Raw genomic sequence first — 144179 nt, 5'->3', positions numbered from 1 at the left:
ACGTCAGGTTTGTCCAAGACGGTAACTGGTGACTGATCTCTCCCTGCAAAGTCAGAAGAAAGGTTCAGCTTTTCAAGGACCCCCTGGAGATGGGGGAAGATTTGCTTTCAGACCTTTTGATTTAAACCTGCCTGACCCAACAGAACTGTGTGTTCTTTCTAAAAGAAGTTATCTTGTTCTGGCATATTAGTTTGTGTTTGTTATCGTAAAACAAGGACAAGAGACTGGGAGCTACTTTGAGCACTCTGGCACATCAGCCATGCAGAGGAGTTGAGGCTGTTCTGCCTCAAGGCCCTGGCTGACTCCAGGTTCCACACAAATGCCTCTCTAAACAACCATTTTGTCTTTCAGGACATAAAAATTGGAGGATCTAAATCAATAGCTGGAGCATACAATGGATGCAGAGCAGCTGTGTTTTTTAACAACGAGTACAGCCACGCGGGCTCCAAAATGAGCAGCTGCAGGGGGAGAAGCAGCAGGGGAGGGGAAATCCTGCCAAGGCAAACCAGTAGGTCACAGGTCCTCAGCAGTGAGCATGGGAGGGGCAGGGAGCATTTTAAACAACGGGGGTTTTTTTCCCCAAATCTATTTTAAAAGTAGCAGAAGGAGTCATTGCATTTAATCTTAAAGTAATCCCCTTTAAGCCTGAAGTGCTTATGTCTCTGTGAGCACAGCATTCTGCTGGCATTGTAAGGGACAGGAGGGGAGCAAGAGGCAATGTGAAAATAGCACCATTTTCAGGAGAGAGCTCATCAGGCAGGTATCAGTGTCTGCTTCCTGGCAGCTGTCCATTACAGGGCTCCTAAGTACTGTATTTTGTACAATTGGATAGACTACAGAGAAAGTGCCACCTGATGTCTACTTACACTTGGCAACGGTTTAGTAAAATCGAAAATTGTGCTAAACTATGGGTTTAGCCTTGGAGGCTGCAAGGTGAAGCACGGTGCTCTCAGTAGAGCAGGGCCCCAGAGAATGGAAGTCATTAAAGGAGGGGGGGAGAAAGACGAACAAAAAACCCACAGATTTTTACTGGCCCTTTTCATGCCAGTGGGCAAAGACGCACATCAGCACTATGTGCTGAGCTGCACAGCCCTTCCAGCTGGTCATCTGCACAAAACCAGTCAAACAAGCCCTGGTACAGTATGATGGAGTATGTTATACTCCCTTGCTCAAGGAAGCCCAAGGCTGTAGGATGCAGACTCCATCTCACCCTTATCAAGGAAGGGCCAGAAGCAATCAGCTTAAATTAGGAATGGGAGAACTGAAGGTAACTCTGGTCCAATGTATATATTCATTTAAGTACTATAGGAAGCATAAATCACAAGAGTTCTGCTATCATACACGGCAGCAGGTGAGCTGCAATAACGTTTTACTTCCTTTGGTCTAAAAGCTGATATTCCAAAATCAGGATACTCTTCTTCTCCCCCACCAATATTCTTTAGATCCAGATCTTTAAGCCAGTGTACCAATTCTCTGCTCAATAACATTTCTACACTCTATCAACCCATCATTGTCACTGCCAATAAAATACCAATTTAGAAAGGGGATGATTATGTGGTTCTGTGTAGGAACAGTATAATAATATATCTCAACAGCAATAATCATTGTTATCTGTACTTGACAAGTGCAACGTCCAAACTTGAAAATGAACCAATCTCTTAAAGAATAAAGCTTTTGTCAACAAAAATATGCTTTCTCCAGAACTTAAATACCAGCTAGAAGCAAGGAAGAGCACCTGTTTATGCACAATGGTTAATGTCCAAGCAGATGCTCTGCCTAATGTCATCTTCCATTAAAACCTGGTCCAAGGCCTAGTGAAATCAATGGGAGTTTCATGGTTGATTTCATCAGGGTTTGAAATATGCTCTTACACTGTACTGACTGTTTCTTGTGCATACTGTGCAACAAATACTGCATTTTACTTTTAAAAGTGTATTCAGAAAAGAGTATTCTAATACAAAGAAGTAACTTTTTGTTTACAGAAAGCAAAATTCAAAATACAGCTTGCAGGTATCAGACTAGACACAGAGAATTAAACTTTGTCCCTTCAGGGGGAAGGCGCTCAGCTCTATGAACAGCTGCCTTTAGCAGCAAAAACCCCACCTGGAAACACAGTTATGGATGTCTGTAATCCTTACTGGCTTTAGGGATGATGTAGGTCCTTAAACCATCACCTGGGCCTTTCAGGTTGCAGATGTGTGTGTTAACCAAGAGTGTGCTGGATGTGGTATATCCTACCTGACACCACAAGCTCTTCTGAGGTGGGCTTGAGAGGCAGGAATACTGATGACAGGTTAGTTTATTACCATGCTGTACCAGTTTGGCCAAATTTAGAAATACATCCTCTGAGAGAAGGCAGGTCACCACCCCTCCCCCACCAGGTTTGGGAAAAAATAAATTTTCCTTGAAGGAAAGTGAAGGAGATAAAAACTATCTATTTAACAAACACACAGGGAAAGGAAAATAATGCTAAATAATAAAATCTCTCACTGTGGAGGAAAAACCTGGGAAAGTGTCAGAGTCCTCCCTTTGGTCTCCTTGGAGCTGGGACTTGGCCCAGGGCCAGGCCCTCTGTGCCTGATGGAAAGTCCTCCCGATGTGCTCTGATATTGAAGCAGTCCAGTAGAAAAGGGAGAAAATCCGAAATTCCAGGGAAGGAAAAAAAAAATTCAACTCTTAGTCTCTCTCTGGAGAAAAGGAAACTGAACAACTGGTCAAAAAAACTGACCGGACAGCCGCAAGCCGGGTGCCTCCTCCCTCCCCTGCTGCAGCTGGGAAACCAATTGCTGTCTGTGTGTGACCTTGAACAAGCTGCAAACTGCTTTGAAAAAGTTTTGCTCAGTTCTTCTTTCCCCCTCTCAGGCTCAGTTTAAAGGTATAAAAAGGCATAAAGATTAATTCCTGGGCATAGGGCAGCGATATGAGATACACATCATAAAGTCACCCCAAGACAATGCTTATCAGACATATGTTCCTTGGTCACACAAGCTGTAAGGAGATTATGCAGACAGTGCTTCTGACAAAAGCAGGTGTCTTGGGGCTGCTCCTCACTGTGAGCAGTGGCAGCCGAGGCTACGAGACACCACTGAAGTCTGAGCACCCTTGGAAACTCTCCCATTCCAGCCTGGACACTGATCAGACTCCTGAGGATCACCAGCTGGTGACTGCTGCCCCAAAGTGGGTGAGCCACCCATGTCTCCTTAGTGGTACCATCAAAAATCAGGTCCCATTTTCATCTTACGTGCTAATAGAAACTAAACTAGAAACCCAATATAATGATGTTCTTACTAATGAAGGAGAATTTGAACATTTGAAAAACTGATATACTTTTGCCATTTTAATTGTGATTAATGACTAAGGAGTTTTATCAGTCCAATCTATTTTGACCAATATTAAACAGGAAAATTCCTCTTTTTTGGGGGGCAAAGAGAATGTCATCCATAACACTCTTTACTTAGACTTCCACTCTTTGATCATCCATGTCTTTCTTATCTTCTCCCCCTTGTACTGAGCTGTAACCACTTTTTTTTATCAGAAATTACACAGTCTTTTAAGCAGACTTCCAAATAAAGTGTTATCTAGCAGAATACTTAATTCCATTACATGTCTATTTCTTACACTTTCATATTAAAACAAACACTCACTTTCACATGTTAAAACTAACTAAAAAAAGGACTAGGAGTTGTCTAACTTAAAAGAAAAAAGAGAGGGGGAAATAAAGGATGTTTGCATCACTGGCCAGGTGTTATTTTTGCAGAACCTGCCTCAGCAATTGGAGTTAATGTTGCAGAAGCTTTTTTGCATTCATTATTCTGGAACAACCTCCTTTGCAAGCACATAAAACCAAAATTCAAGACTATGTAGCCTTCTCCTGGATATTTGTATTTAATAAAATGCCCAACCAGGCAGGTTCAAGAAATGTCCCAAAACTCTGCAAGTGCCTCTGTTCAGGTGATTGCTGCTAGTAGGCATCGATTTGTAAAGAGCACGAATTCTTTCAACCCTTTACTGAAAACTGGTTTCTATCATGAACATTATTGGTTTACAACCCTATGAAAATAATCAAAAGTCTTAAAATTCATACACATTACAGAAGAACTTTATCTGGCTCATAAACCCATGGCACATGCAATGCCACACCTTAGATGAAATATCTCACCAGCAGCCATTCAACAACCAACAAAAATTCACAATCAGTACAAATTCCAGCTGTTCTTTTAGTACTGCCAGTAATGGGTAATGACCTAATTATTCTTACCAGACGGGCAGTTACAGGATCACAACCATCTTCCCACTTGGATCAGCATGTAGGTGTGCAGGCTTAACCTCTGCAAGCAGAATATGAAAGCAGAAAGGTTTCTCCAAAGCTGATGATGAAAACACTCATTTAAAATTTAGAGCTTCACGTGTTGCCAACAGCCTTCAGACCCACTCCCAGACTCCCATATATTGTCTTGCAGCCCAGCAGGTCAACAACCAAATCCATGTTTTTCTGCTTGAGCAGAAACCAATAGGATTAATCTAAAGTATTTAAATCTCATCTTCATTTGTAAGAATTGCTTGCAGGTGGATGCAGACCTCAGAATAATAAATCAATTCAGTTCTAGCACAAGGCCAAACAGGATTTTCACTGCCTAGAACAGAAAGCTTAAAATTCATTCATGTGGCCAAAACCAGCCCATACTCCAGCACTGATGCCAAAATAGTCCTTCACTAATTCCTTAAGGGACCAGTATTCAATCCCACCCTAGGGCTCAAATACTCTTTTAAAAATAAGATAATCCCAGAACAGGATAACATTAATGCTTTACACACATGAGGTCCTTCCAGGAAGCACAGTGAGTTTCAGTCAACCTCAGCGCCTTTAAAGTATTGAAAAATGAGGATGAGGATACTGAGAAAATGAGAGGGTTTTATGAATGGCACCTCTATGTTGAATGCTGGAATTTCTGTTGTGAACTGTTAACTTCCTCTACATTTCCAATGTGCCATGAATCCCTAGTGATAAGAAACCTCTGCACCTCCTGATCATTGTGAAAAGGTCCTGTCTTTAACACCCCCCTGCCAATTTAAATGCAATGCTACACAAACACGAACTGCTACATTGTAATAAATAAAAATGTACAATAACAAACAGATGGAAATCGGATACCTATTGACAGAAATCACAAACCTACAGTTTCTGTTTCTTAACATGTGCCTCTTGGGTGGTATGGTTTAAAATCAACTACACAAGCATTTTGAATATACAATGGGCTATTAAAAGATACTGAAAATTCAAGAGACGTCTACCCTTTCTGTCAGCACCCACATAAAAGTCATATCTTCAAATTTAGGCTGCTCAGCACTATTTATTCAGCAGACACAGGCCTTTTGGCTACAGTCCCTGGGAAGCAGCTGCACTATATGTCTATGAATGATGGGCAAGTCTATCTTGCATCTGAAAGCCAGCTCATGGTTTTTATCAGCAGACCTATCAAACTCACCAAGGTGAGAGAGTCTACTGAGAGCCTAGGGTTTTCTACAGCCAAAAAGAAAATGAATTTCAGTCAGTAGCCCATTAACTGTATCTTTCAAGGACTCAGGAAATTCCTAACAATGATTCCTAATTGAAGCTGCCAACAGAGTGTATTGTTCAGCTGGGCCTTCATGGTCTTCTGTTTGTTAGCTCCTGAAACACTTTTTCCTATTTATTCCTACTTATCACTCCCCCCTGGAGCCTTAAGTTGCTCTGGAGGGGAAAAAATCATGTAAACCCTGGTGAAATGCCTTTTCTTTTCCATAAAAATACTTCCTTTCCAAGTTATCTGAAGTGAAAATCCTCCTGTGAACAGGTTTCAGGGAAGGACCAAACTCAAAACTAACAGGTGGAGAAAGAACATAGCTGGAAATGACTGACAGTATAAATAAGTATAATATAAATCACACTGAGTAAACTGAATAAAAATTTAGGAGGAAAACACTTCCAGCATTTGATTCTGCATTATTCACCTTTGTGGATTAAAAAAAGAAAATAAAAGAGAAAAGAAAGATGATGGAATTTTTCATTTCCCTGCTCTTATTTCAACTACTCTCCTTATCCTGAGTGAGCTATAAAAGGACATACATGGAGGAAGAAGCCCTCATCCTGCCGTGCTGTTTTTCCAGTATGATTTGATTAGATTCATAGTGCATGACCAAAAAGAGCTCATTGTAAACAGCTGATTGGGTTTTAAAGCAGTGGATGATCAGTTGGGTAAATTACCACTCATTGCCTTTAGAACTTAGGAATTCTCCGAATATGAGCCCGTGTTCCCACTCAGCTGCTTCCATGAGGCTCTCCCTGGTGTTGTATGGGGCAGAGCTGTGGACCTTGAAGGAAGTAAATGAATATCGACGTGCAGTGATAGAGATGACATGTCTTGGGAGGATCCCTGATGTTAGCAGCAGACAGAAATTGAGAGGTAATGACACCAGAAGCGTGCTGCGAATAAAAAGGAGTTGCAGGCTGCCACGAGAGGACTAGAAGTGCTGCTGAGTGGGAGGTGAATGTATCCCACCTTTCATAAAATAGGGAAGAAAAGTCCTTTCTCTATAAAATCTCTCCAGCTAGGCACAGTGAAAACATAGCCATTGAATCATGGAATCATTTAGGTTGGAATAGATCTTTAATATCACTAACCATTAACATGACACTGCCAAGCCCCCTCTATACCCTCTCCCTAAGCACACACCTGTGGATCTTTTAAAGATCTCGCACTTCTACTCCACAGGGTAAGGTCTCCTTTTCTCCAAGTGCAGGACCCAGCACTTGGCCTTGTTGAACCTCATACACAGGCCTCAACCCGTGATCCAGCCTGTCCAAATCCCTCTGCAGAGCCTTCCTGCCCTCCAGCAGATCAACACCCTGGCCCTACTTAGTGTCATCTGCAAACTCACTGAGGGTGCCCTCGCTCCCCTTGTCCAGGTTGTTGATGAAGATATTAAGCTGAACTGACACCAATCCTGAGCCCTAGGGAACACCACTCGTGACTGGCCACCAGCTGGATTTAACTCCATTCTCCAACATTCCCTGGGCCCAGCCATCCATGCAGTTTGCTACCCATCCGACAGTACACCCATCCCAAGCTGTGTGAGGCCAGTTTCTCCAGGAGAATGCTGTGGGAAATTGTGTCAAAGGCTTTACTATGGTCTGCTACAGGTAGACAACATCCACAGCCTTTCCTTCATGCACTGAGAGGGTCACCTTGTCATAGGATGGTCAAGCAGGACCTCCCTGTTATGAACTCATGAAGGCTGGGCCTGATCCCCAGGGCTGTCCTGCACGTGTTGTGGGATGGCACTCAAGATCATCTGATCCATGACTTTCCCTGGCACCAGGTTCAGACTGACAGGTCCTCCTTCCAGCCCTTCTTGTGAATGGGTGTGACATTTGCTGAGTTCCAGCCGCCTGGGCCTCCCTGGTTAGCCAGGCCTGCTGGTAAATGAAAGTGGCTTGGTGAGCTCTTCTGCCAAATCTCTCAGAAACCCTGAGTGGATCCCATCCAGCCCCATTGACTTCCACGTGTCTAAGTGGTGTAGCAGGTCCCTGACCATTTCCCCTTGGATTATGGGGGCTTCATTCTGCTCCTCAACCCTGTCTTTCAGCTCAGGGGTCTGTGTACATGGAGAACAACTGGTCTTACAATTGAAGACTGGGGCAAGTCTTTCATCCCTACAAGATTAAAAAGAAAAACATCAAATATGAGTTCCTGAAATAAGAGATTAGAAGACTGAAACTGCAAAGATATTCAAAGAAATATTGAGGAAATGGTGTTTTAGCCATCTGAAACATCACACAACAGTCTATAAAAAGATGGATTTGTCAAGAATCTGTATCAATCCATTTTATGATCTGACTGGGCTACAGGAAATAGGTGCACCATTTCCTAACTATACTGCATTTTTAAAGACAGCAGATATCACATTACATAACCAAACCAGGTAAAATAAACATAGCCAATGACTTTTCAACCTTTTCTCACTTAGAGAAAACTATTCTCACTTAGAGAAAACTATCGACAACTATTTTGCAAAAGAGGTATGAGCACTCTGTAAGCTTTCCATATATAAAATGAAGGATTTACAAAGCCTGTTGCAAACTCTTTAGAAGCAATGGATGCTGTCTCTGCCCAGGACCCCACAGAACATAAGTGTGCGATGACAGAGTTGTCAGTGCAATTCTCAGTGTCAACAATTTTATGTCAAATCAAGGGGTTATTTCAACCTAGGAGTGTGTTCAAGGTTTATGCCTGTTCAAAACTTCCATTATGAACCTGGATATCAAAACAAGGAGGCTCTGTGCAGGTCACCAAGATCTTTGCAAGCACTTGCACCACTGGTTCAGAATTCTAAGTGATTTTGATAGAGAAATAGCTTGAAAACAATACTAAAAAGAATGTCATGTCGCACAAGCTGCAAACTGAATACTGTTCCAAAAAAAAGATTTAAAAAAAAAAATCATCCTGAAACAATGCCAAGAGAAACATCACTATGGTTTCCAATTCTATTTTTCCCATTTCATTTTTTTACCACTTAAAAATCTGTTCTTTACCCATTTATTTTCTAACAGCTTTCACACAGCGAAGAACCATCCTTCCTTCCTTAGAACTTGGCGCAGAGTTTGGATAAAAATTAGTAATTTTCGTCAGCTCATTCCAGGCTGAATTCTGCACCAATTCTTTCTTTTATTTTGTTTGTCCAGTGTTTTTGGACCCCATTATCAATACCATGTTTTATTTTTCATTTATTCATCTGCAGCTTTAGAAGCCAGATCTTTAGGAGCAGTCCAGAGTAACAAGTTTATGCTCTAACATCTTTTTATTACATCACTGCACCTCATCCTGAATCAACCAACACAGCACACTGGCATCAGAAGGTGCAGGTAAAAATTACTGGTGACAATTAAATCACCATTTCAGTGAAAAGAAGTTTATTCTATTCTTACTTCTCAGGTGCTTTTTGCTATCTCCATAGCTGGTTTATCCACAGGTCAGGAATTACATTCCAAATTCAGATGATGTTATTATAAAAAGGACCACAAAAGGGACAAAATAATTAATTATTTTATGATCCTTGAAATAGGATGCATGTATATCTTCTGTCAGGAAACAATAAAAGGATAGACTGACTCCTCACTAACATTTATTTTAAATTTTATGGTCTGTGTATAAAAGCAGAGACTACTGTTCACAAACAGAGCTTTTTCTCCAGGGTTTTATTATGATAAAAGAAATTACCTTCTGCTTCTTAGGTGTATCCCTCAGTGTACAGAAGTAGCTGCTGGAACCAAGAGAAATGAGAGATGCAATTTAAATGACTGAGGCCTCTCTATCTCTCTTTACTCCCTCCCTCCTCCACTCAACATTCCTCTCCTTCCCCCTCACTTCTTTTTCATGCAGTGGTGTTTGATGGAGCAGCAGATTAGAAACACTTTCCTTCTCTACCTTTTTATACTTGTCCAGGTTGTCACCATTAAAAAGTGCAGCTTCAATGCTACTGTTAAACCTTGGATAAAGCTCCGATGTAAATATTTCATGCTGAAAATTTGTCATTGTCATGTTGCTGTACCTACCTATAAGTCAACTCCCAATATCCTAGAAGAAGCAGAACTGTCATCTCTTCCACAATCATGTTAAAGATTTCCTGCAAGTTCCTGGAAGAGAGAAACACCATGCCTACAAAACTGGTTTCTGCATTTCCCTGTAAAATAAAATCAAATAGACTTCTACGACCAAAGAATCACCCTTTAATTGAATTATGGTATAAACCCTTAAACTTATTTTTGCTTGGACACCTGCTTTATTTATCCTTGCATTTATCCTGATCAGAAGTTTACAGTACTTTGATCCAAAGACCTTTAAAAGGGTGCAGTTTTTTCCTTTCTGGATTATGTTTTATAAATATTATCTTTTTTCAGAATTATTATGAAACAACATATCTGGATGATGTGCACAGCGGGAAATCTGTATGTATTTGCCACTTCTTTGATGTTGCCAATGTGATAATTGAACTTGAACAAATAAGAGGCCATAGTCAAGAGGTTGGCAAGACATCCCCATGATCAGAATTTTTGACAGTCTATGTACCCCATGCTGTCTAAAATGGAATCTGTGTTAAATGAAAGCTACAAAAGTGCAACTGCTTTCTACCGTGACTGCCAAAAAATAGAAGATTGCTGCATTCACAACCCAGTGTGCCCGAATAGTCCATGGAAATCTTGTTAAACTGAAGAGAAATAACATTGTGAAAATTGCAAGCCAAGATTGTGTTGACACGGAATCATAGAATTATTTAGGGTAGAAAAGACCCTTGAGATTGCCAACTGCAACTGTTGCCCCAACAGTGTCAAGTGATGGTAGGGAGAGTGAATTTCCACAGTTGCCGCCAACTTCTGGGCCTAGAGGAGCCAAGCTGAGCTGGGCTTGCTTTAGGCCATGCCCAAATTATGGGAAAAAAGTTGTTTATTGATCTTCTCTGCCACGGTGAAATGCTCCTCCACATCATTGAATCATTAACAAAAAACTGCGAAAATCTATCTGAAACCTCTGCGATTCATAAGGATTCTTGTAATACTGAAAAGAATTTTGTTACCAACTGTGAACTGCCTATCAAAAACATATCTTTCTTTGCATTAAAGGCAGTGGTAAAAACTAGGGCATTAAAAATCAAAGAGTTTCAGGATGACATCACACACCTTCACTACCACACAGATTTACAGACAATTGTATTCTAAATAAAACAAAACAACCACTAAAATTTGCCAAAGAGCTATAAGCACAGATACAGTGCATGCATTTTATATAGTTACCTTCATGCACTCATTTTTTCAAAAACTAGCAAACATTGGTAGTTGACAGATAAGGATGATAATTACCCTCCTCTATCAAATTAAGACATATTAATTTTCCTGAAATTAATTCCTGACCATAACATGCCCATACTCTTGACACCACTACCTTCAACTGACTACAGACAGCTGTAATGCTAAAGAACCAACCGTGGTGTGTAAAGATGTGGTTTTTTAACATTTTCCTCATTTCAAATGCATTGCACAGTCTTAGGACTTTCCAAGAAAAGAACAATACTTGAAATTATTCCCAATGTTTCTGGATCTAACTCTTGGCTAGTAAAATTTTTGAGAAAATATAAAACATTTAGGCCTTTTTAGTCGTTCTGATAACGGAACATATTCTGTAGCAATAATAATATTGGAATTAGGAAAAAAGGGATGTTTTATCCATTTAGCAACAGAATCAATAAATATAGGTTGGTCTGCTGAATTATAATTCCAAAATACACACACATGTTCATTTTGTCTCAGCAGATCACTTTGCTTCTAAAATAAACTTAAAAGTATCCAAGATAAAATTAAATTTTAGGATTATGTAAAGAAGATTTTTCCTTACAAAGCCTTGTTTCAAACCTACAAGGAATGAAATCTTTAAACACCATAGAGTCACAGAATATCCTGAGCTGGAAGGGACCCACAAGGATCATTGAGGCCAACTCCTGGCCCTGCACAGCACCATCCTCAAGAGTCACACCGTGTGCCTGAGAGCGTTGTCCTAAAGCATCTTGGACTCTGTCAGGCTGGTGCTGTGACCAGTGCCCTGGGAGCCCGTTCCAGTGCCCAACCACCCTCTGGGTGCAGAACCTTTCCCTGATATCCAACCTAAACCTCCCCTGACACAACTCCAGGCCATTCCCTCGGGTCCTGTCACTGGTCACACAGAGCAGAGATCAGTGCCTGCCCCTCCTCTGCCCCTCACAAGTTGTAGCTGCAATGAGGTCTCCCCTCAGTCTCCTCCAGGTGGAACAGACCAAGTGCCCTCAGCCACTCCTCACATTTTGTGGTGTTTGTATTGTTTAGCAAGAATTTATTTACCATATTGCACCAGAATGAATTGAGAATCCATTGCCATTCTGAAAATCCATTTTCAGTCGAGTTACTACTCAGGAAAAAAAGCATCCATATCACTTGGTGGCAAAACACTTGTAAAGAGAGTTGTTTTATACAAAAAAATGGGAATAGAAACAGTATAATGTCAAAGAAAATTACTTTTTGGAGAAAGAAAAAATTCCCTTTCCTTTTATGTAGCTCTATTTAAATGTGTTTAGTTTACAGAGAAATAATTCCCTTTCTGTGGCAGTTCAATAGCCAGCTTAATTTCACTTTTTCTTCTATGAACATTGCTGCTGCCTAATTTATTAAGCAGATAATTTCCAGAGAGCACACACACTCTGGGAACAGAGGGAAAGATAATCTAGCCATTTACTCAAAGAAACACTCACATATTTATCCTTGATGCATTAAATAAATCAGTCCTAACTCCCATTTTGTAGTCTCCACTTCCGTTTTATATTAACACTGCTTTCTTAAGGAATATATTCAAAGATACTCCTGTTTGGCTTCTGTGCCCCACAGCGCTGGCAAACCAACCTTCCTCCCCAAGCTAAGGTTGGGATAAGCATCCTTTGATAGAAATTCCATAACTGCACCCTCTATGACAAGGGTGAGTCTTCCCAGTTAGTGGATAGTCCAGTAACTCCAACAGAAAGAAATTGCTGCCTCTCTCTGGCATGAAGACCAGAGATGTCCTTGTTGATGAAGTCCTTGCACAAGCCCCAAAAGCCTTGTGTTCAGAACAGAACGAAGCATCAAAACTCGTGTAGCAATGAAATTAAATAATAATAATAATCACCAAATAATGAATTTTCACTTATTTCCTCACAATGGTTTTCTTCTCACACTCATTTTTCCCCTACTCCAGCAGTGTCAGTGAAACATGTTAGAGACAATTGCACTTCAAAAAAGTGGACTGAATATTGTTTCTTGATTTCTCTGATCTGCAGTCTTAAGCAAATTATTGCAAAACCCTGTATAATGTTTTTGTAATGCTGCTGCTCACCTTTTTACTTTTGCATTTTTATGGCATCTGCTTTAATTCCTCAGTGAACCAATAGGTCAAGGAATATCAATTGCTTCCACTGTTGCTCTTATTATCAGTATATTCCAGATTACAGAGCACAGCTGTGAACACGGTTGAAATCAAAGAAGCTGAAGTGAAGCTGTATAAAAAGCCTTCTGAGTTTATCCATTTAAAAATATAGGGTTTTTTATAAGAGTGTGCTGCTTAAATGGTAAATATACAATTAGCTCAGCATGACCAATAGTGACTGCATGAGGATAGTGGAAACACCTCGTATCTTACCTCAAAATAATCTTCTGGGTCAGCAGTGACACTTTAATATCCCTTAAGTGATTTCTTTCTTTAAATTTTCTCCCCTTGCACTGTCCAGTAGGATGGATGTTTGAGCCATGATTTTACAAAGGCAACAAAGCCTTCATTTTATAAGGTTTTACCTGTATGCAACACACGATGCAGAACCACAGATTTACACAGTGGCCTAATAATGATCTCTGGTTTGTATGCCATTCCTTTTTTAATAATTCCAAGCCTCAGTTCACTTTTCTTGACTGAAACAAGTCAATGCTTTCATTTAGGACAACACCAGGATCTTGTTCTTGAGCAGTAGCAGCCTGTTCAAAGCCCATTATTTTACTTAAGATACTTTTGACTCCAGAGTACATCATCTAGACTGAATTTCATCTGCCATTTTATCTCCAAGTTAGGCAAGATCAATCTACCTCTGCTAGAAATGCTAAAGTAACTCATCTCATTCCATACGCTGTCCCCACTGGGAAGGAAATTCCCTGTCTGGCACCAAACTTATCTCCCTGGATGAGCCAGCAAGTTCTAGGATGGGAGATAACACTGGTCTGAAGATCTCAGACCATAAAGATGGATGGTGGTGCAGCATCTGATGCATTATAACTCTCAAATGGTCCTGCTGCTAAAGCTGATGGCAGTAGGGAATTATATCAAGCTATCTTGAAGCAGCCATCGTTCCATCCTATGGAAAGATTTTTATCCCATCTAGGTTAAAAGCAAGTCTTAAAATATTGTCAAACCCATTCTGCAGAATGGAAACTGCAGTCCTTCAGCAGCTGTACTGATGTTGAGTCAATAGTACCTACACAAAGATACCACTGGCACAACTGTGTCTTTTCCTTTTAAAAGATGCAAGGAGCAGTAGTTCACTGTTTGCTCAGTCTTTGCCAACACACCGTTGAACTTCTATTTTTCTTTACTCCAGTTTTAATCCAATATAGCATCCTAAAAGTAATGGTTACTTTATATTTGCATTTTTGTATAAGAATACAATAATGGAAGCAGCTCACTGATTTTCTCACAATGGTTTTCTTCTCACACTTATTTCTCCCCTACTCCAGCAGTATCAGTCAAGCATGTTAGAGACAATTGCAGCCAGAACACTTAAAAAAAGTGGACTGAATATTGTTGCTTGATTCCTCTTGTAATAAATTCCGGGACTCAATCTGCTAATTACAATTTTATTTATTAACAGCAAGCAAGCAAGGCAAAAGCAAATACAGCGCTGGGCGACGGGAGTCTCCGCTCCACCAACTGCTGCACCTTTCGCCAGTTCCAGTTCCTTCTTATACAGTCTCTTTTCCGGTTAATGTGTCTTTTTCTTGGTATTCTGCGCATGTGTGACTTGTTGCTAGGGGGTCTTTTTTTCCTCCTGGTGGTCGCAGAATGAAGGTTAGTAGTCATCCTCCGGTGTCTTTTGGTTGACCCCTCCTTGTATGGTCATTATGCTCGAGGTCCTGGAACTAAAAGCTGATTAAGCAAGTACAGATAGGGATTAGGCAAGCACATATTTGTTTCTGGCTCTTGTCTAGGTGTAGGCAGCTGGTTTCCTGCTACTTGATATTTAGTGAACAAAACATCCTGTATCCTTCACAATCCCCCATTTCTCTTCTTTATTCATTTTTGTTCGCTGAATCTTTGTAATTCTTGTTTAGGTAGTTCTAATGTTTCTAAGTTTTCTTCTTCAAGTATTCGTTCATACTTAGCTCTAACAAGCATAAGGTGTGCTGCTTCTAAGCGGCTTCTTATTATAGAAATTAGTTTATTAAATATACATGGTCCAAAGGTGAGTCCAAGCATTAACAAAATTAATGGTCCTGCAATGGTTGAAAGCAAGATCTGCAGCCTTGAGCAAATTATTGCAACAGCCCTGTATAAGGTTTTCAACAGGGAATTTTTAAATGATATTTTAGACATTGTAAGAATCATTCAATGCAGAGGCCCTTGGTCAAAGAGCACTTTATAAATATAAGTATTTTAATTTTAAATTGATTTCTCTCTCATAAAGCTTATTGTAATCGGTGAAACTGCACCACTGTGAAGGCAGACCAGTTTCTCTGAGAGTATTTCTTCTTATTTATTCTAAGCTTATCATAATGTCTAAATACATTAGCTGCCAAAGACTTTAAAAAACTTCCTCCTCTCCCTGCTCAAAGAAACCCCCACAATCATGAGCAATACAGGATAGTGTTTACTATGAATATAATTAACTAGGCCTAAATTAAACCCAAGCCTTCCACTTCTATTTCTATGAGGTTGCCTCCTCTTTCCATCCTAAAATTCCTACTTCTTTTGTTAGTGAGTAAGTTCAGCTCCTCAGAGAGGTGCCTGTGGAGCTTGGGATAGCTTCCATCCACCATTCAAACCCTTCAGAACAGTCTCCAACTAATACAGAATGAAATTCATATGCAGCAAATCCTCTGAAACAGCAGAGATACACAAAGCCTCAAATCCCATTCCCAATGCTTACACTCTGCACCCTGATAGGTGTCATCTGACACTGTAAATTAGGACACAATGAGCATCGCCCACATTTCCTTGCCCCTTGAGCAGAGTTTGTTTCCTGAGATAAATTATGAAGTGTGGCCTTCATAAGTGTGTCTAGTTCAGGTAATAACGAAATGAACACTAACAGAAATCAGTGATTAACATGTATATTTAAATACTGGAAAGTTTGGGGGTTTTTTAAGCTGCAGCTGAGCAGAGTCATTGACAGTACAAGTCACCTTCTCAGTGTCCCATGCAAGTGCAGAATTAGTGAGACAGGAAAGCTATTTTCTGCAGTGCATTGTGCCAAGCTAAATCTATCCCTTCTAATCTCGACAATAAACTCAGTGACTTAAAAAAAGCAGGTAAAGTCCAAGCCAGGCAGAGTGGTTCTTACTTTAGGAGCTAGAAGAGGACTGTTTAGTGTTCCTTTGATTGCTCAGTCCACTCCTTCATTTTTGCACTCGTCTTCTCTTCTGAATTCAGAAATGTGCTTGTCTCCCAGAGGTTCCAGGAGAATTTCAAGTGCAAGGATTTTCAGTGCAACAGCCTGCAAAGCTAACACCTACTAACCTCAGGCTGATTTGGTACTTTGTTTGAAATAGAGACAAGAGAAAACCTTGAGCAAAGTGAACATGAATCAGAACATATGTTGAACTGCTCACTGTAAATGATACAGCTAACAAGGCTGCTAATTTTGTTATCAGGAAACTGAAGAAATGAGATACATTCCTCATAAAAGTGGAGACATGCTCATCACACCCTGCTCACCTCCCTCAGCACGCAAAGCCCTGCTTTCCAAGACTCACACAAGCCTTCCTGCTGTAAATACACGTGAAAGAGCAACTAATACTTTCATTTTGTGCCTCAATCCAAGCCTAGGCACAGTTTTTTCAGGGATGATTCTATGCCTTCCTGCCAGTCCATTTTTAAACACCATTGTGTAACCTCGCTGTGGCCTCTTTCAGAGATACAAAAGCAATGATGCACCCTCATCTTTCCTTATCTTAAGGTCCCACACTTCTCAATCGTCACCTGATATGTGCTCAGATTTGGAAGGATGCTTCCTCTCCTTTACATGCTGCAAGGAACAAAAACAGAGGGGAAGTATAGAAATGTTAACAGTACAGATGCATAAATTCAGGTGCCAGTACGATTTTTATCAGTCATCTAAATGATTACCACTCATCACACTGAGTCCTTCTCTACTTCACACTTGACTGCTTTCTTTGAGGCCCAAAAGGAGCCAGAAAAATTAGAACAGGGAACATTGCTGTGGAAAAGCTCCATCAATGCTGCCCACAGCTTGCCCTTTCAAGCAGTTTGGATCCCACAGCTGGATAAAACATATCCCATGTGTTTTTCACAACTTCTTATCCCAATAGTTACCATTCAGCAGGCTGTTGTGCAATTTTTTACCTAAGTCATAAAGTACCTTTTCTGCTTCCCATGTGAATGGTGACAACCACTGGAAAAAAAATAAAGTTAATAACTAATGGTAAAACGTGCATACCAAGATATTCACAGATTTTAGTTTTTCCCATTAGGTCTGTAGCCTACCTAATTTTATACAAAGACATTTAATCTAATGTGCCTATACTTGGGCAACTGCATCAAATTTAAGAGTACAAGTATCCAGCTATTACTATTTTTATTTTTTTGCATAACTGATGAGTGGGCTTTGAACCTTATTTTGATGTACTGAAGAGTAAATCATTCCTACATGTATGACCTTGATCCCAAATTCTACTTCTCTGCTGTTACTCACAGCTGTTGATCAAAAGTTTGGATGAATAGCTGTTTCCCTAGAACTTGATTGCAGTTTGGATTTTTATTTCAGTTTATCTGGCCAAAGTCTAGTTAACCCTGATGAATTAATCTTTGTAAAATCAAGTTCAGTAGCAGTAAGACAAGTGAATTGTCTATGAAGTTATGAGACTTGTCAACATGACTATTACAGAGAAATACAACTGTATACATTTATGCTCCTATGAATATGATTTCAGCTGGTGGAGGAATGGATGACATTTCTCACAGGGAACATTTAAAGGATAGTAAAGGAGAACTGTGGGCTAAACCCTGAACATCTTTCCTCATATTTAAACCATAAAGGGGCCCAACAATACAGCAGAACTATTTGAATGAGCAATAAATTGGTGCCAGCTTTTGCAGGGCAAGCCTGTGCATTCACATTCAGGGCCAGCACCTTCGCGCTCACAGTGATCTAAAAACATGTCATGTGCTAAGTGACAGACCATATGCTCTGCCTAGAATAGGAACTTTGGCTTGCACAGAGGACTTGAATTAATGCATCAAGTAGGTGACAAGCTTTTAAACTGATGTATACACGAAGCATCTCATAACCAAGCTGTCTTCGTCAATTACGTTTTCTGAAAAAGTCCCCCAGACCAACATAACTTTGCTTATTAAGCCCAGCAGAGAGGCTACTGTCTGCTGCAGACAATTGCCTCTGTTTTTTAAAATGCTGTTTCTATCAAACACACAGCAAAGTAATTTGGATCAGTGTTACTGGCAATACCTGTAAAAAACTTGAGAAATTCTTAATAGTGTTTATGGAACCTTGCAGAAACCAAGGAACTGTGTGTGTCAGCTTACCTGGCAGAGTTGAAGTCAGCTGCTTACTAGAGATGCAAATCTCAAGTAAACAAATGATGAAGAGATCATTTCCATGAGGTAGGGAAATATTTACCTGCTTACACTCTTTGGGCTGCAGGAAACAGGGAGCTAAAAATAAAATCCTGGGAGATCTGAACACACTCGGAAAAGCTGCATGAAAGAGAATAAATGGTACAGATCAAAGCCTAAGTCACAGCTGACAAATGTAGGGAAGGACCTCTTTTTCCAAAGGTTGCACATGCCCTCAGAGAAGGCCCGTGGTAGCAAAAAAACAAAAAAAAACCAAACCAAACCAAACCAAAACAGAAAACCTAGGAGGAAAAAAAAAAAAAAAAAAAACAGGGGAGGGAGAGAAAGAAAGAAATCATCATGGGTGTGGATTACGTAGAAATTCATGTGCTATTCAAGGCATAAGTGCTTTACTAAATGACAGCCAGCAGCTCACAGCATCATACATAACAAGCAGAGCCAAGATCCTGGTGCTATTCAAGAAAAGTGTTAAGTGATATCTGCAAGGAAACCAGCAGCAATTTCAGAGTGCTGTCTAGCTAACACAAAAAAGGTGTTAAAAGCACTGGTTCTTCTGCTCAAACTGACTTACTGTCCCATAATAAAGAAGACTGCCTTCATGGGCTGGACAAGGCATTGCTGGGGAGTTTTTCTGTTCTAATGCATGCATAGAAAGCAAACTATAAAAAGGAAAGTGTGCTAAGAAAGGGCCTTGATGGCCAGAGTGCTCCCATTATCCAGATGAATACTTGTAGGGCCGGTGATGGGCTAATGTGAGATGCCACCCTTACACTGGAGCTTTTGCCCTGAGAGGAAATGTAACAGTTGACTGCCTCTCCATAAGAGATACTTCTTGTACAGAAACAGATGTGCAGGATACACATCTTCAGAGCATTCCAAGAACTGAGATCAGCACTGAAAGCAGATCATTAAAATTTAGAATATTTGCAGATTTTTTTCCACTTTATATTTTAGTAGCCTTAAGAAAAAAAAAAAAAAAAAAACAAAATGAATTTAATTAAATTCTTCCAAGAGCTTTATTACCTATTTTTAATAAAAGCATGTTCACCTATTAGATTGCATGTGGTCTTTATTTAATAAAGGGGAAAAGTAATAAAGTTAATGTCCCTATTGTCTACCTGAATCTATAATACTGAGATTATTTTTCAAGTACATAATTAAAACACCTTTTTTACCCCCTGCAAAAAATAAGTTTGATCAAAAGAGAAATAATAAATTGCTGCCAGCTTTCAGATGGTATTAGCATAGATTTTTGTCTCAAAGTTTTTAAGGAGCCTAGCAATTAGGCTCCATTGTCATGATGATTAGAGCTTTGAATCATTATAATGACTTCTGTCTGCACAAATCACATATTAATAGCAATGACAATTGATGGCCATCTTTGGTAGCTGGCAGCTTGTAACATTTAATTTAGATGGCAAAGACAACAGTTACAAGGTCCAGCAATGAGATTCCTCTGTGTCAAAGATGGAATTTCCTAATCCACTTATGCATCTGGTGTCCCCAGTCCTCAAAGATGTGAATAGGCATTGCCCTGATCCTTCTGAAACACAAATATCACTTGGACTTTCAGCAGCAACCACGGTCTCACCACACAGCAACACATTTTGTCATCTAAGCAACAACTTAGAAGTACCTTAAAGGAAGATCCAGGAAGATCCCCTCTTGAAGGGGATCAAAACCCTTTGTGGAGTGACAAACTGCCATTCAACTGGAAACTATATAGCCCCTAAATCTATTTTTGTTGGTGGCAACTGGTCATGTCAGAGGCAGAATATTCTGTACCTGATAATGATTCACCAATAGATGGGAAACGTTTTCAATTTCACCAGGCTTTTAACCGTAAAAAAAACTTAAGCAAACAAACAAATGAAAAACCCAAAACAAACAAAAAAACCCCAGCAGCTTCCACACAAAATAAGATGTGCAACTTCTTCCCATCTTAAGGAAAAAAAGAACCACAAAACCAAAAAACCCCCTTTACTTGAAAACTTCTTTAGAAGTCAAAGTATTTTCAAACCCCAATCACAGTAACATACACAGAATCATGATAACCCTCAGAACATTTATTCCCTTAATTATCAACAATACAGAGAAAGAAGGAAGCTTCTTGTCATTCCAAGCAGGAGTAGTGCTTTGTTTGTCTTTTTGCCAACCAAATGAAAAACAACAAATTAGGTGATTTTTTTACTCAATTTTACCTTCATTGCTGTTAATGAAGTGTCTTGAAAACCTGAAAGCGAAATACTCACATTGTCCATTAAATGAAAGCACGTATTATCAGAAATAAGAGGTGCTGTGCTAGCCAGCTGTGGATGAATTAGAAATTACTTTGATTTGTAGTTCCTGGTAATAAATCTCCCCTCTTCTATTTCCCAAGTCTTGCAAATGCCTCAATTTTCACATCCCGTCTTGTAGACTGCACTTTCACTGAATTCAAGACAGCTGGTTGTATATTCTGAGGCCATACCCACCTGTCTCTTTCAGCCTTTTTCAAATTAAATTAACCATGTTTAAATCATGCTTACTGACAACACAGCCCCAGTCTAATCTTTATATTGACAGAGACTCAGTATTTTCTTCCTTATCCAAAACCTCTCCTCAAACATTTCCTTTTACGCAGTCCCCATCTTCTTAATTTCTTATCCCCCTTTAGCCGTAAGGACACACTGGACTTCTTAAAAGTGAAATGAAACAGGGTTTTCAATCCCCAGACCATTATGAGATCACATGGAAGCAAAACATAATTGCACTTTCCTTCATGAAGTGATGATAAATTGGAATTCATACTTTTTTCAAGAGGGGGAAGAACAGGAGGAAGGAAAGGCACAAAGGCGCATTATCGTGAGTGGTAGTTAATGATCTTCTAATTAATGTTGAAGGTCTCAATTTTCAGTTTTAATTGTGCCTTGCTCTACTTGCAAGTTTACCCTTATGTTTCTGCCTCCAATAACTGCAACATATCAGTTGAAAAGCAGTTACAGAAAGCAGACCCTGATGCCTATTAATTAGATAATTACTATTGCTGGTTTCCTATTCCCCCAAACTCCCCAATGGGATTAACACCCTTCCAAGAGTCAGAAACCTCTCATGCCATGAAGATTTCTGTTTCACTCTTACCTATTTAGTCACTAATTACATTTTAATCACTAAAATTATCCTCACAAATACATAGCTTTATTCAGGGAAGCACTGATGTCCTGGAATGCTTATTCCTTCACAACTGCCAAACACAGAACCTCTCCAGGTAAAAGATTTCCCCCTTGTATTTACACCGATAATGATGGCACTGCAAAAAGATGCAAGTGATTCAAAAGTTTTCCCTCAATACTTTTATGTTCAAGCAATTCTTATGTAAAACTGATGCACATATTAGGCTGCGTAATCATTTACCAACATTAAGCCTAAGCATCTTTTTTTGCCCTTAGTTGATGGCAACACAGTCCCTGGGTCATGGTTGGTACCACCTTGATTATTATTAGAATCTGTAACTGGAAAAATCCTCACCCCACCTTCACCATTGAGTTTGGAAAACTTTTTAAGATAGGTAATGGGAGGGGGAGAGGGGAATATGATGACAGGATACACAACAGACAGAGAAGAAAAGAAGGAAGAAAAAAATGTCAGTAAAACAATTTGGAAAAAAGAAACCAAAATGAAACCCCTGCTTTTTTAGCAGTGCTGAACTGTGACATACTTAAAATAGAAGCATGGATAATGTATTTTCATGGGTTTATGACAGATGAGTCCCAGCTGAATGAAATCAAACAGTCATTCTCCAAAAGAGCCCAAGACTTTATTTCATGTGTATTTTACATTTGAGAGAGAGAAAAAAGATCCTGTTGTCATGCATCCTGATATCACAGTTTGGCCATTGACCTTTCTTTATTCCCCAGTTTATTATGCCATTTATAGAGTCAAAGAGACTCCAGAAATGAACTACCACAGTGAGTCACCTTGGCTGTGCTGCCACAGCCCAAACTCAAGTGCTGGAATTGAGTTTCTCAGGCCAGAAACTCTCTGGGCACAGCCTGGATCCTGGGAGGGAGACAGGAACTACCCTAGGCAGGCCCCCTTCAGATACAATTCTTGGGACATCCCTCAGAATCCAGGCATTCTCTCTCACAGGTTCTGTTTCAAGCCTAGGACATAAATATTCTTCCCCTGAGTCCAGGTCTGTATATGAACGTTATTTATGATGCACTGAAAAGAATAACTACTGGAGAGAGAATTTTTTCCTATTTAAAGACATCTTTCCAAAATGTCTTTAAGATCCCACCAGGGAACATATGCTATTAGAAAAGTTTACTTACCTTGTATTGCTAATAAGAGGTTTATAATTAAACTGGACAAAGCCATTGAAAAAGTACAATAAGCAGAAATGCTGCCATTGCCAGAAGCAAAGAAGACTTGAACAGTCGTTTTTCCTGTCTAAAGCCTACGGCTGGTAATTAAACTGAAATTGAATGCTAGTTTAGTTTTTTTGTTAATGATTTCTGTTCACAAATCCTACTGAGAACAGCATGCACACCTCATCTTTTTTTCTGGGCAAATATGCCAGCAGGAAAAAAAAACCAAACAAACACAAAACACTTCTATAACCTGATACCACAAAATCTTTTTAGACAAAATTGTGATGGGAAATTTATGCTTTACAGATACCCTAAAAATAAGGCAGTTCAAGGAGGAGGAGGGGAGGGGACACAGTATAGTTTCAATAAACTTTTGATACACAGCTCATAGTCTAATACCCTGAATGAATCAATTTCTTTTCTGGGGAAGCTGACAAGAGAAAGAAGCAGGCCAGGTACCATCAAAATTAATGAACCATGAATGGACACACAGCTGCTAAGCAAACAGGACTATTATAATCTCCTGGGAGGCTTGGTCCCTCCCAGTTCTGCTGCCTGCCCTTTCTCCCCTTATCACATGGCAAGTGGCCCTCTGGGAATCGCCAGCTGAAGAAAATAAATCATCAGTGCAGTGCCAACACCTCAAATCTTGCATCAAATACATATACTTGTAAAAGTAAATGTATTGGTTTGTATATAAAACACCAAAATGTTACTTCAGCAGCATACTGCCTTGGCAGATTTGGGCTCTGAAAAAATACGCGGTTCCAGAATTAGGATTACCTACATGATTTTAATTTGCCATCCTTATGCATCTGCTTCATGGGTAATAAATTATCCCTCCACCAAAGCAGGAGAACACACACAGTGCCCACAGGAAAGAAAGTAGCAGGGAGAAAAGTCTGAATCCAGAAAAACATTCCTACTTCCAAAACCCACTCTCTACCATTAGCTGAAGGGCCACTGGAGGACAAAAGCTGCTGTACAGGCCAGCAGATTCATCCCAGAGGTCACTTCTGTCCCACAGCTGGACACCTCTGCAATCTGATATCACCTTCTTAATTGCTTATTTTGGCCTCCTGCAGGTATATTAAGCCCTTGCCCATATGGGTCCCATCCTATTTTGTTGTAGTGGATGACAGAGTAAGTGAAAAAGGTAGAAGGTACCTGGAGGCAGAACCCTCCAGAATAGGTGAAGAAAGATTTTTATCATTCACAGCCTGACAGAGAGGCATGGGATACTAAGAATATTACAAGATATTGACAAATAAACAAAACTTTGGAGAAAAATTGATTTTAGTCCAGCTATAAATTTACTGCTCCATGTTCCAAAGTACTTTTTAAGTAAAAGAGACATAAACCCAATTAGGAATTTTAAAAGATACTTCAAAATTATTCCCAGCACAGATAAAATGAAAAAATTAAAACAACAATAAGCTTTTTCACATTCTTTATTTGAAAGCTGTAGTATCAAATGAAAAGACCCCTGACCCAAACTCAAAGTTTTAATTTCATTGGAATTCCAATACTCACATACTCTTTTTCTTCACAAGTTGGAAGTAAACATCAGCCTGAGAGCTTTTCATGGCCAAAAAAACATCCAGGGATTCTGACTGGAAAGCAGTGAAACATTTTCTTCCAACTGGGAGCAGGGAAGAGGGATGTGTGTGAGCAGACCAGAGGGGTTTCAGAATTCAAAGGCAGCATATTATCTCAATGTCTTATCTCAGGAGAAACTTAGGAAAGCCATACTCAATATTTCAGCCAAATTTCCTCGCTTATTTTTGTTTCCTGAGAAGTTTAGGGATGCACAATGAGCCTCTAGTAAGTGCTCCTGAGCATGGCAAACGTATTTGTCCAATTTTCATTTAGTTAAATATTCCCACTCAAAACACTGCTTAATTAAAGTATCCATTATAATTCCACAATGACAAGTTAATGGAAAAAATCTCCTCTAGAACTCGGTTAAATTATTTCTGTTAATAATTGGTGAAAAGCTGTAAAAAAACCAAAACAATCCTGTTAATGCATGCTTAAAACTCCATACAAGGTCATTGCCTCATAATATATGACAGGTTCAGCCTACTTCTATGAGGGAGGTAAAGGATCTGGAAATACCTCCTGGATAGTGCCATTTTCTATGAACATGGACATGTAACCATCAACTAAGTAATCTGAGGTACATTTCCACTTGGCACCTGTATCACTTGGTGTTTAAATATGTTTTAACAAGAAAGTCCTGTTGCTGTAGTGCAGTTCAGGAAGAATCAAAGTTAATCATGTGATTCACTGTTCACTTACTGGAGGAGGAGGGGAAAAAAGTTCGATAAAGTTGGTAAATTTAATGCACACATAAAGGGCACAAAATATCAAACTCTGAAAATATGTATTGCCTTGTGATTTTTCACAGTATGTGATACCTTAGGTTATCTTAGTTACACAGTTCAGTGAGGGCTTCCTGTAGGCCTAAAAAGAGCAAAAAACCCTACCTCATTGCATGCATTCCAAATGAAAATATTACATTTTAGTGGGATAAGGATATTACTATTGACCTTCAAAAGGTCTTTCCTTGAGATCACGTTTTGTTCACATCTAAAGGTCAGATATACCTTCTTTAGACGACAGTGAGAGTCCGATCCTTGTTTTGTAACTCCACTACATAGTTAAATTATTGAAAGAACATGTATATAACATATATGAAATTTAATGTATGCTTTTAGTAAAACATTAGATGACCCTTAACATGTTTTTTTTTATCCAAGAATGCACTAGAGTAAGTTTGAACCACCTCAATCAAGAATATTAATTTTATTTTAATTTCTGTGTTCTATGCCCCAGTGTGGTGACCTGCTTGCTTTTTTGGGGGAGAGGGACTTTCTACAAGAACATGGAGTGATAGGACAAGGGGAAAAATTACTTTAAAACTATTCATTGCTCTTTTTAGAATCATCTTTTAGAAACCACGTCTGTATTTTGCCCTCTGTAACAATCTCAATTGGTCACACTTATAAAAATACTGTAAAATCATAAACACAGAAGAAAGGGAATATATTCAACTTAGGGAACAAATTGTTTTATCTTCAAGTTAAAAATGAAAAATCATGGTATAAGGATCAGCTGCTGCTACTGAAGTCATCTCCATGACTTACACCAGAAAAATATAAACCAGGGTGGTTCATATTTCTTTGGGAGCCAAGTCAGGCCTTGTGAAGTCAATTGTTGCTATAGCAACGTATGAATCAGGGAGAAGATAACACATCTGAATGCAGAAAATTAATTTACCTACAATCATCCAGTTGCCTTTTGATGGGATGTATATGCTTATTTGGAAGGGAAAAATCATTACATTTTAATTACTGTGCATCACTGTCAACAGCATCCAAAAAATCCCTGTATAAAATCTTTGAGGCCAAAGGGAATATTACCCATTGCACATCATCCTTGCACTCGGTGTGGTTTGATTTTTATTTCACCATCTTCCAATAACAGAGCAGTGAAAAAGTGTAACACCTTTTTATATATCCTCCTTCTCTGCCATCAAATACCAAATTAGATCCCCATGTTAGGAACTTTAAGTCTACAACAAAGCATATTGCAATAAACCTGATTACTGTGCTATGGTTTAGAAACTTACCATGGTTATGAAGAAAAAAAGTTCAGATGCAAGAAATCCTCATTTCAATGCATTTTTAATCCAAAATAAAGATTTACTTTGCCTTGAAATCAAAGAACTGGTAATAGTTGTTTAACCCATTTAACAATATAGAAAATGAGAGGCAAAGGAGAGTAAAAATTCACGTATTTGCATTTTTCAGAATCTGTTCAGGATTAAATCATATTGCCCCAAGCTTTAATCAATATGTTCAGCATATGAAATATTCACTGCCGTGAGAATATAATCCAGAATTTCCATCCTAATTATCCAACAGCTTTCAAACCACCTTTCTTTTTCTAGAGGCTGCACTTAAAAGTTTCCAACCCATCCAGACACAATGCAAAAATACAGCCTCAGACATCAAACACTGCACCCATAGGCATTCTGGCAGCTGGGTCACACACAGCCTGCTTTGTCACCCCAATCAGACCTTCTTTCCCAAACTTACCCGGGAAGAAAGCACGCAGGAAGAACAGAAACAATGCTTGTTAGTGAGAAAAGGTGCTCTGGGAAATGAGATGCAGCTCCCAACAAATAAGTCTCACTTGCAAGCAGGTGAGCCAGAGGAGGAAGAGCAAATCGAGTGCAGGATAAAGTAAACCTGCTGCACAAAGAAGAGCAAAAGCTTCAGCAAATTACATTTGGGAGTCCACAGGTTGTAAAATGCCAATTATGTCAGTTGCCATTGACACGACTCTGAGTTGCTGGTGGAATTAATACCACCAGGAAAAGCATAAAATACCGTAATGGAAGACAGAGAATGTTACTAGAAATTACTAGTGACATTTCTTTGTACCATCCAGACTTCATAAACTTCATCTGATTCCTTAAAAAAAAGCTTACATAAATCTCAGAATTAAAAAGTTTAGTACAAAGAGACGTAAGCTACTGGCAAATGAAAATCAGCTTCTATCTTATAAAAGCAGGGACGGGGAGAAATGGGAGTTGCAGATCAGCCACCTTAATTATATTGTGGAAAAGCAAAAACAGAACTGAAGGCAGAAGCAACTACTGCAGAAGTTGCTTTTGAATTCTGGATAGGAAGCTGCAAGGACAGGCATCAGGTATGAAAGTACCACCAACTATGCAGTTGTTTCTTCTTTTTGCTTTGGCAAACTCAGGAGCCCCTTTTTACGTTCCCAAAGGAGAGCAGCACTTCAAAATATCACTACCACCCTGCAAAAAGAAAACCGACCTGACTCAAACCAAACCCTTTTCCCAAAACCCTTTTCAAGACCCCCCCCCAGACCGATGCTAGAGATTAGAGGTTAGAATTCAGTACGATTCGGTGCTGTGATTCCCAGATGATGATTCCCAGATGTATGTCTTCCTGTGGAAAATTAGCACAATGCCTGACACAAAGACAGGTTTTACAGCTTTGTCCCTATGGTCAAGCACGGAGAATCCTTGACACAAACTTGCAATACAAACACACGTGAGAACTGGAGGTGCTTTAGCATCCCTGGGGTAAAATAACTGCAAAGCAGCCTAATGAAAGCACAGAAGACAGAGGAGCCACAGTAACCAGCCAGGAAGAAATACTTCCTCTTTTGCCACAGTTTAGGGGAGCTTCAGCGATGCTGTGAAAAAAATACTTTGCACTGAAGAGAATCCTATTGCAGCAGTGACACAATATCACCGTGACCAATAAAAAGGCAAAATAAAGCACAGGCCAATAGGTTGGATTGATACCCTCCCTTCCCTCACCGATGTGGGTTTTTCTCTCTTCTCTGTAAACATTTTAGAGCTCACATGGCGTTGCCTGTCTGTGTTAACCAGTCAGAACACACAAAAGACTGGAACACATCAGCAGTACCGTAATCAACTTCAGTCTGCTTAGCAGTGAGCAAAAAAAAGAACAAGCTTATGAAATAAAAAAAAATTTCAAATACTACTAAACTTTATATATATATATATATGTGCCCACACTGTACAAGAAGTAAAAGAAGAGGGTGAATAGCTTTCTGTGCAAAGGAAGGTGAAGAGATCTTTCAACTAGCAAAGAGGGAGGATATGGATCTTGGCATTTGCATTTTATCATCTTGTTGAAGTGTAAATGTTTATTACATCCATTTTTTTTTTACCAGAAGCAGGAATGAATTCCATCCAAGCTAAGACTAAAGCCACATCAGTTTCAGATGCCAAGATTACTTCTGGCAAAGTATAAAAGCAGTTTTTCTTTCATATTGAGAGCTCCCTTTGCTGATATATAAACAGATGTGAAAGGAGCTTCCAAACTCCGAAGTTTCAGATGAAAAATCTTTTGCTGTTTGGCATTGGCTTTTCTTGAGGACAAACCCACTGGGAAATCAAGCTGGGAAGCCAACAACTAGCTTAGATTAGAGAACACTAGAGAAGCTTAAGACCTTTTCAATGAACTGGTTTTGGATCAAAAAATGTTAATTGCTGAGCGTGTGGTTCAGTGAATGTTTAGAGCTACTCCCTTACAGGAAGGTACCTGTCCCATGCAGAGGTGGGTGCAGCCAGACTGCTCTGAAGTCAGCAGCAACACAAACTGGATAAATGACCTTTGAGGGGATGGGACACTTTCTGGTGACCCACACACAGGGAAGAAGGACATCCCAGCCAGCCCTAAGCTGAGCTGTATTATGCTATACTATACAGTACAATAACCAAACTGAAGTTGCTTCATCTGTGCCCACCAGGGAGATGCACAGTGATGTGGTGATCTCCAGATCTCCTCACCAGAGGGACTTTATCTGACTGACTCAGCGAAATACAAGAATTCAGCATCCAAACCCAGCTCCAACATTTATCAGAATTTCAAATCCAGTTTCAAATGGACTGAAAGTGAACACATGCTATATGCTGGGCAAGTTCTTACAAAATAATGTAAGACAGATATCTTGCAGCCACCATGGCTATACAACATAAATACACAGAGGCAGTGACAAATCCTGCAAATTCAAAAGCTGGTTCCCCCCTTCCAGTCCTACTGGCCTGTCAGTAGTCAAACCACAGCATCTGAAGTTCATTCATTATTTATACCCTAAGCACTTTGCTAAGAAGCTGGATTCAACTTTTAAGTTACACCATTTATGCAAATCTCACTCACAATGGCAAGAATAAACTGCCTGGGCTACAAAAAGCCTGGTCTTGAAAGGCAGGACATCAAGGTGCCCCCTCCTCCAGAGTTTTATTCCAAACCAGTCAGAATTTTCCAGTCAGAAAATGAAAGTTGTTTTCTTCCTTTTTTTTTTTTTTTTTTTTTTTCAGTCATAGGAGCATAGAATCATTTAGGTTGAAAAATATTTCGAAGATCAAGCCCAACCATTAACCCAGCACTGCCAAATCCACCACTAAACCTGATAGCCTCAACTACACATCATTTAATTAACTTGAGAGATAATGACCCAAACTACCTCCCCAGACAGCCTCTTCCAATTCTTGACAGCCCTTCCAGTGAAGAAGTCTTCCCTAACATCCAATCTAAACCTCCCCTGGTGCAACTTTAGGCCATTTCTTCCCATCCTGGTGCTTGTTACTTGTGAGAAGGGACCATTTTGTAACAATCTAACACGTACCAGTGCTATGGCATCATGTGGGAGAAGCAAACACTGATGCTTGTTCCACAAACTCATCCCTACATCCTTTATTCCCTAAGGTTTGCACAATAAGGTTTTCACACTTTTCTTGATTTTGCTGCTGCTCTAGGAAATTATTATTCTGCTCACAGAGAAATCTTTCCCTCATTTCCCTCTACCCTGGGAAAAAAATAATGTATGAAATGGGACAAAGTAATGTTGGTGGAAAAAAAATCTTCCATCGAGGAGCCAAAATATCAAAATATTCATTTTTAGTGAAGATTTTGTCAGACAACAGTTAAAGGTTCTTCAGTCAGACTCAGCAAGAACTGGCCGCCAGCCTCCCTCAGGCCAGCCAAGCATCTCTGCTGCCCATCTTGCATTGTCCATGGGCTATGAAATACCACTGAGGGTACATCCCAACAACCTGAGCCTTTGAAGAAAAACAGTGATTGTCTGACTTATGCACAACATTGAAATGCTTGCTTGACTCCATCTGCAGGGAAAGCTATTCCTTTGGAAATCTGGACCATATATCAGTTACCTCCAATGCCTTCTGGCTTAACTGTACTTTGCAGTTAAAATTTCACTTTATCATGGCAGAAAACTGCCACAAATTCCAGGGCATGAGAGATGAAAGTTAAGCCAGATATAGCATTAATCACAATAAAATATTTGTAGTATCAGTGTACTACAGGTAACACATGCAGAAAATCCAACACTCTTTGCATATGCTGTGCCCTGACAACCCTTTCTTTTAATTAAAAGACACTTGTAAATATTTTGTGCAATCTTGTAGAACAGCAGGTGCATGTGTGTGTACAAAAGGAAAAAATCATGCATCTCCACTGGACAAAATAATAAGGATGTGCCATGGGAAAATGCTTTGCTTCTTCATTATCCTATATTAAATAAATGTGCAGTTTAGATGAAGGCTTAATGCAATTTCAGCCTCATTTATACCTTTCAGATTAAAGTTAGTAATAAATAAAATCAGCCAGGAGATAGAAACTTAATACCTCAATAGCATGATGCATAGATTTAACAAAAAAGCAAAAATATTTCAATATTAGGACAGGTTATCAATGTGTATCTTTTATAAAACTCACTCAAGACAAATAACTAAACAATATTTGACAAGTCATTACACGTGACCTGAGGCATAACATGCAAATATATCAGCAGCATATTGACCCAAGTGTTATTTTTACAATTTTTCTCTGAACTGTAAGGAATAATGAGACACTGACAAGAGTAGTTTGGTGGTTTTCCCACAATATGCCACTAATTTTTAAGACTTACAGTTTCTAATGGTAAAAAATATTTGTTTGCTTCTTTAATAATATGACTATTTTTCCATTAAATACTCAGCTGCATCCATTTAAAATTCTGAATAGGAGTTTCACCAACCCCAGCATTAGACTCTGCTTGTTTACTTTGTTTACCTCCTTGCAATTTAGGAGACTGAATTCTTTATGTGAGCAATGGTGAGAAGTCAATGGGACAATTCAGAGCATCTCTGTTAGATGCATGAGTCAGAGAATGTGAAGACCTCCCCACTGTGCTGAGATTTGAAAGATTTATTTGAATAGCAAACAGATTACTTCTACTCAAGACACAAAGTCTGAAAGAAAAAACTATTTGATTGAATTAGATTTCAAAAGGATCAAAACCACATTACAAACACTGTGCAGCTTTCTGTACTTCAGGGAAGTTGCTGACTGGTTTTCAGTCCTTTGTGAAGAAAGCCACTAATTTGGGCCAGCCAGTTAAAGACAATGAAATACAGATATCTCTTGTATGGAGTCAGTAATTCCACAGAAAACAGCAAACTTCAGAACCATTTGGTTAAATCCATCCTAAAGGGATGGATTGAAAGCCAGCATCTTTACATTTTCACAAGCAGCCCCTCTTCCTACTAGTATCAGACTTGGGATTTGCCAGATCTTTCTAGCTGTGAATGCATTTTTGATTCCTAACTTCCATGCTCTGTGCCTGGAAATCCTGGCATATTTTCCCTTTAATAAAATGCAGAAGTCTGGTATTTTGTGCTTCACCCACATCTTCCCCTTGACCCTCACCCATGGGGTGGTCACCAGTATGACTTAAAGGCAGGATGTCATCCTCATGGCTATTTTCCAGGCAGAATTTCTCTTTGGTTTACTGAATTTTTATTTAGCACTGAGCTCTGCTGCCGTTGTGACTGTTCTAGCCCCTGACAGCCAGAGGAATGCTATTGCTGTCTCCAGCACACCTTTCCTTCTCATAAATGCCTCCTTCCCTCAGGGGAGACAACACTACACTTCCAGCTAAACAGCTGTGCTGGTGGCAACGCTGGTGTTTCTCCTAACAACTGGCAGCAGCCATGCTGCTCACTATATTTAACAGCAGTAAAAAATTTAACATCCCAGCAGCAGCCAGGAGACAGTTGGCATTACTATGACAAGGCTGCTTATTAAAATCCATGGCAGGTATTTTTATTGCACTTTAATTGCAGAGGGTAATTCAGAAGACATACCTGTAATTTAAGTCTCCAAATTAGGGCCTGTGATTTATGACAAGGGCACTAGCAGAGTTTTATTGCAACACAGCTGTCAGCATCTGTGCTCAGGTAACCCTGGGCTCCAAATATTCTCTGCCAGAGTATAAATATCAGTGACAAGGCAAACAAATCTAATTGGGGGGTGGGGAGAAAAAAGAACCCACAAGCACACAAAACACAGAAGGAAGATAGCAACTATTTTTTCTTTATCTAACTGCAACAACAGGGCTTTCCTTCCTGTAAAACTGAGAAGCCCAAATGCCAGGATTGTCTACATGGCTTGCACCCCATGGCCACTTACAGGTCCCACACACCTCTACCCCTGCATGGCCATCTCCTTGCAGCTCTTTGCTCATGATCCTTCCACTGCAGCTACAGAGAAAATTCCTAAGGAAGGTTTTCCTGTGCATGGAGGAACCTGCTGAATAACAGACCCACAGAGTTTCTGCCAACTCCCTTCACACTGCAGTAACCACACAGAGGTTTTTAAATTAACATCCAATGCCTAACAGACTGTCAGCAGGGGGAGAAGACCAAGAACATTTTCTGTACACAGGTTAGGGGCAATTTAAGAGTTTTTCCAGAACTCTAGATTTCCTTGGAAAAGCAGCAGCCTCCACTGTCTGACTCCTACACGGAAAGATCATTCCAGTTACAATGAAGCTGTAGCACAAAGCACATAAACACATTACTTCTTAACTATTTGAGTTCTGGCTGCTTTTTACTTTTAGGTTAGGAAAAAGGAGAGGGAAACCTTATTCTTCGATATCTTCCCTGCAAAAAGTTTACACACCTCCCATGAGCCAAATTCAAAGCAATGCCTGTGATCAGCCACAGATTGTCACTCCTAAATATCCCTCAAAAACAACACAGCCACCAACCAGGAGAACTTCCCCTTGTCACTTTACAGTGTATCTCAGCAGTAAGAAAGTAGTGCTTAACTCCCCCAAATCCACAGTATCCAGTGAAAGAAACATCCTTTAGGGGAGAGGAGTAGGCTTTGGAACCAGAGGTGGAAGCAGATAGAAAACTCAGGGGCCTGTGACCCAAGAGTGGTGTCAGCTGTATGCATGAGCCGTGTCGGCAACAGCAGTTCACAATGATATAAAATCTACTATTTTGACAATGATTAAAATTCCACAATTTCTTCCAGCATCCTCTTTAGTTCCCTCATCAGCCTATTAGCTGTGCTTTCACTTGTCCACATTTTTCACCAGCAGGAGAAGAAACACTTGAGTGAAATAAAACTGTTCTTGTTCATTAAAACGCTGAAGCAAAACATTGAGACAGTCTTAGCACTGTTCCATAATCCCAAGCTATATTTAGCAAAGCTAAATCCTATTTATGGATTCAAATATGTATAGTATCAAGCAAACTAAAGACCAATTACATCCCCAATGTCATTATCCCAGTGACAGGACAATATAAAACCCAGTAACAGCTTCTCATTGATCAGATAATCAAACATGTTTCTAGGAGTTAGGTTACCATAAACAAACTACACTATGGCCAAATCCTTCAATCTTTTCTTTGTTAATAGTTCTGTATTACTGTATGTCTGCAGTTTTACAGATTAAAGTAATATTTCTGTCTTGTCCTAAAGGAGCAGATTGCATGTTTATAGCTGATTGTTATCTCATAAAACGATGAGCATTCATCTTAGACTGGCTGTCAGGCTGCCATTGGCATTTCCATCTCCATCCCTATATATTCAGAGACCAAAAGAATACCCAGAGATGTTGTTATTGGGAATACTTTTTAATCATTTTTCCACCAGAGCACAAGGAGAAACAATGGGATCCAAAAAGTCACAGCACTCAATCATCTTTCAGCCCTGGTTAGGATCAATAAGCATCTGTGAATGGCCACTCTTCTGACAATATAGCCTAAAATAAAAATAAGAAGGGGAAAAAAAAGAGAGAGAGAGAAAGAAAACATTAATCACTATAAATCAATAGAGTAATGAAATCTTCTTGCATTGAAAATAACAAGAAAGGCACTTCATTTAATCATAATTTCCCACAGTCCAGACCCACTTTCTACCCCAAATTATGTACATACACACAGAGAAAGAGCAGCTGTGTTCACCAGCACCACACACTCATTCATCTTATGGTTTTTCCTTTTTTTCTTTTTATTTTCTTAATGGGTATTTTTTTTTCTCTTCCTTCAAGGTATTTTCAAAGACAAACCTAAGGCATTTTAGGAGACACCCAGTTCTCACCATTAAGTTGCTTGCTTCCCATACTAAAAAGTTTTAACATGTTTTTCACCTAATGAAGGCTGGACTCTTAACAGAAACCAGATCTGCACAAATGATTAGATGCTTTTAGAAAACTGGGTGATGGCTTAGCATTTTGTCCCCAGGCATAGGAAGTCCAACAAAGAGAAAAGGGAAATCAGAGCAAGGACTAAATGTTTCACCACCCTTGTATCAGCATTAGTGGTATCGACCAGAGAAAAGATCACAGACACCCTCTTCCCTGCCTCCTCCGATTACAGGAGCATCGGAAAGAACTTAGAGAGCAAAAAGAAAGTTCCACAGCCCAAAACACTGACATAATTTTCTTTTTTCAACACCATTTTCTTGGTGCTTTTAAAGGCTTTTAATGTGCAAGAACTCCATGCCAGTGTGTGTTGTGACAGAGGGACACTGCTTCTAGCCACATGAAAGAGTCTCTGCTGAAGTGATCCACTCACAGGTACAACTGGGATGCAGGAGTTTGTTTTGTCTGGTTCAGGCTTTTGTTGCTCTGCAAAATCCACTGCACCAGTAAATCAAAACCTCTTTTTAGCCAAATGTCTTTTGAAAAAGAAGTTAACAATGTTCTCTGCTATTCTTTGATTACAAATGAGATCAAGTATCAAGGCTGTCGAAAACAAAAAAAAAAAAAAGCCCAAAAAAACCCCAAAGCTATTTTTTATTAAATTGGTACCATTTAATTTCTACCACAGCCCAGTGAATGGAGGTGTCTCCACGGAGCACAAAAAGTACAAGGTCTGAAGTTCTCAACCATCCTCACCAACATGGCAATGACACTGCAAGCACCAGCACCTCCCATTGCAAAGCTGAAGTGGCCAAAGCTGTTCATGTCAGCTGCCACTTGTTCACAATAAAATCATATTAAGTCAGAATAGGTGGCCCATTATGCTCTTGTTCTTGAAGGGTTCACCAAATTCTTACAAAGATGAAAAGCCTCCTGTACATCTGGCACCATGAGGCCTTCAGTTCCCCAGCCATGCCATAATTTGTACAATTTAAGTATTACTGTGCAGGTCAAACAACGTGCACAGCCTCAATTTAGAAGTGTTCAATAGCCAGAAAGACATTCAATAACACTTCCCCTTGGGATGCATCACACCTGTGCTGGGGAAAAAAAAAAAACAGCAGTCAAAAATGGGATTACAAGAATTAAATTTTCATATACTACCAAATATAGGCTTTCTTCTGTTGCACTGGAAGCCTTTATTTTTTTTGACCAAATCATAAATATCTGTGCTTATTAAACCATATCTAGGATGCTCTTTTAATATCTGAACTGGTTTTGTGATCTCACTGTCAAAGCCTGACCAAGCTGTGAGGAAAGAATTGATGAACTCTAACACATCCAACAGGCAGTAGGTTTAAGTGAACATTATTAGGAGACACCTTAATCCCACAGGTAGAGAGCCACACTATTTCCCACTTTTCTTGGATGCTTTCTAGCAGCCTCTGACTCCAAGCAGCACGTCAACTTATTTTTACTTGATTTGTTCAGAAAACCATCAGCTCTCATTCAGAAATAAAGTCATGCATGCATCCCATGCTTTCATGACAGTGCTCCAAGATTATTCTAATGCAAATATTGAAGCCTGCTATAACCCACAGCTCCAATTCACCAAGCCCCATAACCTTTTCTGAAAAGGTTGCTTCATTCTTTCTTAGGTCAGTGATTCCCCAACTTCTCCATAGAGTCATTTTATTACAGAAAAGTTCTGCTGTGCTCTGAGACTGCAACGCTCTCTCTTGTTTTCTCTGCTGCGATGGAGTAACCAAAGGAACAATCTTTTCCTAGTTCACATTCAATGAGTCAACCCAGCTGAGGCCTGCTCATCATGAATCTGTCACAGAAATATCTTCCTTGAAGTAGCTTTACAGAATAGTCAAAACAGAGCATGACAAAAACCAACCTTGCTTGATATATATCAGCAACAAATATCAGCAATCCATTTTTTCTATGCACACACACATCCTGAATTTAGTATCTCACTCCAGAATCAATTAAGTACATTGAGGATTTATGTTGACCTTGAACAATAACAGTATTTGTTTTAAAAATGCTGGAAACAGCAAGCTAGATACTACACAAAACAAATCTTGACATTTTGTCTGTCTTCAATCTTTTCTCCATCATGAGAAGCACCATATACAGACAGTAATGTCCTGGGGAAGCAACATCCCAAATGACCAAAAGTTGCCCTGCAGAATTCCTGGCTGAAAGCTTCTGCAATATTTAGTATTTTTCATTATTTGCTGGCTGCTGAGATCACATGGCTTTATCTGAAACCTTCACTTCCATGGGGCATTATCTGTTCCCCAGCTCTGCACAGAAGAGCTTGAGATGATAAATTATGTCATTTCATACTGCAGAGGAAGAGGAGATACTCAGTCAAGACTAAAAATATATTTTGAGTATCAGTGTAGCACTTCACTTTCCCCACTTGTTTGCACCACACACCACCCAATTCATCACATGCTCTGTCACAATATTGCATCACAAAAATGCCTTTAACTTCAGTGTTCTACCTATTACAGTAAAGAAGGATTTTCAGTGACAATGTATTAGACAAATTAAAACCAATGTTTACACATTTGTATTCACAATCAGTTGAACGAATTCGTCTATAGCAGCTAAAACAATGAAGAACTAAAGTCATGATCTGGAATGCTTACTTCAAAATAAAATTAGGAACTGTTGAAGTTTATACTGCCAAATTATCTTCTAGAGGATTTCCAAGCTAAAATTCTACTGCCACACTGCCCACTGGGGGAATCCCACGGGTGAAACTTCAGCCTCACTGCAGTGTTAATACCTTGGGCTTCTCCGGAACAAAACAAGGACGTGCTGTACACCTGGTTTAGGGAAAGAGAAAAAAAACGCCCATCTTGCCCAGGAAGGGTAGGAGGGAAACAAAAGAGAACATAAATAAATAAACAAACAAATAAATAAATAAATAAAGGGTTTTTACTGTGCTGGAAGCCAAGATTCAATCAATTGAGATGAAGTACTTAAAGCATTTTAAAGGTGATGTGGTTACGATGCTTTCAGAGTGCCTGACTTATTTCTTTAACAAAACAGGCAGGTTTTTGGCACCACACAGTTTGAAACAGAAAACCAAAATACATCCATAGAATGTTTCTAGAAACCAACCATGCCCCAAAGATGGCTTTCTAGTTGCCTAAAAGAATGCCAGTTCACAAGGGTATAGTATATATACATAGTACTCCGCTAGAAAATGTTAAATAAACGTCACTGCAGAAACTTCTAATAACTCCTCTTTCCTTGACTTAATCATCAGAACTTGGGAAGCTTATGCATCAAATACAGAAACATGTAGACCTCTGGATTATTTGCTAATACAGCCTCAAAAGTAAGTATTTATTAAATATATTTGATAGATAAAAACTGTGAATTAATATCAAAATCATCCATGGCTTGTCAAAAATATTTGACTAGAGACAAAGTGACTTTTCAAAAAAAATCATAGGATAAAAATACCTTAAAATACTTGGAAGCAGCCTTCACAGGCAGGATCAAAGCAAATGACAATAATTTCTAATCAATCAGTTTATCTGCAAGTTAGAAAAATGAAAGAAAAAAGTCCAGTGGGCACATGTGAAGTCTGTTATGATGTCCCCCCTGCTGGCTTTAGGATTTCACTTACACTGACAGATGAGCACATCTAGAAAAGCTGAGAAAGACTAAAAATGTTTCAAGTTTAAAGTTTGCTTCCATATGAAGGAATGTTGGCATCATAAGATGTATTCCTGCAATTTTGTACAACTAATGACAATCACATCCTCAATTTTCCTATATACTCCTTACATTTTCTCTTTCATCACATACGCAAAACCAAACTTGTAAGTAAGTTATTGTGGGTCTTCTTTCTTTTGTTGTTGTTTTCTCTGACCTTTATTATTTACTTATAATTCACCAAAAAAAAAAAAAAAGTGTTCTTTCTCTTTATTTAAATGCATAACACCAGTCATGCAGAATTGACAGCAGTGAAATATGGAGCTTACCACAGAAATCTCATGTCTGAAAGAGAACCTCAGAGCAGCTGTCCCAAACTCCAGCCAAACTCCCAGACTTCTGTAGAGAATTCAAACTATCTGTAACTTCTCTTATCAAGCTTGAAGAAGTTTCATTGCATCTGCTCCAAGAATTTTAACAGGTGAAAAATTGACAGCATACAACATAACTTGAGCAGATATCTAATATTCTGAATTCATGGGGGAACTAATTCTGAAGACTATTTAATTCCTTGTTCTAGGAAAATTCCCACTGAAGTCAGTGAGACTGTGTGGGGTGAATTTAGAAACTATAACGTAAAATAGTACAATAGCAGCCAGCCCTTAAGATAAAAGAACTTCTGTAGAACTGCTCCTGCAACAAAAGCTGAACTTATCAAAACCCTCACATGGCCTCAGATGTCACTTTAATTAGAAATTAATCAAGTTTCAAAACAGTTCTTGAGGTGTATCAAATTCTAAAGCAATCCTGGGTTTATTTCCACAAGCAACCTCCAAAGCCAATGTATACATTTGCCCAAAAAATAATTTCGAGAAGACTGATGGCTTCTACTTTCTTCAGTTGTTTTGAGCAAGCTGTACTTTGTGAGGGCAGATCAAAGGAAACAGAACGAGGATTTTATCAGTTGCCATAATCTGTCGGCAGGGTTACACTCAGACAGGCATCCCAAGAGCAATGCCCAGTGTTTCAGAGGAGAGCAAAGAGAGCAGCTGCTCGGTGACATTTGAAGACCCTTGCTCTTGTAGGTTCTGCTTCCTTTAATGATGCTGTAACTACTTAGGGCAGGACAACGTGAGCATGGCACAAACCCTCCACGTGACCCAACAGGCCACTTCGCCTTCAGAAACCTTGCAGTGGATAACTGGGAATAGATTGTTCAAGGAATATTTCACCTAAACCCCAGCATTTGGGGAGTTGGCTTACATGGGAAGCATGCAAATGTTTATTCGTCTGGCAATGCCTCCCTTACTGGAGCATTTAGTTACAGCACGCCTCTTGGCTTCACCACATTGCAATCTGTATAAAGGGTATTTCTTGGAGTTTGTTGCTTGGTTATTGGTGGGGGTTATCGGGAGCATTTTGGTAGATGGCTTTCTCTTGAAAAAAAGAAAATAAGGATCATTCTTTTGAGAAGACATTTCAGTAGGTAGGGCCAGATCATCAGGCTTCCTGAACCAGCTTGTGCTTTTGGGAGTCAGCAGAGCTGCACTGATTGGCCCCCTGGGGAACATCCTACCCTGGTTCCTGCTGGTTTCCTCACACATAGGATCTTGTCACCACCTTATTCCTCAGGCACGTTTTGTCATATCCCCTGCATTGCTCTTCATGAAAAAAAAAAGCCAGTAGTTACTTTGCTCAGCCTCAAAGTTACAGTAAAAGCCCGGGGCAGATGGTTTTGCTCCATTTCTCTATTCATCAGTGTAAATAATTACTACTGAACCTGCCATGAAATAGAAGAGTAAAACATCAGCCTCACTTCTCAGCTTACTCAAATATCTTCTGGAATATCAGATCCTCCAGACTTACATGTTTAAATGCATTAATATCAGCTAAGCTACTGCAAAATCCATTCAATTCAATCAAAAGACAATAATTAAAACTCGGAAAGGCTGAGAGGAAGTTTTTGCACACACTGAGCATAGCAAAGCTAAACATATTCCCATGAATCAAGAGCTTGTCATATACATAAATTGTAGGAACTCTTCAACCCTAAAAAGATAATTGTCATAGGGAAAAAAGGGGTTTTTCAGTTTGGATGTATGATAACATAAAAGAGTTCATTCTGGAACTCCTGAGAAACTCTTATAAAACTGAGAAAAGTCACAACTTCTTTAAAATCTGTGAAAAAAATCCCTTATTTTGTTCCTGAGGCATTACTACGCTTCAGCAGGCACCAAAACCTTGAAAGTACTGGAGTTGAATCAACAGCACATTTCTTTCAGGAAGTTTTGTTTTTTATATCCAAGAAATAAACCTTTTTATAATGAAACACTGCTTGCAACAAAGCATCCCTCTCCCCAAGACTCATCACGTCAGGTTTAGTGGCACAAGAAGTTTGTCTGCCCCATTAAAACAATCTAGTTTTAAAAAGGCGGGAAGAGGAAGACAATTCCCATGTTATCTCTTGTTTAATCCCCCAAACCTTGGAAGAGAGCTTTGACATCTGCATTCACACATTCAGCAAAAGAGCTTTTTTCTAAACCAAGCTATGGAAGAGTCACCATGTGATTTCACTCATGTTTTGCTACAAAGGTACTACTTTTACTTTGCTTTGAGGGTTTTACCAAACAGAAGACTCCAGATTATCCAGCACTCATTAGAGAGAACATATTTTCATTGGACTTGGAACATCTAAACACACCTGAACCGTGGGACATCCTCCAGCAAAAGCAGAATCAAGGCTCCAGCAAGCTGTGATTTTTAAAAAAACATAGGTGGCAAAAGCTGTGAAATATTTCCACCACAGAACAGTGTGTAAGGTACAGAAGTAACAAATGCTAGTCTAAAAGTCTGTACCATTAATCAGGCCTTGCAATCACTCACTCCACCAGCTGGTTACACTGCAGCATCATAAATGAACACAGAAAAATTTAAATTCCCAGGGTGGAAATACCCAGCACATGCTCTTTGTGATTATTTGCTGTTACATATCTCAAGGAAGCATCAGTCAGGACACCCGTAAACTTCTGAAAACTTGCAGTGCAAGCACAGTTTTTATAAAGACTTAACTCCAAATATTAAGGGAAAAAGAAAACCAAACCTCACCACTGACCACTACCATACTTCTTAAATTCTCATGAACTGCCACTGACTGGGAATAAAGAAAAGCAAATTTACCCATTTTAGGAACAATGTCTTCTAAAATAGAAAGGAAAAAGAAGGAAGGAGAAACAGATCTCACATGAGTCAACAGGAAAGGAATTCACACTGGGTAGGTTCAGAAACTCTCTCTCACCTTACAGCTGCCTTCTCTTTCATTTCCTTCCAGCTATTTCAGATCACCTGCAAGTTTTATGTCATAAAACTTTTTGTAAAATAAGTTTATGTAAAAGGTCTCTTCTTACAGATTTTTAGCACTTTCTTCTTCTAGACCAGCTGATTTGTTTGACTGTTTTTTCCAAAGTGATCTTTAAAAGGCTGGACTGGTACACCAGTCTATCAAACAAATGCTAACTTTTATTTCATGATTTTGCCACAATCAAAGACGTCCAGAACCCTCAGGCATTTCCAAGGCCAAAAGTCGGCTTTGTCCCATGAAGAAAGGCTGAGAGCGTTGATGTTTCCCTAAAGACCTCAAACAGTTCATGAGATTTATCAATTTTTTATCTACTGATTATTCACTGTGATTTTTTTCCCTGTTGCTGTTTCACTTGTTAGTAAACTCTTACTTTTTCTCTCATATCTACTTGTATTCCATTTCTCCTTATTGGTGGAAAGGAATTGGTTGAAACTAAGGGGAGGTAACTCATTTTACAGTGTCCCCCTCTTAAATTGTCTTAAACCAAGACACAGAGTTAAAGCTGCAGGATGAGAGGTTCAACTCTCTGTGCTATTGTTACGAGGCTAAGAGAAGCTGACCCAGAAATTTCTCCAGAGACTCTGTGGTTAAAGTCTCCTTCTCATCTAGCCAAGAGCTGATTATTTCTTCCTGCAAGCTTTATCCATCCGTCCTTCCATCGGGCTTTTCACTAAACCAGCAGGAGAGCTCTGAAGGGTGAAATGGGCTCTTTATTCTACAGCTTCTCCATCTTTTCACTCAGTGAGCAGAATCCAGAAGGAGATCTGAAGATTCTGTAAATAATCTCATCTATTGAGGGTGCATTTTTGTGTAGGAAAGAACAAAAAACATGTCTGATGTCAGAAAATACTTTCATAACTGGTGCAAGACTTCCCAGCACTAGTTTATATTGTCAGTGGCAGTGACTTCCAGCCCAGAAAAGATGCAGTTATCAGGAATCCCATGACCCAGATGGAAGACTTTGGATTACGTGTAAAATTCTCTCTTATCTTACCATCTACTTTGAGATAGGACAGTTGAGCATAAAATTGACTTGCATGAGAGAAAATAATTCAGAGTACCCAGACTCAGGCATGCAACTCCTCCTCTCAGATAATTAAGATACTCCTAAATAGGAAGGATATGTGTAAGGAATCCCCCTACATGCTTGTGGCCTAGAGACCTTCAGTACTACCATTCCTTCATACTAATTTTTTTCCCAAAGTTATTTGTCACCGGATAATTCCAAAAAGCAGTGAACCTCTTAACTCAGAGCTGTATTTGTCATTTTAACAGTCCAGACTACTCCATTGGATATCTTGGCATAACTGACATAGTGAAACACTATGAGTTTGGAATATTCTATTTCAGATTCTATGCTGGTGCTTCTTTGGACTTCCATACTATTTGCAAAGAAAAAACTGTGCTACAATGTTAATCGGAAAATAGAGATATAATAAACTACTGCTTTACAAAAAAACTTTTTAATGAGGCAGAGAACACTTGAAATGCTGGAGCCCATTACCTCAGCTTTACACCAAAAAAGATTAACCTTGGCCTGTATTTATGAAGCTATCTTTAAGGAAATGGGTGAAGAAAGTAAAACAGAGCCATCACAGATGTGGTTTGCACAGAGCAATAACAAAACATTCATGTTCCTTTTATTTCCCCCATTGAGATATTTTTCAGTTTAAATATCAGACATGGATCCCACTGTGTTTATGGCAGGATGAGATGTGAAAGTGTTAAACAAAGCAGAAAGCTCCCATCAGAGATTAAGCTCCTACTCCTTACAGTTGAAACACACATGGATCTCCCAGACTTCCAGATTTGCTGAAAAGAGAACCTGGAAATGTCACACATTCCTGAACATCTCACAAGAGGGAAGAAATACCACCGAGAATACCCAAACTTAAAGAGAAATCATCTCCCCAGAGTCAACTGTTATGCACATCCCATGTTGTATAGCCATGGCTGGAAGTGCTTGAAATCCCTTTGGAAATAATGCCAGCATTCAAATAATTCCTTCCATCATCTGAGTTTCCCTACAGGCCTCAATCAAATTGTTCCAATGAAATACTGTACCTGAAACATTGCTCTGTCTCTTTGCAACTAAGCCTGAACAAATATTTATGCAGCAGCTTACATTTTTAGCTGGTAAAAGAATTCCACAAACAAACCACATAAAAAGCTACTCAGCTTTTAAAATTTATGCTTTATGCAAGAAACTGTCTTCACTCCTAAAAGACTACAGCTGCCACAAGATTTGCTTCTATTATGTGGGAAGTTTCTGTATGAAGAGAGTGTTGTACACACATAACACACCCTACAAGTACTTGGGTGTCTTGCAACAGCAAACCCAATAGTTTTAAGGGGATTATTTTAGAAGTATCTATATAGAAATGAATTTAAATTCAGAATTGGCTGCATTCTTAATCAAATATCAGCAACTATGTCACTGCTGACCTGGGATTAAAACTCCAAGCATGAAAAGGCTGTGAATATTTAAATGATGAGATCAAAGCACCCACTTTATCATTAGCACCTAAACCCATCAATTCACTTTCCCAAAGAGTGCTCAAATTTGATGTGTCTTGGTATAAAAACAAGGAAGCATACGAAATATAGCAACCAGACCAAAAATTCTGCAGCAAAATTCTTGAGCAACAAGGAGAGAAATGCCAAGTGTCCCTTGTGCAGTGTTATGGGACCACTAAAAGGGACAGTGGCACTAAATTAATTTAGTAATAAAATCAGTGCAGCCAGGAAGTGAAATCTCACAGCCAGACAGGAGCAATGCTGGATTTTCTTTATTTCTAAACAATAATAAAATGGACGGGCACAAGAAGTGTCAAGGAATATTATCAGTTGGCCAACACTTGTGAGTTCAGTTTTTGGCTTCCAAATATGTTTAATCAGCCTTGTCATCAGTGAAATAATAATAATAATTTAATAATAAATATAGTAATAATCCCTCACTTATAGGTCAGGAGTCAGATTTTTTTTTTCCTTTATGAGCCCAGAGGAGCTTCTGGAAGGGATTATTTTGACCAAATTCACAAGACTGAGAAGCTTGTTTGAGTTTAAGAGACACTAAAACTTTCCTTTAAGTTCGTTGAAATCTCATGGCAAAATTCACACAGAGAGAATGGATAACCCACCTGGGCAAGCTTAAATAAGGAGAAAGTTGAAACAAAAACCAATTTGCTGTGTCCAATTCTCTTTATCCTTTTGGCGTCTGTTAATTACAGAAAGTTTTACAAACACCAACTTGTGTCTCATAGACAAGGGTTTACGTTGCTCTTTATTCCAAAATGAAATTAGGATGCGGGGTAGGACTTTAACTAGGACTTTACTCTTTCTCCCAAAACCACCTGTAATCTCATAAGCTTTGATCACAACAGAACACAGCAGAGAGTACAAAAGGAAACGCCCACAAGCTCAGACACCCGAGGCTAAACGCTTTGGAACAGCTCTTGAAATTGCTTTGGAATGAATAACTGCTGGAATTCTATCAGTCCTACCCCAACTGTGTGCATTGCACTGATACAGCTTGGCACTATCATCTCATTTGCAGACCGGACAATATCGAATCCTGAGGAAAGAGACAAATCCATTCCACTCTGGAGTTCAGACAAACGCCAAAATGTCCTGGACTTGAACTAACAGCTGCAGTATGGCCAAATGTAAATTCTGGTACTGTAAAAGCAGTTAATAGCTCCAGAAGATTTAATGGCACAGCCAAGGTTTATTGCAGAATAATATCCAAAATGTGATGGAAAATAATTTTTTATTTCTATATGACATGCAAGGTAATAAAAGCATTAAGCCACAATAGACACAGAAGTAATTCCTATGCTTATAGGCATTACAGAGCTTATCATTGAGAAGAATTTTAATGTTATTTTTTATTTCCTACTCACAAATACTATGCCATTTTATTGATATTCAAAGCAATAAAATAATAATTTTCAATTATCAATTCATCATGGCAAACATATAATGTGATTTAGTTTTTAATTAAGGAGCAGTTTCCAAGGCTGAAATAGTTCATTTTTAATCAAGAAGAAAGTTATAAACTTTTTCCTATAATCTCTGAACTCTTCAAGAGTTTAATGAGCTACAAGGCAGACTTTTCACTAAATTTTAACTGAAAACATAAAATATTAAGGCTTATTTTATTTAGTGGTGCAGCTGACGTGATATACTTTGCCAGTGTTGATTTTGGGCATAATATGGATCAGGGTTTATCACTAGCAAGAAAGGCAATGTAGGCTGAACAAAGCACAGGAGAAGCTGGAGAGAAAGCAAACTCATTTAAGTCAAATCACAGTCCTTGGTCAAGACCAGCGGCACAAAATTCCCTGTCCCACTTCCAAAATATGGCTATTAAAGGCAAATAGAGGCATTGCAGATACCTAGCAAATTGCAAACAAACGGTTTTACAATTTGGAGAGCAGCTTCATGTGAAGTATTCCTTATTTAATCATCTGGAGATGACCTCAAGCAGACAAAAAGGCAGACTCCACTTCAAATTATCCCCAATCTGGAAGCAGAGTCTGCCTTCCCCTCTGCCACTTATAGACACTGGAAAAAAACAGTAAACCAGAAGAAAACATCAAGTACAGGTACATAAAACCACTCACTAACAGCTGTACGTTGTGAATCTAGAAAAGATCCTCAGCCACTGATGTCCTGAGGCACCAGAACAGGAGAAGTGGGGGTTAAAACGATCCTGAACAGGGGCTGAGCACTGAGGTAGAAGAGTTAAAAGGAGTTTAAGGAGATAAAAACACCTGAGTGCTTTTACTTGAGGGTGGTCACTTCCCACCGAGTCTGAGGAGCAGAGCAGAAGCCTTTCTCCAATAATTATGTGGGCATTTAAGTGCAGGCAGGGGAAAGCTGGGTGCCAGACCTGTCAGCAAGGAGCACACCCAGCCCCACTCTCACAGCGCCAAGAATGGCAGTACTCACCAGCATCAGAGCTCCCTTTGTCTCACTTCCAGATTTTCCACAATTAGATATGTTCTTTTCAGTAACTGAGAAATGACTCAGCAAGACTAACAACCAGAACTGCACATCAAAGCAGTGGGCAAAAAAAAAAGATATGGAAGTGAAAGATTGTCAGGTGTTGAGTTGCCTGCTGACATTGGTACAAGCTGTTCCACAGACAGAGGTTTTAAGCACGAATTTTGGCTAAAATAGCTGCCTTTTTAAAATAAATGTCAGTAAATAAAGTTTTCTGCTTCACTATGACAAATGGATGCATTTCTTTACACATATATCTATGTAAGAACAATATCCTGGATGAAATCCTTCAGGATTTCAGGTTTTCTTTTTTCAAGCTGCAGTTTTGATTCAGCAAACAGACATCAGAGCCTGAGCCAAGGCACAGTGCTCAAAATACCTTCCTGACACTTCCTATCCTTACACACATTATAAAAATAATTGTATTTTTAGTTTAGATGTACTATTGAACATCTGTTTTTCTTTTATCCATTTATATTTTGCAGAGATAAATCCCACTAGTGTGCAAGCAGAGCCAGTCTAAAGGAGGAGGAGAAACTTTAATCCAGGCTGTCATACCAACCTCACATTTGCTGGAAGTAAGGATGATAGCCCACAGGAAAAAGATCTGATAGCATTTTTCATTTATTTGCACTGATTTCTTAAAATTATTCTGAGCAGGTTGGACATGCCTTGATGGATCTCAAAGGCCATCCTGTGTGTATGTACTAAATAGCCCACATTTATTAAAATCCAGCTTTTGGCTATGCAGAGTCCACATTGCCACTCCAATAATTTTCCATAAATTGAAGGACTTGCAAGTGTAGATTAATTGAGGCCATGAAACAGCAGCTAGAGTAAAGACATTAGATATTCCCTTTCATAGTTTCTTCTCTTGAACTTTACAATTTCACAGTGGTGGGCTATTGCCAAAAATCAGACAGCAAGGGAATAAAAGCTAAAACAGCATTTATTAAATCCAACGGTAGAATTGGTAAATGGTTGCATATGGACTTTGATTCCTATCACATGTCACTTTGAAACAACCAAATAAACAAACATTTGAGTGTTTTGGTTGAGCACTCTGTTTGTGAAAATAGTCAAGAATAATTTAGCTTGTCAACTCTATCTGTTGCTAAACCAAAGATGGTTTGGGACTGACTCTGTTTAAGATAACTTGTGGGTTGCGTTAAAAAAAAAAAAAGAAAAAAAAAATCCAAAACCAAACAAAACCATTACACACTAAAAATCAAAAATCTCACCAAAATCCAACTAAACAAAAAGAATAAATCCAGCAAGGCCCGTGTGCTATTTAACTGCCTGAACAGATTTTGATGCTTTAAGCATACACACAGTTTTTAATGGATGATTTCTTAACCCCCTGGTTCACTGTGGCTCCAAAGTGTGAAAGTAGTGTGAAAGGCTTTCATGATCTGACAGCAGGGCAGGGGCCAAAAGTGGGATTCCACCTCCGAAAATTGGGAACATCACAGGGTTGCTCCCAGACCAAAGCTACCAGCACCAATGGCTCTTGGTGGCCTCAGAGTGCTGGGCGCTGCCTCTCAGCTGCCCCCAAGACATTGGGTTGCAGGGCGTTCCTTCTGCCTTGGTTTAAAAGACAAATGTCTGCCAAGGGAGCTGGGAACCTTGCTAGAATAGAAAGAAGACCCCTCCTTCCAAATTTTTACTCACTGCGAAATTACAGGCCTTCCAGGCAAAAACGTAGAAAAAGGAATAACAGATCTTTACTAGAAAATATATGCATACACACATATATACACGGGTGTGTGTGTGTGTATATATATATATATATATATATATATATATACACGCACATATATACGTACATATGTATGTATATATGCAGACACGACAGAAAAGAACAAAACCAACACAGTTAGGGACGCTGTCAGCCAGCCTGGCGCTGTTTTTCCCTCCCAGTGCAGCTGCGGCCGCAGGCAGCAGGGGGCCCCGGCACGCTGCGGGAGGCAGAGGCCGCAGCGAGTCCCTCGCAGCCGGCTGGAAAAGCTCCGATGCCGCCTCCGAACATCCCCGCCTGGCTCAGCCTGCCACGGGCTCGGGACGGGAAAAGGGGTTCTCCCCCTTTCAGAAGGCTTCTGCAAACTCACGCAAGGAGCAGCCGGGCTCAGTGCTGGCCGAGGTCTTCCCCCGAGGGAAGGGGGAGTGGGCTGGGATGCTCTGGCGAGCAGCGGGCACAGGCAGGGCAGGAAGCAGAAGTGCAGGGCGAGTCGGCACGACCCCAGGCAGCCTTCGGTCCACCGAAGGGAACACCCTAAAACACAACTGCTAAACCCCTTCTGTGCCTCCCGTTGCCCCAGACCCCTCCCTTTGAGGCTGGTGCCCCAGCCGTGGCCACACCGGGGATGAGCCCCCTGCGCCAACGACTCCGCTGGTATGGGAGGGCTATTTCCTACTCCTTAGTGTGGCTTCATCCCTGCTATCCATTTTTGGGAGTCCTGCTCCAACAAGTAGGAAAAAAAACCAGCCCCACACAAGACAGCCCCTCACACTTGCAGCATCTAAGCAATGATGACGGGAGCAATTCGCTGAGAAGCCCAAACCCATACCACCTTCCTATGGAAAAGGGCCGATATTCACAGTCAGGCATCGAGGACCAAAAGTGGGATTCTGCCTCCTAAAATTCTGAATGTCAGAGGATTCCTCCCAGACCAAAGCTGCCAGGAGCCATGGCTGTGGCCTGCCTTGGACTCGCGGGGCCTGCATTGTAATTACCCTCAAGGCACTGGGTTGCTGAGCTTTCCTTGCTATGGAAAAGGGCCGATATTTGCAGTCAGGTGCACCTTGCCAGAAGCACGATTACACCTCCTAAAACTGCAAACGCTGGAGGATTGCTCCAACACCGAATCTGCCAGGACCAATGGCTCTGGCTGGCCTTGGACTCCCAGGGGGCTCCTCTAAAATGCTCCCAAGAAATTGTGTTTCTGGCTTTTCCTTCCTGTGGAAAAGGGCTGATAACGGTGGTCAGGCATGCATGGCCCTAAGTGGGATTCCGCCTCCGAAAATTTCAAATGTCGCAGGATCTCTCCCAGACTAAAGCTGCCAGGTCCAATGGCTCTGGCTGGCCTTGGGCTCCTGGGGACCTCCTAGAAGCTCCCAAGGCCCTGAGTTGCAGGGTTTAAAGCCTTTCTTCCTCCAAGGCCAGCCAGAGCTGTCAGTTCTGGCTAGATCAGGTTGCTCAGCGCCCCATCCAACCTGGCCTTGAACACTTTCAGGGATGGGGCATCCGTAACTTCTCTAGGCAACAATAGGAAGAAGATACCTGTGTGACTGGCAAAGCAAGCTCAGGAAAGCTGCAAACACAAGCTCTAATAACATTCATTCATTCTTCTTCTTCTTACTCAAACCTTTATGGTTTTCTTCATTGACCCATAATTGTACCCCCCTGCCTGACTTCTGTACACTGCCCTTCCTCCACTCAGGCTATATCTGATGTGGGGCACTTCCATGGATTTTGAGCTGCTTAGGGAATGGAGCATCTTTCCTTAACATCAAAGTCCTCAGGGTGCCTGAGCTCAGTGAACTCACTGCTATATGCTGCCTCATTTCAGATAATAAACGTAATAAATATCTATTTAATTATGAAACAGAGTACATGTCTTTTTATAAATGCATACTTTCATGAAATACAAAATAACTTTGAAACTTAAACTAAACCACATCAGAACGACCAGACAGTGAATGTAGAAAAGGAAAAATGCCTGCATGCATTTGGGCAGCATATTCTTGTATTGCTGTCCAATTTCAGGAATGTCATTTCAATGGATTTTTCTTCCCCGTTGTTATCACCTGCCAGGAACTCCTACTGAGGGCAGCCAGCTAGCCAGTGGTTTTGGCAGAGGAAAGCTACTCCTTTCTCAGGAGTTCTGCTCAGCTGCTATAAAATCTGATGGGTGAAAATACTCTTTTCATATCCATACATTTCCTGACAATTGCAGACATTTTTTCTGACCTTCTTGTGCAGTGAAACACGGCAGTCTCATTCCAGCTCTTCATCAAGTAACAGGCAAGAAAGAAACAAATAAGAAATCTAACCTTATGGTACTGCTAATACTACCTTTGAGAGTTTTTATCAGTTAAAACACTTTCCTTGCTAGCACTGCATAGAAGCCATGATTGTAAGATTTAACGAGACTGATTTAATGATTCGTATATTTGTTTTCCAGAAACTGGCAGATTTTCCTTGCTATTCCCCAACTCACTAAAAGGGATAAAAGCTGGAATATATGACCTTCCTCCAGCTCCTGCACAAAGGCTGATCTGCTTTTATTGGTTATTTACCTTATTATGCAGTTATAAAATCTGTCAGTCATCATCTTTTGAGCATGTTCCCCTAAATTAGACAGAAGAGCTCTACTCAAGTTCTCATGGCTAAATGATCTGCAAGTTGCACCCACACTGCCTTTATGGCGGAGGACTTGGGGTTTTCTCCCACCCAGGTCTTTACCTGTCTGCCTCACTGCAGCCAGAACAAGAATCATGTAGGCAATGCAGGTCATTAAAAATAATTAAAAATAAAAAAAGAAGGACTGAGTAAAGACTCTGATTCCTATTTACCCCAGCTGTGCAGGCAATATTGCACTAGCCATGGCTGAGCCTGGCTAGAGAAGAGACACTGTGTAGTCCTCACCAAGGGTCAGACTAGGAACTAAGTCATTACCAAGTACCACAGGATCTGCACAGCAGGGAAATTACAGAAATATCCCAACAGGAAAAATTCCCATTTTAATAAATCCTATCCTGTCAAAACAGCGGAGACAAATTCATAAAACATCGGGCCTCGTTTGCTCCAGTGCTCAGAGAATTATTCATTTAACACTGTTTCCTGCAATGACTTCAATTCTCACATTACTCAATAATTTAGCCAGTGTATTCTTGAACTGATTTTTTTATGAGACAAATTAAAATGATAAGCAGCAAGCCTCACTTAAGACACCAGTGTTTGACAGATGGCTGCTTAGAAGGACTGAGTGTTGCTATTTGTTGTTCATCCTTCTCCTCCACCCACAGAAACTTTTTTGTTAATATTAACTTTCTCTGTGCTTTGGAAGTCCAGACCTGACAGCAGCAACACAAGTTGAGCAGCTGCTGCACAGATGCCCAGACACCACAAGAGCTCTCTGCTCTGGCTGTCCCCCACTCTCTTTGAGCAGTGACAATTAATCAGGTCAAATTGTGTCAATGCCAAAGTGCTTTGTGATGGCAATAAATACTCTGAGGGGACTTGCTTCAGATGGAGACACAGATTCATTTCAACTGGCGGCCTAAGCAGGGCCCAGGCTCAGAGGTAAAAGGCTGTTGGACTAATTTACTGCACATCCTCCATTTCTGCAGGCCTGGGAATATGAGATCATGATTTAAGAATGAGAATTAATATATTTTGCTGATTTTAACAGATGCTGGCCTCATCCTGTCATCTTTGTAAGTAGGAACAAGTCATTGGCTTTCATTGAAGTACACATGCACTGCAATTTTGTCACAGTATGTCTGCTACCTAAAAATAGGAGCAAATTTTCACCTTCCTTCTTTTTTTTTGTAATGCTAGAGTACATTCCAGTATCTAATTAAATAAAATTTCTTTCTTATACTGAGCTGGAGATGCTGGTCAACAGTTCTTGTTAATTCCCTAGACAAGATATTTTGGATTTTTTTTCCTTCTTCATCTTCACAGCAGATCATTTTAATTCCAGCCAAGACTGTGAAGCAATGCTGATTTCCCCAGATGGCTCTGCTTTCTTAGGCAGAACCCCAACAGAATGATAATTACAGGTGAGGGGATAGGAAGAGCTGTGAAACAGATGACAGAGAAAGCAATAACTACATTTCACCAGCATACACCAGCTAGCTGAAATGATCACATGATCCCTTATTGGCCTCCTGCATGATGCTGTCGTGCATTTCATTCTTCATTAGATTTCACTGGTCTCTTCCACACCTCTTTTCTATGATTCCACAATAACTGGAAAATTCCTAAAATAAGAAAAATGTTCTTCTTTCATACTTCTAGCACTTGAGAAATGAGGAGCATCAGTGAGGAAAGAGCTGTTTATTGGATTATAAGAGATGTTACTTCCTGCTATGTCCTTCAGGAACATGTGAAATTCTTTTTAATTTGGGAGCAGCTCTGCTGTGCTGCCACTGGGAGTCCTATGCGTGATCCCAGCAGCCAAAACCAAAACAAAATTCACAGTGAACTGACAGATGGGTGGGGTCCGACTGTCCCACTACACTGACAGCACAGAATAAAGACATGTGATACTTCTTTGATCCAAGAAACAGTGCAAGGCCTCACACCACCTTATACAGGCTCAGAAACAGAGGAGAATGTTATACACAGTCCCATCACAGGACACGAAGTAAAACAGGCTGCTTTGGTGGCAGAGACTTGGGGAAATGGCTTTGTACACTCATCCATCCTGATTCTCAAGTGCTTTCATTCCCTGTAAAGCTGCTGCCTCCACACATAATTTGTAACAACTCCTTCCACTTGCAGATATCCTTGGGTATTGATGAGTCGGGCCAGTAATCGCCTTGAGAGGTATCCATGAGAGCTTCTCCGATTGTACCCATTTCTTTCCAGTAAAGATTTTCCATGAAAATTATATTAGCATGCTTGCTTTCTTCCCACACCTTCGTAACAGAATACAATGAGTGAAACACAGAATGACTTTATTCCTCTCTTAGAGAAAAGAGACTGTCTCTCACTTATTCCCATCAAACTGCACAGGGTTTTGGTACAACAGCGGCCTTGCTGGGTGACAGAAGAGGCAGACAAGACTTGCCAGCCCTTCTCTGCACGTCCCTGAAAGGAGAAGCTGCCCATTTGCAAAAGTGGATGTGCACAGCAGAAGGAAAGAGCACCCAAACCATATGAAGAACAGCAGGGCACAGATTCAGGCAAACTGGACAAGCATCAGATTTTGGTTCTGCTGTGCTGTCCTGTCATTATGTGTCATTACTGGTGTTACTTTAGAGGAAAAGAGCTGATTTGCAGTTCAGTTGATCTATGTGCAAGACAGCTAATAGCAGAGTATTCCTCAGGCAGCGGAGCATATGGATCATGAGAAGCAGCACAGATTTGGCTGCTCTTATTCAGCACCACTACAAAGTGCACTGGTTTCCCACAAAGATCAGTTATCACTCCCTTTGCCCTCACCAAGGCACTCTTCTTTCCAACAGCCTTGCCTGTGACTGTTTTAAAATCCCACATCTTGTCAGCTGGCTTGTCTTCTGAAAGTCATTTCTTCTTCTCTCTGAGGAAGGACATCAGAAGAAGGGAATGTGACAGCTAAATCTGTGATTGCAAGAGCAGAGAAAGGGCCTGTAGCAAGTGATAGAAAAGAAACTGCAGAGAGTTGTCCTAAGGCCTCAAATAATTGCACACAAAGATAAAATGTGAGGGACTCCACCCATGCTGAGTGCAGGACAAGTAGTACTTAACAAATTTCTGTCATTCTCATGGTCATCAGCAACACCTACCTGAGTATGTGAAAAAATATTTAAACCCCACTGGATTTACAGTGGTGGTTTTAACAATAGATCTACCAGCAATTTGAGTGGGTGAAGCACAGGACAGATGGGCTCACAGTGCAGGGTAGTAGGAATAGTCAAGAAAAAGGGGAATTCTTGGCAATATCTACTGTTCTAAAGAAATTCAGTGTATTCTAGCACTTCAGTGAGCAGAGTCATCTCCAGAACAACAACTATGTTCTAGTAAATGACATTAACAATTAATATACTACTGGCATAACTGCTCTAAAGTATTAAAATTTTCATTGGCATGAACAGATACTCTGAAATCAGCTTTATGTTACTGTAAATGTAAAGATGTTACAGTAAAAAGATGTAAAGATGTCACAGTAAAAAGAACTGGATTTCATAAAGCCCTGAATGATTACTAGTCCCTTGCTAAAAAGGAGATCATTTACAACAAATAGCCCAGCAGAAGAACAAGCCAAAAACATCCACTTACAAACAAAAACATCCACTTACAGACAACATAATCAGAAGACAGGAGTTACCGAGGTCAGGGTGAACATTTTCATGGAATCAGACATTGCTATAGGCGCCAGGCAAGTTTTTAAACTTGTATCCCGAAAACAAAAGAGTACTTGTCTGGTATTCACAGAAATTACACTTCTAACTTGTAAATTATACACTACAAGGACAAAACTGATGTTAGATACTGCCAAGTGGATATTTTGTTATGACCTGAAATAGGTCATTCAGTGATGAGGTGATTTGGTGGTAAGAATAACGAGCAATCATGCACTCCAAAGCCAGGTAGCTATAAAATGCCAGCCTTTTCTCTTTCTTTTTATTATTTCCTTTCATCTGATTTAAAACATAGCTCCTTTTCATATTGTTTCATACTATTTTCATCCAATTCCAGAATATACATCATCACAAAGTTTACATGATACATTAAGCACATATTGGGGTTGTTATTTGCTACTCTAGTCACCAGAAGGTCATTTCATGTTCCTTTTTACACTGAATACAATGCAAAGGTGGAACATCAGACAGTTTATTTGACATGTTTAGGGATTTAGCATAATTACAACCATTGCAGTTACTACAGTCTCTACAGACCTCTCTCCTCACAGTGTAATGACAAATTACTGGACATACAAAATTCTACTCTCTCAAAACAGACCTAGTAGATGAGTACAGAGGTTGTTAGCAACTCACAGATACTCCAGAGTTAGGGTTGCATCCAAATCATCTGAAAATGAGGCATACAATCCTATTTTTCTTCAAAAGAGTGGAGCTTTAGGAATGAAATTTCCTACCAGCTTAGCAAACCGGTCTCTCAAAATTTCTTAAACATCTCTGCTTTTGCTCCATAAATACGTAATAAGTAGCCTTTAAATTGAACTCTGACTGATTAGTTTTGGGGTGGTTTGGTTTTGGAATTTTTTTATGCTTTGGCAGTTCTACTTTCCTTACTATTGAGATGCAAGACTGAAAATTTTCTGAGGATGGAGAATAAAAGTCTGAAATTTCTCATTCAAATAATGCTACGAATGCAAACAGTTCTTTTGATTTCTCAGTGATCCATCTTACAAACTCCAATATTATATTAAGGCACCAGAATTGGCTGTAAACCAATCAGCATTTTGGAAACCAGGTAGAAAAAGATGCTTCCCACTGCTTCTGATCCTCAAGCTAACTTGGGAATGTTTAATTAGAGGATCTGTGCTGTTTTTAAATGTAATCTAGGACCTAACACAGTCCATTCAAACCAGACTAGAAGGTGGAGGTGGTCTGGTCTATCAGTGCACTTTGACATCATCCAGCTTCAAGGATTTGAAATAATCCAGTTTGCAATATCACTTTCTAAAGCTGTGAACTCTTAAACATGTAACTTTAGGACTTAAACCAAGAAGGGAGGAAAATCCTCCCCACACACTCAATGATTTAAAAAAGGTGTAAGTCTGTTCATTGCTAAGAGGTTTGTTTCCCCAGGAGAAGCTCTAGAAAAGATAGAAAACACTGATATTGTAAATAAATGCTCCTGTGCTCAGTCACTAGAGCTCTAAAATATCAATCTGTGAGGCTTCCACAGAGATAAATCCATTTATTCTTTCTGCCCTGGGAGCCACATGGTTTAATAGCTGTTACAAATAGAAAAGAAGAAGCAACTGGCTAAGACATCAACTTTTCTCCAGTTTCAAGACATATGTGGTTGGATTTTTTTCCTAAATTTTAACTAATTTTTATAGCCTTAGTTGTTTTTAGAAATACTCAAATATACATTTTCTACACCAGCTGTTTATGATCTAACTAAAAATGCAGGAGTAAAGACTAAAGAGGGAAATTGAACATAAAAGGAAAGGAGCAAAATTGTCCCAAAAGGTTCAGATCTATACCTTGGATAAATGTGCGGCTTATCATCATTATTCCACAGTGTTTGGTTTGGTTTGAAATGCATCTTATTAGGATGGACTTTCTTGCCTTCCAACTCATTTCTTTGTGTCTCAAAAGCCATTGCTCGTTTAGGGAATGCTGCTTTATCCCTATTTTATATTGGCCATTGCTAAAAATGCCTTCTTCAATCTTTTCATACTCTTTTTCTAACCAGCTGGGCCATAATGAAAAAGTACCTCAGGCTGATGATGTGCTATCAATAACTCTGTGCAGCTCAGTTTCAAACCCCTATTAAATCTCTTTTGTAGTGCTGGCACTATTACTTTCCCTCTGTTCTCACTTTATCAACCGCTGCTTTAGCTGCAGTGTGTACATTTTTTTCCTTTATGTTGCCTCATCCCAAGGCTGGATCCTCAGGCTGTGTCAACTGGCCTATCCCTATTTCCTTTTGGCCTTCCAGCACAGAAGGCCACACCACACTGGCTAAATGTATTTTTCTGATTTCACCAGAACATGTGTCAACTTTTATTCATTTCATAGTAGCAATAAACATTTCTCTGTTAAAGCATCTGGAGTGATTTTATATTAATTGACTGGTTTTCCTTCCACACATGGCTCTGACCAGCAGAAATGGACCGAGGACATCATCAGTGATTAGACTGGACACGTTAATATCTTTCAAGTTTTTGTCTTCGTTCTCATTACTGCCATGTCTAACGGTGCCAAAAGTGGGCTAAAATTTCAAGACTTTGCCATTAAATTTCCATCCAAACTAAAACTTCTAATTCAGAAAGTGTAATTCACTTAAAAATGTGGAACCATAAACATGCAAAGTGCATTCTGCCACCTTTCAAGGATCACCACACAACTTGGATCAACAAACGGGACAACATGATTCAACACAAAAATAAACTAAGTTCTTAAGTTACTAAAAATTTCTCAGTTTCAGCACATGCTTTTATAAATCTGGATCATTAAATAAAAATGGTTCTGTGCATTTTGGTAGTTTTAGTACTTTCAACCTTCTGCAAAAAATCCTAGATATGGGAGACTTGGTTGATAGAGATATAACCTTAGGCCTGATATAGAAAACACAGGAGAAAGTTTCTCTCATGACTATGGAAAGAGATGGCAAAATGGAATACAATCTAACAGAAAAGTTCACTGAAATAGTTGCAGAATTTACTAAAGACACAGTACAATCAGGAAATCAAAAAGTAATTCATTTAAGCAGATATGGAAAATGAGATGTAAGAGCAGCAGAACACTGATCAAGGATAAAAGGAGGGAGCCCAGTTGCATTTAAATTGAGAGAGATAAAAGAGCAGAATAATTGCTAAGCAGGTTCTGTATTTCTAGGTCTAGTTTAAACTGTTTTCATTCCATATTGTATTCAACAAGAAATAGAGAGCAAGCAAAAGTCTGGGGTAGTAGCAAAAATCAAGCCAGCTATGAGAAATTGAACAGAAAGCAATAAAGACAGAAGGTTCAATGATTATATTCAGCACATTGGAAAAATTCTCCAGGGCATACACAGCGAAACAGCAGCACAAAGATGTGAGACTCTAAAGAAAGCACTCTAGATTGACCACACCTAGATAGCTAGACAAGGAGCAAGTTTCAGTAATTTCAGCAAATCTAAAAGGATTTAGGGGGATTTGGTACAAGAGTGACAAGCAGATCCTCAGCTACACGAACTGCCCCTGCACCTTGCAATGCAAGTTCCCCAAACTGCTGTTACTGCCTGCTCCATGACGATTTGTGGCATACACACACTGGAAAGAGAAAACCCTGTACAGGGATTTTTACATATGTTTGCAGAAGCACCTCTCCCACTGATCTCTCAAGGCTTCAGAAAACAGATTTTGTTTCAAGGAACAGTGCAATGAATTTCCTCGTTTCCTCTCTCCTGCCACACCATACTGCTGGAAGGGCCTGTGGATAGAGGTGGAGACAGATGTAAAGATACTGGAATCTGTGTTTCAGGGAAGAATTGCCATGTTGGTTTTTCTTTTCCCTGTTCCAGAGGTAATCATTAATACTTCCCTACAATATTCCTTCTAGACTACATACAAGGTTCTACTGTGATTTGTTGAAATGGCTCATTTCCCTCCTCTCTTTCCAGTCTCAGGTGTGGGTTGGACTCCCAGCTTTCTGCTGGATTTGTGGCACAGCCCTGCACATGTCACTCACCGATTCAAACACAAACAGGCTTCTCAAAAACAGCAATAAGGAGAGTGCCTATACTGTGCATAAAGTCCTCTGAGGCCAATGGATAACAATCATGAATTGCTTCAGTGCTAAATATTATACCAAGCAATTCCCTAATTATTCTAATAGAGTATTTGATATCCTTAATTGTGTTTCCAGAGTACAGTTTGAAGCTCCTTTTCACTGGCACATCCTCTAGTTCATCAATAGACTTGTGGCAAGTAGCTTTACTATCCATAAGTAGACAAGAGAAATATTTCTGTCATTGCCTCAGAGGAAAACGAAAGAACAGAAAATAAACACGTGCACCATTTGTATTGTATTTAATGACAACAGGGCTTTAGCTGGGAACAGAATTAAACTCAGAGCACTCCAGACAAGGCTCCACCAAGCCCTGTAATGGGACTGTCAATTAATGTGCTGGCTGCTTTAGCTTTTTTCAGACTGCTCTCTTCAAGGCTTTTTAATCCATAGCATGAAAGCCAAAGGCCCTTGCACTTAAAAAACTTGTGCATGAATGTTGGCCATGTCCCTTTATTATTACATCCCCTGATGGGCAAGAAATACATGGAGTTTGCTTCTAATGTGATCTCCTTTTAGATTTTTCCTTTTAATACCCTCTGAACTTCTGCTGACTCACTGTGTTTCTTTATGGGCGATAGCAAGCAGAGCTTCTTCATCATTAGTGTCCTTTGATCCTGCTTTCTGTCTTGCCTGCATCTCCCTCATCTGTTCTGTACATCCTGTAAGTGCCCTTTGATCTCTTGCCACTCATCTCCCTCTTTCATTCTTGCAGTAGGAAAGAAACCGCATATTCCAAATTTTTATTTCCAAATTTACAGGTGGACTTCTCCTTTTGAAATAACCTCTGCATCTACTATAACTTCAAATAGTTTGAGAAGTTGTTTGTTTTGTCTCTACAAGCTTCAGTTTATTTTCTTTCACCTGTAGCATTATTTCCTTTGTGAGGGCAGGTTTAATCTTCCTTTGTATATCTTACAACCTATGACATGCATTTTTCTTACATGTGCTACCCTGAGAGAGATATATAGGTATATAGAGATATGTTTATATGAGATATCTGGAAAGATTGCTAGCACTTCTTTTACCTCTATACATTTATTCTCATTTATTGGAAGGCAGTTGGGGAGTTTGGTTTGGAAACTGACATCTCTCAGCAGGACCAAAGATGCTGCACATGCACTTCTCACCTAAATACCAGCTGAAAGAAGGTGCAGGAGTGACAGACTCTTAGTAAACCAAATATTCTTACTTTGAGTGGAGAACATGCATCATCCTCTTAAAATGCTATTACCAAAGTAGCATTTACTGTTATTTACCAAATAATTCTCATTTCACTGCCTGGAGGCTCCCAGTGTCATCAAAGTTCCTGATTTCGTTTTATTTTACTTACAGAGAGAGCAGAGCAGATGGGGCAGCTCTTTCTCTAGGAAGCCCTGTAGGTTAGTTGTGCCTCTTGCATGCCTACCTGACATCTTTAGTCTTTCCCCACAGAACCTCACAAATCCAAGTCGGTGATCCCACAGAAACTAATTACAGAAAGCCCTAACAACAGGGGAAACATGAGGAAGGACTGAGGATTTTCTGTGATTTTCACATGTGAACTGCAGCACCCTATAAAGAAGGGAGCTGCCCTGTCTGGAGCCTGCTGCAACCTCCAAGACAGACTTCAGGGCAACCTCTTGCTCCCACAGCTCTTGAAGTCCCTCCCAAGCTGCTTCTTGGATGAAGTATCTTTTCCTTCCCATACTGCCTACAGAATTTTATGTGCCATAACTCATCTCTGGAATTCCACTCAGACAGACTTGCTAAAATCTTGGTAAATCAGTGCAAACGAACTGGCTGTGAACACCCCAGCACTTGAGAGCTCAGCTCTCCCTTCCAGTGATAAACCATGTCCCAGTGACTTCCTCCAGTTCCCATGAGGATTGGGATAGACAGTCCTACAAAGGAGGCCAACGAACTTCCACCAATAATGCTCAGACAGTATTTCCTCTAGCACTAGAAACACAGAAATAAACACCCCATGGACCAAAAGCAGAAGAGACATTCAGAGTACAGAAAGTCCCACAGCTGTCCCTGGCAAAACACGGACCCACACTATTTCTCCCACTGATTTTTAAGATGTTGCCCTTTGCTTTCAGGCATTTAATACAGACTGCTCATGTGTCACTTACAAATCTCAAGTCTCTCTATAAATTTGCCTTTTTTTTCTGACTTAATTTTCACCTGTTTTCCCTTCAGTATATGTAGGTGCTTAGCACAGGTTGGTAGAAAATACACAACTCCCTTGCTTTCAAAAATTCTAATTTTTTAGTGCCAGTAAGCTTGACACCTCCAGTGGAGTCTTTCAAAAATCTTTTTTAAACAGCAGTCTGAGGAGATGGCTTTCAAACTTTTTGTGTGCCACATGCTTACTTTGATGTCTGACAGAGAAAAATGTGTGTTGGCAACACTGCTTAGTCCACACTGAAAAAGGAAAATTGAAATGATACTTCTAAGAAGATTAGTTAATGATCAATAGCGACAGGTAGCTCTAAACACAGTAATGGAGACCCTCTCATATTCTCTCTCATCTGGTGCAGCCCTCCCAGAACTGCATTTCAGGAAAATTAATTTGCTCCAACTCCCACTGTGGGAAAGTTACCATGAAAACAACGTGAGACAGAAAAACAAAGCCAAAGAAATGTCCCATAAAGAGAAATATGAACAGCTGCAAAGCTAGAGAAAACCACACTAACCCAGCTGTAAAGAAAAGGAGAAGACTTTCACAAAGGGGACTGTGAAGTCCATGGAGTAAAATAAGAAGCTGCTCTAAATGGAATCTTCTCTGTTGGAAATGAGTAACTGTAGAATAAGAGGTCTCAAGAGACAGGAAGACCAGAGAGAGGAGACAGGGGAAAGTTTATGCACAGGATGGAAAACACTTCTTCTGGTAAAAAGGTTTTGCTGCTAAGAAGAGTCAAGATCCTGGGGGCTTTTTCTGACATATTTCTCACTTCATAATGCTGTGTTCCCAAAAGTGTTCCCAAGAAAAGCAAATCACGATTTCCACCTGAAAATTTCATATTTCTTGACTTCTTAAATAAACGCTTCCTATATAAGAGGTCAAATTTTTTGCATGCTTTGTTGTGTACAAGGACACCATTCTCCTCCATAAAACACCACTTGAAGGTATGGATTTTAAATTCAGGAATATTAAGCACTTAACATACAGATAATGGCAGAATCGGGACCACTGCATAAATATCAAGTCTGTCTTCAAGGGGAAATTCAGAACTGCTACTCTGAGCACTCTTAGGCATAACCCAAAATACAAAAGAATCTATCCAAAAGTAAATTATCATTTACAGCTAATGTTGTTTCTCACTAAAAGAAAATAACTGTAAGTTTATAGAAAGCAAATGAACATAAGCAAATAAGAAATCTGAGTATCTTAAATAAGCTGCAAAACATTAAATCAAAATTTACTAATTAAAGTGAAACTTTATCATTATTTTATGGTCAGAATATAAGGGCAGTAGCATAACAATGAAGATGAAAAATGTAGCTTATATGAGTAAAATAAATATATATTTCTTTGGGTCATGGTAGAACTGACAAAGCACCATCAACTCAAACCAAATTAAGTTTCAGCACTCAGTTTGAACAGATAAGGCCCAAATCTGTATTTCCTGCGACCTAAAAATTATAACTTAAATCAAGATATGCATGGGCAGACAAAACCAACATCAGTCTCTAAAGAAAAAGGACCACAATGCTTAATGCTTTCTTGAAAATTAGACATAAAAGAACTACATTTCTTCTCTGTGTCACTGCACCCAGAACAGGCTGAGTCTGTTCCTTACATCCCAGAACTCCAGAAGGAAGCTGAAAGTTTGCCAGACCCCATTTATCATTCAAAACTTTCAGTCTGTGTAGGAAACGCTGTATCCATTTGAAAAGTGATTTCCTCTGCTTTTTCTGCAAAAAATACAGAATAAATTACATATGCAACAGCAGTTCTACTCAATAGGTGAGGTAAGCAAATTTGGTTTACTCTGGGAGTGATTTTTCTTCTGTGTTTGTCCTACTTTTCACCTTTACAATCTGATAAACCTAGGACCAGAGGTGCCATGCTGCTTCAACGTTTCACTAACAACCTAACTTCTGGCTTCGGTCCTTGACAAAAACACTTCCTTTACTCACAGCTCCTAATCTTCTTCTAAGGAAATGTTACCACACAGAAAATTCTTTGCCATGGTGAGACAGCCCAGAGCTGCACTACTTGTGTTTTGCAGGCTCCATTCCAACCTGTACTGTGAGGTTCTGTGGAGACTTGTGAAGGAAGAATGATCCCTGCTATGTCAAATCTGGAGATCACAAATATTTTCCTTCCAATATTTAAGGAAACAAATCCAGAAGGAACATCTTGCCCTTAAGGTCCATTCCTTGATTCATGGTTCCAGTCTCCTGTCTGATCTTGGGAAAAGTTAATATCTTTGACCTCCAGTTTCTCTTAAATTACTTGTAACAGTTCTTCCCTTCTGCCACACTTTGTCTGTCTTGTATATTTTAAAGGTATGCTCTCCAGAACAAAGAGGCTCTGGCTAAAATTTTGAAAGGAAAGGGAGGGAAGGGGAAGAAAAAAAAGGGAAGGGGAAGAAAAAAAAGGGAAGGGGAAGAAAAAAAAGGGAAGGGGAAGAAAAAAAAGGGAAGGGGAAGAAAAAAAAGGGAAGGGGAAGAAAAAAAAGGGAAGGGGAAGGAAAAAAAGGGAAGGGGAAGGAAAAAAAGGGAAGGGGAAGGAAAAAAAGGGAAGGGGAAGGAAAAAAAGGGAAGGGGAAGGAAATATTCTTAGTTTGAGAGTTCTCTAAAGGAACCACAGCCTGGTTTTCACACCATTTTATGCCAGAGTGATAGTTTCCTATAAGCATGGTAAAAACTGCTGATCTGAGTCAAGTTCAAAGCAGAACCAGCTTCATTATGGTGATATGTTGGCATGTTTAATCAGGTAATGCTAAATAAATGATTAAAACAATTAACTGCATCTTGTAAAGCACTGAATACACACAGAGCAACACTAAATTGCTTGCAAACATTACCTGTGGTTTGATTTTTTATTATACTTTGGGGAAAGCTGTATACACTGACAATAAACTGATCTAAGATTTTTTCTAACAGCCCATGGAAACTTAAAATAGCAGGGATTGAGACAAAGGGAAGCATCTAATGAAACATTACATGCCAACCATTCTATTTTCCAAAGGAATGTAACTCTTCTTTCTGCCTCAAATTCTTTATAGATTTTTGTCAACATCTTACATTTTGCACCCATAAGAAAGCAGTTTTCTCTTCCTTAAGCTTGAAATACAATTTCTCTAAGGTCATCTATCAGCACACTTTTATTCTTTGATTTCTTTTTACATAACTTCATCAAAGTAGGGCTCAGTAAATTGAGCCTAAAGAGCAGTGCAAGATGAAATGTTGCAGAAAACAAATATTCTCATTTCCCCCTAACATTGCAATATATATTAAAGATGAATTGGAAGGAAAAAAAAGTAATTTTATTTACCATGCTTAGCCTTGTTCCTACTCTTAGCTTAATGGAGATCAGGGATGGAAAGGCAGTTAAAAGAGTAGGTTTCACAATTTTATAACATTCTAATTTACCAACCTTTCATAGTATATATGTAAAAGTTTGAAATTTACCAGTCAAAAACTACAAATCCATCTATTTCCCTTCCTTTTTAAAACAAAGGATTTTTAGAAATAAGGAAAATTTCCTTCCTTTCCTGTTATCTCCTCACCTGTATCTTTCTTCCCTTTCAAACCCATTAGTGTATTTTCATATTGTTACCTTCTCAAGCGTGTAAGGCTGGCAGTAAAAAGCCTGCATGAGAAACATCAGAAGATTTTTGGAAGACACAAAGGGATGGGAATCCTTTGAAAACTATTTTTTCACCAAAGTTCACTAATGACCTGATCATTGCAGGGCTGTGCAACTTCCAAAAGGAAAGAGATGAGAACAGTAAAGCAGCTCAGTGTGTATTTTAAACTGCAGCACGGTACATTTATTTTGGCATTTAAATTCCTCATTTCCCCAAGGACAAAGTGTGCACATCTCAAGTAACGATGCCCAGATTCTCCATGGTTATGGCTTAGCAGTCAAGCTTCTTGCTGTGTACACTGGCAGTTTCCCTGGACTCCCAGATGTGCTGTTGAAAACTCATGAGCTATTTCATCCACACCAACTTCAACAGGTCCAGCAGTCTGCCTAAGCTACTTCTGCATCAATAATATTTACCATTTTGATTTTGAAATTTGCTTGCTGGATGTTTGCAGTATTTATCCAAAATGCATTGTTTTGCATCAGTTTAGCAGAAAGAGCTGCTCCATTCTGTCATCCCCAGCTTCCTCTAAGGCTGTGCAGAAGAAAAGAGGAATTATTTTCCTTTAAATAGAATCAAAGTCTAAAAAAAAAAAAATATATATATATATATATAAAACAATGTAATTGTTATGAGACTGAGTTTGTTGCCAGACTTGCTAGGACTCAGCCTATATTTTAGGCACAGTTGCATTATCCATTTAAGGCCATAATCAGCATATATGTTCAAACCTAGGGTAGCTGATACGGAAATGGACACTTATTGATTTCCAAAGGAAAGGGATTTAGTATTTATTTAATCTCTAAACACCACTGAAAGTCTACAGACAGATGAAATTCATCGGTTTATTTTGGTCACCATAGAATTCAAATACGAAGGTACCTTCTCTTTTCTTACATTATTTTAAGCCCATAGCAGCCAAAATATATCCAGCTCTCTTAATGACATAAGGAAAAAAAAGAAAGGAGAGATGGATGGTGAGAAACAGGGAATGGAAGGGGAGAAAGGGGAAAATAAGAATAAATGAGAAAAACATTCTTTGCAATAAAGCTTAAAAGGGAGAACCTCTCCTTGAATTAAGAAGCAACACACTAAACCAAGTAATAATTTCATTTTCTCATAGGAAAAACAATTACTCACACAATGCAAAGTTCTGAAATCATGGAATTTGCTGTAACTTTTGATTTAAAGCTAAACAGCTCATGAGTTTTCATGAAATAAAGGCAATTTTCTGTCTCATTTGCAAACAGAATCTTGAGCACCTACAAGACAGTGGATGGCCAAAGCGCATCAGGGCAGGATTATCTTCCCTCCTATTTTCCTATTATCAATTTGCTCAAAGGAAAATTACAGTGGAAAGGTCATCACACTGGAGAAAGCAGCTCAGGGTTTTCAAGACCAACAAAACACACAAGCTTGCCATTTACTGTGAAAATTTAACAGTAATCCTCCTGAAAGAGCTAGTTTTAATCTTGCTGCCATTGCAGCTTCTGATTTTCTACCTTTTCCTTGTTCTTTGATTTCCATTCAAATTATTTAATGAAAGGATGATAAATTCTTGACCTTCCTCTCACGGGCAGTCCCCCTCTGACATTTGGTAATGCTCCCTGATAGGCCACTGTGCCTGCAGGGGATTAATACTGTATATTAACCTTCTAAACTGAACCCATTAGGAGAATGTAAATTAGGCAAGTCCTCTTGCTGTACTTTTACCTTTTGATAATTCACTATTGATAAAATTTCTGATGCTAATCAAGAGCCAGAAGCTTTCTTTTTCAACTGTAGAGCATTTGGAATGTTTTCTGATATGCTACGGCTTATTTTGCTTCCTGGGAGAACCACACCCCAACTCTGTTGTTGTGTAAATCAATAAAACTGTAGGACATTTTGGGTTGATTTTTTTCTATTTTTTTAATTTTTTTTTTGAGTTTGCTACCACAGATCATGGTGCCAGGACAGACTGCTGTGCTCTGTGACTGGCTTCATGCATAAGGAAAGCTGTGGGACTCCACTGAAATGTTTCTGCTTGGACTATCTTATGCACTCTCAGGAAAAAACCCATTCTTCCTTTTTGAAATCCCAGAGGGTGCTCAGACAACCACCATGCTTGTCAAGCTAAAGTTAATTATATTCCCTGTTCATTCCCTGTTATATTTCACCTCTGAGTTTGTCACCTTCAACTCCCAGCCTTCTGACTTAGGTATTCTCCTCCCTGTCTGACTAAACACCCCAATAGTGTCAACATTTTGTCCACTTGGACTATTCTGCATCTATACCTCCCAGAGGAGGAAGGACATGTGGTGGCACAGCCAAATCCAGTAAGTCTTCCCTGAAAGTCAAATACTGAAAGTCTAAGCCACTTTCAGGTCTGGGCTTGGCTGGGTCAGTATTAATTTGCACTCCAGTTCATTAGTGACCACAGGCACCAAATGTACACATGAGGTACCTTCTGTACCCCAAAGGTGTGATAATTCCTAAAGTATCAGCCGAAGTCTTATGGTCACAAAATCATCCTCATTTCTCACCTGGGTGGTAAAACACAAGAGTTTCAAGATTTCTCCAATGTTACTTGCTGGAAGAGAATCCTCCATCCTCACTGTCATTGCCTCCACAGAAGAATTCCCCACTAAGAGGCAATTTTCTTTGCTCTTTTCAGTATGCCAAACCAAACCAGGTTATTCCACATCTGCCATCTTCTCTCCTTCAGCAATTGTCATATTCCCAATACTTGCACTACTTTAAAGTTCACCCCTGTTACACAACCTTTGTTAAGCTAATTCTAGAAAGAGGCAAAGACAAAGGAAAGATTTCAGACAGGAGTTGCGTCTTCCTGTTCCCAGGTCAGGTTTGAGGCATACCACAGAGCTGGTTTCCATCCATAGATTGTATAACAATTTGATTTTGTGTCATTTTTATTCCTAATGAGAAAATTGTGAGGAATTAATGCAAGTCTTATCAAAGTTTAATTACATTACCATTAAATTTCTTATCAAAGTTTAATTACATTACCATTAAATTATCAATGCTTTCAAATCAATAGTAACAGACTCTTTTGTCCAAGGCAGATGCCAGACTGATTGGTCAAGAACTACCAAGAACAGTCTCTTTAACGTATTTAAATGTTGTAAATTTGTTTCCTTTCATTTCAGGGAAGATTGTTGTGATTTTGAAAACTTTTCAACTACCCTGGGAGGATTTTTACAAATTATTTGGATCTGTAGAATACAGCATATTAACAGTTGCTGTTGAGGAACCTTTTGACCTGCTCCTCTCCTGTAAGGGACAGGGCTCCAGAACCCACTTGAAGACAGACTCAAAAAAGCACAGGGGTCTGTGCATGTAATGCTGTGTGAGCCCATGAGAAATTGGACTGAGGGGCTGTGGCTTGGGTTTTTACTTACATCCTTTTAGGCCCCTGCTGTTCCCTGAGGAGGGCCAAGGGAGGAGTCGGGTGCTTATGGAGTGAGTTATGCTTCACTGAACTTCTTATATTACACAAACAAGCAGAGAACCAAAGAAAAGTACAGCCTGGTTTTTGTAGACATTTACTGAATATTTCTAACCAGTTCTGAGTTATCTTTTTTTTTGTCCAAATGCAGTTCATGTGGCCAATAATAGTTTCAGCTTTGAGAAACTGGCACGCTCTGAAATGTCATTTGTCTCTGAGGTATCAGTCTTTTGGCAACAGGTTATGCCATTTTTGGAGCAATTTGACACTTCTTCTCAAATTTTCCTCACTTTGTGCCTCCTGATTGTCATCTTTACTACAGTAATAAAAACTTCCCCCTCAGGTATCATTTATAGCAACTCAGTCGAATTAATGCATGTCAGTAAGTAAACATTCTCTGTTTTGTTACCCATGAAGCAGATGAAGAATTTTCATTACAGCACATGAAATAATTTAGTTGAACTTCTTTGACAAGTTCTGTAAATTCATGGGGCTGTTCTGAATTTGCTTTCCTTTGGCTCTACCATCCACTCATAGGAAACCTGAAGGAAGGTGGAATAAGGTTTTCAGAATGGCATAATGTAACTTTGATTCAGCACATCCTATTAGGCGATTTGGTTTCAGTATAGCCATTGGGACCCTGGGGATTCAGCAAATAGTCATCATTCCTCCACTGACACTGGGCCTACAGTCAATGAAGTGGTCAATACTACCATGGTTAAAGATTTCTGAGTGATAGAGAATTCAGTATCTTAGCAAAAACCCCTTAATTTCATTGTCACAGATACCACACTTGTGATGGATTACGACAATACTGATCAGTAACATCAGCAATCATGGACAGAGCATTTTTTAAAAGAACTAACCCTTCTTTATTGATAATTTCACATGTGGCAATGCCAACATGGACAATAAGACAACTGTCTCCAGCCTCCTGGATAGGAAGGGTCAGTTGCTCTCTGACTGACAATGAGAATTATTTACAAACATCCTTCCAATAGTGACTTCAGATTAATTGGTTGAAACTCAAACCAGTGGATTGCCACACCCAGGCAAACACATCGATGATATCCTGGACCACCCAGGGAATTAACAATTGACTTTTATCCTTTTATCTCCCTCACTGCTTAAATTCGATGGCTCAGTTGGTTTCTAGACTGTATGCCAAGTTGTAATTTAACAAAACTCAATCTAAAACTGAATTGTTAACTACGTGGATTATTTAAATGCCCCTTTATTTTTCAGCTGATGATCTTCTATGTGCTGGATATTATGCTAATGCCTGGTTACAGGCCCAGAATGTTAGAGTAAGTTTGTTTGTGGGATACAGTTTGTTTGTTTGTGGGGTAATTTTAACAGTGTTTCATGGAGGTTTGGGCTATTTTGAATACTATAGACCTCAATCTTTCTCCCAGCTGTCTCACAGCAGGGCAGAAAGAAAGTTGATTAATAAGTTCATTGTGAAGAGAATCAGAGCATGTTCTGTTGAGGAGGACTCAACGTTTTAAGTGTGCACACCTGAAACACTGTCTAAAGTAAGTTAGAAGATTCACAGAAGAGACAAATCACAATGTATAAACAAAATGCGCAATGGCATTTTTTAGTGCTCACTGGGTTTAGGAATCTAGTCTGTGTTTTCTGACACGATAGGAAGATTCTTGAAGAGACAAAAGTGTTACTGATGTGAACTACATAAATATCTGCTTCCTAAGGTTGCCCTTGACAATAGATACCCAGTAGGTATTGAGTGCTTGCCCTCCCATTACTTCTTGGGGTTTTCCCCTTTCCTTCCCCTACAAAACCTTCTTTATCTTGTCCAAAGATTTTTCTCACTTTCCCTGTTCTCTCCCACATCTTGCAGGGATGGGATGGGAGAGGGAGTGAAGTGAGCAAGCAGCCCTGTGGGTGCCAGAGTCAACATACCACAAAAGGTGATATTGTATCTTCATCCCTTTTCCCCTTAAGTACCTGACATATTGCTCTTTAAACATTGCTGAAATCAGTAATATCTCTAAAGTCAGAATGAATTTGGAAGCCAGCTGGCAATATTCAGGTTATCAGCATGTAGGTTGTAATGACAGACAACATTAGCTACTATTCTACTTCTTAAAAAATCTGGTCAGAATTTAGCTCAAGGCAAGACTCGGTTCATATGTGAATATTTACAAAGCTCATTGACTCACAGATTTTCACCCAGCTTTCATTCTGGTTTAGAAAACATCGAGCATCAAAAGACAAAGTCTAGACTTAATAAAAGGGCTGTAAAAATGAAGGTGGCAAGCAAACAGTGACTGGAAGTTTACATCAGTCTCAGAGATCTTCATACATTTGAATTTAATGAAAGCATTGAGATTGACTTTTGAGGTTAATATTTCAGATTAAACCTTAATAAGAAGACAAAAAAAAAAATAAAAAAAATCAATGAACGCAAACTGAGTGATTACACGTTTCCATAGGCTAGGTAAATTGGAATGTACTAACTCTACCAGGAAGCAAATCTTCTAAATATGCCCACCTAAAGGAAAAAAAAAGGAGCAGCGGATTAATATTTGTAAGCACACAGTCAGCTGTCCTAGGTATGGAAAATAACTCTTTTCTAAAGCTCTCGTACACACAGTGGTATGGATTCTGTCCTCTTCTATTTTTGGGAGATCAGTTAATATCCTATTGGTTTTTAATTCTTTTACTTCATCAGCAAAAGTGAATCTTGTGAGAAGCAGAATGAGGCCTGCAAGAGCAGAGAGACTAAAAGACAGGAGAAATGTAACAAAGATGTACCACGGACAGAAATTATTAAAGGCTAAATTGGGGAGATTCTTTTTTTGTTTTGCTGCAGGCATTTGATAAGAAGCATTCTCAGCAAGACAGATGGGACTCAAAATCTGAGTTCAGGAACAGCAGAAATATGTTTCAGGAGGCTGTAAGGAACAATACAAAATAAAGACATTTGCCACCAGTTCACTGAAGCTTAAAAAAAGGAAAAATCCCCTCTATGTGTAGATTGCAACTTTCCTGACTGTTACAAGATTCTACACGATCAGGAAGCTTAAATTACCACTTAATTTCTGTATGACTCTAGCCTTCCACTGAGAGCAAGCTAATATTTACTTCATGTTCCCCCCTCCCTTGCTGCAATGGTTTTTAAGGGGGCACACAGTTTATTGGCTTAGTTCTGTTCCTATTCCTTGGTGTCCGACATTTTCAGACAAACTTCATCTCCAGAGAGAGGAGTTAGATGTAAAAGCCAGGCCTACCTAGCACCTATGAGCATCACTTTGAATCCTTATGGAAGCCTCCATAAGGATGCTGTTTCATGAGTGTCATAGGTTAGCAAGCATAGTCCCGGAAGGGACGTCCTTGCTAAGGGGTGCTTACAGTTTCCTCTGGGAACTGATAGAACCTATCAGCTGGCCAGTTTGAATATGGACAATTCTCTAAGCCACTTAAAATTGTGATCACCTCTGTGATCCACATTTAAGAATAGGCAAACTCCCCCTCCAAGCTCTCTCTCGTTTCCGGCGCTGGCACAGGTGGCTGCAGGCCCCGTGTGGGGGCCAGCGGGCCCGGCCAGGCCCTGCTTGGGCCAGGCCGGGCCGGGCCACGGCCATCCTGAAGCCATGGACCTGTTCCAGCCATGGAACCCCCCCCCCCCACTGCCTTGCCGTGGGCAGCCGGAGCGGCTCGGCTCTCCCCCCTCTCCACTGCGATAAGAAACATTCAACATTCCAGCTGCAAAGCTACAAGGCCGAGGTGAGATTAACCCTTTTTATTGCTGTGAAGAGCTGAAAACCTGAAGGAAGAGAGAGAGGAGATGCTTAAAGCTGAAATTCTTTTGTGAAGCTATGATATATCAGAGTATCCTGTTGTAATTTCATGAAGATATGGGGGGTGGAGTGTTCAACTCGTGAGCAGAAGCACCTGCGCTGAGATAGGCAGATGCTGACGCAGCTGTAATTTCATGAGAAGTTTGGACAGGGAGAGATGAACCAGATGAGGACTTTTGCTCCAAACGGGAAAGGAGAAAACCTCAGTCCGTAGAGATGAACCAGATGAGGACTTTTGCTCCAAATGGGAAAGGAGAAAACCTCAGTTCCTAGAGATGCTCCCAGAGATAGTCCTAAAGATGAAGATGATGAAGACCCTTTGCTCCCAGGGAAGGAGAAGGGCCTCTGTTTTTGTTTCTGAACGGCTCAACCTTAAAATTGTACCCCAAAAAACTTCAAGAGTGGACCCTCGAAAGCAGTTGCGGGAAAAGCTGCAAGTCGGGGGAAAGGACTCACACGCAGGCAGAGAGACTCCTCTTCCTAAATGGACTGAACAATATTTGGAAGTGGGCGGCTGTCTCGTTGTGATAATGTTTTCATAGCATGAGCAAGAAGAGACTTCTCTTTCTATATGGACTGAACAAGGTTATTATGGAAGTGGTAAACAGACTGAACATCTTAAGGGTTGTCTTTTCACATTGTCAGTGGGAGAAGGGAGGAAGGTGGGGGGAGGAGGAGAGTTCTGAAGGTGGTATAATTTTTTTTTTCCTCTTTTAGGTCTGTTAATAAACTTCTTTATATTCTTTCAAGTTTGGTGCCTGTTTTGCATTTCTCCTAATTCTTATCTCACAGCAGATAAACAGTAATGAGTATTTTAGACCAAACCACTACACTAAATTGGTGTTTCCGCCCGGTTACAAACCGAACCCGCGACAGTAGGCAGTAAATTAACTGATGCTATTTTCCCCTACCTACAAGCAGCAACACCCATTCTGTGTCTTGGTGGCCTGCTAATCAGAAATGTCTTCAGGATCAAAAGCTTTAATGGCTCTGAGGATCATGCAATTAAAAGTCACTGATGAAGCAATATCCTAAGCAGATCAAAATGCACTGGATTGCTTATATGCAGAGCAAAAAGTGTAAAGTGACATTTAAAGTAAACACATTTTAAGCATGTAATGCTGATTACAGCAGTTTTCAAGGAACATTTAATTCTTTCACTTTGCTTGTCTCTGTCAGTGTGTATGGTCACTGTTGCATGCAGGTCTAGCAATTTCAAGAAACAGAAAAGTCAGGTCTGATTCGATGTGGCATCCAGTACATTCACCCATGCCCCAGTCAAAGTGGCAAAAATCTGAGCTGAACTGGAAAGTGGAAGCAGGCTGAGTCAGCACTTCACCTGACACAACCCAACCCAGCTTTCCCTGGTATTTCTCTGCACTGCACAAGAATCATAAAAGTAGCCCAAGTGTGAAGATATTCTACATAATTCTAAGATACTACTTGCATAAAATTCACATAAAAATTGTCTCCTCACTTTGTTTACTTGGCCAACTGATTGCTCATAACAATGTAGATTGAAGATTGCTCTAAAAGCATTTAAAAACGTTGACTGTTTTAGTTTTGTTTAGAAGAAAAATTACACCCCATTAAAGTTCTCTTTGATGTTCTGGCTGGGTCAGTACATGCTGTCCCTTATTTTCAAAACAAGGACAATTATCTGCAGGCACACAAATCAATAATGAGCATTAAAGATAAAATACTGCAGAAACAATCATGTAAGTTATTGCAATATCAAAGGAAGGCTCAGCATGATGTCTAGCTTTTGGTGTCTGGTATGCAGGGCAGAAACCACAGCTATATTTTAAATGACTGCTGAAGATCATTTTATTCAGCAGGAAACTTAAGGGAAGTCTGGAGGGAAATGCTGAGCAAAGCCACTCAAGACTGAGCCACTAAGGAGTGATATTTAAGAATATTCTCCAGAGAGCAGAAGCTTAGAAACTCTCTTTCAAATTTTTGAGCACTTTCCTTTAAGACAAGAAAAAGCCATGTGCCTGCCTTTCATTTAGCTTACTTATGGTAAAGCCAGGTCACTCTTTAGTCCATTGCCCATTTTCTCATGTGTCTTAATTAGTCCTTCCTTCAAACTTTGTTCTAGGCCACACATGCAGCTGTGGTGAGACTAATGGCCTGTCCTTTCCCACATCACTTCTTCTCCGTTCCTAAATAAAGGTACTGCATTTGCTATTCTATAGTCATATCCATTCTCCCCAAAAGTTTATTAAAGATACTCAGCCACAGCCCTGCAATTTCATGTGACAGCTCTTTCAGCATTGTGTGAAATTAGCTGGTCTCCTGACTTCATAGGATTAAGTTCTTTGAGCTCTCATCTAGAAAGTGGTCATTTCTATTCCATAACCTCACGGCTGCTTGCCTTTGCTCAAAGTTCACCATCCTAGAACTGCTCAATCCCAGCAGAAACCATCCAGTTCAGCTCTTAGCTATGTTTGGATTATGTTCCACTCTCCTTCATTGTACAGTGAACTATTCAGCCATTGCTCTTTTTGGTTTCTAAGGCTGAAGAATATTTTGCCATTTCATATTAATATTTTTTTCAAGGTCTCTCTCAGTCTGGCTTGTGCCAGCTGTCATTTTATTCCTGTATTCCTTGACTTCTTGTTGAATCTGGCTTACAAGAAAAATTTTCTCTCTTTTTCTGTGTAAAGATTGTCCTCAAATCTTTATTTTCATTCTTTGGAGTTTAAATCCTGACTGGTGTTGTTGGACATTATAACGAAGCACTAAGAAAGACTGAAGTAATACAGGAACAAATAATGAAGCCTACATATTTGCGGCATGACATCAGAACACACAAAAGGGTTACATGGAGTGGCTCGTGCCAGCTGAAAAGAAGAAACCATGAAGATTGGCAGATATGAAAATGCAAAAGAAATCCCAAGGATCCCAGTCATAATATGGTTTATGTACATGAGACTTCCCTCATTCAGCCATTCAGATCAGGAAAAGCTCCACAGAAGTCAAAGGAATCGCTTTCCATTAGGGAGTAATACAGAGGGGAGTTAGGGCTGCTGAAAGGCAAGCTAAACCAGTCTGAGCAGCCACATCCTGACTTCTGTTCACTGACAGCCCCCTTTAAATGGAACACCTGCAAGCAGGGACTAGAATTGGAGAAATAGATAATGCCCCTCTGTCCAGCTGCAGTAGCCCAATATATTTAATGCTACTCAAGGAATATTGAGAGATGTATGGTTTATTACTCTGTTAAAGTTATGCACCACAGACACTGGAGGGAAAAAACCACTGAGTAAATCTCAAGAGTGTATTACCCAAATTCATTAAAGCCTTTCCTGTAGATCTCTGGCAATTTTCAGGTCCCTCATTAATTCTACTCACATCTCCAAGTAAATCCATGGTAAATAGCAGTGCAGATCTCATTTAAATGTGGTCTTGGAGTCAGACCAGAAATCACCAAAACTGCCCATTTGAATTTAAGGGAGAGGATAAACAGGTACCATCTGGCTGAAGAGAAGCTGATTTTTATTGACAGGAATGACATGAGGTATTACAGAATACCTGAGTATAAGAGAAGAACTGAGAGAAGATTTCTCTCTGGGTGTGCTGCTCTGACAACTCTCTGAAAGTGGCACTAAATGCCAAAGTCAGCTGAAGTATATTCATCCTCACTAGGAATAACAGCAGAAAAGTTGAGCACAATAGACCTTACCATTAAAAAAAGAAAGAATTATTCCATCTCCAAGTGTTTGTGTCACTCTCAGGAAGCAATAAATCCAGCTGACCTCATGCTGGGAGAAGGAATAGCTGTAGCTACAAAGGAGTATTAAAATACAGCCCTCTGACTGCACTGGGTGGCAGTGGATAAATCCAGCTTATTGAACCTGCTGCTGGAAACAGACTGCTGTAATCGGAATCCCACTTTCCTAAAGAACCATCCCTCCTCTCCTGACGTATGCTGTCCCAACACAGCTTTTCAGCTGGCTCTTCCTAAAGTTCTTCAAGTCTGCCAAACTGATTGGCCTGCTCTTTGTTATCTAGCAGCTTTTTCCCTGTGTTTTCCCACTGGTAGTGTTCAGGCACCAGGTGCCTGTGTAAGCACACATTGACCTGAGCCACATCATCCACCTTGATCCAGCTCTCTTTTCAAAACTTTGCTTCCAAAATCAATTTCATTCCTGCTGAAATGATAGAAAATAAGGATAGTGTGGAGAAGGATCACAAGTAGTAACACAGCTGCCAATTTGTGAGGTCTGTAATACAATACAGGTATTTAGCAGCAGACAACCAACACTTTACAAAAGTTTCAACTTTACCCAATACTGCTCTTCTTACCTGAGTATCAGCAAGGTTCTCTGGGGCTCTCTCACTGTCAGCAGCACTAACTCCTGTGCACTAGCACTAGCACTACCAACAACTACTCCTCCTTCTCCTCCTCCTCCTCCTCCTCCACCATGATAACTATTTCTTCTTTAGTCTCACCTACTGCTATTTGCCTAATTATCAGTTCTTTCCTCCTTTTCTTCACCTGCTATCTGGCAACCCCAGTTGATCCTCATTATTCCCTTTTTGCCTCCTCAGAATTTCTGAAGGAAAAAACAAGATCAGGTGTCTGCTATAGGTTTATCCTCTCAGAGTTTGGTTCATTAAGAAAACCTCTCCCTTGAATTAAATCCCGTGTTGCCATGGGTGTGGACCAGAGCTTTGCTGCGGTTACATGTAAATATTCATGTTTAATCAGAGCACAGATGGGTCAGGTGGACCTTTTAGGATCAAGCAAGCAGTCTGGTGGGAGAAAAGCATCCAGCTGGCTTGGGTGGAGTAGGCTGTGCTTTTCTGGTTTTTGTGATTTTATTTTCTCATTCTCTTTACTCAGATTATCCCTGAGCAAATCCATCTAACTCCTTTTGTTTTTGCAAGGAGTCTCCACCTCAGCACAGCCCAGGTAACACAAGATCAGAAATGCAGATATCTTCACCTTGCCATCACCCCAAGGACCTGCGTCTACCTCATATTTGTCTCCTGGGCAATTCATACCTTGACCAACACCTCAGTGATTCTTTGCCATGAAGGGAAGCACAAGTAAACCTAAATGAGTTCCCAATCCCTCCTTTTCACAGGTCCTTTCTCTTTTTTTGATCATTATAACTCCCCATTTCGCTTGTTGCTCAGGATGATAAAACCCTGCCTCATCTTTAGTTCTGAGTACACCTCCAGGTTCTGTAGAGCTACCTTGTGAATAACTTTTTAGTGAAAAACATTTCTGTCTGGCTACTGCCATGCTGCTGATATTCACTTTTAGACTCCCACTTCCATCTTGCTCACTGTAATATCATTTAATTTGGCTTTTAAAAATTAAAGAAAGGTTCATAACCATTTCAAACATGGCACGAGGTATCCTATTCCTACCCAATCCCTTCACCTACAACAGTTTTCACTTTGTATTCCTCTGTGGGCTCCTTCCTCTCTCACAAAAGTCATAAACTCATTTTCCTCCTTCACTTTTAAGGTATTTCATTACCTCTTCCCCAAAATCTTCCACTACCTATTGAAAGACTATTTTCAGTCCTTATTGGGCTTATGACCTTTCCCACCATCATTTATTTGCTGTGGTTTTTTGAATTAGTATCTTTCCACTTGTCTTCTCTCTGTTCCTTATGACATCTTCCCCCTAAACTGTATATTCTCCTCAGCAGCCATATAAGCAGATAAAGTCATACACTAAGATAACAAAGCAACAATTTCCTGTTTCCTTACTGTCTCTGAGGTAGCTGCATGTGCTCACCTGTGGCCTCATGCAGCAGCATCATCATTACAAAATCTGAGGGAAAAAAAACACTAAAACAAGCAGAGATCAGCATTAAGTCCAGTAGGAAAGTGGAGGTAAAATCATTTGTGCTGAAAGGAACATTTGGACTACAAATGCATTGCATGCTTAGAAATACCTGATAATTCGCTCAATTCAGAGGACTGAAAGTGAAATGATTCCACTTCCTTGCCTCTACCTCCTCTCTTCACAAGTCAGCAACTCCTGTATTAGTCTAACATGATCTAAATATGTGTCATTATTACTTGGGTTGTGTCAACACACTGCACGTGGACCAGGACCCCAAAGCTACAGGGCTCTTCCCACGCAGAACCAGATGGAGAACACATTCCCAGCTATGTCGGGGTGTATCCTGAGCAGCGCCACGAGCCATGTTTTCAAACTCGACTCTCAGAAATAGTATGTCAAAAAAAAAAAAAAAGAAGAGAGGAGAGGAAGAATTTCTGTCCTGAGTGAAGATCATTTTGCACACCATCTGCAAAGTGCTAATTAAACACACTTTTTATTTGGCAGGGTAAGATATTTCAGAACGATATCTGTAAGCTGTCTGCCAGCTCTTACTCACATTCTTTACATCACCAGCAAGAGACCTTATACATTTTGTTTTCCTTAGGTAAGAATCTGCAATATGCAAGAAATGTTAAACTTTGTAAATTGGCTTCTTAGCATATAACTGAAGTCAAGTGAACTCCAAATGAATTATTTTAATTTGTTTAAAAATGTCACATTTTAAGTCATGGTTTTGATATTGCATGCAGGTATTAGGTAAGAATTTCAACAGGTGATTTCTGCTATATTTTCTATATCTTTTATGTGATTTTCAACTAGAAACAGCAAGGACTTCCTGTGATAAAGTACCATTAATAATTACATTACACAAACAGTTTATTTTATGTTCCCCTAATCCAAATCTTTCTATTTTGTACTTGCTTCATATGGTCAAGTTTTGTTGGTTTGGGGTTTTTTTTGGTTTTGAGGGTTAATAAATCATTATTATTTTTATAAACATAAAGAGTACTGCCACAGCATTTTACTGTTCTAACCAGAGATTAACAGGCTGCAAGCTACAGCTTGCCTGTACAGATGCAAACCAAAGAAAGGAATTTCTCTCACAAAGAGGGTAAAATTGTGTTTAAGAAATGCAAACACATCCAGACACAGAGGAGACTTTTTGGAACATTTTTCAGGGGACAATAACGATGACAGGCAAATGTCTACTAAAAAATTCTTGGTATGTAGCTTCTCCAGAACCATCCATGAAAACTCTGTCCTTATGCATAATACCTCTCAGGATATCTGAACAAGTATGTGCAGAAAGAGAAATGACAAGAAAATTTTCATGAAACCAGATTCAGCTTGGGGGATAAGGGGATGGGGGGGGGGAGAAAAAAAAGGAAAAAAAAACCAAAAACCCAAGGCATCCGTCCTTCAACACACACAAACCAATGAGATACTTTCTACTCCCTCCTTAGGAGCATGAGCTTCTGCCTTCACCACCCTCACTCCCCCTGATGGAGTTCTTCTACTGTCAAAGTTTATATTCCCATTGCCAGAGAAAAGGTTGGCTATTTGTAAGCACAACAAATAACCTGATTTAGCTAGGACATGCAGTAAGTAAAACAGCTGTATAGATATCATCTTAACATAGCTGGCTGAGGTCAACTGCAGTTGAGAAAACAATACATTATTTTTATCAATGTCAAGGTAAGGATCATCTGATTCCAGCTGGGATTTTGCCACAAAACAGCTGTCTGGAATTGCTTATCCCACTATAAAAGCAAACCATCGTAGAGAAATGTATATATATTATCACTGCACACAAAGAGAGTTCTCAGCCTTTGCTGAGAGAAATGATATCCAAGACAAGCAGAAAACATTCCTGGCAGATGGAGGAATTGTGGATAGTGAATAACTTGGGGTAGTCTCACTTGTCTCATCAAAAGGGCAAGAAACTGCATGTGAGAGGAGAGGATCACTCTGGAGTGGAAATGCTGGAGAGCAATATGTGTCTCTGTGGGGGAGAAGAGATGGGAGAAAAACGGATTAAGTAAATAGAATTTCCTGCATTGCCCCAGCCAGCCACATGTGGGGTCAAGCAGGAATTACCATGGGTTTATTAAGTAACATGGATGTTACTTAATCAAGACTTAATGAGATAAAAAAACATCGGCAGAGTTCATCAGCTGGATACCACTTCTTTCCACTAGTGCACGCAGAGTTTTAGGACTGACATCTCATTAGAAATAACACTGCCGACTTCCCACTCCATTATCTCACAGAGTCTAAATCACACAAAGAATACAAACATTCAGAGCTGGAGTATCACACTGTGTTGTTTCTCTTTCAGAATATATTTTTTTAAGGCATCCCACAAGCATCTCAGTTTGAATTTCACTAATTCGTGTTCTATCCCCATCCCTGGCGGCCTCTCAGTGCCGAGTCTAACAACAACAGAGCCGAGTCAGAAACAGCAGGTTGAATCCATGACATCCAGAAATAGGAATATTTAGGAATGTAGACACCAAATCAAGTGGCCAATGCAAAAACATCATCCAGGTGAGCAAGGCCTTTCTCACACAGAACACAACCCTATGGTTATTGTGAAAATGTTGTCATGAAGATCCAGTACTCCCCAAGAATTTCTCTATTGCACCGGTTACACAATACCCTCAGCTTCTTTTTTCCCCTCTTTACTTATTTTGTTTTAAAATAAATACTCTTATGCTATGTGCACAAGGTCTTATTTGCCACTTACATTGTGGTTCTCATGTGCACGAGCACTGCCTTAATGAGCTGCTTGGTACTGTTTCTTGTTATTGCAAGCCAGTTTCACCATGCAGCCTCTAGCTGTCATTAAATTTAAAGAGAGAAACAAGCCCCACTTTAACTGTCTGTCCCTTGGAAGGAGAAACTTGAGAAGATAATGAATGAAGGAACCTTTAAAGCTTTGAAAAGTCATGTACCGTCATAAATCTTTTACTGCCTCTCGTCTTGTATTTCTGCCTTATTTCTTCATTTGCAAAGATCACCTCTCTTAGAAGCCAAGACATCGAAACAAAGGTAATAACTGGAACAGAGCAGAGAGGTTGTAAATCCCACTTGGATTTTGATTCTTCCCCACACTACAGAGTTGAAAGCTTTTGAGCAACTTCTCATCTGTGACCACCAAAGCCCACCCTCCTGAATATGTCTCTGGATTCTTGGAATTTGGACCGCGAACTAAGCGACCTGATGGGAACTTTTCTATTTCTCTCTCTCTATCTCTCTCTCACATTTAAATACTGTTAAATAAAATCTGTACTATTGTCTTTGGCAGATGGTCTTGTTTGCACCTTAATTCAAGAAGAGGCCTCTCTAATAATCTTATTTCAACATACATTACTGCTACACTTTTTACATTTGTAACCTGACAGTCCTCATGCTCTCTCATGTTATTTATTATATAAATAATATAGAAAATCAATGTATAATATACAAACAATATATAAAATCAGTGTTTAACTGTTCTAAATTAATTAAGGTTTTTCCAGCTGTTATTGTTCTTGCTGACATAAAAACATTCCTTTTCTCCTCCATGGTAATTCAGAGCTCTTCCCCAACACAAGCAGGAAAAGAAAAAGAAAAAAAAGAAAAGCTTTGTGTATATATCCACCATCTTTTGTGTATGCAAATAACCAGCAGATGAGTATTTATATTTAGGATTAGAGCTTTGAATAGACAAACAGCAGATAAATGTGTGCCCTCAATATCTAGGTTACATCCTTTAGGAATTTAGCCTAATGTTATCATTCCATAGGAAAAAAAAAAAAATTGAAGAAACAATGAGAAGATGAGAAATGAGCTTACTTTGAAATATGACAATAATGATACACAAATGCTTGCCAGAAGCACATTAATTGCATTCCTGAAAAGGTTAAAAGTTCAAGAAATGTTATATAAGGTACAAGATATAATGAGATGTAACAAGTGAGAACCAGGAATAGCTGTGTTGTAAGTCAGAGGACTGTGCAAGCTTATTTACAAGTCAAAGGAAAAATAATCACCCTCATATCCCTGTAAAAGCCCTTTCCAAAGCTCCCATTAACTATGTTGATGCTTGCTGGTGCCAGGTTTAAAATAACTTGGCTTTCATTTTACAGAACTGATTCACCTCCATTTGTGACCCTTCTCCCAGGTGGGCCACTGGAGAAGACCCTCTCCCAGTAAACCAGAATTGGCCATCTTTTTAAGGACTGAACCAGCTCCACAACTGACATTATGGGGAATGCCAAAATCTCAGAGATTTGGGGTTTTGTTTGGTTTGTTGATTGGGGTTTGTGGTTTTGGTTTGGAGGTTTTCTTGGTGATTTTTTTTTTTTTTGTCTGTGCTTCTTTCTCTGTGGTAAGTCTGGCAATTTTTGCCACTATGGAGAGACTTCTATTAGATCATCTTATATCAGCAACTTCAACACTGGAAGGCAGCAAAGAACAGCTGACAAGAACGTGTAAAAGCAAAGCTCAAGGCCAAGAGCAGAATTTCAACCTGTGTCCTTGAGTGCTCTGTGTGCCTTGAAGACTTAGATCACTACAGCTGTCTCGCTGAAGGGCCTTCAAAGTGCCCTGCATATTCTGCTACACAAAAGAAAAGTTTTTAGTGCTGCTCTCAGTTTGAGCAAGAGGAATATCATATATACACACCTTATATTGGCAAATAAATAGAGGTGAGAAATGGCTGCAGCACGGATGTGCTGGAGAGCAAACACAGCTGAACAAATGAAAGAGAAGCCAGAGTAGCAGTGAATCAAGTGGACAGAAAGGAATCTGCCCATCTCCTTGTTATTCTGAGGGGCAGTTCTATCAGCCTTCTTGCTCCCTCTTCACTACAGGGGACTGGGAGCACACTATTCCCGATTTTTTTTCCCTTTTTTAAGAGAGTTCACATGAATATGTACTTTCAAAATAGTCCCAAAATGATCCATTCTGCCAACAAATAAACCCACTATGTGGAAAGCAACAAAAGGAGTGTCAGATTAGTCAGCTGGGCTGCTCAGCACACCAGAAAAAGAGTCCTGTAAAAATTTTAATTAAGAAAGCTCTTTTATTTGCAATTCATTTGCAATTTGCTTGCTTTAAATTTTTGAGTAGCCCAATCAGGGTGATTAATCAATACCTCGAGAGTCCTGGGCCTACCACTTTCAGGAGCAAAATTTTCATTTAGTTTCACCAAACCTTTGTTTTCACTTCCCTGTGAAAGGGAAGACCCTGAGGAAGATCACATATTTTGCAAACCTCAGTGTTTGACAGTGTAAGAACAAACACTCTCAGAGATTTCAAATGGTTTATGAAGATCTGCATTAGGTGAAATAAATAATTCAGTTTCCATCACACTTCATGAACCCTGGTGAAGATACACAAACAGCACATGCCCAGAAACAGTTAAATATATAAAACCTGGGCTAGAGGGAAGTGAACTGACTTTCCCTCTGACTTTCACTGTTGCACCACTGAGTGTGAGAAGTATTTTATTGGCATCCACCCTTCTCCCCTCATGCTCTGAGTGAGCCTCAGCTGATGCACGTGGCTGAGCTCGTGTCCAGAGCAGTGCCACAGAGAGAAGAGATGCCGTCTCGCACTCCCTGACTCCAGTGGCTGCACTGGCTCCCACTGTCAGAGCCTGACAGGTTGACATTTCCCAACAGCCTGATGGATGAAAAGCACAATTCCTGCTCTTCTACCTGACACCCTGCAGGAGCGACCGGAAGCTTATGAGATAAAGCTGACAAGTTCAAAGGACACAGATCAGAGCTTGAACAGTGTTTTCTGTAGCTCTAATGTTCTTCATTTTTTACTAGGGGCTTTCACAGCCCAGGAAAGGTGCTCTAGTTAATAGTTTTCTTCTATTCCTTATTCCCAGCCCTTAGCATGGCAGGAATCTCAGTGCCTTTGTTGGAAAGGGAGATTATATCCTTCTTTTTACAGGTGTACCTGACTTACTGCCTAGAGCACCCAGACACCAATTAGCTGCAGGCTCAGTCATGGAGAACACACTGCTGCCCATATCCCCACTGGCACTGGGAGGATCAAAGCCAGTGGGATTTTTTTGTGGGTCACAGGTAAAGGATGAGGCTCAACAGAATTGGTTCTCCCAGTCCAGGCAATCATCTTTAACACTACTGCTATTTACAGATGTGATCATTTGAATCTACATAATCTGTGACCTTATTCTCTAGTCTGAATACAACAAGGAAAATGCTGAAAAAAGTATATCCACCACTATTTCTTTGACAATTTTAAGTCCTTTTTCAGCCCCTCTTGAGTCCTTTTTTTTGTTCTCAGAAAATGTTTGAGTGACCTTGCTTTTCTGACCAAGGGCTTGGATAAATTTTAAAAACCCAAGAAAGCGTTCCTGGCAACCAAGCTTCAGCTTTACCCACACAATTATTTGAGCCAGAGTGCTTACATGTTTGTCTAATCAAGGAGCAGGGAAAGCATTATAAAATGCTTCTGATCAATAGTCTGTAGGCACAGAGCTCATAGGCACAGACCTCAAACACTGAATATTCACCAGCAATTAAGAGAACAAACATTTAAAAACATTTGCTGAAAAAAATCAAAAACCTGAGTAAACCAAAGTCTGATGACAAATTTACTGCTAATGCTAAAAGGAAAATTCTTCTAAGTGCTATTCTTTGCAAAGTATTAGTTCATTTCCTATGTATTTAAGTTGCTTTAATCTTGCTTTAAATAACAGAAATGTTCTGGATTTATTATTTCTTTTCAGGTCATGAAAGAAAAACCTAGTTAGAAAATAATCATGAATATATAGGTCTTAAAGGAGGGGACATTTAAGAGAACTTTGACATTTGACATCACTCTTTTAAACCAACCACCAATGGCAAGAATCAACAGATCTGTGCTATTTATACAAGCAGAGCAGTGGGCATGAGAAGGAACGATACACTATTGTGTTTGTATCTTTTGCTATTCAAACAAGATGTCCTCTCAGAATTTTAAACCAGGAGGTTTACTTTGCAAACAATATGTTAAGCACAATTTATTTTTACTCTATTTCTCAAAAGAAAAAAAAGTCAGGAGTCATATGCGGATAATGTAACGCTACATTTCACCTGCAACACTTAAAGTGTGGGTATGAAGGCTATCAAAGAGACAGTCAGCTTGCAAGTAAACAAATTATTCATTTTGTTCCGTGTGTTTCAAAGGAAAGAACCCACATTTACACTTCAGCACTCCAATCCCTGGGGACATAAATGTGATTGAGCAATACCTGGGATATTGTTCAGCTCTGTACATGCCTCAGTGCTTCCCTGCCTTGCTGAGCCATCCTGTGGTGCACTGTTCACACTCTGCACTGCTGTGACTCCATGCAGGTGTCTGAATCTAGAAGCATTTTTGAAACATGAATGAATTAATTCTCACCCACTGAAGCAAGGAGAGATTCAGTGACTTCCTCAGGGAAACAAAACCCAGCCTTGATTCAAGCCTCAGGCTGCAGTCTGGCACTTCAGTGGTCTCATAGTCATGCCAAAGTCCAAAAGTTCTCTCTAAGTTATCAACAACATTCTGCTTTGCAGCACATCTTGCTCAGGTGATGCAAATAAATGAAAGATTTGTAGCTGCAGAAATGAACCAGTTCATAAATCATACAACTAGGCCAGAAGTCAGGTCTCTCTCCTCCTCCTAGATATCACACTGTATTTTCTGATGTCTGCAATTAGTTGGGACAGCAGAAGGACCTGTCATCCCAAGCTAAATAACACAGCTAAAAATGAACAGCAAGCATCACCCTATTGTCACATCATTGCCCAGCTAATACCAAAAAGGCTGGAACTGAACTGCAGAGAGAGAACAGCTTTGCTGTAGGAACAGCAAATGCTCTGATGAGATGCGGCATACAAATCTAAGCTATCATTTCTTCTTCCAAGCTAAATGGACAGCTAGAAGACCTAAGGGTTAAAACCACTAACACAGATCAAAACTCAAAAGGCACACTACCTTTCCAAGAAATCATAAGCTTTCATCCCCTTCTCTCCAAAGAATTTTAAAAAACATTTAAAGAAGTAGAAAGAAAACAAGCCAGGACTTTTATTACTCCAGGTACTTTTAAAAGTCCCACTTTGAGATGCTCCTGTAGGCAGAAGGAAAGAGCATCACTACGCAATGAAATAAAGTATTGGCTGTCCAGACAATAACTAATGGGGCCATTGCAGGACTAGAGGAACTATCAGTTCTCAGAGTGCTTTTATTTATCCATTTGCTTTCAGCCTTTTGTGGCAAAGGAGGGTTATTAAAACAATAAAATATGGAAAATACAGTGAAGGACATGATTTACTGAAGGAGGCAATATTAACTGTTCTCAAGTATCCACTGCTTCAGTACACAGCTCATTCTTCATAGCTGTACTGCAGCAAAAATACAGTAATTCACTTCTTATCTCTGAGCTCTCTATTCTCTATTTTTATTTTTCTTTAAAGAAAATATTAATTTCTTATCAAGGAATGCCAATTTCTCTTAACTTGCAGCGATTATAGGGAGCGTATCTTCTCTACCTGGGTGATAGACCAGAGTATCAGTTTCTGATTCACCTCTCAGCTGAAGTTGTTTTCAGCATTAGGTTTAAAACCTTTAAGCTTCAAAGGTCGATAAAGCACTAACACACTGCTAAAGCAGGAGCCCTGGTGCTTGAGAACAGACACTGGAGCGAATAATGTGATGGTAGAGATCGTTCTGGAGATTTTAACAGAAACTGAGCACATCTACCTCATTACATATGGAAACCATCTCTTCCCACTTAGTTGCTTTTATCTATTTCCATATATACAACATGTTTATGAGACAATGTGGGATGTGCTCCCAGGTCAGAAAACAAATATAACTATTAATTATAATATATACAAACTGAGGATATGACCTCTATTTTCAGTGAAGTGACTCAAGTCTCTCCAAATGAAAGAATACTAGGTCTGAGAGGATACTTTGCTTAGCAGCAGGAAGACGATTAGAACAGTAACAAAACATCCGATTATCCAGCTGTTTCTGATCTCATGAAACCACTTTTTGCACACTTTTTCCTTCTTGAAAGACAAAGCACGCCTTGTTATCATGTATAGATCTTCCATTACATCTCCAGTCATTTCCAGTTTCACCCAGGAGGATGCAAAAGGTGATATCCAACATTGCAGTATGTAGCAGCACACAGGAGCCCTGTAAGCGTGGAATGAGATGGGCTGAAGAGCATCACCCAAAGCAGGAAGGGCTGAGGCAGCACAGACCCATCTCATTGCTCCCAGCCATGTCAACAATACTGTTCTTTTAAGCTGCTGCACACTGGACAGCGTTATAATGAGATTCTGATTTCATTCTATTAGTGTTTGTTTGAAACATCTTCACTGTGACCAAAGAAGTTAATTCATATTTAACAAGGTCGGTCTCCATTGTTGCATACCATGGCATGGTCATACCAATTCCCTGTCACAACTGACCTCCCTGCCACCAAGGAGCAAGAGCACCAAAAAGGTTTACTAGAGCAGTTAAGAATGTGCTTCGAGCTGTAAAGCAAGATTAGGCCTTTAAGGTTTTTTTTTTTTCTTAATATATATGATCCTTTTTTTGCTGCTTTTTATGTCAGGGTTATTCTGAACCCCAGTTATGACACCTTAGCACTGTGTTCCTCCAACTACATGGAAGATTCAGAACTAAAGACACAAATATTTATGTTAGACCAAGGGAGACAAAGGGACAAAGAGAAGCACAATTCTCGCTCTTGAAGTGCTAGCTTGTGCCAAACAGATTGTGCCAGATGCAGAGATCAATTATTCTATAATACTGCCAACTGTCTCCAGCATTTGTTCAGGATATTCAGTGGCAGTGAGAGGAGGCCAAGGGAAAAGAAAAGCAGCTCATGTACTAACTGGGCTATTTGGTGTTTTTCAGGACGGCAATGCCTCTCACTCTAACGAGCAGAACAAATGCTAATGGGCCCCTGTTCATTGCAGCCAGGAGAAAAGGTCAGGCTGAACAGAGAGCTACAGAACTCCCTGCAAACCAAGCATCTATTTAATCAGCACAACAAGGCCAAGAGCATTATCCACAGGCAATCATATTGTTTCTCAAATATACTTTGACATGTTAAAACAATAGTCCAACACAATGAGAGGCTCTTTGTGCTACTGTGGGATACTTTGAAGCTGTGATTGTCAATTTTGTGGATTTGTGCCAAACGTGCAGTGCAATAAAAGATGTGAGTGATACTCCCTTCAAGTCCCCATTAAATGAATCTCTGTGACAAAGTACTTCAACAAAGTCATGCTGAAGTATTTGGGCAACAATATCACACAAGTGTGCTGAAGATCTCATGTAAATGACATGATTAAAAAAGGCATCAGGCAAAGAAGAACAAAAGGGTTTCTCCAACAGGTCTTCACTATTATTTCACAGGAAAAAAACTAGAATACATCAGCTCAAAGCGCAACTAAGTGAAGAGAAATCTTTAACACGTTCTCCGTAGTTTTTATATCATTTTCGTTTTCTGAGCTAGGGGCAGAAAGTACCTACAAACACATTTCTCTTATGTATAAGTATGGGGGTTATTTCATTAGGGGCAGAAACCAGCATTCACAAATATTTCTACAATGAGTTGTGAAAAATATATTTAGACTAATAAATTGACCTAATAAATACAATAAGAGCATGTCAGTATAATTCTTAATAACCTCTGACTCATTTTTCTTAAAAAGTACAAATATGCCAATGTACTCTCATCCTAAAAGCAGACATTCATTCTTAACCTGGGTATTATTACAACCACACTCATATGAGCAGATCAAAAAAGCAAATGTTGCTCAATGTGTGCTACTGCCATAGAAGTGTGAAAACAGGGCAGAATCTGCCACTGATTGAGCCAAGGAAATTATGCTGGGAAAATCAGATAGCATTCCGTATTTCAAATTATGGTTTCCTCCACTACCCCCTGTTTTTTCTTTACAGCCTGCTGTATTCATTATTTAAGAGCTCAAAGTGTTCTTTCTCTTTGTCTCTGAACACTGCCCCAATTTGTGCTCAGTTTCCAATTAGAATTTAGCTGAAGACAACAGATCAGCTGGAGACAGTGAGGAGAGGTGCAGGTCCTGCTGGAAACACTGGCCCCTGCAGATGACCTGTCAGAGCTTCAGCATCACGTTTCCATGCCAACTGAGAGCACATGAAGAGGTACGGAAGGAACTGTTGTTGGGAAGAAAAAGTATCAGGAATTTTAATTCATCTGCCTTCTGGAAGGATCATTGCAAGGACAATGAAAATTCACAAGCAAATACAGGGTGAGGCATTTAGGGACATGGCTTAGCGGTCGGTGTTGGGTTAATGATTGACTTCGATGATTTTAGAAGTATTTTCCAACCTAAGTAATTCTATGATTTAAAAAGCAAAAAGGAAGTTTTCACCTTCCAGGCAGTCCCACTTCCTAGAGCTCTAGGTTTAGGCATTCCAGGCACATCTGCTTCCACACAGGTCTGTTGCCGGTGTTTGCCATGTCCAGGTCAGGACCTAGCCTGTTCCACATTTAAGTTGACCTCTGGCCTTTGGGTCTCTTGACCCTGGATTTCAAACCCCTGCTGCCCAGGTGACAGCATGACAGCAGGGTGCCCTGTACCTTAGAGCCTGCTGGCCTCAGGCCAATCCCTTTCTACTCTCTTCGTTTTGTGGTTACCACAAGCCACCGTTGTGAGTCTCCTCTGCTTCCTTTCCAGGTGCATTTGGCTCTGACCACATTAAAGCATTACTCAGGCAACAGAAGCAGAGCTGAAATAGCAGGCTGCTATGGGATGATAGGTACACTACATGGGCAAGTGGGTATCTACCTCACATCTTCAAAACCTATCCTCTTCAGCATCCAGCACACAATGGAGCACACTCCCCTGATGCACCAGCTGGGATTTCCTGAACAGTCTGGTCCCTGGAGCAGCTTTTTCTAAAGTCTCATGGCTCCTCTGGCCCCACAAGTCTTCCTGCTCACAGGACTGGCTCTTAACCCTGTCTAAAGGTCCTTTTTCCCTTACTATTTACATCAGCAAATGGGGGGCCTTGACTATCTCACATCTCTGCAGCCTGCCTGGTGAGTTTCATCCTCGTCTGAATTTGAGGTGTATTTACATGTCCAGGTAACACAAGCAAGCCAAAATGTACTGTGAGAGAGAAATGGAAGTCTTACAATGTGTCTTTGTAGGAATTTGGAGTTACACATAGTTTAAAACAATTTATGGGGTAGACACACCAAAATGAGTTAGCTCCCCTTGTAAGTTTAACCCCTCCCTTTTCACCCATAAGGAGAGATGAATGCAAGAAGACATAAGTGAAAAAACAACATTTTTTTCAGTTCTGTTTAAAAAACAAAACAGTAACAACCAAGATAACAGGAATAAGCCCCAGATAGAAAGGTGCTGAGTCCCATGGACTCCACAGCAACAAAGAAAAACAGATGGCAGAGAAACCCCCACTCAGCTCAACCTTCCCCCTGGAAGAGAAAAACAGGAAGGTGGGAGTGCACAGAGCAGATGCAGGGATCCAACACCATCCAGGGTAGCTCCAGACCTGTGGTGACAATTTCTGTGAGAAAAGCGAGATTGGCTGGTGGTAGCTGTCACCTATGGTGGTAGCTCATAAGATATGAATGGTGGTAATTTGTCCCTGAAGTTCGTACCTCCAATCTCCTGGCTTCCCTAATGACCTCTGTCTCTTTAAGCCTCTGTTTAATTACATCATTCCCTGTTCATATCATATTGGTCATTAATGCCTTTACGGTTTAATGCAGCACCACAAACGAACACAGAGCATTTCATAGAGCTGCAACTACAGTAATGCTTCATTTGGTATCCCTATCAAATGGAAGTAGAACCAGCAGGCAGAAATGTGCTAGAAATGCAAACAGGGTTAGGGAAAATATTTGGCATTTACAAGTTGCACACTGCTTCAAGTGTTCCACCTTTCTGTACACAACTGACTTTTGATAGCAGTTTAGGTCACAAGCTAATTAATTCCACAAAAAAAAATCTTCAGATTTTGCTGATTGCTTACTTTCAGGACAACCCCTTTTACCCATCCAGGCTGAGAAGATGAGGGGTTTGAAAGCGGCCCTACTGAGATGGACTTGGGGGAAGTGGTGGATGGAAAGCTGGCCATGATCCATGAGTGTGCATTCACAGCCCCAGAAAAACAACTGGATCCTGGGCTGCATAAAAGGAGGCATGGCCAACAGGACGAGGGAGGTGATTCTGCCTCTCTGCCTTGGTCTGCTGAAACCCTACGGTGTACAGTTCTGGGGTCCTCAGTACAGGAAAGACAGGGACCTGCTCAAGCAGGTCCAGAGGAGGGACACAGAAATGGTCGGGGGGAAGGAACACCTCTCCTGGGAAGAAAGGCTGAGAGAGTTGGGGTTGTTCACCCTGGAGACGAGAAGCCTTCATGGTCACCTCATTGGGGACTTTCAGTACTCAAAGAAGTCTTATAAGATGGTGACAGACATTTTAGTAGGGCCTACAGTTTGGTTTTAAACTAAAAGAGGGTAGATTCAGAATAGATACAAAGAGGAAATATTTCGTGAGCAGGGTGGTCAAACACTGGAACAGGTTGCCCAGAGAGGCTGTAAATGCCTCATCCCTTGAATGGAAGCATTCAAGATGAGGTTGGGTGGGACCCTGAGCAACCTGAGATCTAGTTGAAGGTGCCCCAGCTCATTGCAGGGGGGTTGGACCAGATGGCCTTTAATGATCCCATTCAAACCAAACCATTCCATGATCTTTGCTTTTCACTTCCCCTTCTGCATTGAATCCACAAGTCCATCAATGCTCTCACTTCGTCTTTCCAATGCTGCTAAAATCTCTCCTTCCCCTCTGCTAACAAGCTCAGGAATACACTTGAAAATTCCTCACCTTCAACCCCACAGCATCCCATTATCCATAACTCTCTGTCATATACCCTTCTGCTACGTTTCCAAAATACTACTCCAGAATCAGCTTCCCAAAGCATCAACCCTCACATACATTCTTCCCTAAAAAAAATGAATCTCAAAAAAATGGAGCTATAAACCCCATGAAGGTGGCTTTGTTCTGTCTTTCACTATCTAAGAATAATCTTCATTATGCTATGAGCAACTTGTTAGACAACTGAGTGACAGAATCATTGAAAGATTACATTTAAAAATTAGCTGAAGGTGTTATGAAGCTGAATAAAATATCATTTGCACACAATTTCAGAATTATAGAAGATTTGTTTTGGCAGTGCTTAATATAACCACCTTGTGACTGGGTACTGGATGAATGCAAGTTCCAATACAAAAGTAATTTTTTTAAAGATACTATTTAAGAAATTACAGTATAATGCACAAGAGCAACACTGACATCATTATATAATCTTTGAAGAGCTGCAGGACAACCTACCTCAAAAAGCGTCACATACAGACCTTTCAAATAAGCTGGCATTGAGATTTAGAGACATTCACACTGCAAATAATGTGTCAGCCAGGACCCACCCCACTTCTTTGTCTTAAGTGGGCAAAGAAAACCCACAGAGGAAATAAAAGCAAACAACTGCATTAAAACAACAGCTCAGAAATGCGTTTCAGATATAAAACCCTCTGAAAATGTATGGGACCCCTGGAAACATTTGACATTTGCCCTGTTAGGCCTAAGTAACAAATACTAAGCTTGAAGATAAATGTCATAAGCAGGTTAGTTTCTGACAACAAAATATTTTTGAATTTTTTTTATAGGATTCTCATTTAACTATGAATTATAGCCAGCTTGTATGGCTCATGGCCTTCTCTTAGCACTTTTTCAGTATATCTAAGAATCGAGATCCCACAGGCTCTCCAAACAGGTTATTCCACCCTCACGTCAGGAGGTGTTTGACACATTCATGTTTAAAGAAATAACAAAAAAAAAAAAAAATCACTGAAAAAGAATTTCCAAATTCAGTATTTGTAAATGGTAACAAAATCTGCCCTTTGTCTCCTCCAGCCTGGACCAACCAGCACAGGCAGCTGGCCTTCAGTGCAACAGCAACAAAGTAGAAGATGCAAAAAATGTGCTCCCAAACCTCATCTCCAAGAAATACCTGTTTGAAATCCTTCCACAAGTACTGGCCATTAATTAGAGCAGCTATTGATATCCAGTATAAATACTTACTTTATAATTTCATAAATATTATGTTCATGACCTCACTAGCTTCCTGTATCTGAAAGATCTACAGTTACATCAAAAGTTGCAGTGAAAAATATTTTATCAGTTCCACATTTCTCTTTTCAATATAATCATGTTTATTTCAATCTGATAATTTCAATTTGATTCTTCAACTGAAGTTAAACATGACATAATGAAAGAATTAGGTATAGAACTATTTCAAGGCAGTCCCTCTAATTTTCTATATTGTCCTTTCCTTGGATATGGATCTTAATTCCCTTAGCCTCAGGCGTTCCTTTTCCTAGTGAAATGCTAGAGAAGAACCACCAGTTACTACCCCATGGCCACTTTGCTGTAGTTTTTGCATTGTCTGTAATCCATTAGGGATACATCCTTGTACTCCTGCAGGTGTTCTTTATTGTTTGATATTAATTTACAGGGAGTAATTATTCTCCTTCCTTCCTGCAGTTTAATAAGGATTAGCCAGTGCAGTTACTGCAGAAATAAGCCAAACAAAAATATTTCAAAAAGTGTACTTTTGTTTAGTACCAAACTGTTGACAACATGCATGCTCAGCTCTGGAGCTGATGAGTCTTCTCACTGCCGCTGAACCCATGAACTTTGATTTTCTTTCCCTAGAGGTTATTATAGATTTCCATTGGTTTGTGCATTGAGGAAATCAAGACTGTATTTTCCATTGATTCGAGCCCTGCAGAAGTCAATAATCGTAAAAAAGGGCATTTTAAATGATTCTTTGTGGGCTTTGTTGTAGCTGTTAACCTGTTTTTACCCATTAGTTATAAAATGCCATGCAATTCAGGGGGATAAAAAGTCAGTTTAAAGGCACTGATGGAAGGCAAACTAAGCCTCCTGCAGTCAGAGGGCTGGAAAATATTGAAGTCCCCCAGGACAGCTCATGATGTCCATCTGAGAGCCTCTGCACTACTTCACTACAGGAAAACCTCCCCAGCACAAAGTCCTCATAACCCCCCAGAGTTTTAGCAGGTCCTCCCTCTTGAAATAACATCCTGACTTCCTGTATTTCTCTTTAATCCAACAGAATTTTCTCTAAGAAGGAGGAAGAAATCAGAATTTCGGTCAGATTAGAGTGCAGGACATGAGGCTTTCAGTGAGAGAACAAAACACTCAATGGATGCCTCTTAAGCAACATTTATTTCTGTGCTGTGAAAGGGTCATACCATAATAGACAGTCCAGAAAATCCATAAACAATGATTTTTTGTTGTTCTTCATTGGTTCTTATTCTGCTTTCCCACTAAGACCTGCCTGTCAGCATCATGTATCCCCACCATTCAGGTGCACTTGGAATTTTTTGGCTTTACTCTTATTGAAGGAAAGGTTTCACAAAATTATTTTATTTACTTTTCTCCTGGCAGGAAAATCCCCATTTTGGTCAGCTCTAACTGCAAGTATAGCATGGACATCTATGAAGTGTAAAATAACCTTCAAGGGCAATTTAATCTAATTTAATCTGATAGTTTACCAGAAGTTTGACTTCTACAACTGTACTCCTTAAGTAGTTCAGACTTATTAAGAAACTCAGGACTCATATCAGGCACAGGAATAAAAGTTAAACTGGTGTCTTGAGGTCAGGGGCTCATTTAACATAGATTTTTGAATTATCTCCTAACATTTTGTCGAGCACACAAAACCAAAATGCAGTTACTCAGCGCTGCTTCACAACCATTCCCTGCCAATGCTCAACCTGCTTGCCCCAAATAGGATCTTCTTCTCTGTACCAAGAAAAATTAACAGACTATTGCCATGGGGATGTATAAGAAATAACTCAAAATACATATAAGAAATAACTCAAAAGTTAATATGCAGGAAGCATTCACACAAGCACACTGCAGATAAAAAAATAACAAGGAAATTGTAGTTAAAGGAATAATGGGAATACAATCTTTCAAAATATGTGGGTGAGGATCAGAACAGAGGATGCCACAAGACCCAAGGCTAAAGAAAGTCAATGTGGCTTTTTGTTTGCAGATTACTGAAAAAAAAGATCAATAGATCTACAAAATCAGGCCAGGGTTCTTCAGATGCTGTTTTAACCTATTCTCATGTTAAAGTATTACTTATGGTGATTCAGCTATCAGAAATTTCTTGAGTAATTTGGCCCACTTCCACTATTATCCTTATTTTAGTAGAGTTGAGTGTATAAAAAATGACGTGGATGCAATGCTTAGAAGATCCTTTTCTTCCAAATCACACAGAAATACCCAGTGATACTTCTGGATTTTGTTTCTACTGCTATAAAAAAATCAGCTTTTATATTTATGACATATATAGGATTACTGAGTGGATACCTTCATTTGAAGGATACCTTCATTTAAAAGTAGGAGTTGCTAATAATATTCCATAAAATTCTATTGTATCTGGAGAGGTTTTCACGCTTTCTCCAGTTTCTTGCAGGTTCACCAAGACCTTCATGCTACAAATGTCTCACAATAATTACATTTACCCAAATAATGTGGTTTTCACAGCCTTGGTTAAAAAAAATACAAAAAACCAACAGCAAAACCCCCACCTTATGTCATCATAATTTGGTAGTTTTTACTGTGGAAGCTTTTTGTGTTCCATGAAGATATTTAAATCCAGCTTTATTCTATCTGTAGGCTCAACAATTTTATTCATCCAAACTCTTTGGATGGTTTTACTCCATTACTTTCAAAGTAACTGAGTAGACCACACGTGTACGAACATCTCAAAGATGCATGGAAAATTTAGATGTTCAAACAAGTTCCAAAACAGATCAGTGCAGCTGAGGTGCTTCATTTCATCAAGAGTAAGAGAGGGTTAAAAAAAAATTAAAATATTAAAAACTTTAAGATAAAAATACTAAAAATATTGGAGAAATATTAATATTAAAAATTTAAATATTAAAATGTTGAAACAGAATGGAGGAATGGACTGTGGGAAGAACAACTGGGTCAACAGGGCAAAAATGCGGTTTGTGCAGGTGGGACAGAAAGCCACCACTAATGTGAGTGATCCAATGTGGGGGAAAAAAACCCAGTTTCATTCAGACTAAAAGAAAAAACTCATTGATAAGAGCTAAGCAGTCTTCCATCAAGCCCTCACTGACAGAAACACTGAAAATCTCAAGGCCGTTTAGAGTTTTTTATCCATCACGTTGAGCTTATCTTTCTCCCCCACTAATATTTTTTAAATGCATTCTAAATAAATCTGTTGTCAACCTGATAGTTTTTAACTATAGATTCAATCTAACTTGTTCCCTATCACACAATTAAAATAAAATAACAGCAGCAGCATGGACAGGAGCCCAGAGAAAAAGACCTTTTTAGTTACTGGCAAGGAAGGAAAGCATGAAATGTTGATGTTCTGCTGCCAGGTCATGTAAACCAAGTAACCAGATACATGAGACCATTGTCATGTTCAAGAGAGACACTGGAGGGAGAGAACTTCATATATCACAAACTTCTATTTCTTTCTTTTGTTAGGTGATTTCTCCTCTGTCCAGTACAGAAAACATAGTACAGACTCTGCTCCAGTAACTGCACTCAAGGATTAAGGTGAGTAGATTTCTGTTGCAGATTTAAATATGGTTGATCTGGTGGATTCCAGATGAAGTCTCCAGCTCCAGCCCACATGGAGACAACAGGCACTTGTGGAGAGGCACTGACTACTCCTGGTGTGCTCAGCTCCCCCAGGTTTCAGCCCCTGACCATTAGCTCTGAACTCAGCTCTTTATCTTGATCTCTCCCCAGAAAGCATCTTACTGGGTAAAATTCCAAGAGACAAGGAGGGGAGGAATTACTCATCTCTACCCTTCTTTATTTCCCACTCACCCTGATTAAAACAGATTTTAAAAAGGGGAATTTTGTTCTGCAGAGAGCTTTTGTGAAATGAAGCACAAAGGGTGGAGCTATATTTTTCTATTGAAGGATTCACAAAAGTTTTGAGGGATAATATGGAAAACATGCATTGATTTCCCCTTCAAATTTCAAATGCATCACGTTTCTTTCAGCAGAAACTGAGATAAACTGTGGAATTATTCAGAGAACAAATTCTCCTGACCTTTCCATGTTATTTTGCAGCATAATTCTCTAGTTACATCTATCACACAACATAAAATGCTATTAAGAAAGTGTTAGAAAAATCCCAGCAGTGGTACAAAAATATGTGTAAACTTGTAACTTATGCACTAAAAATATTTGTAGTTTTACAAGTAAGAAATTGGAAAAAAAATCAGAATGGTATCAAACTATCAGTACAGCCGATAAAATAACATTTTACAAGGCATGTTAAGTGGCTTTCCAAAATCGTGCTATTTGTCATATATATGCGAACTAATAAAAATACTCTGCATGCTTCTCCCCTCAGATTCATGGAATATTTTTATCAATATACAAATATGACAGGCACATTCTCTCTTCATTGAGAATACTACTGAGAGCTGACTCATTCCATACTGTGCATTTATCTCTGAATCAGCAGGATAAGGAAGAGACTTACACACTACAAAGAAATCTTTGCACCCATCTTATTGAAGCCTTTCTCCCTACCTTAATGAAGATAGCCCTCCTCCTTAAAAAATAAACTAAGAAACACATTACACTTCCTGATTTTTTTTCCTAGGACTCTAGTAAAACTAATCTAAATATTCTCCTATGCTTTCAATGGAATTGAATAGGCAACACCTTTTAAAATAGGTATTTCTTTCTTAAAAGAAAGCAAACTCTAAAATCAAATGAGAAAGAAACTGCATCAAGGTATCCTTTAAGCAGCTAAAGCAGTACCTCACAAACCTCCACAGCTGGGTTTGTAACATGGACTCCATGGTAATTTATCCTAAGCATGCACCTGAGTGTGAATTCTTTTAGGCTTTATAGACTGGGTCAGTGATTCTTATCAGTGAACCATCATGTACTATTCAATTAGTGCTACTTTTCTTGACATCTATAACAAGGACTTATTAACATTTAATTTGTCCAGAAAGAGCTACTCATTGATGCTATTCAATGGGAATATTAGAAAGTCTCAAAAGACAAGTTATATGCAAAAGGAAGAGGGGAAGTATCTCTCTTTCCATATAACTATGCCTATATCACTATATATATATATATCACAATAAATATATCACTACTACTACTGTCCTCAACAGAAGCTGAGCTCATCCTTTTGACCAATTCAGTCATTCAACAGCATCAATATAATTGTACAAATAGTCTGCTTATTTAATTTATCCATCTAGAAAGTGAAGAGTGTGAAGTTTCTGTGTAAAATATGCCCTTTTTTACCTGTGAATTACCTGCACAATACCTTGTGCCACCAAAAAGTTCTTAATGACAGTGAAAAAGGACCAGAAAGGCAAGGACTAGCAAGAAGTAAGCTCTATCTTGGTGTTGCTCAGGAACGTAAGGCAAGCAGGACAAATAACCCCTATCTAATTTTTTATTCAGTCAGGGTGTAATTACAAAAATAAAGACAATGGAAGACAGTGAAGCAACCCTAAAATATTGTTTTAATTAGGCCCTATTTACTTTAGCAGAGTAAAATAATAATGAACACTCAGAATGTCCTCATAGGACTCAGATTTACTTCTCATCTTCCAAACAGAGCCATTCCAAATGTATGAACAGTGCTCCTTGAAAGACACAAAAATTAAAACGTTTTTTCTCTAGAAATGACTCATTTGTAAACTCTTGCCTCCCAGACATGCTAGATTAACATGAACATACTGAACCTTGCAAAGGAAAATGTTCAAGAGGTTTCTTCCAGTCATTTGTTTCTTCACTGTGGCATGGACCTGTCCCAAACCTAAAACATAAAGTTCCAGTTCAAGCAAGACAGAATTGAGCAAGACAGAATTATCTGTAACATAAATACTCTGAAAGTGCTGTGGTGGGGTTGACACTGGTCTGAAAACTGGAAAGAAAAGCACAAATATTCTGATTTTTAAAGATTCCAGGAAAAGCCCCAGTTTCTGAGCAGAGTTAGAAAATCCACACAACATTGCACAGCAGCGCACTGATAAATCACTTCAGCTGGCACCAGCATTGCAAATAGGAACTCCTCCTCCTTCTCCTCTTGAGTGGAAACCTGGGCTTTAAATAAAATAATTCCATCACATAAAAAGCAGGCATATGTGAACAACTAATTCTGGCAATTAAGAAAACCCAGGTGGCTCATGTTTGTTGGTTTAAAAAACACCTTCTCATTTAGTGATATAAATCAAGAGTAATTGCATTAAAAATTAAGAAATCAAACCAGTACAGCAAGTGAAGCAGATCCACTTAGAGTTATGTAGAAAACAGAATTTCAACCCCAGGGGAATCTCTGACACTTCAGCACTAAATCCAATGTCAAAAAAGGAGGCAAGTCAATATATAACACGTTGTAGAGAGCTTACTTTATTTTGCAATACTGATTAAAAGAAACTGTCTCCCTTTGAAATGTTCCACATTGTTAAAGCTGCAGAGTTTGAGGCAGAGTTTGGGGCTGGAATTAAGTGATCCATCCATTCTATGATTCTGCAAGGTGCCTGTTCTGAACTTTCCCACTGAAAAATAGAGGTCCATTCACAAATCATCATTTACTGAGAAAAACATGCAACTATCAAGAGCTCGTATCTTCATCAAGAGGACCCTTGTATAAGCTTTAAGACCACGGGGCACACCATGGGTAAAATGGTACTTGGTAGAATATAATAAATAATAAAAATCAGCCTAATATTTCATTATGTATTTTTAATATTTTTATCCCATCTTCTTAATTTTGTGTTGTGTAACTTCTCACAGACAGCCTAAACCAGACAGTAACACAAAATCTGTCATCTTGAACAGTGCAGGAGTCATGAGCATCGCACCCCTTGTCTTGTGACTTGTGTCTGCAAGGTTCTTGGCCACTTTCTGCTGATGATGAAAGTTCTTGTAAGGCCAGAAAAGCTTCAGAAAACTCAAATACTTGGAGACTGCCTTCAAGGCTGCTCTGCTGTGACATTGTGCAATCTGGGATCAGACTGCCAGGAAAAGTCCTGTGAGAAGCCTTTCCTTGCAAGCAAAGTTTTCACCCTTGCTCCCATCTTGATTTCTCTGGCAGAACAGCTCTGTTCTTTTTCTCCCTGGCTCTTGGTCTTTGACTTCTCAGGAAAGTTGGTAGCTTCTCATGTCCTGTCTTATTCTCCCTAATTAACTTGGGACACCTGACAATGACATAACACACTCTACATCCAAGACAGGTCACCTCTGACAGAGTAGATATTTTGGGAGGGAGATTTTTGAGCTGCTTAACTGCACATGAAGAAGAAAAATATAACTGTGAACAGAATTAAACCAAGGAAAAGGGCCCCATGCTTGAGCAGCTCATGAAGAACTGCAGCTTGTGGGAAGTACTCACACTGGAGAAATTAATGGAGGATTCTCTCCTGTGGTAGGGACACACACTGGAGAAAGAAAAGGAGCCCTCTCCTTGAGAAGAACGCAGCAGCAGACACATGTTGTAAACTGACTTTAATTCCCATTCCCCTTCTCTCTGTGCCAGTGAGGAGGAGGAGGTTGAGCCCAGAAAGGAGGGACAGGGGGGAAGGTGTTTATGGGATTTGCTTTAATTCTCATTATCCAGCTCTGATTGAGGTTGGTAATAAACTCAACTAATTTCCCCAAGTCAGATCTGTTTTGCCCATGAGACCAGCTAGTGAGGGATCTTTCCTTGCCCTATCTCAACCCATGAGCCCTTCATTATATTGTCTCTCCCCTGCTCAGATGATAAGGGCAGTGATAAAGCAGTTTTTTTGGGCAACCCACCCCAGGTGTACAATTCATGGGTGTGAGGAAGGGTTTGCCTGGCTGACTCCTACTCTCCAGCATTATGCACACCATGCAGGCTGCTGATTATTTTCTAGGCCTGCTGGAAATACCAGCTAGAAAATCAAGCAAAAGCGATCTCCTAATTACACAGGTTAATCTCTTCCTCCTATTTACATAAAGAAAGAAGATGGCAATCAAGATACAGTCCTACTGCTGAAGGAAGCCAGTGCTGGGGTTTCCAGTCCTCAGAGTGAAATCTGGGGTTGACAGTTCTTGTGAAAAACTGATTTACCTTTGGTTTTCAATAAAGTATGTATATATACAGCATGTGGGCCTGAAGACAAGATTTTTCCCTGAACAGTAATTTTCCTTTCAACATCTGCTGGGTTTTCATCTGCTATTTGTGCATGCAGCCTGCTTACTCACATTATGGTCTGTAAATAATGCATATCTTTCTATTTATTTTCACTTAGCCTGCTGAAATGGGTTTTCTTGAATAAGCAGCATCCATTTACAAAATGCTGCAATAAAATTTAACACATCTACCTGATAGCATCCTGCATCTAAAGAAAGCTGTGTAGAATGGAGCTTTATTCCAGGTAAATTGAGAATCACTTAGGTTGGAAATGATCTATAAGTTCATTGAGTTCAGCTGTTAACCCAGCACTGTCAAGTCCACCATTAAATCACGTCCCTGAGTGCCACGTCTACATGTGTTTTAAATACCACCAGGGATGGTGACTCAACTACTTCCCTGGGCAGCCTGTTACAATGCTTGAAAACATTTTCAGTGAAGAAACATTTCCTAATATCCAATCAAAACTTCCCCCAGCATAACCTGATACCATTCTACTTGTTCCTTGGGAGAAGAGACCGACGTCTGCCTTGCTACAAACTTCTTTCAGGCAGTTGCAAAGAGTGATGAGGTCCCCCTGAGCTTTTCAGGCAGCTGTAGAAAGTGATAAAGTCCCCTCCAAGCCTCCTTTGTTCCAAGTTAAAGAACCTGAGTACCCTCAGCTGCTCCCCATAAGACTTGTGCTCTGGACAACTTAAAACTAAAATTAATAAAGGGGAGGGGGGGAAGAAAAGCCTTTAAATTGAAAAGATCTTGGGCCATAACTGGCTAAATTATCAGGGAAAGTGGTCTAAGACTGGCAGTCTCTAATCACTGTGGAAGAGAAAGAAGGACTGGCTAAATCCAAAGGATTACTATTCATCTCCTGCTTTCCCATTAACTTCAATTAACCTTCAATTAATAGCAGAATGAGAATGGAACTACAGCATTGGATTTAATGGGTTTAGATCAAGCTCAAAACATGTAACCATAGGTCACAGCTCCCTGTTCTGTTTCCCAGCAAGGAAAGTGGCCCACCTTGCTTTGGTATTGTTTTCTCCAGGGTGTCCAAGAGGGCCTTCCATATCTATCCACAGCCTCTGAAGCATAATAAAATTCTTGATGGAAAAAAAAATGCATAAACAAAAAGGGGAGATATTTGTTTGGGAGTTTTCATTGAGTCTGGACACTGCCAGTACCACTTGCTGCTATACACACATGGGAAGCAGAATTTTCTGTGCAGGACTGGACCCCAGACTGGAGCATTCCTCAAATTAAAATATGCTTGTCAAAGCAAAATCAGCCTATTTTGTTTCACTTAAATTCTCAGGGGTTTTTTTTCTTCAAGGTACCTTCTTTAAATTTATCAAGACTCCAGTCATAACAGGCCTGATTAATAACACTGTTTCCCAGGTTTCACATTTATTTCCTTATTTTTCATACTAACCAGCTGTTCCATCTAAATTTAAAAATTAATAAGACTCTGCATTCGAACACCGGGTGCAAGCAGCTGACAGTCTAGTAGACTGAAGTACGTCAAGACTGCCTTATCATACTGATGCCTTAGGTTCTCACTTTTATATTTTTCAAACGCTGTACTGCCTAGTATATAACTCTGAAGTTTCGTGTGGCCTGTTAACTTCTGCTCTCTCATGCTGGTTAGACATAACAAAGCCTCTATAGGTTGCACTTCAAGGACACTTTGTTGTCCCAGGCCCCAAAATGTGTAAACTAAAGCCTTGAGAGGAGAGGCAAACGTGGGGTAATTCCATCATTAACTGAAATTATGATTGGAGAATTAACCCTGACAAGCAAATGGACCAAACATATAAGTGTGAAGAACTTGTGACCCCGGGTCCATCTTGGGTGGAGACCCTCATAGGCTTTACACTCCCAGAGTGTACCTTTGAAGGCCCTTTCTAATAAATATTTACTCTTACTCTCTTATTCTTGTCTAGCCTCTGTTTTCAGGTAGCCACTTCAAGGCATCATTACCTCTTAGAGTTCTCTGGGCTAGTGAAATCCACTGCAACAAAATACATCTCTCATAGCCTAACTAAATTCATCTCTCATGCATATGAGAAAAACTTCTTCAACTTTCAAGGAAAAAGATCCTAATTCATTTTTATATAGAATTCTCAAGTCTGTGGAAAAATGGCTGGGGGTAAAATCAGAGGACCCTGAGAAGTTGCATTCACATCCTAACAGAAGGTGTAACAGCACAGGAATTATAGGGTAAAATCCAGCTGCTTCTCCCTGGATGGAATGCTGTTGGCATGCTCAAAGCCTGCTCCAGGATGGTTCCCCACACACACAACCTGCAGCCAGAGCCCCTGCTGAGGCAGATGGAGCACAGGGTGGAGCGGAGTGGAAACACAGCAGCCAGGTTCCACTGAAGTCCTGGCAGGGAGGGGAACTCGCTGGCGCTTTGCAGCTGATAAACTGCACAGGGCCTGTCAGCCAAGGGAGATAGGAGGAGTCTGGTGGCTGAGCCAGGAACTGGGGCAAAATCACCCTCCTCAGATGAATATGGTTCATTATAACACAATTGTATTAACACACATCCCCTTCCCAAAATCACCCACCCCAGGGTATGCCCACCTCTCATAGGGCACACACTCTGTAGTTTATTGACTACACCTCTGAGGGCAAAGCCAGAGAGTTTTACACCAATCAGCAACAAAGGCATGCATGACTAAGAGTCACTCAAGCTCCACCTAAACATAAAGAAATAGTATAAAAGCAAGCTGAGAATAGGGGTAAGGTAGGAGAGACTCCATCATAACTTCTGGGATCAATCAGTGGGCTGAACCCATCTTCTTCCCCTTTGGGTAAGAAATGTACTCCGTCCACACTGGATACTTTTACTGGGAATTAGAGCTTCTCTGTGAATTGCTCTGAGTGTTTTTGCAGTCAGATACTATCACTGGCAGTCCCCAAACGTTAACCTGTAACAATTGTCTGTTAATCCGGAGTGTTATTCCATGAATTCTCAGTGTGAGTCCTTCCCAGGCACCACCAGCAGCAGGGAACAAAACTGAATAAAGTGAGTGACCTGCTGAGGGTTCAGAAAGTGGGAAGAGGGGTCTCCCTTATGCTGCTGCTGTGTGTCCCTGAATAAGTCAGTTGAACCACCCCATGATCCAGCAGGATTGTTCAGGGAGGGATCCCTGTAATGGGATGCTGACAGAATGGTTGGGCACAAGGGTTGCAGTTTTCCTGGGGTGCTGACAGACAAATCGAACACTGAGGGTCAAGGAAATCTCCCCTTTTCACATGAGCCAGAGCTTCGAGCTCCTCCCCATAAGCATGTCAGTCTGCCTCAGAAGAAGCATAGAGCTACCATGAATTAAACCCTGCTTATAAGTGCATTTCAGAGCAGATTTACTCTAGAATATATTTCACTACGAAGCACTTCAGCAGGTGTTTGAATTCAACCATTAAAATAATCAAGAGCGGCATTCATATGCTAAAAGAGAACCCCACAGTCAAGTGCCTTGCTGAATGAGAATCTTGGTGAAATTAGTAATTTCAAATTGGTTTAAAAGTACTTGAAATTTATTCTACACAGTGCTGACAATCTCACATACTCTTAAGATTATAATTACAGTGTATAAAAACAGTAAAAGAGTCCCTGACCAAAGGTCTGGCAGCCTAATTAAGCAAAAGCAGGAAAAAAAAAAAAAAAAAAGGGGGATATAGAGTGGAAAATTGAAGTGGAATAAAAACCAAGATTTGTGATCTTTAGGTTATCAATAAAACCATATTACCTCCTCTGGCAAACTTTGCTGGTTATTCTGAGAGTTTCTGGGTAGCACAACATACAGCCAATGCTAATTTAGATTTCTCACAATCTCCTAAAGAATTCCTTGAAATCAGTTGGATCCCAATGTTCCTCTGAGAAACATAAGCCTTTGAAATAATTCTATTTTGTCTCTACTTAAGAACAAACAAAAAATCAGTATAGATCTATTTTATATTCTAGGTAAGAGTTTTGTAAAATTTTTTGAAAGAATTTTCAGCTAAAGGAGACAGATGAACCAAAAAGAAACCACATTAACCTGTAAGTTAAATACTTATGCTAAATGCAGGATTCATTGAAAATCATAATTTAACATTGAAAATAAAAATATAATATAGTAATAATAATAGGACATTTATAGAAATTGTGGAATAATTTTGATAAATACACTCTATCATCAAATACAAAGATTCTATCATTAAATACAAAGTATGGCCATTTGGAATATCTTGAAAAAGAAAATTATAACCTGCAAGCCCCCTTTTTGGCAATTTTCAGAAACATCTTGTGATGCCCAACGTAGTCTTGTCAACAAAGTGTGAGGCTCTCACTTACAAAGTCAAGAAGAATGCTCTTTATGGGCTTGATCCTCTAACCATGTCTTTTATAGAGGAAAATCAATTTGCCAGAGAGAAGCCCACTAGACAAAAGAAATGCTTTATCCAGTGAGTACTTCCTAGTTCCTGACAATGTCAGTCATCTAACTCTTCCCAGGAAAAGTGAATTCTGCCAAGTCATTCCAAGATTGACAGCATTCATTTCTATCTGGCAGTAGAAGATGGTTCTTCATCACACACGGTGTTCAATAAGCACTGCAATGTTAGCTCCCATCTCCTGGCCAAATCCCAGCTCGGGTAATTGCCTCCCGCCTCCCCAAATTCCCTTTGCAATTCCCTTAGGCCAGGCACTCCTCAGTCGGCTCTAAGCTGCCCATGCACTGTTAAACACCAGAAGAGGCCACTTTCAATGAATGAATTAGAGTGAGCTAAAATCTCCTATTTTCTGAGGCTTGAATTCACAAAATGCATCATTAGCATCCATGAATCATTTTTCTCAATGTTACTAGGTCACTCAGAATGTTTTAATTAATCCCAAATTATGTGAATGGATTCTTTATGTGTTACACTTAAGTGTATTTCACCGAGATATCAGTGAGATGCCTCATGAGCCCCAAAGCATGTACTTACTTCAACCCTTCAAAAAAAAACATGTCATGGGTTGGCAAGCATAGTCCCAGAAGTGATGTTCTTGCAGAGGGGTGCTTACAGCTTCCTCTGTGACCTAACAGAACCTATCAGATGGCCAGTTTGAATATGGACAATTCTTTAAGGCACTTAAAATTCTGACCGCCTCTGTGATCCACACTTAAGAACAGACAACCCCTGCTCCAGCTCTGTCTTGTTTCCAGTGCTGGGACAGGTGGCTGCAGGCCCCATGCGGGGGCCAGCGGGCCCGGCCCAGGCCCTGCTCGGGCCAGGCCGGGCCGGGCCACAGCCATCCTGGAGCCGATGGGCCCTGTTCCACCCGTGGAACGCCCCCACAGCCCTGCTGTGGGCAGCTGGAGCGGCTCGGCTCTCCCCCCACTGCGGCCAAGATTCAGCCAAAGCTGCACCACTGTCCAGCAGAGGTCATGTGACCAACAGCTATAAGCCACATTCCAGCTGCAAGGCCGAGGTGAGATTAACCCTTTTAGTCCTGTGAAGAGCTGAAAAACCTGAGGGAAGAGAAAGAGGAGATGCTTAAAGCTGAAATTCTGTTGTGAAGCTATGATATATCAGAGTACCCGTTGTAATTCCATGAAGATATGGGGGGTGGAGTGTTTAACTTGTACTTGTGAGCAAAAGCACCTGCGCTGAGATAGGCAGATGCTGACGCAGCTGTAATTTCATGAGAAGTTTGAACAGGGAGAGATGGAAGCGATGAGGACTTTTGCTCCAAATGGGAAAGGAGAAAACCTCAGTTCCTAGAGATGCTCCCAGAGATAGTTCTAGAGATGAAGATGAGGAAGACTCTTTGCTCCCAGGGAAGGAGGAGGGCCTCTGTTCTTAGAGATGAAATGCTCCCAGAGATGGGTGAAGAGAACTTTTGTTTCTGAACGGCTCAACCTTAAAATTGTACCCCAAAAACCTTCAAGAGTGGACCCTTGAAAGCAGTTGTGGGAAAAGCTGCAAGTCGGGGTGGGGGAAGGGACTCGCATGCGAGCAGAGAACCAACCCGGGCGGCTGTCTTGTGATAATGTGTTCATAGCATGAGCAAGAGAGACTCCTCTTCCTAAATGGACTGAACAAGGTTATTATGGAAGTGGTAAACAGACTGAACATCTCAAGGGCTGTCTTTTTACATTGTCAGTGGGAGAAGGGAGGAAGGTGGGGGGAGGAGGAGAGTTCTGAAGGTGGTATAATTTTTTTTTTCTTTTAGGTCTGTTAATAAACTTCTTTATATTCCTTCAAGTTTGGTGCCTGCTTTGCGTTTCTCCTAATTCTTATCTCACAGAAGGCAAACAGTAATAAGTATTTTGGACCAAACCACTACAAAACATGACCAAATTATGTAATTTTTTTTGTTCAGGAGTGGGGGAAGGAATAGGATGTGTCAAAATGTTCTGCTGTAAAGCATCAAATTCTTGCCATTTCTGGCTGGCTGCTCTCATTTTACCATGTATTTCTATCACCTCAGAGTTTTACATGCACAACACTCAAGGTCAGTGCCAAAACTCCATTGGAATTCCCTTGAAATTAAACAGTTCCACAAAACATTCAATTCCATGTCACTTACTCTGCCTATTGGGTAAATTCCAATACTTGCTCCCACATACAAGGATGTAAGGGAGATTTATACCTGCTAAAGCAGATCCTGTCCTTTACACTACACTACCTTTACATTGCAAGCACAAATTATCTTTCTTTTTTGCATTGTCTACTGTCATTGTGTTCTTTTTTAATGAATCTGAGCATTTTGATAACCAAACCTTAATAACAACCTTAAAATAATTTCAAGTGCTGTGCAGACACCAGCATAAGTTTCCGCTAACCGTAAAACAGATGGAGGAAAAAACTGCTTCTGTTGGTAGCAGAATATTCTGAGCTCCAATTTCACATTTGGTTTAGTCATGAAGACATGCACTTAATCCACAATGCACCATCATGAATTTTTTATTCTTTCATTTCAGGGTTATCAGTATGCACGTCCCTTTCCTTTTAGGGTAAGTACTTCTTTTGCCACACTTCTATTAGTTTTTCAGTCCCTTTACAAGCCCCAGTGTTCAAGTTCTGTACCTACACCATCTCTGAGGGTGACAAGCAGGTTTCTGGAGAGTTGCAGAGGGGAATCCCAAAGAACATATGGCCATGAGAAAACACCATTTCCTTTTGATAAGGAACAGGCATCTGTGACAGTCCCTCACTGAGCGGGACTGGCAAGCAGCTTGATTTCCCACAGAACTGATGGAGAATCAAAGCCAAAGCATGTCCAGGTGGACAAGATAATCCAATCATCTCATAATTACATCAACTGTGTGATGTAATTTCAGCCCACTACACACACTCCAAAAGCAGCTCCAGAAGCCATCACAGCAATTACCTCATTTGCCCTCAGCTTCTGTGAAGAAATAAAATCCTGCCGCCAGTAAATATCTTTCATTGTCTGGTATCTGGGTGCTTTGATTTCTGTTCAAATACAAAGAAGAAGGACAGGAGAAATAATTTCTGAACAAAATTGTTTTAAAATGTCAAATGTATCTTGCAGAAAACCAGATATAGGCCCCCAGAAAAGTGAGGAATAAAATCAAGCACATCTCTCTAGAACCTCAAACGCATTTGTCAGGCCAAGAGCTCAGTTCTTCGGTATGTTATGCAAAACTGCTTGGAGAATGCGTTCCTTTTATACTATCACTCTGTTATGACACAAATCACAGTTATTTCCTTCAGTAACAAAGGTGTTCAGTTCCAGACAAGATCTGAAGCTGCTCTGGAAGTACCGGAGTTCCTCAAGTTCAGGACTCCTCCTAAAACCAGGAAGATGCTCACCAGGTATTTTTCAAAATAATAGCAGGAGGGAACTATAAAACTCCTTTCACACTGTGCCCACCTGAAATCGTACTATAAATAATTTTGAAACAAAAATAAACAACAAAACCAACAGCAAAAAAACCTTTCCATTAGAGAGGAAGATGGGATTTGCATCCAAGGCAGTGACATTCAGCTGGAGGTATCTGGACACAGTTCCCAGCTCTGACAGCACTATTACAGTGACATCTGGGAAAATCATGACCACCCCCTCTTATCACAAACAAGAATGTCCAAAATCTTCTTTGTTGTCATGATACTTTAGAATATAAACTCTTCATGTCCAGAAACACATGCACACCTAACCTATTTTTTGAATAGTGAAAAATCATTCTGCAAATGTGCTGGATAAAAATCCCCTGCATGTATTTGAGAAGGTTTCAAGGCTTTTCTGTACCACATGTAACAAGCCTTTTAATCATTACTACTTTTATCTACTATAAATACATATATATAGCAAAAAAAAAACCTACCACAGATATTGAACGATAAACCAGACAGACTTTAAAAAGTATTGGTTTGCTCCAGCTGTGTTGCTGTTATGGGGTTGTCTCTCATGGATTGCAGCAGAGATAAAATGCAAAAATTATTCCTAAAGGAAATCATTCAGTCTACACTGTAAAAACAAGCTTTGTTTGAAACAGACCTGCAGCTGAGCACTTAGGATTTACCAGGGTAAAGAAATAGAATGTATATTCTAAAAGGTGTAACTCCAGAATAGAACAGTATAATAAGGTGGAACTAGTATTTGAAGGTTCAGAAGCCAACCAGGCACCACTCTATATCTTCCCCACCTATTTATTTCTTCCTCTTCCTTCCTCTTTTTCTGAGTTTCATTATAAAGAAATGAACTATTCAGTTAAAGGGTCAATCAGCCCTGTGCAATCTTCTTCGAAATATATATCCTGGCACAAAATTTGGTACTGCTGTCCCTGTGGATGGAAAGGGATGTTTTTGAAAAAAATAAGCACAAAAAAAATAAATTAAATATTCTTTTTTAAACTATGCTCAATAATTATGCCATTAGCAATACAATATTAAGCCTCAGCCTTTACCTTCTCATGTAAATAAAATAGTCCATTCTATTATTTTTAATTGTGTTCCAGAGTATAAAACCTTGTGATACCAAAATAAATAAATAAATAAATAAATAAAAGTAGAATTCACTTCTCAGGTAAACTAGTCCTTGATCATTTTTATTGATGTCATTTGAAGTGACTGGTGCCCCAGATCTCTGGGAAAAAGAAAAGCCCCTACCAACCTCATGCAGCTGTCACTGAAATCAGCTGCAAATTAATGATGTATTATCTAAAGCTTCAAGTTCCAGTGGCATTTTTATACCCACATCTCCTTGGACAGCAAGAAGAGATCAATTTCTAAAATATTAAAACATCCAACTCATTCTTTAAAACTGGAGCTTGTATGCAGACCACAATTTTAAGACTTTTTGATCTTTGTCCTGCATTACCAAGAAGGACACCTGATTTACCTTAGCTATTCCCTGGACACCTTGTTATTCCCTTCTCTGTAGTCCCACTACCTGACCTCCTTTCCCACCAGATGATCTCTTCAGTTTCTGTTCATCTAGAGTTTCCGTAATCCCGACAGTGTGTGTTCTCCTTTTAGTGCACCATTTTGACTCAGAATTTATCACTGTGGCACAAAGAGGGAGGAACGCCACGTTCAAAGTCTGTTCTACATTAAACTGTGTTGTTATAATTCTCCACAGTGAAGAAAATGGGATAATCTCCAAGCAGGTTGCTCCTAGTGCTTGAAACCATGCCAAGCATGATGATTTTTATAGGTTTCCTGTAAATCTCGAAGGTCAGGCCAGTTTTTGGACATAAAAAGTTCTCTACACAGAAGGCAAGAGCCAAGCCTGAGACTGGTCTTGGAGCAGAGCTGATTTTACTCCTTAGAAAAGGGTGGGACACTTGGGCACAAACCAGTACCTGGGAACTGCTGAACGGGCAGTTTCAATCCCTCCAAGAACCTGAGGGTTTTGTTTAGAAAAATAGTTAAAACTTACAGTACTCGCACAAAGAACTGAATCAGCAAGATGCAGGATACCCACAGCAACTTGAAGGAGATCAAAAACTACTTTGAGATAATATCTCCTATACGTACTATTCCTACTGATTATGGCTGCACACCGTGAGAGCTTTATGAAGTGGAATTGAATTTGCCTTACAATATATACTGATTATTGTGTGAATGCTGCTGCACTGCACCATTTCCTATGGGATGCAGACAAACTCTTTTACTCTCTCAGGGGGTAATAAACATGATGGGGCTCAGAAGTCTGAATGCTTTGTATCTCTCCCTTTTTTCACACTCACCCTCTTGTCTGGCAGCCAATTAACTCGGTCCTTGGGAGAAAAGTTCTCACTTCACTCTACAAAAAATGGACGTATAAAGGTTCTCATCTCTTTAATACTCTGCAATGTGAAAAATACTTTACGGCTACTGTTAGCTTTCTTTATTAACTGTTTTTATGACTTTTATGCTGTTTCCTATCTGACCATATTGCTACAGTGACTGCACATTATGGAGTGCTCCTGCCAGCAAGGGTTGATGTGCACACCAAGGGCAAGGCTTTATTTAAATTCAGCGCACTGAGACTTTGCATTAAAGCCACCTTCCTGAGGAGGTGCTCCTCAGAGTTATACAAGCTCGTCAGTAAGCACATGGGAAAAAACAGAGTATATGTACCTTGCTCCAAGTGCCTGAGGCTCTGGGATACTCAGCTCTGAATTAGGAAATGAAGTCAGATAAGAAACACAAAATTCAAAACCACACCAACTCCAGGATGCACAAACCTTTATGATAAAGCTACATGGGCCAGCTTTGCTTGTTTAATTACATTTGCTTCATATGCAGACTGAGATCATTAAGAAAGAGAAAACAACACTTCCTCAACAATTGCCAGAAATGATATCTAAGCATAAGAGTTTAGATAACCTGGGAAAATATTTACAAGCAATTTATTGTTTATCTAAAACTACCTTGTTCTAGAGGTCACAAAACACCACAAGAAAAAGGAGAAATGGTAGTAAACATGCAAAAATATCCCCATTGCATTCTAAAAACTTATATTCTGACCAAAGAGGCTACTTGAAAATTTGCCACAAAGGCCTGTTACAGTTTTTAGTGGAGTGCATTAGGCTGATTGCAATGGATTGGTTGGATATTTGGGGAGCTCGCAGAGGCCATAGTGACTCCCTTCCTCTGGGACACCGCAGTGAGAAATGCAGAGGTAAGTGCAAGAGGGAAGGATCATGCTGCCCTTTGCGAGAGGGGGTGGTTGGACAAATGAAGGCAATTTATCACTCATACCCTGAGCACACACCTAGGACCTGAGCCATCCTTCACCTCTCATTGGCTCCCACTGACTCCCATTCCTCACACGGCTGCTGGGCACTTCCCAGGAGGCTCTGCGCGCGCACCAACTTCTTTCTGAGTTCCCCACCTCATATCTCATCCTGTCTCTTCTGCTCCTAAATATCTTCTGTTTCCTCTCTCTGCTGTTTCTTAGGTCATTAACCCCACTGACTCCTGCCTACACTTCATCCCTCTCCATCATCAGCTCCTTCCCATGCTCCACAGCCCTTCATTGGCGTATATTGCCTCAAAAGCAAGCAAACATCTAGTAACCATTTTTGCTTCCACCTAAGGCTTAATTTTCTCCTTTTTTATCTGATTTTTGTAAGAGATGCACCTTTTTCTCCATGTCTCTGCTGACTTGCTCTCATTTTTTCCCCTCTCCCACCTTTAGAAGTTTGTTGTCAGTACATTCAACCAGCTAAGTGGTATTTTCTGTAACCTCCTTCACAGCAAACTGGGTATTTTAAACAGAGGAGAGCTGCAAAGTATCTCCTGACCAGTCGTCACAGACTCTGAAGTAATAATGATATCTTCTGCTTTTCAAACTGGCCTCTTATGATCCCATTTTATCCCAAACACTCAAATAATTTTGGAGTCAACTTTAATCTAGAAATACATGCCACTGAAATTAATGCATTTCCAGATAATAGGAGTCCAATGTATCTCAAATTTAAAGAAAGAGTACCCTAGAGTAATAAAACTCCAGGAACCACCCACAGCTAATTTATTTCAGATGTATGTATAAGGTTCAAATTTTATAACATCCCAGCAGAGCAAGGCAATCTTAACCTCCACTGGATTATCATAATTTCCAAATTGGTTGCCCATCCTGCTTTATACCTTAGGGAGGTTTGTATCAAACACATTGTTAGAGCAGCCAAACCTCTGGAGTGGGATTTTCTTTGGTGGAAATGATTAAAAACGAGGAGGGCATTACAGCTGCAGTAATGTATGCTTAAATTATACAACTGACAGCTGCAATCTCAGCTAAGGAACTGATTGAAACATTTGAGCAGATGCCTAAACTGTTCCTTTCATGATTTTTCCTCCCCCTTTGTGAAGGTGCACTGTTGTTGGTGCCTTCATCAGCCATTCTGAACCTATATAAGGATACATTATTCTTTAAAGTACATGATGCTACTGACTTTACAGTATTTATATTTTATATTGTGCATACTCAAACACTGTCTGAATCTAATTAAATGTCCTGTGTTCTCCATCCATTTAAAAAAAAAAAAAACCAAACAAAACCCAACATCATGTGCTATTTTTCTCCACATTTACAAGTGCTCACTACTAATCTTGAGAGTCTGCTTCCCTCTTTGTATCCTCTATATGTCCAGGATCCTCTGCTGACACCCAGGATAACTCCTACATGCAAGAATTTACCACCACCAGTATTTCAGTGCAAATATCTGAATTTCTATCAATCTCATAGCTGTTGGGGAAAGTAGCAACAGTCATGCAGCAACATTTCTTTGCACCTCTGTAAATATATACACACAAACTCTTTTTCATAAGTTTCCAAGGCTTGCAGGATTCAGGGAATTTGATAAATTCATGCATCTGCCTTTCTGTTAAAGACTTCTGAAAGGGTGGCTGTTTTGGAAGACTAGGAGTTGCTTTTAATTAAACAAACCAATTTCATGGTTGCTTATCCATATGAGGAGATGCAAAAAAGTGTTATTACATAAGGGTTCTCAACCCACTGGGCAATATTCTGGTGCCCATCTGTCCTCATCAGGACAAAGCACAATGCTGAAACCTTTGAAACACAGCTCTGGAGAGGCACTTAAATCTTCCTAGGGACAAAGTCAAACCTCAGCTTCACAGGAGATTCATTTATCCACACTGTGTTCATTCTCAGAAAAAGCAGCACAATGTACCTGGAAAAGAAGGCAGAGCCTGCAGATCCCACTGTGACTGTTGAGGGAACTTCAGCTGACACATTATCACCAGCTGAGAGCCTACTCCCATGTTTGTTGTTCGAATCTATTAAAGGCCATCTACACTGTAATTTGCCTCTGTTAAATTTTAAACTCCATAAGCTAAATGGCTGCAAATAAGTATGTGGAACTTCTTATTTCCATTAAAGCCTGATTTTTAGTATAGCTCAATTCAATTATGAGCAGCCTTTCTTAACTAAGTCTGTCCATAGCAATTTAAATTTCTTTGCTTTAACCAGTGAACAAGTGTAAATTTCTATGCAGACAATTCCCACCTTAACTTTCTCGTTATCACTGTTCAAAAAAATGCAACATATTTCTAAATGAGTACTTCATGTAGCCTTTTCTCAATTATACTTCACTAATTATTGTCTTTTCCACATTAAGAACTTGGATTTCGTTATATATCTTTACGGAAATTTGAAATATGCCTGTTCAATAATTCTTGACCACACACACTCTGAAGGCAGGCAAGATAAGCTTTCCACACGACCTGAATTGAAAAGACCAACTATTAAAAAAATCTTTACCTTCACTTTTCCTGGTCACTTATGCCAGTCACAAAAAGTTAGTGACATTTTATGTATGTATAATATGGGCATATAAAACTTAATTTATATATATATATAATGTACAATAATACACAAGCATGATGAGATGGTTTGGTTAGTGTAAGCTGCTGAGAGATACAGAGGAAGGTTGAAAGATTCTGCTTTCACCAGTATTTTATCCACTGTCCAAAAACTGTGAAAAGAATCTCAATAAAAAGAAATCAATACACTCCTCTCATGAAAGATGTGAGATCAGATGCTCGTTTTTTCCTTCTTAAGAAGCTCGGAAAAGAACAAAGGTGTTAACAAAACACAGTGCTGAAGCCATTAGCCCCATCAGATAGCAGCGCTATCTCCCTGCAGCTACAGATTGCTGCCTGCTTTATTTAACAAATTCCATTCTCACAGGTGCATATTTACGCGCAGATACTCCTGTGATTATATCCTTCCACGAATATAAATCCCCACTTAGGAGTTATCATGCGTTATCAACTTTCATTCATATATATATACACACACATACTCATTCTGAACAAAATTGTGACAGTGACACAGAGAGATTCTCATCAATTTTGTACATGAAGAAGCAGATTTTAAAAGCCTCTAAAATGTACTTCAATGTTCACACATCACCTGAAGAGAAGGGTTCAAAGGTAATAATCCTAAATTGCTAAAATGTTGGTAGCATTTCATATTAAAGCTATAAATATTATCAATAGGAGGCACTGGTTTTCACCAAACACTTGGCCAAATAAGCTGGCAACCAAGGAACTGAAAACAAACTGAACTTGCAGCAAATATAAGAGATATTTTGGTTGAACGTAATTTAGTGTTGACAACTACATGGGGGAAGTTTGAAGAACAGAAAGAGAAGGAGGGAAAGCAGAGCATCAGCTTTCTGTACGAAGCATGACACAGCTCCTCAACCAGATAAAAAATTCACATCTACACGGCATCAAACAGCTTATAAAAGAGCCTGGTGTGGTGAAAGAGCAGAACGAAGTCAAGGCTGGAAACGTGATCCACCTGAGAAACAGCACAACCAGGGTTTCCCTACAATAATGGGCAAAACCTAATTAAATCTCCATGCTGTAGGCACAGAGTTAATTTGACATATCATGGAAATTTTGATAGCACAGTCACACCCTCAGGAGACAGAGTGGGACACTCTGATCGCTCAGTAGTGCCCTGGCAAGCAAAAACAGCTCTGCAGCCACACTGCAAGGGGTACCCTACCCACTGCTTTCACAAACCAAGGGTGAGAGAAACGTTTGCCTTCACACAGCAGGTCTGACTGATGAGAAATGTAGAGCCTCAGCTGATGTGCAAAAACACCTTTTCTCCAATTAATCTGAACTAGGTTTTTTTTTTAGAGAAACAGCCTGTTGATGGCCATTTCTGTCATCAGTTGATGAGTTGCTCGTGCATTTTGCTAATTCATGACAGGCACCACAACTTTCTCCACTTCAGTCTCGTATTCACCTGCTCTTAAATCCAACTGTTATATCAGCCTTCAAAGTCTTTTTCAGCTGGTCTGTACCATTACATTTTTCCACAAGACAGAGGCTTCCATGCTTTAAGTGTGTTCAGTGTTCCTTGCCCCAAACCTGGTTTTACATGTGGCCATATGGAATATTGCCTCCTTGTGCCTTCCTCACCAAGGAATTCAGCATTACTTGGAGCTTTCAGTTTGCTTTCTCTGCAAGTGGCACACTTTTCCCAAGCTGGAGTTGTCTGCAGAACTAAATTTATGATGATTTTGCATTTTCACTTGCAGAGTAAAACAAAAATGTAAAATATCTTAGGGTTAAAAGCAGTCCCTTTAGGCACTGCCTGAGAAACACAAATGTGTAAAACTATTGTGTGTTTACAAATATATTCTGAGACACATTTACCTGTTTTGTTCCATTTAGCAGGGCCCATGAAACACTATTTTTTAACAAAATGCCATGATCTATTGAATTCAAACCTCTACAGATATCTGTGACTGACTAAATCCCTAAGGGTGGAATGGGAGTCTCTGAATGAGTCCCTCAAAATAAACAACACTCAAAGATGGCCAAGGGTGAAGTGCCCAGGAAGCTCAGAGAACAACAAAAAGCAGCTGGCTTTGTGTGACCACTGTGTGATCAGACCAGAACAGGAAAAGCAACAATGTGGCTCACCCAAAACTAGCAAAATACTTTCAAGCAGAGCAACAGGTTTGAGATGGCTTCAACCCAAATATTCCTTCCTGTCAACTGAGGATGCCAAGCATCCTGAGGGCAAAAATATTAAGATAAGTAAAGGGAATTATATTGGTACTGTGGTTGATTCATTTATTGATTGATTTAAATGGGCAGGTTTATTGCAATTGTTGCATTTTTCTAAGCATAATTTACATTTGCATTGTGTTTTCAATATATTTTGTACCACCACTCTGCTAAACCAAAAATTGCATGGAACATTAAGTATCTTTAAATAAGTAAAATTGACATTAAACATTACACTTTCCAGGCATGGAATATCTAAAAGAACCTGCTCTGAGGATACTGAACTCTGACATTTATGGCAGACTTTAAATCAATGCCTTTATCAGTGAAACATGGAACCTCAAAACAGGGATGTCTAAATTGCTAAGGTCTATTTCCCACCAATCCATGTACATTAGCATTCATTATATCCCACTCATTAAACTCTTTATCATTCAAGTCTCACAATAACCATTCCCTTGGATTACAGATTTACTGACAGGAATTTATCCTGTCCATTTATCCTGCGACAAAACTTTAACATTATCTTTGTCTCTGGCATTCCCAAAATGTTATAAGATTATTAAAAAAAAAAAAAAAAGGTAGGAATGTCAGAGAAGAGAGAGTTTAAATTTGCCAAAGTTGAACTGACTCTTGTAGAGTTAAGCAACTTTAATGAATCATTTCCTTAAGCCACAAAGACATTTGTGCTGGTAAAATGTGTTCCACAAGACACCTACAGTGCCAGAAGAGGACAGTTTCCCACATATCAGGGACACATCTAAGATAAATGCTTTCCTTAACAACTGTCTGAAGATTTGCTGCCAGCACTATGTACTATTACACCACATTTCTCTTGTTAGGATTCCATGCTATTTCTTGGGATTCCATGATTTTCAAGATCATTTACTTACTGACTTATACATGACACAAAACAGTTTGACTGTTTTCCTACCTGGTGCTTCCTGTGCTGTGGATTTCAACACTGCAGTTGTACCCAACTTCTAAACCTCCATCAAAACATCATGATGATAGAAAATTCCTTTAGTCATTATTGTAAGCAAAATGTTTCACTCAGTGTTATAAGAACATTGCAAAGCAATTTTCTGGCTTCTTTTGCACTAGAGATTGTCTCACTTCTTTTAATAAAGCCTGCCTGACGTCCAAATGTTATTTTCACATAATGGAAAAAGCCCAAAAACTCCTTTCCCTCTCATTATGACACACAAAGCAAAATACTTCAGTGACCCCAAAAAGAATCACCTATTATGGAAGAGCACCCAGACAATGCAGAAATTCACCTTTTCAGGTGAATACCTGCTGTCTTGCATGGAAAGAGTCAACACCCAGGGGAATGGGGTAGAAAGGGCAACTGTGTTCACTGGCCCATTTCGTTTACACCCAACCAGTGTGAATCAATGGACCAAAGTGAAGCAAATAAATCTTGCTTAACACATTTATGAGCCATTCAGAGCACACGAGTTGGATGTTTCATGTTGCCTAAAACAACTCACGTCAGCTCTTTACAAGCATTCATTTGTATTTTTAAGATGTACAATTTTAATAGCAATAAGTGTGGAGAGAAAAAAAAAGAACACAGAATACAAGAGTGGGCCTGCATTGTTATCCATGTTTATATTCAGATTCCATTGATTCCCATGGCACTTAGGCATCTAGATGCAAATTTCAGGAACAAGGCCTGATTTTTAAAGGTGCTTAAAGCTAGGAATAGAGCACATAATCATTTTGAAATTCCCAGCAGGTCATTAATCTTCATAATTAGTCACTTAACTGCCTCATTACAGTTGGCCCAATTCTCAGCCGCAAGCAAGGGCTGTGCTGAGGCACACCATGTTCCTAAAGGTTCTTCAATTCACACTCAGCTGGCTCAGCCACGTTTCAGTGCTTTATGCCTGGTTTCAGTCATCACAGAGTTGGACAGAGGGGAAAAAAACATATACAAGGCAACAATAATTTATTATGAAACAAGGGTAGACATGGCATAAAAAAAACATCCCTCTCCAAAAGCCTGCCTTGCAACCTACAAGTTGTAAGATGGCTGTTTTCTGTCAGAATTGTTCAATTCTGCTTTGTTCTAGGTCCCCTCTTAAAATGTTAGATCAAAGTGGCTGATCTGTCACAATTCTGTGTAGGTCTTGGTAATCTGGTGGGAAACAACCCACGAAGTCCCCCCAGAAGTGGATAAACTTCACTGCTATTTGTCAGGTTTAGTGAAATGCAGGTAAATGAGAATTTATAGCAGTCTTTAATCCTCCAAACCCTGTACCCTCTGATGTACTTCTAACTTCTTTATAAATCACCTTCAGTCACCTCATACCGGTGCTCAGGCAAGCACTGGGCCCAGAGGAGTTTAATCCTATTTTCCTCTCATTCCGTTAACAATTCCATTTATTAGTCAGTGAGTGGGACAATCTATTACAAGTCAAACTTCTCCTTTTGTGGTCTCAATACATGAGAGGAGCTGGAGCCTCTTGCACTAATCTGCTCATTATCATCAAAAAAATCCAAACAAAAAGCTATCCACCTCACCTCCAAAAACTCCATACACCATAAATAAACATATAGGACTACCCACCCATAAACCTCTAAGAACTCCACTGGCTGCTGATCAATGAACTTACATGAAATCCCACTGCTTTCAGAACAGTAATATCATTCCAGATATTACAATATGTTTATCCAACACTCACATTCCTGTCACAAACTGCATTTATTCTAATGTGATTCTGGGCAACCTGAGCAAACATTAACAAAAAGCAGGACTTTCACAGTTACAAGGCAGAAAAGAAACCAAGACCTGCCACCCTCCTACTAATTTCTTTTATAATAAAACTGCTAGAAAACAAATCTTTAAAACTGGAATTTGCTACTTAAGAACTTCCAACATATTCTGATCAAATCAGGTAAATTAGCAATGAAAACAATTTATTTGCACCAGCTTTACAGCCACTCATTGCTTATTGTGGGTTCAGTGGTCAAAGCTACTCATGTTTTGGTAGAGGAAAATCTACTGAGGAGGTGGATGTCCAACCCATGCCTGGAAACAGGCCTGGCAAAAGCCCAGCTTCAACAGGAAGTGAGCAAAGGACCACTGCTTGCACCAAGAAGCAGTCGGCAACTGTGGCACAAATTTCTGTAATAAATACTCCTTTAACTCCATTCTCGGTTTAATTAAATCCCCAGTTTAATTGCTATAGCAAAAAAAAAAAAAAAAAAAAAAAAAAAGCACTGATCAGGGCCACAACTCCACATGAAATAGCTAAAATGCTGTTTTAGTTTTTAAATGAAGTGCCTGAAAAAATACTCAAAAGAAAATTAAGCCTTTGTATAACAAGACCGTGAAACTTATCATAGACACATTTAAAACAAGTATAGCTTCAAATGGATGGATAAGAAAGCAGGATAAAATTTTAAAGTTGCTTGGTAATGTTTGAAATATGGCTTGGTTATATTTACTGACAAGTAGGAAGTTAAGTGAAATGCAAAAGTATTTAAAAGTCATTTCTGGGCTTTGGGGTTTGACTTAGAGCTTTTCATAGAAGTTCTTATTAAAGAAGCCTTCAGTCATATAAATAATGTGAAAGTTGACATAAATAATCTGTTACTACAGGGTTTTAAAGAAGACTGAAACCTCGTATCATTGCAATTAAGACCAAAAGTAAAAAAAAAACCAACCACTTTTATGGGGCTCTGATAGCAATCAGAGTTCGTTGAATTTCCTGTTGCTGGCTGACAAATTGATGTTAAAACATTTACAGTAAGCCATAAATAGAGCTTAGAGGCAGTCAAAATATACAAGGCAGAATGAGACTCCTTAACAAGGGAATATCTCTAGATACAAGCATCACCGATGCTCTGACAGGCCTGGTAAAATCTTAGCCAAATTCTTGGACATTTGGTCCTCCAGAGTTTTGGGCAGCATGTGGCTACAGGAATTTTGATTTAAGTCAGCAGTGTGCTTCTGATTTGCAGTTGCCACCTTTACACAACTGTGTATTCCCTGAGGTCTCAGATCCCCATTATCAGACATTTTTCCGACAAATTTACTCTTCTCTCACCTCATAAAATTCAGAGGGTTAAAATGAACACTCCTGTAGAGGTGGACAGAAGCTCTATTAAGGAGTCACTGTACACTGTACACTGTGTGTCACCCTTTACTCAAATGAGACCCCTACAAGCCAATCACTTAATGATAACTTAATGGTAATCATTGGGTTAGGTATTAATTAGACGCCTACTAATTTTAGGGGTCATTACCTATTAATTAATAGGTACAAGCCAATCACTTAATGGTAACCCAGTTACACACCTGATACGCAGGTCTTGAAGATGCTCATTGCATTCCTGATTCCTTTAGACTTTGTCCTGGCTTGTCTGATATTCATGGAATTTATCTTTGTCAAGTCAACTTGGACCACCAAGAGATCTTATCTCAGGCATTAGTCCCTTTCGCAGGAGGTGAATGTTTTAGACTCTGGCATTATTTCTTTCATTTGAAAGCATATAATACATTTTAATTAGTGGTTTTAAAGAGTTATTTCATACTGTGTTACAATTTGTGGCTTCACTTACTGGGAAAAAAACCAAGCAAATCTCAAAAACAGATATTGGCAGATAGAAAAATCTGAACGTGTCAAATTGTAATCTTTAAAAGGACTTCAATAAAAATAGCTGTTATCCAAAAAGTTACCGACATTTCACTTGTTTCAACTTCTTTAGTGTTCACAGCTACCTCTTCAATGAGTTTGGGTTTGTTTATGTCAAAGAAAAAACTTCCCTTTTTAAAGGTCGAGCATAAAACATTACAGTTACTTAGGGACAAAGAGAGAAATCTCCCAGCTAACTTAATACCCTACAAATGGACTTGAAGAGCAGTTCACAAATTCTAATACACCTGTTGTTCCCTAAAGTAAGGATGCAAACCGAATAATACAGCATTTCTTTTAAACATTTACTGGACAATAGTAGACTCGGTAAGACTCCAAGTTCTCACTGTTATACAGAACAGAATTCTTTCTGCCTGAATCATGAAACAAGATGTGATTACTGCTCCTGGTATTGCATTTCCATTCCAAGCTTAACATGATGTTCATACACTTCCACAGAGGTCTAACTCCAAAGAACAAGATATATTGACATATATAAAATATATAAACAGTCATGCTGGCATGCCAAGCTTAACAGTGCTGATGATTTTGTACCTAAACGGAAATGAAATCATTTTACATAGTTATTAACTAAAGATATTTGTTTTATTTGCTTTTCTAATTTCCAAATCCACAGAAAATGTTGTTTATAACTCCTGAAGATCCGGTGCAGAGTTTAGCCAGAGTGTTGGAAGTATATAACTTTCCTAACTAATTAGTATGAAAAGTGAGAAATCAAAAACCAATAGAGGATTGAATACTAATTAATGAGGTGAATTACATAACTTATAACCAACAAGCATTAATTTTTTTGTTTGGTAAAAATGTATAAATAAGGGAAAAAGTTTTATATCAGCATCTGTGTGGAGGCCGCAACTTTGTGAGCCACACACACTTCCTGGACAAGAATAAAGCAATGCCTTACTCACCAACATTAAAAAGACAGTGTTAGAGAGTCTTGTTTATCCCAACACCTTTGCAGGATTTTGGTAAAAAGGGAAGTGTTTAACTGATTACTTCAAAAAAAACAGTTTTATCAGCACTCTCCAGAATCCATTACTAAATATGCTGTAAAAGCACTGCAATCAGGTACTCTCCAAAACATAGGGAAGTAAAGATAATTTTCTGATAAGCAGCAGAAAATACACCCAAAATTAAAAAGCTCTCCACAACAGCAGTCATTTGTTTTTACTTCCTGTGCCCAATTATTCCTTCCCTGCAGATTGCCTGAGGAGAGCTGCTGGGCTGGCTCCAGACCCCACATTCCAATGCCTCAGCCACCCTGGCACCATTTTGTCCCCAAGCCCACTTGGAAATTTGTTTTCTTGAAAAATACCAGATTCAAAACATGTTCCGTGCTCTCCAAGTCAGCCAGAGATGTTAAGAAACTGACGGGTTTCGGCTCCCTGTGCAACTTAACACCTCTCCATGATCTGTACATGATATCAACTCAATTTTTCTTTCCTGCTCCTCTCACACTTCTTGATTTCTTTCTATCCCCACCCCGACTGTGTTCTCCCAAGCTAGAGCCTTGGTTTGTTGCTCCATTACCACTACAGAAAGGTGAAGAGGGACCTGGTTTGGACATTTGTGCTGATCTCAGGTGTTTGGCCAATTTTGGGACCATCAGAAGTTGGTAGGATTGTACAAGGAAGTAGTTTCAGGCTGCCTCTGGACTAAAAGGTGTTTAATTCGAGAGCAAACCAAAAGAGGTCTTTTTACACTCTCAGAGCTGCTCTAAGTCCTTTACTCCAGATGGGGTCCATCTGCCCTTGCCATCTCTTACTTATTATGTTCTTATTTCCACATGAATTGTTGGATGCAATAGCACTAATGTCCGTGGCACTGAACACTGGGACTGGCTAATGGTTTCCCACTTTGCCTGGATGCTTATTTTCTATAATTTCCCACCTATAAATTAGCATTTATCTTGCTGATAGGTGCTATTATCGAGTTGAAATCCATATTCTACTGAAATGAATCACTTAATTAAGACCACAGTGCGATTCTTACTGTGTAGAAAAGTATTTTCCCAGTCATTTTCAGTACACTGAGTACTGCTGTAGCTACAGGAGCAATGCAGTGTAATAATATACTCTGGAATAATTGCACTTGTACAGGGTAAAGGTGGTTAATATTTTTTGAAGGACACCACAGGATACACCATCACACTTGAACTCATTTCATTCAAATTCTGCTCCAATGGTTTGACACATAAATGTGTTTTCAAATAATATTCCCGCTAATTGCATCAGCTCTTTTCTGACTAAAATTTCAAAGAATCTGATGAAATGTTCAGGCTGAAAACTCTAAAACCATTCAAACAAAATAATTACTGTTTTCACTACCCTTAAAATTGCACTTTTTAATAAGTGGGTTGCAGGCTTGCAAAATTAGCAGTTTTACCTGTTATTGAACTTCCAGCAACAGCTGATTTTCTCTCTGGGACACCAACATGGCAGACTCCCACTGATCTTGAACAAATAGGTACAGTCTCACGGAGACAATAGATTTTTTTTTTTCCTTACAGATTGTCCCAAATCTACAGCTGCTAAGTGCAAATATTACTTTAACATTGCACTTTCATAAAAGCTACTGAAATCACTGAGGTGATATAGGATTTCCAATGGGGGAAATATTGATCTTTATGACAAAAAGTAAGAGGAGCGATGGAGAATAATACACTGTCAGTAGTAAAATAAACTATTTACACAGTAAATATCAGAGCCATGCTTTGAAACTTGGAAAAAATGCAATTAAAAACCGCTGTTTGATCAGCTTTGCACACAGCCTCACCCTCAGTCATAAACAAGTGCAATTTCTTCTTTCATAGGTATTCCCAAGAGTTCTTTTTCAGCATCTTTTGTCAATTTTTTCAATAGGAGTAAAAAAAATCCACATACAGTAATTCCACAGGAGTATAGAATGTACTCCTACGTATATATGCAATGTATTTTTTAATATAGTTTCTAAAACCTCAGGTTCATCCTTTTAGCTGTAAAACATGAGAGAGTTCAGATCTAAAATACAACATGTTTCTCCAGTGGAACTGTTAATTAAAAACCTTTCAGATATTCAAAAGCAGTCAGTAGCTTTTAGCCATACCTACTACTATTATATGTTGAGGCTTGGGTGATGGAAGAGGAATACAATGCAGAACCATCTGAAGAGCTGATGCTTCAACTTCTTTTAAATTAAAAGCAAACCTCTTTATGAAGAGCCTTTGTGTGATTAAAATCTACCATTACTAAGGAATTAATTTTCATATCTATGTTTAAACAACAAGACTTACCAAGTACCAAGACGATCACAAAATTCAGTGAGAGCTTTTATTGACTTCATGGTAATAAACAGAACTTTTATTTACCTAATCAGTTAAAGTAAATTGATTTATTTATATAAACTGTCAAAGAAAAAAACTAGCAGAAAGTAGCTGTAGCATTCTTCAACTGCAAGGCTATTATAGCTACTACTACAACAAAACTGGTGAAAAGCTTATCAACAAACTTGCAAAAATAAAATTTACGACATGACTACTTAAACTTTTTTCAGGACATTTTGTGTGGTTTCAGCAATAAGACGTGTCTTGAGAGAACACGCAAGAAGTCAAAGGCACTCCTAGGCTGTGTTAAAAACAAGAAATTCTGCCTGTTTGGGTTACTGCCATAACAAAAAGTCTTGACTGCTGGGGCAGTAAAGGATGGTCTTACCTCATGTGCGGCTGAAGTGCCGAGAGTGTGGTGTTGTTTAGCAAGAACAACAGGGCACTGAATTTCCAGCCTGTCTTGCACATTCTGCCATGTGAAATCTTCAACATGTCCCTTCTGCACCAGAGTTCTACCTCGTGCTAATAATGTTCTTCAGGCTAGTCCAAGGTCAGATTACTGAGGTCAATGCACCAAATTTGAAACCACCGCTTCTCTCTGTGCAAAGCCAAGGCCACCCTGAAGGAAGAGAGAATCAGAGGACAAAGTGACATGGACAGTAGGTCCTTCCTTGAGGTCCCTAAACATTGGCACATAAGTAATGCAGAATGTAAAAACCTGCAGGTGGCTAAGAAGTAAAAATGATTTTTCCAATGTTTCACCCACCCCGTTAACCTGTTCTTATGCAAGGATACCCCATGCTCAGATCCACCAGAGGAGGTGCTGAGGTGAGCTCTTGCTTATCCATTTACATCAAAATTAACTTTGTTGGTAAAGTTTTCTTGTTTGCTAATTTTGCCAGCAGTGCTGCCCACTGGTTGGTAATGACAGTGACCCTCAGAAGAGTAGTGTTTATACTTATGAGACAGAGGAATTGAAAGAAGATATAAATCCATAGTTTCCCTTTCTTCCACCAGTTTCATCAGTAACTTTCTTTTCCCTTCCATCCGTTCCCATCCCTCAGTTCCAGTAGAAAGTATCCTGTAAGTATCTGATCCCTGTGCTGCTAACTCCAGAATCAAAATTTGATTAGGGTTTAACAGGGATTGTACTTGCTCCTACTTTCTGGGGAGATGAATAAGGACCAACTGGCTTGCCATGAGTTTACAGATACCAGATCTTTACGTTTCCCAAACTCTGTGTTGCAGAGCCATAGACACTTCTGCAGTGTCTAAGTGAGAATTGCTGGTTATCTCCTTGTTCTGTATGGGCACTGTGCTGCAACATCTGAATTGCAAGCTTTGCTGAAAATCCCTTATATCCAAACAATCCTTTTTCACCAAAATTAAATAACCTAAGTCAAAAATCTGGTGTTTACTGTGCTGATGGCCGAACAAGTGAATCCAAACTTCTTTGTCTGAAGTTGGACACCACTGCAGAGCTCTGTATTTGTAAGTTACATCCAGAAAGGGTTTACAGCTAATAATAATTCAGAATGAGTTAACTAATGTTGCCTAAAATTAGGTAGGAAAATCTCAGACTGTATTAAGCAGATGGGTAAAAAAAAAAAAGGGAGAGAAAAAAAAAGAGAGAAATTAAAAAAGGAGTAATATTCCTCTATTTCTTACCAGAGGCAAAATTCTGAGACACTGTGAAGTCATTCTAACTCAGTGGGTCAATTGCCAGAAAAACTGCTCATTTTTAATGTGTGTGGCAATTTTTGCCACTTCTCCTACAGCAAACTAAATAGATTTTTATTTGTCTGTGGGTTTTTATTATACAAAAAATTTAAGCAAATGTTCACATAAAGGCATGATATATATGCTTTGGGTTTTTTTCTCTAACCTTTGAAAAAAATGAATAATAAGGTTAGGATTAAAAATTTTAAAAGCTTTACATTTAATTGCACCCTGTGCCTCACTTCAATGGGATCTCATGGCCAGCCTATGTACCAAGAGGTATTTAAAATCCAGTATTTATAGAATATTTTTTCATGAAAAAAAAAAAAAAAAAAAAGAAATCCAGTGTTGTTTAAACCTCTAAAATAAAGATAGTTATGTATTTCACAAAATAGTAACCAGTAGATGTACTTTTTTAAAAGCTTATGAGCTATCAAAACCAAATGTTCTGCAAAACTTTAGGCAAAATCTTGCTCAACTAAAGGAAATTAGTCTTACAAGTTTTTTATAGTTTTGTAAGTCTCCCCAGTTTTGCAGCTGAGCTTGCAGGCTTCCCAAACAACCTGGGCTGGCAGGCTTAAAAATCACTCTTGTTATTTCTACAGCACCACACAGAAGAATTGGTTTTGATGATTTTAGGCATACTTTTGCTAAATACGCTCATGGAGAAATGATCCCAGTGAAGTTGACAATCTGATTACCTAGTTTCAAAACAACATAAATTGAAATGGCTGTGCTAAAGCACAAAGCCTCTATTACAGAGATTTATAAAGGAAAAGCTGAGTGAACTTTAATTACAGAAGCATTTCCCATGCCACTGTGCTACTGACAGGTCTATTGCCTCTTGCTCCAAGCTAGGATTATAGTTTTACTCAAGGGCTTTCTGTTTCAGAACCTCTGGCATAAGCTTTCTATGACAAAGTGCCTAGAATTGCACTGTCTAAATCAGCATAAGCCAGTGTTTTTAAAAAGGAAAATCTGGCACCCTACAGAAGCCTTGATGTCTTCTAGAGCAAGCCAAGTCCAGCAGTGGCAAAAGGATATGAGATACTGGGAGTAGGAGCTATAAAACAGATGGATGAGATTGGTAGCATTGAAAACCATCGAAGCAACATCAGCTGAGAAATCAAGAACTCAAAACTCAGGAAATTCAAGTGTCATGATTACTTCTTCACCATTAGCTCAGACACCTTGCACATAGCCTACTTCCAAAAGCATAAATTAGGCAATTAAGATAAAGGTCTGGCCTAAGTAATACCCTGAGTCCCATTTCTAGCTGCTGCCAAACGTCCTTTCTGCATTAGAGCCACGGCAGCTTTGCTGATTCAGACCAGCTGAGGATCTGGGGTGATAGTCAATATGTTACTGCAGTCATTAAGGGGCTGAGGTAGAAAGTGCAGAACAGGCCATAGATTTCAAAACCCTGGTTCTGTCTTTCCCTCACTCGTCTCAGAGGTGGTTGCAGGGGGAGGCAAATCAAATTCGTGAATGTTTCAAAAGGTAAAAGAAAACTTTAAGAGCATCTAGTGCTAAGGATGAAACAAGCCTTCTGTTCTTGTGCTTTTACTGATAATCACCATAAAGAGTCATTGAAGGCTATGATTTTCAAGGTAAAGCTGACACAAATTGGTCACTTGGAATGCTTAAAGTGAAGTTAAACCTTTATAGATCTCTATGCATAAGGAACTCACAGCTCACACTGTACTTCCATGGATTTTTTCAGACTCAGCTACAGCCAGCCCTTGTGAGACCACAGCTTGATGAGGCTGCATGACAGAGGAACAGAGGAAGGCAAATCAGGAAATCATTTCACCTTCCTGACTCAATTCCACCTGCAGCCTGTGCACACATAAATTCTGCTGTCAGACAGCTTTAACTCCAGCCATTCCTTGGAGGTCATGAAGGATTTTCATACCTTCAGGACAGCCATACATGCAAACACAACCCCCAACTGTCTCTGCACATCTCTCTACCAGGAAGGCTCTGCTGAAGAAGGAAATTTTCCCAGCAGAGATGATCCTCCTCCAGGCATACGCTGTGGAAATCCAGGATGTAGCTGCAAAATAAACTCTTTGTCTTTAGCTATACATTATACACATTTCTTCTTCAATACACACCTAGCAAAAGCTACCAAAGAAAAAAAAAAAGCTCTGTATGCAAAAACTGAGGTAATGCTGAAACCATCTGTGGATAATGTGCAAGTACACATTCGATGTCCAGGTGAACAATGATAAATCCCAATGATATTTTTCGTGATATGTTAACAATTAGATGCAAGCAGTGCATAGCCAGTTGTGAGTAACATACAATATGTAATTTCCTCTGTCACTGACTTGTAAGAGTGTTTATTTAGTTGTTGCTTGTCCTTTCAGTGATCTAAACCTCCAGAAGGTAAAAAAACATGCCAGCCTGAGAAGCTGAAAATATTCTCGTTAGCCACCCAGATGTTTTTACCTCGTGTTCCAGGTAACAGATCTGCAACAAAGGGTGTATTAAAGTAACACAACTTTACTTGACCCTGGGTCTCATTTTTTGAGTTGTTTGGGCTTGTCTGGGCCAACTTATTTATTGTAAAGTTACCACATTTGCACCAAAGTTCTTCACCTTAAACCTTCAAACTCATTCCTTCAAACAAGTGCCTTCTCCTTGAAATTCATATGAGTAATAAAGCCTCCTTTAAAAGCATCCCTTTGAGGTCCAACAGTTGAAAAAGTTCTTAGCTGGAAATTCCATCAAAGGCCACAGCTTTTCCTTGGACCAGAGTTCTCTCATTTCTGTATTAGCACCAGGATAGAATGGGTAAAAATCAGTCTATTATAGAAATTTATAAAGGAAAATTAGAGAGCTCTGAGTGAATATTGACTCAAGCCTTGTAATAATCACATTCTGAGACTCCTCCTGAGGAGTTTTATGTAGGTTCAGAAGCACAGGGAGAACAGATGGTTGAAGAATTTTTCTGCTTTTTCTTATCTATCAAATCCAAGAAGAGCATGTCCCTTCCTACCAATGCTTGTTTCCTGATTTTGCAATCTGAAATCAATATAATTAAAAGAAAACAATGCTGTGGAGGAGTAGCATACTCATGACCATATAAGCTGTACATCTGTAAATATGATAAATCACCAGCACTAAGCCATCAAAGTAAGAAAGAAAACTTTCCAGATTTTCTCCTGATCTCTGTTTTCACCATAAACAGAAATGTCTTGCATGGACCATGCCAAATTTCCTCATATGTGAAAAGGAAACCCCTCCTTGACAGCAGATCTGATCTGAATACAGCACTGATGTGTTCTGGATGGGTGGAGTTCGGGGCAAGATGGGAGGAGAGCTGATAAAGCTGCTGCCAGTGCACAAAAGTCTCTCCCTGATGCCTTTGCAGAGGATCAAAGGCCATGAAGAATAGCACTGCAAAGAAATCAGCTGAGAGGTTTAGAAAGGCCTGAATTAAAAAACCCTTGCTGTATAGGCCTGGATTTTAAAGAGTACTAGACAAAGCCACATTTAGCATTTCCAGTATCAGGATATTTTGGCATCCCTTGTCCTCTTACTTCATCAGAGCTTCTTGACATCTGTTTCCTGCTCCTCTTTCTTCCTTCTCCGTCTCCACAGCCTGTTACTTCTGTTACAGCCTGTAACTCCTCTGTTGCTTCCAGCTCTGTCCTTGTCTGCTCTTTTGTTTTGCCTCACATGTTATGAATTCTTATCTTATTTAGGGAAGCTCAAAGCCTACAAAACACTGCCAGGTTTATTCTGCATCCAGCATTCATGTGTGATATGCCAGGAAAATCCTCAGCATAAGCCAATCAAATTAAAAATTCATTTCAGGACTGCCCAAACAAGATATTTTAAAAACTCTTAAGGCTTGTGGTGGGTTTTTAATTTGCTTCTTTATTTTTGTTTGCTTGGGGTTTTTAAGTTCTCTACCTGTGGAGCCCAGGCTTTGCTACTACATGGAGTAAAGCTGTTGTTTCTCTGCTGTAGCATCCCTGTCACTCAGGAACAGCTCATAACCCTGCTCACTGATAGTCGTGCATCTCTCTCACATCACACAGGGATGCCCATCATCCTCACGTATCCTGCCACTGCTGATCCCAACTGCACTGCCTCCAGGCTTCGTGGATTTGGCCGAGATGGAAGCTGAGCTGGCAGGGCTCTGCCCTCGTGGTACTCAGTAAACAGCCGAAATTAGCAGTGCCGAGACAGCTGTAATTCGGTACCATCGCTACAAAGGCGCTCGAGCCTTGCTGGGAGCAGGTGTGTGACACCAAAGCAAGCAGCAGCTCACGCTGGGATGGCTGTGACTCGAGGGCCCACAGTGACATCTGCTGGAATGACTCGCTCTGAAGGACCATTAGAAGGCACTGTTCAAGCCCGAACAAGAGCCTTTCTTTCCTTTCCGAGGCAAAGAAATTGATAACACGAAATCATCGATAATCTTTGAAAGCTGAGTGCCTGAGTGCTACAGAGAACTGAACGTGGCTCACACTGCAGAAGGAATCCCAAACCCTTTGGCATTCCCCTCTCCTACACAATTGCTTTCTTCACACAGAAGCCTGAAAGCAGAGCCCACAAGCACTCTTGCAGTGTAGTCAGAGACAATGTGTACACAAGCTTTTGATCATTTCACTGAGAGTACAGCTCTTGATCAGAGCGGGAGAGTCGCCAGGTTTCTAACAGTGTTAAATCCTTCCAAGTTTTCCCAACCATGGATATTTTTTTTCCCTTCTTCCAAGCAGAGTGTTAAAATCCTCCAAATCTTAGTTGGCCGACTTGAGCATACTCCTAGAGAACATCAAACACATTTGACAGCTTGTAACTGCTTTTCAGTCACAAGATTTTAATAACACTAATTCCACTTAGCAGTTCTACCTCCATGGCCTTTTTCCCTTTTTTTTTTTTTTTTTTTTTTTTTTTTTTTGCTGCTGCTGCTGTTGTTGTTAACTGAAATATCTTTATATAAAGCTGAAGTTCATCACAGGATTGACAAGCAACTACTTTGGCATCGTGGGTGACCTTTCCATATACTGCAGGTAAGAGCACACAACAAGGGAGATGCATTTATTGTCCTGGGGATGGGAGAGCACAGTTCATTTTAGGACGTGTGTGAGTGTTCTGTCCCAGTGTGGAGACTCTAAGAGGAGAACTGCTAAACCAGGATTTTTATTTAACAGCAGCATGTAAGAGGAAAGAGAAACTGGCAGCAAACAACAAAATTCAGGCAGAGAACAGAGAAGCCCACAGCTCATTTTGCAGGACTCAGACATTGGGCATCCTGGAGCTTCCAGGAGAGGCAGCAGGACAGAGAGCTGGAAAGAAGCTGCAGGAGAAACAGGCATCACAGAAACTGGAAAGGGAAGAATATGTTTTACAATTCTTTGTAAGAAAGCAGTAACAGGTGTTACACGCCTTTCTATATCCAAAATTTGCAGAACCACGACCACTTTCCTCCCTTAAAACTGAATGGGAAGTAGAAAGGTGAGGAGGAGCTGACTCGTGAATTATTGAAATCCAAGTTACTTACTTAATTTTTAAATTTTAGTTACAGAATTACAAATTCTTGACCCTTCTATTGCCACAATCGTATTTATAAAGTGCTATATCCTATTTTCGAAGCCTGGAGACTTCAACTACATCATGACTTAACCAGAAAAAGCCCCTCTGGAGGGAGTTGTCATCAGTATGTAGAACATTGTATGTGGGCAGGGGGATGATTCAGAATGGGAGTTACCAAAGGTGACCTCAGATTTTGTGCCAAAAGAGGCAAAAAGTGAGTTAAATGGCTCAAATCATAGTTTCAAAGAAGGCTTGAAAATGCAACAACTTGGTTATCACGTTCTTAAGTACTGTAGCCTCAAAACTGAACAGACACATGGCACAGCTATTCAGTTAAAAGACAAGCAGGGAGGAAAAGAAAACAAACCAAACCCAGACAGGACATCTGTCTAGATATTTACATAAACAGGCCAGGTTTTCTGCTTTCATTTCAACAAAGTGATGTCTCACTCGTGGAGGATCTGGCCAAAGTTTTCAGACTGCATGAAATACTAACAAACTCCTATTTATCTGAATATGGAAAGTAAGAGGGTTTTATTAAATTGTAAATCTGCTGCTAATTCATCAGTCTAGTCTGCAAGTGCCAATTATAAAAACCCACATGTTTTGAGGATAAAAATTAAATGTTTTGACTTTGATGAGACTATTCGTGTATCTGAACATGTGTTTATGATCTTTTCTGGCTGGAGGCCTAACTGCAAATCCTTTATTCTTTAGTGCTACTGGAATAGGAAACAAGCAATAAGAAGAATTACTTTTCTCCAAGAAATTTTAGTATTTGGCTTTTAGTAGATATTTCCCTGTGTTTCTCAGGAAACATTTAAATTTAGTGAACTCACAAACCTGCTTGGGGTTGGTTGTTTTTTTTTTTTTACTGCATTTAAAATCTGACCCATGGTAATACAGGTAAAAACCATGAGATTTCTGTTTGGCAGAATTGGTCAGAGTGGTTTTCATGTTAATTGGAGATCTGAGGAGAAGTTTTGCATATCTGGGGAAAAAAAAGAATCTGAAATATATCTGCCATAGCATATATACTGCAGCTAACCAGGAAGATTTAGTTTAGTGTTGGAGTGATCCAGCACAAACCCTTCTGAGTTAATGAAGTAAACTGAGCTATTCCTGTTCAGGCGATCTAATACAAAGTTAAATATTTGATTTGATGTTCATCATAGAAATCGTTTGTTGGTTGGCTTGTTTAGGTTTGGGGTATTTTTCTCAAAATTAAGAAGAAATGTTTTGAAATCATAAAAATAAATTCATCACGGTTATTTGTTGAAAATTCAGTTATGCAGGAAATTTGCCAACCACCTCTGACCAGCCATCATCAACCTATTTACATGGGTTTCACTGCTTTAATGCACCTCAGCTGCTGGCACTCCTACCAGATGCAAATACTTTAAAGATTTGATAATATTTCTATTAATTTTATCCCTGTTTAAGTCGATGTTTATGTAGATGGTACTGAAGAGCATGCTCATTTTGCTCAAATCTTCGATCCTTAGTTCAAAGTTCCTTGTTATGTCAAGATTTTAAGTCCCTAATAAAATAGCCTGACAATCAGAATATGTCCCATTTTCTAAATCTTCTTATGATTTTTTTCTTGAAGATTATAAGCAATATTTTCCAGAACATACCTGATCTGATTGTGAACATTCCCTTGAACTATTTCAAAAAGATTCCACATGAATAACAATTAATATTGGTCACTAAAAAATGAGGTCTGTCTTATTGTCTTCTAATTTCTGGAAACTGGAGATTATGGAACCCTTTTTGAGTCATTATTTGATCAATATTTTCAACATATTGAAAATAATGGTCTGACTTTCAATCATATTTTTTAATTCTCTGTACAGCCAGAATTAATTTACAAAACTGTAAACAATGGTTGAAATGTGAGGGCTTTTGTTTTCAAGCCAGAACAACTAGGATACAAATACTTATATAAAACATTGCAGTGATCTCACTGGCAACCTCTATTAACACTGTAAGAAGGACCATTTTTAAATGGCAAATCTTCAACATTTAACTCAGAGGAAAACAAAAAAGAAAACTATGAAATAGCATAGAATATGAGCAAACTATTACAGAAACTCAAATTGCCTGTCATTAAGAAGAGGGAGGAAAGCCATCTCTATGATAAAGCACTATTCTGTAAAAGTATTAAGCAGTCATTTAGTCCAGCTGACAGCTCTAATGCTTCAAGAGCCTCAAAGATTTCTCAACTAGAAATGTAGCAATGCCAAAAATACATCAAATGGGCCTTTAGGAAGTCATTCTATGGCTTCTATTATGCTAACACTGCAACTTTTGATCACTGGCTTTAGCTGCAAGAGTTTGTGAAATGCATGAATTCTTTTTCACCCTTTCCATAATCCCTACAGCACAAACTCATCCTGTTGTCCACCCAGTAAGGCAGACAAGGTACAAGGGACATTCTCTAGTTAGACTGCAACATTATTAACTCATCTGGATACCACTTGGCAGGAAATCACACAGAAGAAGGTAATTATTCCTCTTTTTTAATCATGTCCAGGTGTTAGAGTGCTACTGTCATTTCTTTATGCCTCAGACCAGGTCAAACTCTCTCCAAGAACCCCCTGGCCCTATCCTCTTGTGAGAAATAACACAAGTAACACAAAGAGGTATCTCCTCACTGCTTAATACATACACAGGCTGCAATACCCACTCTAATTTGGAACTGTCTGGTAATCAGACCCCTCTATGGAATTAGTGCCTCAAGACCTGGCAGCAATTAATTTGATGCCAGATGGGTGGTGATTCCCTTTCTGATGCCATGCAACAAAGTACCTTCTTCCAAGCCAACGTACTCCATCAAACTTTGGAGATTCAGTGCTGACTGGACAGTAATTATCTTTCTTCTCTGCTCATGCCCACCTGCAAACAGATGCTGGTTTTCCTGGTCAGGCCACATGGAGCAATGGAGAACACCCTCAGGTACATGGAGTTATCCTTGGGGTTGTCCTGTGCAGGGCCAGGAGCTGGATTTGATGATCCTTGCGGGTCCCTTCCAATTCAGGATATTTTATGATCTTACTCAGCCAACATGCAGAAAACTGGAGCTTGGCCATGGATCCCTCTGTGACCTGATAAATATTCATGCTCTCATAAAATTTCAGACTTTTCTCACATGAATATATGATTATGATTTGCTGCCAAAAAATCAAGGCAGGGCATCAACACCAACAAATGTCTCCTGCTTTTACTACTGATGTAATGTCTGATGTCCCTTTACCTCCAAAAACCCAAATAAGAGAATATTGGGCATCTCCCAGGATCTCTTTGATGTAGCAGTGATGCTTCCAAAACTCATAATTAAACAGCCCCTACAAAGACTTAGGTAAAGTTGTTCTGCTGCAAAAGCTGGTGAATGACAAATGTGCAAAAGCAGGTGATGAGAATCTACTACCAAACACAGCTGACCTGCAAAAACACAAATCAAAATCAAACACAGCATTATTTATGAACACCTTGTTTTGCTAAACCACAACCAGCCTAAGAACCTTGTTGCTTTGTAGGGCTAAGCTGTTTAATGTGACCGTGCCTAATTATGAACCAGCCCATCAGCTGTTTAAGTAGCAGTAGAACATGCATACCAAATTAAATGCCAGAAACTAACCTCCCCCAGCAACTCAAGGCCTAGTTGTTCACTTTGTGTCACATTGATACTCTTAACCCAGAAATTCATTCTTTCATTTATAAACTGCTCTCTCAGTTAATTACTTTGTCAAAGTGCAGAGGAATCAACAAATCACGGTGAGCAGAGTGGCAGGCAATCGTGCTCCTGAAGCTGGATATCTCATCATCCCAATTCTTTCTTGAATGCTGTTGATTTTAATCTGTATTTTACAGGGCAACAGGCTGTTCTTCCATCTCTGCCAGGAGAGTAGGGAGGCAGGTTTGAGGCAGATTTATGAAGAAACAATAATCCTCAAATCACTTGCAATCCCATCACCCTTCAGCCAGCAAACTCTCGTTCTATTTAGCGTGTGGTTGAAGGGCCCTGGCAGGATGGAAGTGGTGGAGGCACAGCCAGCTGCTACCACATACACAGAGCTGTAAATTCAGCTTGTAAATTATGACACAGGAAGCACCTGTAGCAGCACAAGGCATATCTGAATCATGCAGGGAACTGTTCTGAAGCCTCCCTCTACTTAGTTATTTCTCTTCCCTCCCCCTCAGAAGGCACTCATTCTCTGTAGACTCTACACAATTTTTCCCCACAGATTTATGTCTTCTTACTATATACAGACATTGTTGAAGCCTGCAGAAGGAACTAAACATACTCCAGCAATGCTGCTCCAGATGTTCAACTTCAACTACTTATAAAGCAGCTTATAAAATCAAGCTAAGCTCAGCAATAAATATTACCATCAACATCTTTCCATTTTTTCCCTCAGACACAACAACTCTGTCTCCTGAAGTGGTCTCTGATTCAAATAAGATCTCCAGACAACAGTCCTGCTAACATATCACATTCCAAACACATTTAAAGCTTCACAATGATCAAAGATGACAATGCCAACACTTGCAAAAGATGTTCTTTAAAACGCTCTGTTTCTGCCACTAAAATTCTTTACACCAACAGCCTTTTTTCCAGCATAAACTTTAAGAATATTTTAACAAACATCACATTAGTAATATGGCTTATATTTCCTTCTCTGTGTTGTTTTTCACTTCCTCTAAGTTTTTTTCTAGTGCATTTTCTCACTTTGCTTCTAGAACTCAGCCTTACAGAGAAAACTTCAATATGGAGAATATTCTCCAAAACTGCAGCCAGCTAATGCTGCATTTCCGTCTTTTGGAGGACACAACCAAGCCTCTTCAGCATTCTTAGGAAGTAAATATACCAGAAAAAATTTACAAGGCTTCCCAGGAAATCACCTGTGAAGGTCAAAAATTTTAAACCTCTGGCATGCCATAAAGAACATTTCCCATCAAAACAACACATTTCTATAATATTCACGTGTATATTATGACCAATTCATATGGCACTGTGCCAGTTATACTGAGACTGACAGGAACTTTCATGCTTTAATGAGAACAAGCTTTTCCATCTAGATTTTAGAGGTAGGAGGGCCCAATTAAAATGGTCTGGCTAAGTACAAACAGTCACAGAAAGTCGTCCAATAGTCTCCTTGTCGAGACAAAATAATTCACAGAGCACATGTGTCTGTCAAAAAGTATCCAGTTCCATTTAAAGATTTTACCCAGGGAGCAATAAATAATTTTTTGGGGTTTTTTTGTTATTTAGCTAACATTTGTATGCTGTTTCATAAAGAAATTTTCAAACTCAGGTATTTTTCCTCACAATGGAGATTTTAGGCATCAGTAGCTACCTTTTAACTTTCTCTTCAACATATAAATATTTATACACTTTATTTATAAATTAAAGAAGAAAATCTCAAAAATATGCTGCTTAGTCATGGGGGATGAATAGCATGACTCACAAAGACTTAGATGGTAACAAGTTAATACAAATCATGCACTGTACCAAATGTTCCCTTAGAAAGGATCTAACAATCCCCAAAATGTTGCTTTCTATGAGGAATGAAATGGCCCATTGTTGTCTCTTTAGAAGGTTGTTTTAGTCATGGTGGTTTGGTTAGTTACTATCACTGTATATACAGCGCACATTGATGAACAAAGGCACCTTTTCACCCATTTTCCAAGTAATTTTTGATGTGAGTCACAGTGCAGGCTCCTCACAGCTCAGTGATGATGTACAGAGGTTCCCACACAGCTATCATTATGCCAGGAAAAGGTTTGGTTTCACTCATCATGCATTTTGAATACATGATTTTCTGCATTTTCAAACCTTTCACAACACTTGACTCAAGTGCTAGGATTATAAAACCATCCTTTTGGCAACCATTATTTATTTATCCCTGCACAGCTCCATTAACCCTTCTCCCTGGTGGTTTAATTTTAGACAAAAAACAGGTCCAAATCTTCTTACTACTCAGGTGACACTTTATTGGGAGCATGGAACCTCTTTTAGTGTCTGAGAAGAGAGAACTGTGAAAGAAAAACCCCTGTGCTGCTTGCATGGTCCTCATACTCAAAGGGAAAAGCCAGGGGAAAAAGTGTTTGGATGGAGGTGAAGAAAAAGGTACTGACTGAGGGAGGGTTTGATTGGTTGGGTTTTGGGGAAGAGGGAACAGGGGTCACATAACACTTCAAAATCTGACCTAGTTTCTCACAGTTTAAAAGATAAAATAGAAGATTAATTACATATCCAGATATGAGCTGCTACAAGCCTTTCATCTAAAGCCTGAAAAGACAAATATAATGAATTTTGTTTATCACTTTAAAATAGCCACACATAGTGAATTATCACAGGGTAATTCTTGCAGTCTCCCTCCCCTGTCACTTTATTTCTTGTTCCCATCTTCAGCACTGTGTTAAAAAATTAAAAAAAAATAAGCAAAGGTAACAAACCAGAGAAAACAAATTACCCTAAATGTGTAATTTAGGTACCCAACTGCCAGAGAGTTCTATTTCACATCACCAATTCAATGCCTTGCATTAATTTGAAGAAGAATCCAGACAGAAAGGTTTGTTTTCCTTCCTCTGCCACACTTTTCAGATTCCATCTGCTCTCCCTGTTCGTGTTGGTTGCAGAACCTTTGCACATCTTCCATCTGTGTTGTATTTTTCCTGACGTCCACAGCTACAGCTCAAGTTCCATAGTTTATCATATCCCTTCATCATTCAAGTCAGCAATATCACTAGTGCATAAAGCTTAATTTCAGTGGTTATCTACAATGAATGCCAAGTGAAATGGAAAAGTCACATCCATAACTAATTCCTAGAAGCCTCCATCCAGTCTCTCATGCCTGTTTTTAACCATATCACTTGGTGAGGAAAACTAACATTTCTTAGCTCCAAATACTGAAGTAGTTCAGCTAGAGATGAAACACCATTCTAATCTTATATAGTTAGAAAAAAGAGTGAAACAGACTGAAAAGTCTGATGTCAAAATTACTTTCCACATGGCTTAACACAGAAGGATTAGAAAGCAAAATAATTTTCTAAAATCAGCAATTTAAAAGAGAGGATTGTGATGAAAATCTCCATATCCTGCGTGTGGATGAGAAGGAAAATCAATAGCAGACAATTAACTGGATGGCTCTGGTATCATTGTAAAAGGGAGACACTTCAAAATTGCTGCCCAGCTGCAATCTTTGTACTATTCTTTTCTCCTTTTATGTAAAGCTCAAGGAGGAGGAGGCAAAAACCTGAAATTACAAAAATGAGAAACAAAATAACTTATAGAGATGGAGGACGCTTGAAACAGACACACAAAAAAAGACATTAAGGATAAAATGAAAATAGGAGACCACTGATTGACATAAAACACAGTATTCATGCTCATAAACACCAATCAGATACTGAATGGTAAAGTGCTAGTCAGAGATACGATTTTAAACGGTTTTGTCCTTCACTTATTCTATAAGTGAGGAGCAATTTCCCAGGAAATTTCAGTGCTGAAAATACTGCTCAGTCCCAGGACATCTGTGTGGAAAGATACATTTGGAGATTCAAGACACAAGGCTTCAAGCCAACATGGACATCAACTGAATTCAATTACCACCAAGCAGAGAAATCCACTGATGACCTGGGTCCTGAACTTTGCTATCCGCTATACATTTGTCAGCTGCAGAAAAGAAACAAAGGTTCTTGACCAACAAAAGCTCCTCAGAGGTGTTTTCATGCTATGCTCTTATTAGTGTTGTCCACAAAATTTGGATTTGTTACCCAGCACGCACCAGGCCAGCGATTACTCAAGACAGACAAAGATTATTTATTTCAGAGTTGCACAAGCCTGAGTGCTCAGTGGTACTCTACAGATCAAGCATGACAGCTATCAAAATTTTTTACTATTTATGCATTTTAGCAAAAAAAGGATTTAGAGTTCATTGGCTACAAGTAACAGAGTTCTCTTATTGTCCTAGGTGACCCAAAAAAAAGTGTATTCAACACATATTTATCATTTTTTTATATCTCAACATTTTTTCCAACATTTCAACATATTAAGTTTTTGAAGAGGGAGGAGAAGGAATAAATATGTGAAGAATGGAAATATTACATGAATTTTGTACTGAAAGCCTGGCCCTGCTGACTTGGGCGATTTTGTTATTAAGCCCAGCCAGGGCAGGATTTCACGTGAATTTTACATGAAATACTCTTATTCAAATTTCACCTGCAGCTATTTACAGGTGTAACTAGAAAATTCTGTTTTGTGTGAACACTGGATGAAAATATGAGTAGCATCTTATTATAGCCTGTTTTTTTTTAACTAAAAGAAACACACTCACACCCTCCCCCCACAAAAATCACCAGGGGCCAGTGGAAGTAGTAGAGCAAAAATCCCACCAGTATTTCCCATACTGTCTGCAGAGTATCCACCAGGAAACACATCATCCCATCATCAGAAGTGGAACATTATACACATGCCTGTGCCTGCATTCTTTGGTTTTAAAGATTAAATCTGCATTCTGCATGGTAAAGAGCAATTCAAAATGGAAACAGGGGAAAAGTAAAGTTGCTCCTTAGACCAGCAGCACTGTCCTTGGGAAATGAAGGTCAGAGCATTTACAAACAGATATAAATCAGTATTATCCTTTAAAAGAAAAAAATTACCATGCTATACTTCACAAGCACTAAATGAAAATATAAACCTCACTGCAAAATGTTTATAAACTAAATTACAATTAATTGCTCAAGCCACTTTTTTTTTCCTCCCACTGACCATTATCCAATAATTTTTTTATGCAAGATGGCAGAGGCAAATAGCTGTAACTAAACATCTGCTCACCTGATCCAGGAACAGTCTGATTTGACCAGGCAGATTCAGGCATCACAAGAACATCAAAGAGCACACATAGGCTGATCCTATGTTTATGAACTTCAGCTTTCCTAAATACTTGAATCTGACCCATAATTGTCATTCCCTTCATGTCAACCAGTGTTCCCTGACAACTCTTTCTTTAAAATGAAAGAAAATTATCAGGCCAATATTTTGAATTACAAACTCTAAGAAAAAAAAACTATTCGCAACTCCTGCTCAGAGGGGAAAAAACCATGAGCAGTGAATGAAATCCATATAACAAACTATTCCTCAAAAGCCATGTCATCCTCTGAATTATGCTCATATGTTTTCTGGGTTTTATTTTACATGGACACTGACCAGGAAATTTATTTCTACAGAATCATTTTCACCCTGCCTGCAATTTTAATGCCAGCAGTTTTGTTGCTGACTTTGAAATGGGAAGTACAGCAAGACTGACATCTGTGGTGTGCAGATCACGGTGTGCTGGGCAGTCCACAAAAGACTTGCTTATCAGAATCTCTGGAGCTATGAAAATATGGTAATTTGTTCCACTGTGCATACTGAAAATGCCAAAAGTGCTGGTGCCACCTCAGAGGGAAACAGAGATTTTGAAGTTAGATCATGAGATAAAATCCTCCTCTCCTAACAGTACAAGAAAACCCATGAATTTTTGAAATAATTTGTAATATTGTAGGAGGCAGTATTGCTTGATTGTCATTTATAAAAGATAAAAACCCTTAGTAAAACAGGAAAAGAAAAACAAAAGAGAAGAAAAAAATTGTCTCTCTTTTCTGAGCTTCTCAGAGTTGAACCTGCTATGTTTCATACCTGAGCAGTAGGAACGAGGCTGACTACTTTCTTTTAATTTTTTTTTTTTTTAATAATATAAGAGTGCTTGAAACTGGGACAGGACTTGTGCCAGTTTTGCTGCCAATTGATTGATTCATTTCTTATTGACACAAATGGCCTGTGTAAGCTAAGGGTGGTTATCATTTCCTGCTGACAAGGTGGTTTTGAACCCAAAATTTTATTGAGTCTTACCTTGTTTTGGAACAATTCTCAAAGTGAACCTGATAGAATTTATTATGCATCCTAAAAGTACGACCAAAAATGAAATAACACTGTAAAAGAATCTGCCTATTTCTGTATATTAAAACATGTGCAACAGGGAGTTGAGATGAATAGTTGTGCCTTACATGTGAGGGGAGAAGAGGCCAGAGGAGATATGACCACAGACAGCTAAAGTGACACTGCCTAAATTCACACCAATTCCCTGTCTGGACAGGAAAATAATGAGAAAAAGGAAAAAAAAGATAAAGTGAAAAACTGGCAGTAAGTAACATTCTCAATCCCCCAGTGCCAGTGAGGAACAGAGCTGAAAATAGGATGCCCAGGCCCCCTGATTTGTACACCAATCCGCAACACCTCCAGCTTGGCAAACTTGCAGAAGGGTTCTAACTCATCAGTATTGCTGGTTACCTTTTTAACCCAAAGCAAGGCATGTAGCTACATGTTATTCCTATATTCAGAAAGCCAATCTACCAAGAGATAAACAGGACTCTTGGATAAACTCTCCCCAGTGAATTTTGCAGCATATTAAATAGCCTGTGTTGCAAAAGCAGTCCACCAGTGAGCATAACACATAAACCACCCAAGTCATGGCACTTCCATGTGAAATAAAGGGAAGGGGAGACCTCAAAGAAAGCACTTAAGACAGGTATAATGCTTGGCATGTATAGATCATTACAAGGTAGGTGGCCTTCCTCCAGAAACTGGGAAACAAGGACATGAGAAATACTCCAGCAATGAAAGGTTGCCAAGCAGATAATAGATTGGTAGGTGGGCATTGTAGCTCTTGCACCACTGGGTTCAAAGCAAGCCTGTTCTGGCCTTGCATCTCTCATGTGACTTTATTTAGATAACAATATTTTAGTTTTAAGCTCCATTGAACATTATGTATATTTTGGGTACTGAATGTTTATAATTAACTGTGTTTATACACTACTGCATTTAAAAAGATGTGGCATAAAGATCAGAGAACTGAAATAATTTGATTCATACAACATAGCCTGGATTTTGTATCTCAGGTCTCAAATACTCAAAATGGTACCAGTGTTTCACAGCCAACTCAGACAGAAAATGTGTTTGTGTAAAATATATTTTACTGGATTCTCCAAACCAGCAGCTGCAGTAAAATTATAGTATAACTGACAAAACATCCATAAATGTGATTAGAATTGAGCTTTTTATATCACAGCAAAAGACAGTAAAAGCCAGTTAATAAACAGCTAATTATTACATTTAATCCAGCAAGTAATTCAGGTGATCTATCTTTCAATCTTGATATTGTCCATCTATACACCACTATAGATTTGCAGATACTTTGTCATCAAATGTGCTAACAAAACAGTTTTTACTGGGCACCTTGTCAAAGGCAATCCAAGTTTTTAATGCAATGACTCATGATTTTTTATAATCTAATTACAGTGGCCTGAAATTGAATGCAAATTTTAAAATTCACTTTGTGATTAAGAGTCCATAGCCACACGTTCAAATTTAATGACTAATTTAGCCACTAATGTATACACTATAATAAGCACACTAATCACAGTTAGGAAGCTGTAGATATTTCTGGTCACTTTTTAAATTTTCTTGGAACCGAAGAAAGGAAAGCTACAATATTTTCATCTTTCCTTCTTTTAAACAAGAATCAATTTTAATGTTGATAGTAGAGAGGAAGTTACTTCCAAAACTCTTCAAAGGAAATTCTTTTTCTGGAATTTATAAAGTCACAGTATATGATCCACCAGCATGGTTCCCTACTTTTATTTTTGTGTCCTGGTTTCATTTCCAGTCAGAACACACACTTTTTGTTCAATAAGCTGCATAAAAAATAATCTTCATCC

General features: G+C 39.5%; 1 long non-coding RNA gene across 1 annotated transcript; it reads right to left on the bottom strand.

Moving 5' to 3' along the window:
* Positions 1 to 34172: 34172 nt before the first annotated feature.
* On the bottom strand, positions 34173 to 128636 carry LOC116442103. The gene is made up of 3 exons (XR_004239397.1): positions 128555 to 128636; positions 125530 to 125763; positions 34173 to 34387 (listed from the first exon to the last, which is right to left on the bottom strand). It is a non-coding gene; the product is annotated as an uncharacterized LOC116442103 (long non-coding RNA).
* Positions 128637 to 144179: the final 15543 nt, after the last annotated feature.

This window comes from Corvus moneduloides, chromosome 3 (assembly GCF_009650955.1).
Source record: "Corvus moneduloides isolate bCorMon1 chromosome 3, bCorMon1.pri, whole genome shotgun sequence".
Taxonomy (NCBI): domain Eukaryota; kingdom Metazoa; phylum Chordata; class Aves; order Passeriformes; family Corvidae; genus Corvus; species Corvus moneduloides.
Note: the sequence above shows the minus strand (reverse complement) of the source record. Positions and strands in the feature narration are given on the sequence as shown.